This window comes from Uloborus diversus, chromosome 1 (assembly GCF_026930045.1).
Source record: "Uloborus diversus isolate 005 chromosome 1, Udiv.v.3.1, whole genome shotgun sequence".
NCBI classification, from domain to species: Eukaryota; Metazoa; Arthropoda; class Arachnida; order Araneae; family Uloboridae; genus Uloborus; species Uloborus diversus.
Window position 1 is genome coordinate 130,597,521 of NC_072731.1, and position 144,179 is coordinate 130,741,699.

Consider the following 144,179-nt stretch of genomic DNA (forward strand, 5'->3'; position numbering starts at 1 on the left):
AAATTACTTGTATGGAAGATAAAACTCATTGCTTTTCTAGAGCTAATTTTTTTTTTTTTCCCGATTTGCATGGAAAGGCAGCAATAAAATATTGTTAAACGTACTTTAAAAATCTCAACTTTTTAAAAATTATTTAGTTATAAATAATTTGAAAAATTACTCTACTGAACAAGCATTATAATTTCATAACTTTCAAGAGTAAAACAGAATATTTTCACAGCAAAAAATATTTCTGAGTTTTTTGAAGTTATATTTCTAACTTATAATAGAAATAAATTATTATTATTATGATTTACAAAGTACATATTAAAAAGGCGAATTATAAAATATAAAAGAAAACACTTGTGTACAACATTTTGCAGTATTTTAATTTCCGAAGAAATAAAACCATATATAAAATATCAAAAATATTTAAAAACAATCTAATTAAATTAAACATTGTAATCAAAATCGAATATCAGTGAATTATGGTGCAGGAACATTAGGTGTTCTACAAGATTCTTGACTCATAACAAAACATGTTACCATAATTATCAGTTGGCAAATCATATATATCAGGAAAAAAATAATAAATTTATGCTAAATTTCAGGTAATCATAAACCAAATTAGTCACTTCCTGTAGTGGAATACTTTTGGTAGAATCCATGTCAATTCAACAATGGCTGTAACATGATGGTCTCAGATTTTTCTGAACTTAATATATGTTAAAATTCATAAAAAATTAAAAAATACGTTTTTTTTTTTTTTTTTTTTTTGCGTAAAAAAATTTTTGGGCCGAGTTACAACCCGCCAAAGATGGCGGTCCTGTCATGATTTCTCACTTGGGATTTTCGTCAAAATCTTTAAAGTACATTTTCTCAGGAACGGTAGAATATATTTTATTGCAGTTTGTTTTATTTAAAAGTATTATTTTTTGTTTGTTTGTTTAAAAACATATGCTAAATTTTGAAATATGTGCTTTAATTTTTTTTCCAGTCTTTTGAAAAAAAAAAGTTTAAAATAATGTTTTTGATTTTTCTCAAACATGTTAATTTCAAAAATTTTCATTTTCTTACAGTTTATTAGTACCACTGAGCACAACGTTCCATGAAAAGGAGAGCTTCCACTTTTTCGTTTGACAGATTTTAGAGGCATTTGAAAAAATGAGGGTTTTTAAGAAATTCTTTACATAATTGCATACCTGAAAATTCAAAAAAAAAAAAAAAAAATTACTCAACAAGTGGCCAGAGAACACTTTAAATTAGTTCATATAGCGAAATTTTCATTTTGAGTCTACTTTATCCAGGAGTTTTATTTTTTATGAAAACTAGAACGCGGTCTCTAGCCGATTCGTTGTCTTTCCCCACGCAACCTTTTAGCGTATCGCCGAAAGAATCGTTAGGCTAAATGTTCTCACTAAATTTCATATAATGAATAAAATGGCAACTCAAAATTTTTATTATTAAACTTTTTTTTTTGCAATTCTTATTTCTTAAAAAAAAAATAAATAAATAAAAAAAAGTCGGTTAGTTATTACAAAATTAAGAAAAATTAGTAAACTAACATGTAAATAAAGATAACTTTCTCTTGTTGTGTATTATTTAACTGGTTGAAAAATTAAAAGGCATCGATCAAATAATAAGCATTTTAATATGATAAGTATACGTACTTCGAAAATATTCCTGTCAAAAATTTGGTAGCGTTCAATGTAATTAAATACGAATAAACATTTACGTTAAAAATAAGTAATCTATAATTCTATATATTCCACTAATGATTGTGTAATATCATAAAAAGAGCACATCAGTACTTCCTCCAATGCAAACGTTCTGAATTATTAGTGGTATTGAAGTCTTAAAAATCGCTCCGTGTTTACTATTAACGGAAAACGCACATAACGTTAACTCGTTAACAAGTAATTTTGTTACTTCTTTTTCAATGCTATAAGAAAAAGATAAAATAAGTAAAACTTACCAGATTATTTTCCTTTAGCTGAGATATTCTCTAAAGTTGACAGGACGTGCTGGCGTGGATATCGCTATGCGTTGTAAAAGGATTTACTTCAGAATCACAGATCCTCCTCTTGCTGTTCTCAGGAAAAGTTTCCTACTAACATCATGCGATCAAGAACTTAAAGCCCCTTTCTCCCACGAGTGCGGGTGGCCAGAGGGATTTTTAGCACCCAGTGTGATGCAGCTGGACAGTGTCTACTTTCCTCGTTAATGAGTTGGCCAGTTAGTAGGAAAAAAAAGCGATCAATAGAAGAGGGTGCCCTTATCAGGAAGAGGATCTAAAGAAGTATTTGAGGGGCACAGTGTACAAAAGAAAATTTATTTCTTGGACTGTCGCGTTTCCTGCTTTTAATGGCAGGTTCTCTGAGGGGCTAATTCTGATATTATTTCGTTCAACAAAGGAAGAGTTTGGTATTGGGTCAGCGCTGTAACATATATTCGGTTATTCGGTGTTGCAAAATATTTAATGGGAATATTGGGGGGGACTTTTTGCAATTCCGAAATATTGGGGGGGACGTGTCCCCTCCGTCCCCCCCGTCAAAGACGCCCGTGACACAAACACACACTCCTACGCACACACATATACATACACACTCATGCCTGCACACAAACACATATGCCTACATACACACACACAAACACCTGCACACACGCGCGTACACACACAGCACTGCATACACAACACGCACACACATGCATACATACACACACGCACCCACACACATGCGCCTACCCAAACACACACGCGCATTCATACACACACGCTTGTGATTGCGAAAAACATAATTTGAATTCAAGATGCCAAAAATTCAAATTAATATATATATATATATATATATTTTTTTCGGAAGGATTTCATATAAGTCTACAAGAATTATCTTTTATGCAACTATTGTAAACGGATGACTGTTCTGGGCACTGCACCTTCAAAAAGAAAATATGTATTTAAAATGTATGAAATTAGTATAATGCAGCGCATTTGTATCTCGCCTATTTTTCTTTATGAATTAGCTTATGATTTGAAAAAAACAGAGCCAAACTCCGAGTCAACTTGCTCGTTATCTCCGGGTGTTCTTAATAACTTGAGTAATTATAAGTTCAAAATTTATTCAATAAAAATGATTTTAGTAAGAGATAATTTTAAGAAAGTCTGATTATATTACACATGCTTGTTCCACGCCAATTAAGCCCAATAGTCCCGTTTTTCTTACTTTCAAGTCCTTAAATGACCGTTGTTTTCAAAATCTGGTCATTCTCTTAAAATTTTCAGTTTTATCGATTCCTCCCCCCCCCCCCAACATAAATTATAAATGTGTTTTTCACGGAAAAAAATCTTGAAAAAAAAAATAATATTGTAGCTGAATTTTTAGATTTCTCAGTAGGAATTCAAGTTTCTTTTCTCCCTAGGGGCAAATTTAAAATCTGTTGGGAATAATTTATCACACTACTTGTATTTTTAAAAATCTACCTTTTTCAGCTTTCTTCTCGGGGTTTCCTGGCCGCCATTGAAGCTCGCACGTGCAAAGTACAGAATAACAGAAGCCAGAAAAAAGTGTAATAAGTGTCAAAACGATGAAAAAATACAATTTGCTGATCGAATGCACAATTAATCGCTTATTGCTTCGTTTTTGTAAGTCCTGTGGTCAGATAGTCGATATTGGATTAAATTTGGGATCTTTAGCAACTTTTATTTCAAATTCCAACTAACTTAAGCCTACAAAACTGCAATAGTGAAACTTTGATTATTGTACATAATTGAAAAACCAACTAAAGCTATATATCATCAAAACAATATTAATTTAAAGTAAAGCTCAGAAGCAATTTTGGATCCCCATTGAATGGAATTAAGCGCATCAGATATGAGTGTTGAACAGCCAAATTCACCGATGAGCAAACGCCATCTTTCGCGCTAACTTAAAAAAGAAATACTGAAAGTGTGCGTGATTTAAAACATTGTACGTCATAAATTTTATTTTTACGATCAAAATTAGAACGAAATTCCCAAAAGAACTTTCAGAAACCTTATATGTTAAACGCCATTTATTATTTTAAGTTACTACATACTGTCAAGCAAGACTGGAGTACACCGTAGCGTTTCAGCCTAGTAACCCTGTGGAAGTAGGTTCTAACCCCGAGTGGGTGAAAGCGATTTTTTAAGAGCTTACAAAATCTCGCATACGGAGATGAAGAATTTGAAAAAAAAAAAAAAAAAGAAAGTTTCGTAGGTATTTTTTTTTTCGTAATTATTTATCTTGCGGGAAAAAAATGAAAATCCAAAAAAAAATTTTTTTTGGGAATAATCAGGAAATATGTTCAAAACAATAAAAAAAATTTCACATCAGTGATAGATTTCAAAATAATGATAGTAAATTCAAATGTATAATTTGGTTTAAAATTATGACACAAGCCTGACATTTTTGCCCTGAAGTCTGTCCATTGTTTACAATTTCGTTAAAGAAAGTTGAGGGTTCATCCGTTCTGTTTGCAATTATGATAATTAGAACAGCAATTTAAATTTTTACATTTCGTTCTCAAAGAGATATAAAATGCATTTGATTGAAGAATTTTAGAAGAGACAAAGTTGGAAGAATTTTTTTTTAACCTTGAAAAAATTCCTTTTTTTTGTAAAAAATGAAAAAGAATTCAGTGAATGATTTAAAAATGGTAAATTCAAATGTTTATGCTTAAAACAGAAAACTCTTTTTAAAACCCTGAAATGTAACACTTTGAAGAAAAAAAAATAGTTAGGGAAATTTGGGGGTTCTTTTCGTTTTTATAATAATTTCTAACTACAATTTGAATTTGTGATGTATAAAGGTAAAAAAGCGCGAATAAAATTATATTTTACTTTTTTAAAAATTAATTACCAAAAATAAAAAGAAAAACCGCCATAAATAACCATTACTCGAAAAAAAAATTGCATTAGAGGAATATTATTGTATAATAATATCAAGTTTAATGTAATAAATTTATAACAAAATACAGTTCAAATTTTGATGTTTTAAATTTTAGAGAAGAAAACAACGTTTTTGGCAATATTTTGTTTTACTATCGCCAAAATGCAGGATTTTTGAGTATCATAAACCGATTTAAAAATGTTATGTCCATTTTATTACCTTTCCACATAAAAATATGCATTTTTACATTTCCACATTTTTTACTGTAAAAATATTCATTTTTTTCTTTCGATTATTATGTTTTGAGAAGTGAAATACTTATATGACTTCATTTTTTGACAACAAAGAAGTAAAATTAAAACTAATATGTAAATGTAAGAGTACCGACTTTTCCCCTTTAAATAAAGTATATTAGAAGTCAACAAATTTCTGAGATCAATAATACTTTTTTTATACGCAGCATATAACATTTACTTTCACTCAAAATGCGAAAAATAAGAATTTTCGAAGTTTGACAAGAAAGTCCTACGAACGACTGATTTTTCTCATACGCAGGACATCCGAAGGCAAAGACCGCAGGATGTCAAAAAAGAAAATCCTTCGTACGTCCTGAAAGGACTAAAGTTAATCCCTGGAACTACCTTTTGTGATACTCCCGAGGATGTCCTCATGCCATCGAATTTCCCACCGCGCTTTAACCTATATTTGAAAAAGTATCATGGATAAACAAGCGTGTTTTGTATTTATTTGATTTTTTAAAATGAGTTCTTTCGCTAATTTGAGCTTCCTATTTCATAATTAATTGTGATTTAAAAAAACTGTACTTTTTCAAAAAACTTTTTTCCCTCAAAAAAAAAAAAAATAAATAAATAAATAAATAAATAATAATAAAATATATAAAAATAATAAACTAAAAAAAATAATAATTTTTTACGCTTATTTAACTTAAATGTTATTTTCGTAACTCGTTTAAGTTTTGTAGATCATAGTTCATTAGGATTTTAAGAAAATTTCAGTGAGAAAACTAATAAAATAAAATTTCTCGTTCAACTTGAGATGAATGTCCTAAAAATGATTGATTTTGTTGAGACTCGGGATATCCTTAGAGATAAGTCCCAAGGATATCTAAAAAAAAAAGTCCGTGGTACGTCCTGAAAAGATAAGGATCACTTTAGGTCATCCTTAGGCCTAAAAAAAAGTTTGTCCTTGGGACGTCCTGCGAGACGTGTCTAAGGATCGCCAAATTTCGTCGATTTTTTACAACGGACTAGATTTGGACGTTCAGGACATAAAATGGACGTCCGAAGGACTTTTCGTGCTGTCTGGGTTATTATTAGTTTGAAATTTACGATAAACTTGACAAAATTTGATCTTAGTTACAAATTAGTTCCTCTTAGTCATTTTCGCGTTTCTTTCAAAATTCTTTACAATTTATAATTATGTAAATATCTGTTATTGTATATGTGTTAAATGTTTATGCGTATCATCTATTGCAAATTTTCAAGGCACTATATAATTTCTAAATATTACCTTGCCAAGTATAAAGCAAGACATAACAAACCGATACCAGGGACAAAAAACTACCATTTGTTTTGCTAACAAGAAAAAGCTTTTTTGCTGAAGTTCAGTACAGTGGAGACAAATATTTAAAGAAACTATCATAAAGTATTACTGCAACTGATGATTGGAATAAATTATTCATTGAACCAATACATTCGAAATTACACTCGAAATTAACTTTCACAAAAGGGAAAGTGAGTAATCAGGGAAATAGGAGAAAAAAAATCATGGTGCACAAAAACATGATTCATCTTACCATCTAGTAATGAAAATATCATTTTGCAATCTTTCCACAACTTTTGTGTAATGATATTCAATTAGTTCGTGCTTTTCGAGCATTTTTACATCAATACATTGATCTTGGTTCAATAGCATGGAAAAAGAGACATGCATTTAAAATACGGGCTGATGTGTGCCTCACATGACTTCCTTTTACTCCAATTTAATGTCATTTTCCCATTATTAGTAAATTTAATGTGATTCAATAGTTTACTCTCTAAATATCACCAACAGTGGCCAAATTGAAACCAGATTAAAAAAAATTGCCAAATTTGTCGCCAAGTTTTGTCGCTTGGCGACAAAACTTGGCGACCAAAAGACTAGCGATATATTGCCAAGTGTCCGCCAAATTGTGACACCACTTGAGCTTACATCGAAATTAACAATGATTGACCCCCAAAAGGGGTCAAAAGACCCCCTTAAAATCACCCGAATGCAACCAAAAAAAGAGGTGCACAACGAGACCCCACTGGGATTTTACGTACCAAATTTCAACTTTCTAGGACCTACCGTTTTTGAGTTATGCGACATACATACGCACATAGATACGTACATACAGACGTCACGAGAAAACTCTTTGTAACTAACTCGGGAATCGTCAAAATGGATATTTCGAGTGTCTGTACGTTCTTAGGCACTTATCCACGTCTGGTGGAGTCGAAAAAAAAAAAAAAACATTCGGGGGTGAGCAAAATGGAAATTAAGGTCGATGTTTGTGTGAAATTTTTTCCGCGAATACAATACTTCCTTTTTTGTAAAAGGAAGTAATAAGAAGATTTTTAGAAGTTAAATTAAAAATTCTTTAACTTAAAATATTTATTATTTTCAGCTAATAATGAAAATACTGATATTTTACCTCAGTAAATACCGGTATTCCGGTATTGCAATCACAAGTTTTTTCACATTACATATTAAAACAGAAATTATCTCACATATTTGAAAAATGACTGACTGGTAGTGTTGCCACTTCTAAAAAAACAATAATAATGATACTATCAGCAACGCAGAATCTAAAAAAAAATGTGGTTCATGGTTTATTTCTTCAAAAAGTGTGCCTAAACTAGAAAATACGATAATTTGAGAAGTGTCGCTAATAATTTGACAACCCACTGTAGGTGCAATATTGAAAAATAATACATTAGAATTCTATTAAACTATGATATGAACATTGACTGTGAAAGAATCTACAGTAATACTTTCATGTATGAGGGTTACAAGGGAAAAAACCCTGTCAGTAAGTTTTTTCCACTGAGAAGAAATAAAATGCAGAGAGAGATAGTGAAACCTCTTATTCTTGAATCAAGCATCCTAAGCCATTTGAAGTAAAGTATTGGATGAAATCAGATTTTTTCATTAGTTTTACGCAAAACGTGTCACCCCTTTCATCGTAGTTTAATCACGTGACTAGGATCCCTGCCTCAGTGTTTCCTAAACCAATGATTGAAACTTATTCCTATTAAAAATTTTATTTTCAAAGAAACGGAACTATGATTATATCTAGTGTCTGTGTTGAAGTACTTTTCGAATAGTCTATCATCTTTTATAAAAAATCCTGTAAGTGAACTAAAATGTTTGTTTGAAAATAGGTGGTAATGCGGAAAACCTCGTCAGCAAAACATTTAAATGCGGTTCTAGCAAAATTAGTTTTTTTGTTTTTGAATTATGGAGGTTACAGGGAATATATCTTTCTTATGTCTTTGTCATATCCAATGTTAAACTTTTGCTCGTTTTATCATTGTACATTTTTTGTTGTTGATAATTTCGTTAATTGCATTATATATAATTTTGTAAAAGAATACGCTAATACTTACATGTTTTCTTTTTAGGAACTACTTCTGAGGAAACTTGCGTTCTAGTGGAACAGTGGAGAAACTACGCTTTGGTCAGGTCTTGAAGTTGCGAATATATTACTTTTATTTTGCATACTTTAGATAGAAAATAAAAAAAAGAACATCGCAGTACGGACTAAAATATTCATTATCTTATGTCGTACTGTTCAACAACAAGCATTTTTTGGAAGATTTTTGCCAAAGGAGAACTCTGGCATATGAAGGTGCCTATACAAAGTAATACAAAAGACTTTCCAAAAAAAGAATAAAACTTAATTAATTAACTTCCACCTAGACCTGATTTAATGAATCTTTTCATAATTAAAGAGGCGTGATGCAGGAATGGGGAGCAAAATCAATTTGTGTCGTTAAAACGCTAGACAGTGTTTGCGTCAGTGAAGAACATAAACGGATTAACAATCATGAAGTATGCATTTTTAATCCTCCTACGTAAACATATCCTAAAGTTTTTTGGCGAGATATTCTTTCGGATATTACTGCAAAGAAAAGAAAGCGTTTCTTTGTTATCGTCTGCCCCTTTATCGCTGCCATTTGAAAATCTTTTATTTAGGAACGGTAGTTGCTGTCCTAGATTATTTGCTCAAATGCCCAATTTTGATGAGATTCATTTGTTTTGCTTCACATGAAACATATAAATTTCTCAAAAATACATAGATTCATTTGGAAAGATATAGAAAAGCAAGGCGTTCTAATTTATAGAAAATCTCAATTATCTGCATAGTTTTATTGTACAATGCATTCTCAGTAGCATTTAATCTTTAATCATTGCCATTTGCTTTTGTGGTTGAATAAAGCTCCATTTTTATGATTCCGTCCCTTGAAGGCGTCAAAACAGAAACAACCGAGCTTCTAACCGCTTTGTGCGCCCAAAAAACTCAAGTGTCTTCGCTTTCTGTATTGCAAAGCAGGTTATCCTAGTATTTGGATTCTACTTAATGCTATACCATATTTCAAGTCTTAGTTAACATCTAAGAGGTGTATTTCCGCCAGAACAAAGAGCCTTTAACTAGTCAAACCTGAAACACACTGGAAACACATATCTCAATACTTTTTTTTAAAAATAATTACAGCTAACATCTTTCTAAACATATCGAATGATACTTCACTAGTTTGATATGTACACCTGAAAATCTAGGCATACCATTTAGCTCCGAGTACAGGAAACCAGAATACATTTAGTGAAAGTAGCAGGATAATGAGTAGAAACGGATTTAAATGTCATTAAAGTGGCATAGAGCTTTAACTATTTTCAGTAAATCATAAATATTTTAAAATATATAAGAATCACTTGTATCCCTGCAGCACTAATCAAAAGCATATATAAAGTTGAAACTGAATTTCTATTTAAATATGATCAAACAGAAGTTTAAATACGTTTTAAAAATGCATTTGAATGAAGCATCAATTCTTTTTCAAGAAAGTAACTTGTAATTGAAGAAAAATTTGGAAAAGTAAATTTCTTTCGATATTGCATGCAAGTAGGCGAGCAAAACACTCTAAAATCAGGATTATCTTAAGGATGTTTGCTCAGAAGCGTTCCATGAATTTAGTACTTGAAATGGTGCATGTGAATTCATTGTCGCAAAAGAAGTATTTTGTTATATCTTGAACAAAACTGGTTACGTATTCAATGAAGACAACGTATTAAAATGTTCTATCCCTCGGCTTCAATGGAATGACTCCCACTCACTACAAGAGGGTCATGACGACCAAATTGATCATTTGAGAGATAATGTATCAGCCGAGTCGAACTGTCATCGATTGCGATAACCGCGTAGTTCTAAACATCGGAGGAATTCGCTTTGAAACTTACAAAACGACATTGAAAAAAATCCCGGCCACCCGTCTGTCCAGGCTGACCGAGGCACTAGCTAATTACGATCCTGTTCTTAATGAATATTTCTTCGACAGACATCCGGGAGTTTTTGCTCAAATTCTCAACTATTATCGGACAGGAAAACTCCATTATCCAACGAATGTTTGTGGACCATTGTTTGAAGAAGAATTGGAATTCTGGGGACTGGATGCAAACCAGGTAAATATACTTTCCAAACAGTTAGTATTTCAAAAAGGTATTTGAGCATTTGTTTGTATTTTTTAAATATGAAGCAATGAGAAGCAAATAATTGTTATTATACTTGTTTGGGTTTTGAGCAAGATGTGTGAAAAAAATCAAACCGTTGGTAGGCTCTCATTGAAATTCTTTTCTAAATCATGTTGTATAGCAGCATTCGTCAGAGAGCTACTAATACCATGTCTCTCCTCAAAACAGTTGAGAGTTTCCTCATGAATTTGTACAGGCGATGTCGTACTTTTTTTTTCGATGGCACTCGAGTGAGTCTTTTGCTGTTAATAGCTCACCAAAGTTAAATTTTGACGTACTGTTTTAGCGGACACTTTTTTCACTCATTCCAGGTTGATTCCCGTGGATTTTTCACTCGCTGTTGTTTGTCTGTTAACTTAGACAACAGATTCTTCTAACATGTCGCTGCTCTCAGTCTGTCAGTAGGTGCCGGTTGTTAGCCACTGCGATGTCGATGGTGGGAGGTTTTGAATGAAATTAGTATATTCGGCTCTCTTTTTACACTGGGCATGACAGAATGCTTAATTCTCGAACAACTTCCGAAATGGAATATTCCACGCGTTTAGCTCCCATTGCAATGTTGCGTTTTAAGGTTTGTTCATTTTTGTCGTGGGGCCATAATCACGCGAGAAGCCCTTTAACAGAAATCATTTGAATATAAATGAAAGCGCTGTCAATACCATGCCCTTTTATTCATGTTGTACACGGCGCTATTACCATCCGTATATCTGAATTTCGCTATAGCAAGACTTTTTCCACCTCAGTGTACATCGTATCCATATTATGGATTGGGGATTTGGTTTCACGACAATCTCCATTTTCTTCCCCTGGAAAAAAAAAAAAAAAAAAAATCCTTGCCACTCCAGATCGCGTACGTAGAATTTTCACTGAAAGCTCTTTGCCTTTGATTTTCTGCAAGCATATTATACATACTATAAAGTAATATACTATATTACTTCAAATATATAGCTGGCGCATGGTAATTAGTACAAGTTTAAACAAAATCCCGATTTCGTTCTTTGAAATCAAGTATATACAGAAGTATTAGCAAATCATTTTTGTCAAAATCTAGTAAAAATGTATTTATAAAAGCTTACGATATTCTTTTAAATCTGAAGTATATTGTTATTTAGGCGAAGTAAAACAATAAGACATGAAAGTGTGTTGATGAGTAATTCAACTACAGGGTTATTCAAAAGTTAAGAAAAATTTAGAAATACATAACTCGAAAACCAAAAGAGATAAACACGCGGTTTTCATCGAATAAAAAAATTCGCATTGCGACGTGAAAGAGAAATAAGTACTAATACTACCGTGAGAAGGTAAACGGCAGTATCTGCATTTCCCAGGTATTTGAAGAAACGCGTTTCTGGGCGGTCATTCCAAGCTCGTCAGCTTGCGAGATCGAGATTCTTGCTCACATGATTGGTTGTGACGTAGAAATGTCGCAAAGTAGTATTCTAATCTACTCGAACTTCGCTTGCGGCTAGGTTCGAGTACATTAGAGTACTACTTTGCGACACTTCTACGTCACAACCGATCAGGTGAGCTAGAATCTCGATCTCGCAAGCTGACGAGCTTGGAATGACCGCCCTGAATTCGTACTAACAATTGAGAAATTTGAAGTCTTTTTTTTTTTTGTGTTTTATTTTCAGAGGAAACCAAATAATCAAATTTGTACAATAAATCTGAAGTACAATAAATGAGAAAAATGCAAAAAAAAAAAAAAAAAAAAATGCAGATAGAGCCCTTTACCTTTCCACAGCAGTATAGCAATTTGTTTCATTTCACTTATAGACAGCTGTTAAGTTTGAAGTCCATTTACAAGTTTTCAATGATCGTTTACATCATTTAACGGCACGGTTCTCAGTCGAGACACCATATGGCCCACAAAATAAAAGCATTTTTGTGGTATGGCACATATCGAAGAATTGCATCTTGCAGTACCAGTGATAACGACGGTCTGAGATTGTTTAGTTAAAAGATGTTAGAATCTAGAGTTTCGGCGACCATGTATATGGAAAGAATCGATTGATAATTTGCTCCGTCCCAGATGTTGAAGGTAACAGCCGTCGCTCGGGCTTGCGAGATGTGGTGGCACGATTAGCGTCAAGTTTTAACTAAGTTGAATTTTCTCTAATAGAGATTGCATTTTTAGAAAGTAAAAATTTAATTCCCTTGAAATTTAGCAACAGCTATTTTTATACCGTCAAATGGTTTACATCCTTCGCTATCATTTGCCTCTTCCACACAAGGTACGTACATTAGCTCTTTTACGAATCGAGCTTGATGGTCGAATAGTTTTACCTCAGAGTAAGTAGATTTGCACTGAGGTACTGAGTGATGCAAAGTTATGCACATGGATGAAAATGACTTGAAAATAGAGAGATCGATTTCGAAGGCTCACGTGGTCATATATCGTTTGGAATTGAATCAACAGCTCCACGCCGCACAGTATTTTATTTTCTTTGAACAATAAATAAATTAGTTTTCTCTATATCGCTCATTCGGAAGAAGAGTGCCACAATGCGAAAAAATGAAATTTTACAGGAGAAGAATTTGAAGTTGAACTCTTCAGGCAATTTGCGTTAAGAAAGGTAAGTTTGCTGTTCTCTACAGTGGTTAATGTTAGAACGAAAAATCTGTCATTATTTTCCAAAGATGATAATGTTCTTTGAAGGCTTTTAAGAGAGGAAAAAAAAGAAAAACTAAAAATTTGTATTGTGGCACTTTTTTTCCAAACGAGCGATATATTAAAAAAAAAAGTAAGGTCAAAGAAATTGTGAAAGGAAGTCTGCGGCGGGAGACCTGTGTTTAGGAGACCTCATAGCACCTATAGCTTTGAAATTTTGTACAAAACTACTTCGAGCCCCGGTGGTTTGTACCTGGGGTTTTGTTTTTTAAATTTCGAACTAGTTTTTTTGTAATTAATTTTTCAAGTTCAAATTTCCACGTAAATTGCCTATTAAAGGAAGGAAAGATTTTACAACCTTAACATTCTATGTCGTCCGAAAGAGATTTTGTTTCTGCATCAAATAATGCTTGTTCCAATTTCCTTAATAAATTTGAACAGTAGAATGTAAGGGTTTCTATTTCAGATAAAAGTTCTAGGCTGAACTCAATTCAAGCCCGGAGATAAAGAGCAAAATATATTGCTAGAGTAGAGACCACGAATTTGAAAGTGACTTTTCAAACATACAAAACGGCCGTTTTCCTATGCTCAGAATACCCTTAAGCAGTGACATTTGGTACTTTTTAGTTTGGATTCGGGGGAAGGGTGCTCTTTGGAGCGTTTCTTTAAAAATGATTTTGTTATACGTATTTTTATTACGTCCTTTTTATCTTCGGATTGGAGTTGGATTTTAAAACTTTTTAATGTTTAATGAGTGTTTTACTAAAACTCTTTTTTTTTCTACGAGAAGGGGAGCGTGATTTTTATTTTGTTCTAACCGTAACGCGTATTGTAACTGATTCTTCTTGACAGACACTTTAAATCTTCACAAACTAAATAAGATTGCGAAGCGACCTTCGGGGGTTTGTGAGCGGCAACGAGCAGGGGGCGAAGCCCCGTAGTTAAATTAAACAAATAAAACTGCATCGTATTCATTGTTCGGCAAAAAAAAAAAAAATTGTTTTAAAAATATGTCTTTGTAAGTTATTAATTTCCAAAAAGAAAAAAAAAATGTTCCTGATCTCAAATTATGATGCAGTTGATTTAGGAAACGTTGTTTGAATATTTAACTCAGCAACTTTGAAAAACATTGAAAATAAAGCATCGAACAGTTATTTTCAATATCAATAGATTTTCCTTTTTATAAATACGTGCAATTTACTTTTGTGTAAATGGATAGGGTGGAAGCATTTTAAACGATCAGAAACAGATGAAAACTTATTTGCTTTTTACTTTTCGCTTTTTTTTTTAATCAGTAAGACCGAAGCAAATTCATTATTTTATGACTGCAAGGTATTTTATGGAGAAGTTTCACTTCAATTCAAAACTTTCAATTAACTGTCACATTCATTAATTTTAAAAATACGTTTTTATTCCATTATATATTTTGATTTTTATATTTCATTTGAGTAAAGCAAAAGCTGTTCCTATATTCACCCTGATCTTATACTACGCAAGTGTAAGTGACTACTTTAAACTGTCTAGCTGTTGCATGGATGGATTTTTATTATTATTTTCATCAAACTTATTCATTCCATTAGCATTTTACAAAACGTTCGATAAACTTATGATTGACAATTCCTAAGTAGTATTTTCCGTTTATGTGAAAAAAAGAGAATGCAAAGTATTTTATGTATATCCAGGTTTATCTAAAAACGTCAATAATATTTTTCAGGTATTTTTCTCAATCACTAGACGTGAATAATTCTAAATCATTTACTTTTCAGTGAGTACAAATGTAAGCATATTCAAACGATGCTACCAGAGAGGAAAATTAAAGGTTCAGTGTTTTAACTTATCGATTGCACTGCAGACTTTTAGTATTTCTTTTGACTTTGTAAAAGATCATTTCGAAGAAAGAGCAGAAAGCCTTTTTAAAATTTCAACACCTAACTATTGAATTTATTCTTTCGAGAAGAGGCTTTAATTTTTAAAAAGACTGTATTGTGTCGAGATTTCTTACGATTCTGAAAGACTTTGTGCAATTGGAAAACCATAATGAGTTAAAACATTGGATTACAGTTTGCAACCCCAAAATCATATATGAGGCAGTGAGAAGCAAAGGGATGCAAGTGGCAAAATTAAAAATTTGGAGATAACCAGTACAAATGGTAAGTGAACCCCTCCTCTATCTTGGGGCTAGATATAGCACAAGCAGCCCTGGTTGGTTCCGGTATACAGCTTGATTTAGAAAAAAAAAAACTTCAATGAAAGCTTATCTAAGATCTGATCTTTAAACGCGTTTTGCTCTAAACTTCAAAATGCCCACTTACATCCCTTTTGCTTCTCACTACCTCATATACGAGGGCAATTCGGAAAGTAACCTCCGAATCGCTGTAAATAAGACAAACCAGCACAAAGGAAAAACATTTATTTACATATAAAAGGTACAACTCTCCTCTATTTTTCAACGTAGTCGCCGCCACTATTTAGGCACTAGTCGTACCGTTTTACCAATTTATCAATTCCATCTGCATAAAAAGCGGCCGCCTGCGATTTAAGCCATTGTGTCACTGCGCTTTTAAGTTCCTCGTCGTCAGCGAAATGCTGTCCCCCAAACCACTTCTTCATTGCAGTGAACAGATGGTAATCGGAAGGAGCCAAGTCTGGGCTACAGACGGCCTTCCACTCCGTGATTTGTCATGGATGTCTGTTCTTCCGTCCTTGAAAAAGCGTACCCACTGACGCACTACACCTCCACTTATATTGTTTGGGCCGTATACGAAACACAATTCACGATGGATATCCGCTGCTGACATTTTTTGGCCAAAAGAAATCTTATCACTCCTCGCGCCTCACATTTCGCGGGACCCTCTATGGCGGCACTCATTTTGTCACTATAACTAGCTAACGCTTGATCCTACAATACTCTCACTCTCCCACTGGAAGCTTACTGAATCACAGATTGCTCGTGCATTCGATTGAGGGCGCTCCGAACCGTACTTCCAGCGCGACGCCCAAACGGCGGTTACTTTCCGAATTGCCCTCGTATTATTTCTCAAAGGTGTTTTTTTTTGTGACAACGACATAACTCCCTCAATAGTTTATCAAACTTCCCATATAAGGAATCATTTTCAAGATTTTTTTTTCGCTGATATCGGCAAAAAATAAACAGACAATTGATATTAAGGTGGTTTTTTGAAAAAAAAAAAAAAGTTTATTCTGTTTTTATTTTCTTAAACATCGCTTTAATGTGTAGCGCACCACAGAAAAGACGGAATAGATCAATTGGGTGGAGTGTCGTGCTGTCGTTTTTGAATGTCGTTACGAATAGTCGTTTTTTTTTACCTCTTGTTAATTTTGCACCAAATTTCCAAGAATATATAAACTTACCTCATTGCAGGGTTATGAATAACATGTTCATAATCCTCAATTCCCTCTAATAATCACGAAGTTACGTATATACAGGGTGTTCCGTTTTAACCTACAGGACCTTTATTTTCGCAGCCGTTAGTCCTGGATGTATACTTCCAATTGAAAAAATGTTTCAAATCAGATACAGAGTTAAGGTATTGAAAGGTTGAGGCAAAAATAAAAATGAGTCAAAAAATAAAAAATTTAACTTTTTGTACGGGCCCCAGGTCCCCTAACTAATACTTAGAGAAAGGCACTCCTTTGAAAACTATTATTAACACAAAAAACTTGACATTTGTGCGACCAAAACTCAAGGAGATATATTTTAAAGTTTTAAGGAACCATACAGAAGATGAGATTGGAACTTATCGTTCTTTCAGTAGAATGACAGGTTGTCAAAGTAAAAAAAAAAAAACGAAGTATTTATATTTTTCACTACTATTCAAAAATCAATGCAAATGTTATACCGTAATACGCAAAAACACAATTTAAAGCCTCGAACAATTTGAAAAACCGCACTCTATGCACACATACCTTTAAACACTTGTAACCGCTATATTTCCTCCCAAAAGGTGTTATTGACGGCGAGTGAAACGTGGTGTAAGTCACAAAACGCTGCGTTTCATATCTCGGTGAATATTGGTTGTACTAATTTCAAACTTTTTGTGTTGTATTTATATTTCAATGGAGATTATTTTTTTAAATATAAGTTAGGGGACCTGGGGCTCATATAAAAAATCAAGTTTTGTATTTTTTGATTTATTTTTATTTTTGCTTCAAACTTTCAATATCTTAACTCTGCATCTGATTTTGAACATTTTTGCAATTGGAAGTATGCATCTAGGACTAGCGGTTGCGAAAATAAAGGTCTTGCAGGTTAAAACGGAACACCCTGTATATTGCAACAGTTGTAGTTTTGCATTAAAATCCGGAAAAGAAAACGTTTATTTTAGGATATCAAATCGTCGTATCATGAATAATATTTCATAAGGGTGCTTTTTTTGAGGGCGGGGGGACGTCTTAATACTTCTTAAATCTGAAAAAGTAAGGCATAGTTTATTTTCTTTTTCACCGCCAATCGGCGAAAAGTAAACAAAAAATTCGAATTGTGGTTGTTTTTCGAAAAATTGCCCTTAAAAAATTGGATTTTGGAATTACTGCCGTCAAACAGGAATGCTTCTCACGGGTCAGTTAGCTTTCATTAAAAGAGATATTGTTTTTAAACGAAAATTTCAAATTTGAAAAGAATTAATGGAAAGTTTTTTGGGTAATTTAATGAATAATTAGGAGAATGTGGGGAAAATGAAATAGGGGGGCAAAGTGAAATATTTCCTCTTCTTTTAGCTCCTCCTGTCTGGGAATATTTTATCTATGTAGTAAGACATGTAGTGTTTTCCAGGCAGGAAAAAAACATCGCCGAATATTAAAGCGAATGGCAATATAGGCAATTTTCAAAAACTGACACTCATATTGTAATACTTTGTCAGTCAAAAATAATTTTAGCTATTATAAAACGATAAAGTTCTTGCTATTAACATTTTAAGTATTGAGACCTTCGATGTAGTACTATTTAGTTAAGATTTATCTCTTTTGTATTTTAAATATTTTGTACAATTAGTGAGGTACATGCGGGGCAAAGTGAAATAATTTATTTTGTTTACTTACGCAAACATTTACTTACGTAAATAACTTACGTATTCATTTATTAATTAATTCACTTACATTTCTTTATTTAGTAATTACGTGTATATAATTTTTTATTCATTAATCTTCTTATTCACTCCTTTACTCACTCATATATTTTTCTTCATGTATTAATTAAATAACTTAATTATTCGTTAATAATTTCATTATCTTTTCATTCATTCATTCAAAATTTTGTTTAGTGATTTATTTGATCAAAAATAAATTATCAAAAATAAATATTTTTAATAATCGAAGGGGAAATATTTCATTAGAAATTTTTTTAATTTTTTATTTGGCCCCATGAAAAAAAGGGACATCCCCCCCCCTTTTTTTTGAAGGCGTAAGCCAAAAAAAAAAAAAAAATGTTCTAATGCAAGTTTTATAATAAAATAGAATGTTCTTTCTTCATGTACCGTAATTTTCAAAACAAGTTTCCAATTTGTTCACTTTGAAAAAGCTCAATCATCTTAACTATTTCACATTGCCCCACATTTCTCTACATAGAGAAGAATTCTTTTAACTGCGTATTGAAAACTATCAAAGAAGATGTTACAAAATAATGCACGGGAGCTTCCACAAGTACGCAAACTGGTGGTATTTTTTAGATTTTTATGTAACTGATTATACTGCAAGAAAAACATTTTTTTTAAAAAACTTTCATTTTATTGTTCTTAATTTAATCAAGCATTTATAAATGCAAGGCAAGTTTATCATTATTGTTAAAAATTACTTGGGCATGAATACGTGAAAATTTTGTTGTGATACCCAACAGAAGCCTTTGTGTCCTAGAAAATACGATTGTTTAAATAGGCATCGAAAACTTTGTAGTGTAACTTGACTCATATATAAGACTTTACATGTAAGATCGTTGAAGATGATTAGAAACGAAAGACAAATAATGTTAGTAAGAAAATGGATTTAATCCTTATCATTGAAATAAAACTGGCTTGATCAAGTTAACAGGTAAGCTAAGCCGTTTAGAGAAGAAATTTAATTTCTGTTCGAAAAAGGGAGTTGAATAAACACCTTTGTGCTTGAAAAGTGAAATAAGAAATAACAGTGTTTAGCTGCACAAACCGCAAGTTACTGCAGACACGTGTTTCAGCGTTATAAGGAACGTCCTTTTTGATGCAAAAGAATTGAGCGTATGGATGAAAAGATATCCGACAAAAGCCGTGACTTTTGTCGGATAGCTCAATTCTTTTGCACTGGCTCAATTATTTTGCATGATCCAGTTCTTTTGCATTGACAAAGGCGTTGCTTGCAACGTGGAAGCATGTATCTGCAGTAATCTGCAATTTGTGCAATTAAACGTTGTTGTTTCTTATTTCAAAATTCGAAGCAGGGCTCCAATAATAATGATAAGAATAAGCTGTTTTTTTTTCAATGTTTGACTCTTCACCTTGGTTTTTTAGAATGAAATTCCTTTTAGAGTAGTGAAACGTACAGAAAAGGTAATACCATGCGTAATCAATTCCATAAAAGATAACCGTTTATCCTAGGGTTGAAATAGGAGACGACAACATGTTGAATATTTTCATTTTTAACTTTTAGAATATTCGATATTTTGCATTAAAATGGGGTGGGAAAGTGTATATACTCAATGTGTTTTGTGTCAAGAAACAGCAAAAACCACGTTCATATGTAAATACATTGATTTCTCACAGCTATGCATTTACCCCTCCTGATCCTCCTCTACGACGTGCGAGTTTACGAAGTTAAATAAGGGTTGCACTCGTGATGTTTAGCGATTTTAATATTGAAACGATGAAAACTGGAGTCGATAGGAATTAGGGATTGCAATACCGGTATACCGAATACCGGTATTTCGAGCAATTTTGAAATTTCGTAATACCGGTATTTGCTGAGGAAAATACCGGTATTTTCGGTATTAACTAAAAATAATAAATAGTTTTAATTCAAGAATTTTTTATTTAACTTATTAAATATTTGCTTATATTTTAAATGCACATTTTTTCCCATGATACAGAACCGAAATCAATCTATTGATGTAAAAATTCAGCTTAAAAAGTATGAACTAATAGAATATCATTCAACAAAAGTATTTTGCGCACCATGTATTTATTTTTTTCTTTTCCCTGATCACTCATTTTCCCTTTTAAGAAAGTTAATTTCGAGTGTTATTTTGAATGCCACCCCCCCCTTTTGAACGATCAACAATTTATTCAAACTATCAAATGCAGGAATGCTTTATGATTTTTTTCTAAAATATTTGTCTCAACTGTACTAAATTTTGACAAAAACCGTTTCTTGTTAGCATTACAAATGGTAATTTGTTGACACCAGTATTGGTTTGTTGTGCCGTCTCGCTATTTGGCTTCATACTTAGCAAGATAATATTTAGAAATTATATATTTCCTTAAAAATTTGCATGGAGGAAAAGCATAAATATGTTCCACGAATTAAAAGATATTTTCAGATATTTTCATAATTATAATTGTAAAGAATTTTGAAAAGAAAGTTGAAACGAATAAGAGAAACCAACAAAATCAAATTTCGTCAAGTTTATCGTAAATTTCAAACCAAAGAGATATTATAAAGTGAACACAAACCCCTCTTGTTCAAGAGAAAATGATGTTGATATTGTAAAAGTATCGTCTATCAAGAAAGAAATTTCAACTAGCTTTAAATTAAAAAAATAAGAGAAATACACACAATACGAAAGAAACACACACACAAAAGGGTTTATCCAAAAATGACATGCAACAGACCTTTTTTTCTGAAGATAAAATATTTTTAAGCAGTTAAATTAGAGGAGCTGTATCACGCATTATTCACAGTACCACCGACCTGCGAGAATTCAGAAAGAGTAGTTCCAACTGTAGGAAAGTTGAGCGCTAAAATGAGTTCCAGGCTTAGAGACAATTCAATAGATGCATTATGTTTTTTACTAGTATTGATTTTTTACTATGTCATTTGACATCCTTCATTTTATATTTGTTCACAATATGTTTTCATAACAATACAATTTTTGTACAAAATTATGAAATGTGGCAACGAAACAATATGTTTTCAAGCAATATTTGAGAAATTTCAAATACCGGTATTAATACCGGTGTTCCGGTATCATATTTTAAAAATACCGAATTCCGGTATTGAATTTTTGCTCCGGTATTGCAATCCCTAATAGAAATGTATCCATTTTGGAACAGTTAAGTCACATCAAAAAATTTTTCTTCCATAATCGCTACAATAAATGATGAGAATAACATACATTAGCGTCACGCTAATTATTACTTCATATTATGTACTTAAAACACACTTTAAAGGTCTAATTATTCGCAGTTTTTCTCATTCAAAAATTACGTGGATTTAAAAAGACCCTCCCCCCCCCGCTGTTTGCTCTGTTTTTTACGGAATTTTAAGCTCGAGAACTTCTTTCCCGCAATCGGAAGTATACTTAAAAATTTTTTGTTTACAGATGACTCGATATTTCAATACTTTAAACAGCAGTATTCAAAGAAATATATATATATATATATTTTTGGAACAGAATTGACTAAAGTTCGGAGTGTACAGGGAAAAAAACTCATAACACTGGTTTGTTGAGTTTAAAAGTGGATTCTGGAACATTTTCATTTTTCGTATGACATTTGGTTCTATTTGTTCAGTTTTCTACTTCTTTTGGTCTGATTAACATGCTGTTTTACCAACAGGTCGAGCCCTGTTGTTGGATGACTTATACAGTTCATCGAGATACCCAATCAACATTAGCAATTTTGGATAATTTAGAATTAGATACTGAAAAACCAAGCGACGAAGAACTGGCGCGAAAGTTTGGCATGGAAGAGGAATACTTGGCTGGAAAAATGAGTTGCTGGCAGAGAATTAAGCCTAGAATATGGTTGCTTTTTGATGAACCTGCATCATCAATAGCTGCTAAAGTAAGTTCAATTTCAACTCTCAAAAGAAAAAAAATGTATGTTTTAACTTAAAACACATTTAATACTTCATCTATTCATTTCTTTTCCTCCATCAAATAATTTTATTTTGACGAAGTCGCTATGCGTCAGTGATTTAAAGTTTGAGAAGAAAATCTAATCGTAAAATAAGGAAAAGAAAAAAAAAATCTATTGAAGTATGATAAAATATTTTAGTTCGTTTTATTCTCAAAAGAAATTCCGTAGGCCTTACTAACTCTATATATACATATGTTCAAAATTATGTTTTCTCAAAAACCCATTTTTCAGCGTTTTATATTCCTTTATTCTCGTAATTAATTCTTGCTCTGTATGATGTAGCATTTAAAATGATTGCGTAATTATTTTTGTAATATGCTATATAAGAAATTTCTCTTTCCATGGTAAAATGACTAGGAATTCCTTTACAACTGCACAACATTCCAGAAACGCCTTTGAGACGAACGGATGAGTTTCGGGGAATAGAATTAATTGGTTTAAGCTCGTCAATATTCTCTTAGGAATTTTAAAAGCTCTTTTCGAAGGTTTACTGTTTTTTAAAAAATGCTGGTGTAATCAAAGGATTGTTCGTCGCTTTTTTTTAAAAGAAAGCATTAAAAAAAATTTCAATATTTCTTATGTGTTATTAAATTATAAATGATTGTGAAATAAAATAGGAGTTATCAAAACTTACATCATACGTTCATTAAAACTGTGTTACCTTTCATAATATCTACAGAATATAAATTTGAAGAATAATTAGCCACTTTCTTTATGATCGAATCAAGTTCTTTCTGTTCATTGATATTAAATATATTCTGATATTAAATAGTTCTAAATAGAAAAATGCCGATCTAATCATGACTCTAGCAAGCAAAGCTCGCAGCAATTTTGACTTTTCTAAAATAATTATTTTTATCCATGACTACAATAATTTCATATTTATTTTAAACCGCTTTGAAGTCGAAAAGCCTTTTTCAAAGGATATTACCTTATTTTAAAGAAAATAAAAATGCGTCTTACACTTATTACATGATTACAAAACTGTGAAATGAAACACTATCAAAAATACCTTATGATTTATTATTTATATATTTCATAAGTTCCTCGTTTCTTCTAGATGCGTAATATGCATCAGTAATTCAAATATTAATTAGTTTTGAAAAATGCAAACAATTTCTGTTTGTTGTTTAACATGATGTACAAACCATCCAAAGTAAATTCAATGCCTTTAACTATTGATAATATTTTAAAATCATTTCAAAAAGTTAAAAATAGTATTATTTTATGATTATTTTTTTAAATTTATGATTTTGAATGCTTTTAAATTTGCACTTTTTGCCTGATAATTTAGAACACCTTAGTAAATTTATTTCATCAATTCATACGTTTTGAATGTACAATAATTTTTCAAAATCAGTTGACGTTCGTTATAACGATTTCTGTCGTCCAAACAAAATCTGTTACTAGCGAGAGTCTCTATAACGCAAGCTTTTGCTTTTCAGTCATAGGTAAAAATACTGGAATAATCTTAACAAGAAACGCATCGCGTTAAACAAGAATTAAGAAACTAATAAAATAATAAAAAAATAGGGCTACAAAATAATAAATACCATCATTAAAATATATTCCAAGATAATAAAGTGAAATATCTCCATAACGTACAGCGTAGGAGAAGAGAGCTAACTATATGCGCCAATGTTTTTTTTTTTTTTTTACATCGTTACTTTTGTACATAGCTAGCATGAAAAGACGATTAAATTTTTAGTTTTGGAAAATATGCTCTTTTTGAGGTGAGTAAAATCAGGACTCAATTTAGGGCAACTATACGCTTGCACTTCTATAAAACGAAATAATTTCTATGCGACATAAATTTCTCAAACAAATAGCATTAAGTACATCATTTCCTTTTATTACATTGTGTTTCTTAAAGATAAGTTTACATGGAAAGAATTTTCGAAAATAATAGTGTTGCAGTTACATGTAATTTACCTTGCAATTATACACTGCTTGACATTGAAAATGCAACACCAAGAAGGAGTGTTCAGAAATTTATGCAAATTTTAGAGTAGACGTACATCACTCAGTTATGTAAATGATGTGAAATGCGCAGCTCTCCGACGCACATGAAGTAAGATATAAGGGATGGAACTTTCAGATTGGGAATATTCGTGTCGTTATTTCTGACTAGAGAATTATCGAAGAAATTTTGTTTTTGTCTTGAAGGATATGTGTAACACGAGAGAATGCCAGGCCGCCGTCGACGAAGGCACTTCCAGCAGATAGACGATTTTACGAGGGGTATGGTGATCGGACTGAGAAGGGGAGATTGTCAAATCACAGCTGATACCCACATGGATGCGAGCACGGTGCATCGACTGTGCCAAAGATGGTTGGAATAACGAAATGTGATAAGATTGAGGGGTGCAGAGGTAGCCAGAGTGACGTCAGAACGCGTGGATCGACGCATCCACCGACAAGATGTAGCAGATCCACAAGTCACTTGTTCCTCGACTTTGCAGCAGGTGCAAGATACCCTGAATGTTCCCGTGTCAACCAGAACCATTTCCCGTCGTTTGGTTGCACGTGGTCTGCAATCACAGCGTCCGCAAAGAAGACTGCCATTGATCCCACAACATAGACAGCAACGTTTAGTATGGTGCCGGACTAGAGCGACGTGGATGACAGAATGGCGAAATGTCGTGTTCTCAGATGAATCCCGCTTCTGTTTATCCAGTGATAGTCGCGCATACGTGTGTGGTGTCGACGTGGAGACAGATCTAATCCGGCAGTCACTGTGGAACTTCCCACCGCACGAAAACGTGGCATAATGGTTTGGGGCGCAATTGCATCCAATTCCATATCACCTCTAGTTCGTATTCAGGGCACTATGACAACCCAACGATACTTGTATAACAAGCTGCTGCCGGTGGCAATCCTTTACCTTCAAGGGCTACCTAATGCAATTTTTCAGCAAGATAACAGCCGACCACACATTGCTCGCACTGCCAACATGCTCTCCAAGGCACACAGATGCTTCCCTGGCCACCATACTCTCCTGACCTATCGCCAATCGAACATGTGTGGGATGTGATTGGACGCTATTTGCAGACTCTTGGCCTGCCACGTTCAGAAGAAGAACTGTGGCAAATGGTTGAAAGGGAATGGAGAGCCATCCCGCTGGACACCATCCGTACCCTTATTGACTCTATGCCTAGACGTTTTTCTTCGTGTATCGCTGTCCGCGGTGTCTACATAGGTGTATACATACATAGAGTTGTATACATCCCACTGAGCCGACGCCGTTCTCGCTCTGTAATCTGCCTATCATTCTGAAATTAAGATCCTTTATTATTCCTTGCTGTCTCTGTTTTTTTTTTTCAAATTTCATCACATTCTGACCACTTTTTCTTGGTGTTGCATTTTCTGTGTCGAGCAGTGTATATTAATAAATCTTATACATTTTTAGTTTTCAAAATTTCCTCAGGAACAGATAGATGTAATGAATTGCCAGTTTAATACTACAATATCTATATTTTATGTTACTCTTAAAGGATGAAGCAATGAATTGAAAAAAAAAATCGATAGATCAGCTTCATAAGTTGAAAGCTCAGCCAATTGTAACGGAGATGTGATCTAAGGCAGCGCTTCTTAAATTTTGTCCCGAGAAATCCGTGGGTTCCATGGATATCAATCAAGGATTCCACAAACACGCATCCTTTTTTTTTTTTTTTTTTAACCTTCAAATTATTAATAACACAACGAACTTGATGACCCAATTCTTCAACTTAAATCCATAAAACAGATCAAGCATGGTGCGATAGTACAAATCAGTGGCACTGAATTCTTTCGTTTTTAATCCTTAAAACTTCGTTTGAGTATTTAACATTTTGTTTAAAAGTTATCCTAAGAGTTTTTTTGTTTTGTTTTTGTTAATTTTTGAAATTGTTTTGAAGTCAATAAATTTGAATTGAAATATTTTTACCTTTTATTGAAAGAAAACCATTTACAAAATTTTACATTCAAGCTATGTACTGAAAAATAGCCAGGGGTTCCATAAGAAAATAAACACAAAAAAAGAGTTCCACTTTTCAAAGAAACTAAAAAACGCTGATCTAAGGGAATTTATTTGGCACATGAACTTTCACAATAAAACGTATTTTGCAAATTCAAATTTCATGTTGCTTGAAATTTTCCGGACTTTCCTTATTTATCGAATGATATTAATTACGGTTTTAAGTTGTTAATAAAAGACATGCTGGTTCCACAGTGAAATCTGATTTACCGCATTCTGTAGCTGATTTCAGGATTTCAAAGGATTGCAATGTCTGGTCTTGTAAAGTGTAATGCCGACGGCAGCTCTGATGAAATCGCTTCGAGACATCTAATACACGGTATTATCATCTCAACCGTTATTAACTATGCTGTTTCCTTGACGTTTGTTTCTTGATATAGAGTTATATTATCGGGTTGAATTAGTTCGTTTCATTTTACGTTTAACTAACTTGAATTATATCTATCATTGAGAGGAGGGTAAGATTAAATTATTGTTTTTATATTACGTTGGTTCTCGCATTCAGCGGAAAAATGATTAATGTAATCGCCCAAAATGTAATTTAACATTAAAGTTTCTTTTAAACATTAATTTCTAAAAACGTGCTATTTGCAAACAGTTGAAACCTGCTCTCCAACATTATCCTACTAGTCATTCATAGCTCTTCAAGCTTGACCATGGAGAGATGGCGGATGCCCTTGAAGAGGCTGATCATTTGTAATAGGTTTGTTGTTATTTTGTAATAAATAGGATAAGCGAGAAAGCGCCACTACTCGCTGTTTTGAGGCTGATTTTACCTATTACAAATAATACAAATGGTGTTTCTGCTTCAAGGTCATCCGCCATCTCTCCGTGGTCAAGCTTTACTCTACCATGACTGACGTAGCAAAAACATGACCGACGTATCAGGAAAAAAAAACTTTTGCAAATAGGGGCGTCAGAAATCATTTTTTGTGCTAGTATATCCAAACTAATATTGAACATTTTGAACTTGACTAATTTCCGTAGCAGCTACAAAAATTCCACAGTAGTAGGTTTGTATGGTTGATCTTTAGAACGTATTTATGTTTTTAAATAAGACTTTTTTTTTAGTTTTGAAGATTACTGAAATGCTTTAAAATTTCAGCCAGATAATTTCATATAAGTAACATTTCATTATAATTTAACTAACGAGTTTGCTTGCTATCGTTCTGTATTGAAAAAACTTAGTACCGTAGTTATTCATAGAGTTTATCTAATTTGGAAGTGAGTACGTGTTTACGCTGTTCAATGAGATCTGGTGGATGTTTTAGCAAAACTATACATACGTCTTCGTAAGCAATAAAAATAAACTAACCGTTGTTTTGAAAGTAGTTATCATTGGCTAAAAATACCCGAGCTTAAGTTGGATTCATAAATATAATAATCAAAAAATCTATAACCAATCGTATTATTCGATTATCACAGGTCTTTGAGTCATTTACGTTGTTAAATAAAAGCCACACTAATGACGAGACAGGAAAATTTGCGTCAGGAATTCCTTTTGCAAGCTTTTTAGGCATTTTTTGTCAATAATTTGGAATTTAAAGGTTTATCCAAGTTTATTATCAAATTTTAGTTATAACCTATTTTTAAGTGTTTCTGTGCATCCCAAGTCGATGACGGAATAAAAACACTTACCTTGAAAATGAAATTAAAGTTGTCATAAATTAAAGAAAAAAAGAAGAATACCAAGTGTAGATTATTGAAGTTCAACTGTAACCTAAATGAACAAGCTCAATTGATTCTTTTCCAGTAGTATTGCCATTTTATTGAAGCAAATGTTCTAAGGGGAAAAAATGCTGAATTTTGAGCCATTTGGTTGCTGACAGTCCCTGGGACAATGTTTGCACTCCATTTTTGATAATTTTTGCACATGTTTTTTTTACGATATAGGTTCATAACATAGATATATTTATTTTAAAAAAAATGAAGCTGAAATCCGTAATCTTTTAGTGTAGATCTTTTAAAACATGAGAATTATTGCCACGAAACAAGTCCTGCCAATGACATTTCACGAGAACATTTTGTTATTGATTGGAATTTTTTTGTTTATCAATGTAAAATGTTGGAACTGCAGTAGGCAGGTAAAGGGCAGTAACTGCAATTTTTTCATTTTGCACTTTTGTCATCTGTTGTACGTTAGCTTGATTGTACAAGCTTGCTTATTTGGTTTCCGCTGAAAATGAGCTGATGTGTGCTTCACATGACTTCATTTTACTCCAATTTAATGTCATTTCCCCATTACTGGCAATTTTAATGTGATTCAATAGTTTACTCTCAAAAAAACCAACAGCGGCCAAATTGAAATCAGATAAAAAAAAGCCAAGTTGGCGACAAAACTTGGCGACCAAAAGATTGGTGATATATCGCCAAGTGTCCGCCAAATTATAACACCACTTGAGTTTACACCGAAATTAACAATGATTTCCCCTCAAAAAGCGGCAAAAGACCCCTTCAGAAACACCCGAATACAATCAAAAGAGGAGGTGCACAACTAGACCCCACTAGGAGTCTACGTACCACATTTCAACTGTCTAGGACGTACCGTTCTTGAGTTATACGGCATACATACGCACATACATACGTACATACTTACGTCACGAGAAAACTCTTTGTAATTAACTCGGGAATCGTTAAAATGGATATTTCGCGTATCTATACGTTCTTAGGCACTTCATCCCCGTGTGGTCGAGTCGGAAAAAAAAAAAGAAAAAAAACTCTCAACATTCATTCGCGGGTGAGTAAAATGGAAATTAAGGTCGATTCTTGACTGAAAATTTTTTCGCGAAAACAATGCTTCCTTTTTTGTAAAAGGAAGTAATTTTCCCTATTGTTAGTATGGAATCCAACACACATTTCTTCAAATATTCTTGAAAACTCATTTTTGCAGATACTGCCGTTTACCTGCCCACAGCAGTGTAATGCTAAAGAAGTATGAGAGTTTAAAACAGAATGTTTTTTTTAATAAGTTATTAAACAAAATAAAAATATCAGAATTAAACACAAATTTTCCCACGCTTGCAGATACACCAATTTAGTACATATTTTATAACTTTTCAAAATATATGTATGTTTCATTTTATATTACTATAATACACATTTGTTACGGCGTTGACAATAAAAAAAAAACAAAAAAAAAAAAAAAAAAAAAAAGAAATTTGCGTTTGTTCACTTGTTGACAAGACCGCTAGATAGTTTTTCATGAAATTTGTCACAAGAGCTCCCCTACCCCTCCAAATCTCGATTATGTTTTATTTTAGTTCCATTTCCAATGGGTCAAGGTAAAGCATGAATTGTTTTATCGGCCGTAGTGGCCTGGGCCCGACCGGTAAGGCGTCGGACTCGGTATCTGGAGGGTCCCGAGTTTGATTCTAGCATGTCTAAGATTCTCCGTCTTCGTTAATATTGACTGGTTCACGTTGAATATGTTCGTAGTCACAAAGTCCTCCTATTTCCCATTACAAATTCAGCACATCTGAAGTTGCTGGATAAGGGATTACTCGGCTTCTGGTCTGTATCAAAAAACAGAGCTGTCTTCAGGAATACATTTAACCGGTAAAACTATAAAAGTGGTTAGGCATGGGGACTCTGGTGTAATGTATTGTAATGTTCGTTGTTAAGCCGTAATGACTTTAAATCCAAAATTAATGCGTGGCACCAAACATAAAGCATTGGTTTTAGTTTTGAGTATATCGCTCAATGGAGGATTGTAATCGAACGTTTTTCTCGTAGGTGAATGAATGAATGTACCAAACAAATGTTGATGCATTGAAAGAAGATGATAGAGGTACTCATTTGTTTTGGCACAAATTACCACAAAGTAGATGGCGTTCCTTGCTTAATTTAAAAAAATTGAGTAATTTATGTGAAGGAGGAAAAAAAAGTAATTTAGTAAGTGTTGTAAGTTTTAAGAGAACAAAACACTAACTTTTAAGTTATTTGTATTTTTTTTCTTAAATGAAGCGTCTTTTCTGTAATAGTTTTTATATTTTTCTATTACTAATATTTTAGTTTTCATCCCAACTATGACACCACTGAAAATATTGGCAACGAAATAGGTCTTAATTTGCATGGAAGCTCAGCTCTTGCACTGCTTTTCAGTTTCCTGTAAATTTTCTCATTATCGGTGGAATTCAGGTTATTTGCGCATTAAAATAAGTTCTTAATACTGAGGTAAACGTATTAGTAGTGGCCACAGTTAAGCACATTTTGTGTCTTTTTTAAATTGTGGGTCTACAATATTAATTCCAATTTTAAAATTCAATTAGCGTATTATAGCCCAACACTTCCTTAATCGTCCCATTTTCTAAAAATGCCAGAATTTCAATTTTCTGAATTTTTTATCCATTTTTTTCCCAAATTTCAAATTTGATCCATTAGCAGTCACTCTAAATTCTGAGATTTTTCAGTAGTGGCCACATGCATGAGTCAGTAATGGCCATCTGACATTCCTTCCTTAGAATTCACATTACTTACTTTAAATTCAAATAACTGATGAATAAAACTGATTCAATATGATAGTTACATTAAGTACCAATACATTAATCACATTTTTACTGTACTTTCTTTCTTTAAAGTACATAAGTACTTAAGATAAAATAAAAAAGTTTTAGTAAATTTGTATTTATATTTTTTGTACGCTAATGTAAAAAGTAAAGTAAAAGAAAATATACTTATATAATGTACTTGTATAAGTATTATACGTATGTACTTATATAAATATTATACGTATAAACTTTGGTAAGCATGAACTGAATAATTACTTTCACTTCAAAATCATCTTTACTAATAATAAAGCTGAAAGTTTGGATCTCTGTCTGGATGTCTGTGACGCGCATAGGGCCTAGACCGTTCAGCTGAATTTCTTGAAATTCGGCACACAATTAGTTTATAGCATGTGGGGGTGCACTACGAAGTGATTTTTTGAAAATTCGATTTTGTTCTTTTTCTACTCCTATTTTAAAAAAAATTTTACCGAGCAAATTATCAGAACGAGGACGAGCGCAAATTATCATACCGTGGAAGAGAAAATTATCATAACTTGGAACAGGTGTCAAGAGGGGCCGGTCGACGCTGGTGCTGCAGAGGGAGGCGGGGGGAAAATAAAATCATAGGAATTCGAAACAGTCAAAGAAGAACAAAAAGTAATGTGATTGCTCAAAAAAAAAAAAAAAAAAAAAAAACTTTCATTTTCCCAACAGTTATTTTTAATTAATTTTTTAAAATGTGCAATTTTTCAAACAAGGTATGGTCTTCATGACGTCACAAATGATGTCCTTTGGCACATTTTTCACTGCGTTTCACGTTATGATAATCAATAAGCGAATTAAAAATTGCCTCTACGCTTGCTATCAACCATATCGTTGCTAGTACACGTGAGTAAAGATGCGAATTAAATATTGAGCTCTTCTGAATGGCACCAATGATTGGCATTTCATCATTTGTGATGTCATCGGTAGAAGCGTTAAACAATGAAAGCGCACCGAATGAAGTATTTTTTTTTAAATAATAAATTTAGTCAAATTATTTAGAAAACGGTCAGATCCTATGTTTTTAAGCATGCTCTTTCAGAAAAAAATACTTTTAAAATTTTGGAAACGACCCTATTGTGATCAAATTTGAGGACGCCAAAGACCAAGAGTTAATGTACTTGCTGATAAATGGCAAAAACAGACGGTTACTGCTCAAAATTGGCGATCGCACCAAGTCCCCAGTTATTGAAATATCTTCAAATCTACTAATAAAGAGAAATCAGTGCATCGCAAAAGCAGAGAAAAAATAGGAAATCATATATTTGTACACTCTTTTACATTTAATTGTCTAAATTAGAACATAACCTTTGATTTAGCTTTTCAAAAAGTAACGATATTCCAACAAAACATAAATGTAAAAAAGGAGCCAAGTTCAGTCGAAATAAGGTTCGGGGTAGACTGTGTCACCGACAAAAAGAGTTCAGATCTAAACGGTTACATCAAGTTTCATAGCAGTTCCTCATAGATTTTGGATTTTTCTATGTTCTTCAATTCATTTAGAAAACAATTTTTTACTTTCTTTGACAATGGATTTTAAACTTGCGGCAAGTTTTAGTCATCAGTATTATTTTTTCAAACGTGCCAAGTTTTAAGTCCAATATCAAAGAAAGTAAAAAATTGTTTTCTAAATGAATTGAAGAACATAGGAAAATCCATCATCTATGAGGAACTGCTATGAAACTTGGTTTAACCGTTTAGATCTGAACTCTTTTTGTCGGTGACACCGTCTACCCCGAACCTCATTTCGACCGAACTTGACTCCTTTTTTCACATTTATGTTCCGTTGGGATATATGTAACAGAAAAATAAAGTGAACTTGAATTTCTTGAAAACACATTACACATTCCTTAAAATATGTTGGATGTTTCCCAATGTCTCCTGCGTATTTCTCTACCACATAAATCTCTACTTTTTTTTCCGTCCACCACATATCTTCAAAAACTCGGGGGAAAAATGCACTCGTATGCGAGCTTCGAAGACAGCTTGAAATGTTAATATTAAAAGTGAAAAAAAAAAAATCTAATTAATGATGACTTCCGGCTTTAGTAGAAATAGAACAGTTCTTAACGCTGTTCACTCGCAAAAAACCCAAATTTCTTCATTCCTTTTCTCGATTTAATTGCATTTATACAAACAACGCTTTCTCTGCATTCCAAAGTGTTTAGTTAGTCTCTATGGAAACGCAGTTGACGTCATTTCCAATTGGAGTTAAGTTCCTAATTTTGCTTCGCTTAATTCGCGGAAGATACATTTCGAAACGAAACTATGTCTCTAAATATACAAATGTAAGATTAAAATTATATTTTTAAATCCATACAAAAATTTTAAACTGCTTTCTTGGTATTGTAAGCGTACGTTAATAAAATTATTTTAACCAAAGTGCTTGTCTTAATGCAGACACGTGTATTCCTTGAGTTCGAAAATTTTGTTTGGAAATATTACTTATAAAGGAGTGATGAAAGTTTTTTTTAAATTTGTTCATTAATGCTTGATGAATCTGTAAAAAGTAGTCCAGAACTGCAAACATTTCTCTAAGTTTCTCCACGTATATTTTTTAAAACTTTAGAAAATTACTTCAATCGGAAAATATGAAAAATTAAGCATATACTGTATACTTAAGGGGACTTCAAATAAAAAAGGGAAGAAATTTAATAATTAAAAATAATATTTTTTGAGAAACCATCAAATTTTCGCATTCAAGGAAACTAGTTTTGATTTTTTTCTAAATTTCAAACCTTCTTTTTCTTATTTTGAAATTCCATGCTTCATAGTATAGTTGATTGTTCCAAGTTTTCGAAAATTAGTTTCGTGTAAGTTTCAGACTACCTTTTTAGACACTAGTTCTTCCACACTAAATACCCTAACAATACCCTAACAAAACATCACTAGTGAACTAGACACTACCAGTTATTCCATAATGCATAAAATAATCATCAAAAATCAATTTTATCAGCAGAGAATTTCATAATTTCCAGAAAACATTTACGTATGTATATTGTTAATAAGCAGCAATTTTTGCCGTTCTGCCTTACCTAAAGAATATTAGATCAAAGATAATGAATATTTTTCCAAAAGGATGATTAAGAATGACTTTTGCCCACCCGTTTGATTGAATTTGTAATTTGAGGCAATCCCAGGCCTGCAGCATTGTGAAGTCCACTCAGATACAAATCCCAGCATTACATTCCCAGCCAGGTTAGGTTTGCCACAACTATAAAGACTGTCAGTTCGAGCATTTACATCACGGTGACTTCAACGATCACTTCTCAAATAAACACTTCTTTGCATGCGCTTACAACGAATTAAAAAAAAAAAAAATCGTTTACTCTAAGGACCAGTGGGGCTCAATCTACGACTCGCAGGTCATGTGTAGCCCGTAGACATGTTCAATGTTGCGAATCAAAAAACGTATTCTGGAGCCTTTCAAAATATTCGGCCATTTTCAGTCGGAAGAAGAAGTTCGAAGAAGTTGTTATGAATAGTCGTTACAAATTTGAACTCAAATGGTCAGATATTGTTTCTGAAAAAAGTTGGACTTCGTATCAATGCGCTTTGGCTCGCGAGATTTATCTTAGTATAAGCTATAGGGTTTCCAATCCCGCGCCAATCTCAGTCCCGCGGGATTTCGGGATTGTAAGGAAACAATCCCGTGGGATCCCGCAAGATTGAACTTATTATTCTAAAAATTACATTTTTATTCGAAAATGTTGTGCTTTTTAGGAATGACTGCTTTTGTTACATGAATTCGTCTATATCTCGAATTCCGTACACCAATTGCAATGTTTTACAGAGTCACATCTAAATTTTGCGACTATCGTTTGGTACGCAAAAGTGTACTTAAAAAAAGTCTAATGCGTCTTAACAAAGTATCGCTTGTATGGGATGTGAGAAGATTTTGAGCAAAAAATAATTGACGGGATGAAAACAAGTGATGTGGTTCCACTGCAGGTGGTTTTACTGAGATTAAAAAAGCTGTAGACATTTAGCAAAAGATCCCCATAAGCTTCATCACCTTTTAAAGTAGATTTTTCTTTTCTTATGGGGGGTCATGTTAGGGGTTTTTGCTCATGAACTTAAAATTTCGAACAGAAACGATGACGGTTTGATTTGTCTGTTACTCTCTCCGTTTTAACTTGCCTTGTTGCTTCATTAATGTTGGTAACTGCATCAGTACATTTGATTCGTTACTGCAGGGGGTGAATGTTGATTGGGTCGCAGTCTCAGTAAAAGTTTTAAATAATTGCGCGAATTTTACCTCTCACTTTAGAGTTGATCAAAAACTTGAGCAGCTAAGTGTACTGCATTGTCATGCGAGTCATCTAGTGTTTCATCCAAGCTTCTGTCACCTCGAGAGTCGTGCCGAGCACACATTGCAGATTGCTCAGCTACTTCCTTCAACATAATTTTCAAGGTACCACCCACATTTACATTATTAGTTTCACGGTGACAAAGACATCGACAGGCACTTTCTACAGGTTAGAGAGCATTAATAGGAAAAAATGTAAGGTTTTTCATTATTTTCCTCTTCGGAAAACAAAATTGTACACTTTTAGTAAGTTAAAAGTTTCGAGCGCATTCCTTAAGTTTGCTGAAGCGTTTCAACCTAGCATTCAAGCAATTCCAGCGGATTTGCACTCTATATTACACTTTCTCAATTCCTTCTATAGCCCAATTTTCTGGGTTTCAATATTTAATGATGGTTATTGAATAATTTTACTCATTTTTGTTATTGCTGAACATATAAAAATTGAAACTTCGAATGAGAATATTAATTCATTCCCTGAAAAATATACTCTAGTTTTATTGGTTTCTTGAATAGTAAATCCACCATTTATCTTATGAGACAAAGTTTTCCTGCTTTTCTTGTAGGTATACTGGAAGGTGATTTAAACTTCAAATGATACTTGCGAAAATATTTGTTTTATGGACGGAAAAAAATTGGGAAACGTTTGCACGGAGATTCTTTCGGGATTGGAAATCCCGCTAAATATCAAGCGGGATCCCGCAGAATTCGGGATCGGGATTGTGGGATTGGATACCCTAATAAGATACGGCCTTCGGTTAAAAAAGGTTAGGCACCACCGCTAAAGACTGTTTCTATAAGCCTGGTTCACGACAAAACGCATTAAATAACATGAAAGAATGATTTCTTAATCACAACGCGCAAAAATTGCTCTTGATCTTAATATTTTTATATTTAGATTATTATAATTCTAAAGCACCCAATGAAATTCAAATTTAAAATTAAGAAATGGGGAAATATAGACGGTAGAGTAAAAGCCATTTGCATAAAGCTGTCTCCTGATTTTTCTATCCAGTTTTTAATTTAAATTTTATTGGTGTCTTTAGAATTAACCTAAATATAAGATATTAATGTCAGCTGCAGTTTTTAAAGGTTATCTTCAATAACTCATATACTTGCTTATTTTATTTCAGAATATTTGGTGCAAACCAAGTTTATAAAAAATAATCTTCAGATTAAAAAAAAAAAAGTTTTATATTTTATTTTAATGTTTTTTCTCTTTCAAACTTATTTGAGGTGATATAATTTGAAATTCATAACATATTTATGTTTTACCTAGCCTTTAATAATTATAGTTTTTAAATATTTATTTTATTGGTTTAAAATATATTTAAGGTTAAAACTTTTTAAAATTTAATGCCTGTTATTTAATCTGATTACATGTTACTTTTCCTTAATTTAAAAAGAATATATTATTCACATTCGCTGTATTTTTAAAATTTATTGCTCATGAGGCAGAATAGCTTACATTTACCCCAAATTGCACTAAATATTTTCAAGTTTGTATGCTCGAATTTAAACTAATTTTGAACGATGGGGATAAACTAAAAATGCTTTTAAGCTGATGACTATTTTTGGATCAAAGAAAACTCCTAAAACTTGTATAATTCAAAACCCCCAAATCCACAAATCTATGCTTGCTTAAGTTCAGCCTTGAAATTAATTCATTAAGTTGATAACGAAATCAACTTTTACCATTATTCATTTTTGTTTTTGGATGCAGTTAAAAAGTGAAATTGGCTGATCTTATGGCAGACAAAGTAACTTAAATAAGTTTTCAATAAAAAGCGAGATACGAAAATAAAATGCGAGTCAATAAAAAGCGAGTATAACACAAATTGCCCAGAAAAAATGTCAAGCTATGCACAACGATTTGTGCTTTATTCACATTATTTATTAATTTATTTTTTCAGTTTCATCATTTCTAACCTAAAGCATTTTTGTTCTTATTCCATTTTTTCTTTACGTATTTCTCACAAAAAACGAATAAGCATCAAACTTTGAAAGCGTCCGGTGATTTTTGGAGATGTATTATTTCCGAAGAAATGCAACTATTATCACATTATACACAACAGCATGTTTATAATAAAACAGTTCATATTGTTGAAGCACTGATTATTTTAAAAAGGTTCCTTGTTGTTGAATTAAACTTATGAAGTTTACATTTCCTACTTTGGTACTACAAACTTTGAACTCGTCCTGTTAATGAAAATTTTGATCGAAATAGCTCATAAGGAATTTCAGCTATTGCAAGTACTCCATCTGATTTCCTCAGTTGATGGACGGAAGGAATACGCAGAATAGTAATAATCCGTATAAAGGCTAATTTATTTAATGACTGCTTTATCCAGCTTCCCGTATGTATTGAGGATAAACTATCTTTGGGTTAATCAAGTAGGTTTCAAGTTCCCTTTCCATTTGCGTCTAATTTCCATGATGAATTCAATGTAATAAATCCTTTTGCGGAGTGCTTTTGTTCTGCACACATAATTATTCGACAATAACGCCAGCAAATCGTTCCTTAAAAAAAAAAAATCTTGAAGCTAAAAATATATGCCGAATCACCAGACACTTTCAACGTTCGATAGAAATGATGAAAAGGGGGAAACACTAAACAAAAACGGTGAATAAAGTACTAACTGTTTTGCTAAACTTGACATTCTGTTCTGGGCAGTTTGTGTTCCATTTACCTTGCTTTTATTGAAGGCTTACTTAAATTACTTTCTCTGTCGTAAGATCAGACAATTTCGCTTTTAATTGCATCCAAAAACAAAAATGAATAATGGTGAAAGTTGATTTTGTTAATCAAGTAAAAAGATTATTATCAAGGCTGAATTTTGGCAAGCATAGATTTGTGGGTTGTGGACTTTTGGTTTTTGAAACGCTTAAAATTATACAGGTTTTTAAAGTTTTCTTTGATTTAAATAACTTCCTCAATTAGAAGTGTTTTTAAGTTCGCTCGCCGATGTGAAAAACTCGAGTTTTTTACGTTTGGAAAATGAGCAAAAAGTACAACATTGACCACTTAACTGTTTTGCCCAGAAGTCGCTTGGGATTCTGTTTTTTTCTAAATGCCGCTTGATTTGCCTTTGGTTATCCATTTATTCCAGCATTGATCGGAAAACTAATGTTAACCAGTTTCGAGGTAAATTACACGAAGTTGAGTTGAATAAAATCGTTGTAATAAGAAAAACAACATGAGGTAATAAATGCAATACTTGAAGCTTTTAAACTGCCGATTTGAGTTTATGTAATTGATTTGAACGCATTATTATTGATCTAAAATGTGCTTATTTTTTGCCCCTCCTCCCCCCCCAAAAAAAAACAGTTAAGCGGGGTCAAAATCAAGGGAATCATTCGCGTTTTTCCTTTTTTAGGACAACGTCGAAAAAGTAATTCGCAACTAGAGCTCGAATACGCTACTTTGTGGCGATTAACAATACTAAAGAAATAGGTATAACATTCCGTTCCACGTGTTTTCTTTATGGTAAATTACAAGCTTCGCACAGTTTATGGTGTAATGTAATTTCAGAAGAATAGAAAAGAAAGCTTCCCACAAATACGATGAAAAATTACTGTCATTCACTAAGCATCAAAGCAAGTTATAATTTACGGCATTTGTTTGTTTTACCTTTTTCATCCGCCGTTAGACAGTGGCAGCAGCGAATCCTATAGTTTATTGGATTTGCGAATCCGAAAATCGTGCGCAATCTAGAAAGTGCGCACGTAAATAACGAAATTAAAAAAATTAATAACAAGAAGTAACAAAGTCTTTCCAGTTTAGGAAAGTTCTTCCTTCGTCATAAAACTTTCCGTTGTACTCATCTTTAAAAATACAAATGGATACGACAGCCGACGGTATTACTAGGTTGTGAACCAAGATTTTTAAATGATAAGTGAAACAAAGTATGTTTTTATAAGTTACATAGCATTTTTATATGTCTTGTGAAGACAAATCCAAGTCCTTCCAAGGCGCTTGGAAATACGTGTCCTATTTAAGAACACTTATTTCACTTCTTTGGAAAAGATAAGTAAGAAGAACCCTTTAAAAAAAGGGGAAAAAAAATAAAAGGAAAGGTTTATTGAATTAGTTATTCTGTTCATAAAATATCATCTACTTTTGTCATCTCTGTTTTAATGAAAGTGAAAGAACATTACATAACAATGTTAAACAAGTCCTTACTATGAAAGCTTATAAAAAAGTTTGTTAATTAAAAAGTAACCCAAAAAAAAAAAAAAAAATTGTGAATAAGTTTTATTTTTCTTCGAACGTTTTGTAGCAAAATTAAATTTCGAAACGTTTGTTTCATCATTTGCTATTTTCTATTCGTTTAATGGAGCCCTGTATCTTTTGGCAATGCAGGGAAAGTTTTATAATTTTGTAGGATATGAATATTTTTTAAAAAAGTACCTCCACAGAAAATTGTAGTATTAAATAATAAAAATCTTATAACTTCAGTTCATTAGAAGAAAAAAAATGTTTATATAACTGTCTGTCTCTCGTATCACAGTGTATCCTTATATATTATTTCTGTAGCCTGTTTTTTGGTTTCTACGCCAAATTTCCCTCAATTCTTGATCGATTTCTCTGATTTACGGCTAATTTTATAGCTTATGGTGCTGGCTACTGACGAAAAATAGACCCAAGGTCTAAAAATTGTTTCTTTTAGCCGAAAAACCTGTTTTAAAGAACCAGAATAAGGTTTTCGGTCAAACTTATAACTTTAATTTGCGCTATGACCGACAGAGCTGAATAGCTTGATCGGCAGAGCGTTCTCTTTGTAACCAGGAGATTACGTGTTCGGACCCACGTGCGGACAATCTGCAACAAAAAAATTAGAGAAATATCGCGCATTACATGAACACTGAATTAAATGAATAACAACTATGAGGGAATAGAATAAATGAGAAGAAAATGCTCCTTGCTGATATGAAAACATTCAGTGATTTTGTGCTAAATTACTTCGAAATTGCACGTGTTTTTCTTTTTTTTTTTTTGAAGCTTGGGCTCTGGAAAGAAAATTAAAGCATAATGTAAGCGAAAATATAAGTAACAGGTTTAAGATTTCAGACTACAATAGAATTGTTTTTTGTTCAGAAAAAAAATAATAAATCGTATATTGAAATATATATTCTTCTAATGAGTTTTTGACTCTTTATACAAATAAATAAAATACTACCTCAATTTGAAGGGTAAAATATATATTTTTTCTTCTTTTTGCTAAAAAACAAATAGCTTATCACATTTTTACTACATTCGAAAAGCTACGCTTAAAAAAGAGCATAGTTCAATTTATTTTGTATTTTAACCGTGCTGTTAAATGATGAACACGTGCTGCCATCTAAGTTATAACGGTTTAAGCAGCCTGCGATAACAAATTGTAAAAATTTTCAAAAAAAAAAAAAACATTTTTCTTCAATATCTTATCTTATATATTAATCCCCCCTCATTTTAAAACTTATCAGGCTGTCCAATGACGAAAAAAAGACTTACGGTCGAAAATTCAAGTTTTCGAAATCGCCTCTTGCTGTTTCAAAACCTTGATGCTGCCTGTAGTTCTTAAGCATTTTTTAAAGCAAAGTTCTAATGCAGTTTTCCATTTTTTACGTCGCTTTCGGCAAAAAAAAAGAAAGCCTTTGTGTGTGTGTTCATATTTTAATAAAGCTTAACAGCACTGGACTTAGTTGTTCGGTTTAATTGATAAGTTTTTTTCGATAGAGCGTTCGGCTATAAACTGTCTGAACTTCGGGCAAGCTTGGGCTGTCCGATATAATATCAAATTTATATTAGTATTACGCATTACATGTGCTCATAACATACACACCTAATAAAATAAATGCAGTGGGAATGCTACTTGGTGTTTCGACTCCTTTATGCAGGCTACAGTTATCATTCGGATAAGTTGATTGTTAATCGAACTGTGTTCTTTGACTACATCCAGACCACTCAACATAATGTAAGCATAAAAAAGTATTAGATTTACCTAAAGAAATCCTTTTTGTGCAGAAAAACATTTTTATTGTATGCTAAAATGTAGATGTTTCTAATAGCAGTGTTCGACTTTTTGTACAAATGAAAAAATACTACGCCCGATTAAAACTACGAGTTTCACTCAGTAAACCTTTAATTTTTTTATTCGCGCGAATACGATATAAAGAATTAAAAGTATTATCAACTTCATTAGCAAGAAATTATTTTCTACTCCTCTGCTTTCTGCTGAAAAAAAAACATTTTGTCTACGTTCGAAAAATTACACTTAAGAACGGACTCAGTTCAACTGGTTTTGGTTTTGAATTTTAAGTGTTCGATTAAAAGAGAAACATGTGAGGGCATTTAAGCCGTAACGGTTAAAGCAACCTTCTATGTGAAATAGTTCAATATTCAAAGATAAAAACACTTATTTTCAATTAAATTTATTACTTCTCTAGAATGTTTGTTTCAATCGCTACGTGAGATCTTCGTCATTCTTTAATCAAATTCCATGCTTTGCGAATAATTTTAAATCGTATCATGCTGGTTAATGACAAATCACAGATGCATGATCTTATTATTATTATTATTATTATTTTTTTTGGCAAAAAACTTTTTTGCTGTTTTTTACTACGCATTCCTTCAATGAATAGCTTTCGAAAAGGAAGGCGCAATTGCTAGGTTTGTTGGGGTGTCGGGCTGTTACTTAGAATGGCGCCAATTCAAATACGTACCAATAAATATCTCTTTAATGTTTCTTTTTTTCCCGTCAGATGCTGACATGTGCAGGACTGTATTTGCCACAACCTGTTTTTTCACATGCACAATTATTGCTTTTTCACGAGTCACCACTCAGCCACACTTTTAATGACATTTATGTTTGCATTGAAAATATGTATGATTAAAAGGGGAGCTATGATCAAATTATCACAACGTTGTATTTAACGAGGTTTTGTTACTGATGTCTTTAAATTACATGCCTTCTCTTCTGCGCTTACTTTTTTTTCGGTTCTTCTTCATAATGTTCTTCCTTTGAAATTCTTAAAGAGCGAAATGCCTTATGAAACGATTTGAAGCACAGTGCGGAGCTCCGCACGGGTCGACTAGTATATAATAAGCCTGTAGCTCTTCAGTCATGAAATTTGGTACGCTTGTAATCTGAAAGAACGATACCGGGAATCTAGATTTTTTTTAAAGATTCTTTTTTAAAAAATAAGGCAGATTTAAATAATTTTCAAAAGCATCGTCGTCTCAATATTCTTCCAATTCTTCAGGGAAAAGCCTAAAAGGAGCAACTTTTGAGCATGATGTAAAATAAGCAGTCTAAAAATACAAAGCAAATACTACTGCAGCTTTTTTCAATTTAAAATAAAATTCTGATCTTCAACAGATGCCGTGAAATTTTTTTAACATGTATGGGGTACTTTGTGAATAATCAACCTTTTACTAACTGTGCCTAAAAAGAATATGAACAAAATTTTCTTAATCTGAAAAACAACTCTAAAATATCTTTTTACCTGTGAAAAATAAAAAAAATTTTACAGCTTCAGAATATATTTCTTTTTGATTTAAGATGAGGGTAAAAAAGTTTAAATTAAAGCTGAAATGCCTTTTTCTGTAAACTTTACATTCATTAAAATTTGATTTCTTGTTGGAATTCAAGTGAAGTGAACTTATAGCGCTGTATTTATCATGCAATAGAAACTGGGAGCATTCGTTCTTGATTTCCTTACCAATTTCTTTGACGTAAAATCCATATTTACAATATGAAATTTTGATATTACAATTATATTATTATTATTATTTGTTTGGCAAATATTAAAATTTGAATGAAATCTGAAGGAAAGAAAATGTGCGCTGTCTTTATTATCGGGGTGAAATTAAGCACCTGTGTCAATAATTTTGTTAAAAAATCTCTTACTTATTGATTTATTTTTCCCTACTCTCTTGAAATTTTATGTTGGGGTATTTTTCGCTGTCATTCAATTCAACAATTTCTTATACATTTTCTTTATGCTTTCGTATTGGTGAAAAAAGAAAGATTTGAATTTTTAAAATGTTCCTAATGTAAAAAAATGATGGTAGGTATTTACTACAACATATTGCGTAACAACTTGAGAAAATGAATTCAATGTCGTTATTACATCATCTTGCTTTCTTTTTCCGAAAAATAATTTGTAAATGAAATTAATTGGGTTTTTGCAAATAATACTTTTTTTTTATAGAAATTTACTTATTTTTAATGTTTTGAAAACAATATTTCTACATTCATACATATATGAGAGGGAGAAAGATTAATATATCAATGTTAAGTTTAATTGGTATTTAGTCTTTGGAATTTTGAATGTTTTTAGAAGCTATCAGAAATGTTTGATAGTTTAGTAACAAACTGCAAGTTAAAAAAAATGTTCCTTAACGTTTCTTTAATTAAATAGTTAATGAATTTTCAACCATTTTATCCCGGTTTTTATAAACTTTTATCTATGTAAATCAATCTTTAGCTCTTTTAATGTGAGCTATCTTTGCAATCTTTGAGCTGAGTCCTTGAACTTCAGGACGGGTTTTCGCTTATTTGTCACGATTACTGGCACAATTTTTACGATCAAAAACGAAAGTGAGTCTTATCTGGGATTTTTCATCTCTTTATAGCCTACAATAAACTTAATTATCTTTTATTGTTGATATTATACGCGACAGATTTTTTTTTCGGAAGCGATGAGAATATTCAACCAAGCATTTCTTGAGAAAAATATTTTGACCAATAAAAAGAAAAAGAAAATAAATAATAAAAAAAAAATGAATAAAGTGAAGTGAACTTTACGCACCATACAGATTTTTTAAATTTTACTTAATAAAATCTTGCTTATGATTGTTTTTTGAGCAATCACATTGCTTATTGTTCTTATTTGACTGTTTTGAATTCCTATGATTTTATCCCCCCCCCGCAGCACCGTTGACCGGCCTCACGATGCCGCTCTTCTAGCAAAAATCGTCACCAGGTTGCGTCCATATCCTACTCACACGCGCATACATACACACACACACACTCTTACATACACACACACACTCTTACATACACACACCTACACATACACACACCTACGCACACACACTCCTACATACATACACACACATACTCACACATACATACACACACACCTACATACACACACCTACACACACCTCCACACACCTCCACACACACACCTCCACACACACACCTACACACACACACACCTACACACACAAACTCCTATACACACAAATACTTATACACACACTCATGCCTGCACACAGACACAAACATACAAGCCTACATACACATCCACTCTCGTGATTGCGAAAAACATAATTTGAATTCCAGATGTCAAAATTCAAATTATTATTATTTTTCAAGAAACTAGGGGGCTCCGCCCCCTGCTCGTTGACGCTCCCCAACACCCGAAGATTGCTTCGCAATCTTATTTGATTCGCAAATATTTAAATCGTCAGTTAAAAGGAATCAGATTAAGAACGCGTTATGAGTTTCGTTTTAAACAAAAAGCACCCATTTCACGGGTTTACAACTAATTTGTACTAACTTGCAGAACGATAAGTGCTAAGGGGCTCCTGAGCATTGCAAAATGGCAGTTTTGTACGCTTGAAAATTGGCTTTCAAATTCGTGGTCTCTATTAATATATTTTGCTTTTTAGCTAAGGACTTGAATTGTGTTAAGCCTAGGATTTTCCGTTAAAATAGAAACCCTTATATATGCTGGTCTAATTAATTGAGAAAGTTGAAAGAAACTTTATTTGATGCAAGAAAAAAATCTCTTTCGAACGACATAGTACGTTAAACGGGTGTAGGAAATCTCTCGTCCCTTTAATAGGCCATTTACGTGAAATTTTAGCTTAAAAAAATAATTTAGAAAAAACTAATTCGAAACTCAAAATATAAATCCCCAGGGTTCAAAGTAATTTTGTGCAAAATTCCAAGACTGTAGGTGCTGTGGGGCTTCCTAAACCCAGGACTGCCACAGATTTTTTCTTTCACAATTTCTTTGACGTTACTTTTTTTAAATATATAAAGATAATGTGGAAATTTAAGTTACTACGAAAATAGCTAAAATGCACTGGATTTTACGCACAATATTTTGAATGCATTTATTATGCGTTTGGTTGCTCCTGAAAAATTAAGACCTATTTCTTCTAAAAAATTTTATCAGGACAAATAATTCCATTTTGGTTACAATAAACGTTCACTGTTTATCCTGATACCATACACAGATTTCTAACTTCTGTACTTTCATGCGTGCATTGACAAATTTACATGTTTTTTTGGGGAGGGGGACTGACTGACCAGTGAATGACTACCCTCCAGCAATGCTATAGTTAGAAATAAATATTTAGGGGAAGTTACCTTAAGGTTTGGGGGGACTCGTGAAAAAAGATGGGCTCAAACCGATTTACATTATCTCTGCCGTAAAAAAAACAAATATTTCGGGGGACGGCACCCCCCTCGTACACTCCCTCCAACTACAGTATTGCAACCAGTGAATAAATAATTCGTTATTTGTTTTTTTTTTCATAAAATTTTCAAAAGGTTTTTTTTTTCATGAATTGTCAACAGTAAGTTCCCTCTACACGATTCCGAAACAGAAATTGACCAGAACATGTTGTGTCAGTTCGCTAGTTGTGACTGATGGTCGTTGGTAGTGGACTGTATATGTTTCATGTTAGAAAAGAACTGAGGTTAACTCGAATTGATTTTGACCTCATTTATTTAGGAAATTTCAAAGTGCATAAATCTTTCAACCCTTTGACCATTTTCTTTCTATCTCACCCACATTACTCGTATAATTAGTAACTCAGAGGTCGCTGCTACAGTTGAGTATTGACATGGAAATGAATTTACATGAGCACAATAATTAACAGCGGGTATTGATTTACTGGATTTTAGTGGATTTTTTTTCCATTTCATCCCCGCAAAAACCCGAACAAGAATCATAAAAGTCCTCTCAATCAATAAAAATGCTTTTTTTTCTTGTCATGAACCAAAAACAAGTTTTAGTTATATTATAAAGTCGAAAAATAAAGTTGTGTTTATTTGTTCATTCACTGATAAGACTACTGTAAAAGACAAAACTATTATTTTTCTAATTTTGCGTGCAGTATTTTACAAGAATGGGTTGAATACAAAACAAATTAGGAATGATAACTTTTAGAAAGAAAATGCTTTTTCCTTTTTCACTTTTAAGTACTTAATATTTCACCAGACGAGAAAACATTTCTTTCTCAAGGTATGCGAGGAAAAATTCTTTGAAAAGGAAATCGTGAAGTTTTTGTTGCTTTTTAAGTCGCTGAGTAAATGAAGCGAAGATTTATGGCAGTTTTAATTTAGTTAGCTCTGAACTTTGATGCAGTAAAATTTTATTGTAGTTTTAAGCTAGAAGTTTAAATCGAGAGCAGTAGTAGGAGTTGAGTTTAAGTTTGAAGAAAATAAAGAATGTCAGAAAGTGTTCTTAGTTATTTTAAACAGAATAGCAGAACTATAGAGTTTTGACTTCAGTTCACTTCATTGAATATAGCACAATATTATTTCTTGTTTTTTTTTCTTTAAAAAACTTCACATTTTTTTCTTCTAAAAATAGTTTTTCATTTTATTTTAATAAAACAGCGTATTTAATTTTTCCTACTAATTAACTTTGTGAGTTGTTCGAACATAATGTGCTCTTTTTTTTAAATTTAGAAACAGTGGATGTAATAACAAAGCATGCAAAATACATACATTTAGGGTTAGAGAAACCCGAGTCTCGAAGCAGCAGCATATAGCGACGGCAATTTACTTGTGATACGTTTTATACTGATACCTTACATATTCTGAACTTGCTAATACGGTCCTTTGAAACCATTTCTTCTGAATCCAATTTCTGAGAATTTTTCTGATATTTTCTATTATTATTTTGCTCCTCTTATCCTTACTTAGCATTTTATATTTTGTTCCGTTCGGATTTTTTTTATCATCAGTTAACCGCAATTGAGAAGTGAGAAACAAAGGGGTGTAAGTGCCAAAATTAAAAATTTGGAGATAAATAGTACAAAAGGCAAAAGAGCCTCTCCTCCGATTTGGAACAAGAAAATATAGATCTATTTACATCCCTTTGCTCCTCACTACCTCATTTATACCTCCACTTACTGCTTGTGTGTAGTCTTTGAAACAACTATGAGTGTTGTTCTTACATTTTGTCCAATATAATGCATGAATTGGTAGAATTTGAAGCATTGTCCAGTCTTTACGCGTTGAAATTTTTTGGTACAAGTTTTTGGTTTTTGTGTCTTACTTCAATAGATGAGGAATATACCAAGGTAGCAGATTGGGAGAAAGAAAAGCAATTTTATGTTCTCTATTCTGAACAGTAATTATTTAAGTAATTCATGTCATGACTTTGATTACGTGATTATATGAAATGCAATAGATGCCGTCTTCTTTGAGCAATCTCGAATTGAACACCTCCACGTACCTCGGAATCGAACTAGTATTTATAAACGACCTTATCGACTTTACACAATCCTTTTTACGCGAAAACAGTATCCACTACGCAACATCCAGCCCCTGACATTCAATTAAATTTTGACGCCTTGAATTCAAATTATGATTTCAGTTAAAACCATTAGTAAAAACAAGAAACCCAACTAGTAGGGTCCTATCGCAACTCGTGATTGCTAAAAACATAATTTGAATTCAAAAACTCACAAAGAAGACTTTTTTTTTAATTCTTGTTTTTTTGACATACCTAATGATCCGTCCGAAAATTGAAACTCGTGGACAAATTTTCAATTTTGATTAATTCTTCAAGTTAAGATTTCACATCGAAAATTGTGCTCAGAAAGGTTTTTAAACATTTGTCTGAAAATTAAAATGGACCATACGTAAGGGGGGGGGGGATCTTCGCAATGAAAAACAACAAAGCAAACACAAATCTGAAGAATTATCAGCCTAACACAAAAGTTTTAACACGTTAAGCGCCCGCACATTTGTGATAAATTCCAAATTAGGCACGTGCGAAGGTATTGACAATTTTTCTGTTTAAAATTTTTCCACAAAATTCATCAAAATTTTGATGAATAAAGTAATAATACATTTGAATACATCAATGATACGTTCATAAAGTACCAACAATTCGATTTTTTAGTTTTATATCGAATTTTATGTTTTTAGTCACCGATCAAACACGTGAACTGAACGGAAAGCTCAATGTCAGTCACTGACGACTGATATGGCACTTAACCTGCTGAATGGTTTCAAATTAAAAATATCAAATATCGGTACCTTTCCCCACAACCACTAGAGTTTAAACATACGGCATTTCTATCATTATGTAATAGACCGCCTTGCATTGAAATTTGTTCTAATTAAAAAAATAAATAAATAAATCAAACCCTAGAATAACTGAGGTGGTAGCAATCAAAACCACACATGTCCAGTTTGAACAAAAATTGACTTCGTAATTGATTCAAAAATTATAGAATGGTTTCTAAAACACCGTATTGCTTTGGTCAATAAAAGAAAATCATGACATATTTAAACTGTGTTGTCCTAAATCGAACAAGAACATGTCCATAGGTTTGTTTCAATCAAAACACATGACCAAGAGGAGCCCCTATTGGTCGAATGGACATGTGTTTTGATTGAAACATAGGGTCTAACAGGTCACGTTACATGAAGCTGATCCACACATTTAAACTTTGATACTTGCTGATGAGGTTACGGTGGACGTCTATGAATGTTTTCAAGTTTTTAATTCGTTCAAAAAGAAACATATGCATTACGATTTTAATCAATGAAAAACATGTCTATTATACCCAATCAAATAAAAACAGGTCCTTAAAAATTTAATTACAGGGTTTTTGTTCATTCTACGTTTGAAAGCTTTCTCTTGATAATATTAATGGGACTTAATCAATCCACATAAACATAAATCCCCCACCCCCGTGAATTCGCAAAAAACGTTTAGAATGGACATGTGCGGTTTTGATTGGTACCTCCTCAACTCATACAAAATAAAAATAATGAAGAAGAAGCCTGATAATTTCATTTTCTACAAATTAGAAAAAAACATGAAAAATATAAAAAGGTAAAGAATTAATTTTCTGGAAAACAACTTCTCAAATCCAGTTAGAAAAAGCCTCTTCTTAGATGGAAAGCAGCAGAGAGATTATAATAAATCAGAAATAAATTTTTAGTTCCTGGTTCTGGAGCAATTACTGAAGTGGAATAAGCGTAACTCATTTCCTTCATTTGATATTTATTCATATTTTTAAGCAACACAATAGTACAGCTTTCAAAATCAGGTCATACACGAGGAAAAAGTAATTTGATTTTGGACGCATTCTTTGTGCTAACAGAAAGAGGAAAATTATCTTAAATTTAAAAATCACTTGCAAATTGGAAGAAAGGCACTAACCTAGTCAAAAATCAACTCTGAATTAAAATTGTAAGCTCCTAGAAAACTCTTTGATTGAGAAAATGATACGATTTATAATAGATTTCCCACGCCAGTAAACTCAACTAAATTTCAATTAAAAGTATTTGAAAATTACACGTAATTAAAAAATGTTGGTTGCACGCATTACAAAAATAATAAAAGTTAAAAAAGTACATAAATGTGAAACACAGCAGAATAAAAATGTTTTAGAAAATGAAGTATACGTATTAAAATGAATCGCACTGAAAGCTGAAATTTTTAGTTTATTCCATTGAAGAATACACGGTTTTATAACGGTGAAATACTCAGGCTGTTGAAAACTTGGGGAAGTAATAGTAACGTCATTTTTGTAATAGATAGCTTCATCAAATCATTTATTGTTTTTACTAAAACTTTTAAAACGTATTGTTATATCAAACTTGAGCAAAACAAACGTAAAGGAGGCTCACAAAGTTTGCAATGGAAAAAAAAAAGGCTCGTTTCTTTTACCCTGGGAAAATGACTCCATGCAACCTTTCAACACGTGCATGTTATTTTCACTGTAAACTTATCTACTTCATTTAATAATGCCATGTGGTGGTTATATTGTTCATTTAGTAGATCGTAGATTTCTTTCCCTACCTTCTTCAAACAATTAAACTACTTTTGTTGACTTAACTGAACATTAATGAATTATTTTCTCACTATGCATATTGATATTTATTGAAACATATTTTTTGTTTCCCGAAAATGTTTTCATTTTTTCTGTTATGACTTAAAATCCGGGGTCGGATAAAGACTATTATTTTAGAATGGGGGGGGGGGGGGCAAAAAATGAGCCCCCCCCAAACGAAACCCTCACCGGTACGAAAAATTTCTCAAAATGCTTGGATGTCAATAAAAAACACGAAATTGGTCAGAATAGGGCTCTTAATAGGCAATCGTTTCAAATTAATTTCATAAGCAATGAAAGAAGAAATTTCAGAAGTTTACTTTCAAAAATAATTAATAAATTAAAAAGACAACTGAAATATTTTACATTTTATTCATACAGTGCTTAAACACAATGTGGATGGATACTCTTGCCGACGGCTTGGGGGGGGGGGGGAGGGTCATTGCCTTGTATCCACCACTGCTTGAATCACGCTATAAAATTCTTAAAAACATGAAACTCATTTTTATATATACACTCAGTTTTACCTTTCCATGGCCAACTCTTCGTTCTTGAGTTTCAAACTCAAGAACGAAAATTGAAAAAAAAAAAAAAAGTCTTTTAAGGAGGAATTCGATTTAAAACGTGAGTGGTAATCTTGGAACATCATCTCATCTAACATTAAGATGCAAAATTGTTTCTGAAAAATCCTGGATTTCATTCCTCTTAAACCCAGACTAATATAACACTCGGAATTGCATTGTTCAATTCTCTGGGATTTACAGAATAGGTTTCTATGAATGAATTTTGCTGAAAGGGCGAAAGTCAACTTTCAATCAGCGTCGACTTACACCTTTTTAATAAAAAGTGCTTTGTATATCGTCATCTCAGAACAACTGCAAGATATCTAATCTCAGGAATAACAGTATCATAGTGTTGTTTTGAGGCGCCAACATGTCTTAGGCAATTTAGGTACATATATGTCGTAAAGAAATTCTCTGCTTAGAGAAATTAGTTTTTGTAGATCATAAAAGTTTGTGAAAGTTTAAATTGAACCGTTTATTTCATGAACCAGACAAGAGCTAAAAATACTAATTTTTGCAAAACATTTATAACATGATGGAAAAATGGTCGATTGCGGTTACTAAATTTTTTACAAAAAATATGATTGTGTACTATTTGTGGTATCCTTTCAGTTTACAATATCGAAATTCTTTTGTAAAATTTTTATCTGATGGTAAAAATCCTTTTTCGAAATCTTAAAAAATGTCGCTTGACTGGTTTCTGAAGTAAACTGTTAAATAATCGTCTGTCAAGTGCAATATTTTTTTACACATGTTTATAAAGAACATGAGTGTAAGACTACTTTTATGCACTTTTCGAGTTAAATTATTCGTATTTAGTTACTAAAAAATGCTATGAAAGACGTACTTTTTCTGTTTTTTAAGTCATAACAATCAGCAAGGCGTGAAAAAATGTCACTGTTTTGCTCAAAGCGGGAAAAAATTCCAAAACGTATGAGCAAGAACTTTAGCATTGTACTGTTAGGAACTGCGGTTTAGTATATGCGGTCAGCATTAAATGGATTGGATCCATTTTAGCCTTTGAACACACTACAAGCAACTCGTAGCTCGGAGTTTTACAATCATTAAATACCAACTAAGCAATATACAACACTTTTTCCTTTTTAATTTAATTAGAAACCCATTAGTAAATTAGAAAAGCTAAATAGAAGTTAAAAATTTAAAATAATAAAGAAAAGAAATGAAATAAAAAGAAAAGTAGCAAAATACATATAGTTCCTTTTGATTAAATTTCATTTTCTTTAATGTTTAACAAAGTAACCGATCGGGAGGTCGTCTCAAGACGGATGTGATTTATCTTGATCAGTTCTAAACTCATCGGGGAGGTTTTTTTTTTTTTTTATAAGTAAAGATATCAGTATTGGGTTCGGTAGCAATGGGCTTCTTTTGATACTCTGCATTCAGTGATTCTACGTAGACTCCTCTAGGTTGTGCTTGAGATCTTGTGAACCCTGACTCATCGGGGACTGTTCTCGAAGCTTTTTGGTTCCTGTACTCTGGAGACACCCATCTTTGGAATTAATCGTTTCATCTTTTCTTAGACTTACGATTATCTGCGAGGCGGAACCATGTTTGATCTTATGCTACGACATCGCAGGTAACACCACTGCTTCAAATAAAAATTCTTCTTGGAAAGTGGAAACAACTTTTCTCTTCAAACTCTTCTTACAAGAATATCCGCTTCCCAAACATTGGAAAGAATGAGAGTTAGAAGTTTGTACCTATTTCTTGGATTTCTATTAAATTCGGTTGAAGGAAACGTAAAAGAGTTCTTTTGTGGTAAATAAAATTTCAGCTGGGTGATTTTCCAGTCGTTCTGTTAGTGTAGTTCTGTAGGAAAAATATTATTCGGTTTGTATTACGCTGTGCGGTTTGGTAGCAGCTGTTAATGTAGTCGTCATGTTGATCAATTAGCATTCGGACGACGACTATTTCTTGGCGTTGAAAATAAATGTTGATGGATAATTCTTAAAAAAACTCATGCCAAATTGTCATAACAGTGATTTAAATTTTGAACATTTTTAAATTGTTCATTGTCATTTTCTACGTTGCATCACTGAACGATATCGAACGCTATATTATAAGCGTATGTCCGGTAAAAAAATATTACAATGACAAAACAAAAATATTACAACAGCAATAATTTACTCGAATTTAAATTATTATAACAAAAAAGAGATTTATTTCTTCTCATCAAATATTAAAAAAAAAAAAAAAAAAAAAAAAAAAAACATGTTTCAAAGTATTTAACGGAGGTCTTAGCAATCAAGTCATAATTTCTAGAGATTAAGCAGTAAGTTACAGCCCTTTAGCCAGGGTTAAGGCAGAATCGCGTGGAATATACCGTCAGCCTGGTAACCGAGCTGGAGGCGGAAAACCTCTTAAAGGAGCCAAGAGAGCGAAACAAACTCGTAACTACCAGTTTCTGCCTTAGCCTTGACTAAGGGCGGTAACTTACTGCAAACTAGTATCATAGTAGTATATCGTAATACCAAAGGCCGGTGGCGTAGCTACACTTTCTGCCGCCCTGGGCAGTTCCTCAATACGCCGCCCTTTTGATGGTCAAAAGTGTTTCAATAAGATTTTAATAAAGAAAAAAACAAAATTATTTTTTTTCTTCTTATTCTTCTTGTAGAAGAAAGAAAAAGGAATTCAGAGCTCCACCGAAAAATTCCAAAAATTAAGTCAAAATTCGGAATTTTAAGCAATTTTTGGTAACGGTTTTTTAAAAAGAGGCTTTGAGCTCCCTCCAGATTTTTTTTTTTTTCAAAATTAAAATCAGTTTTATGTTTTCTTTGTTGACGTTAAGGAAATTGGGAGTTCGCAAGGAAATTTTCCGAAATTGAAATCTTAAAAAAGCAGCATTAGGCTATCTTTGTATACGTGAAAATATTGGGGAACGTTTCTGCGGCGCTGTCCCAAAACCCAAAAGCTTTTCAACAGAACTGAAAAGCACGTAAATGTAAGCTGTATCTAGTGGTGTAAGACAAAGACGGAATTTTCCCCCCGAAACATTTTCAAACTTGAAATCAAGTTTAGTCTATCTTCGATGACGTTAAAGAGAATAGGGAACGTACGCGAGTTTTTGTGAAATTTTCCGATGCCGAAGTTTCAAAAACGGAACTGTAGGCTATCTTTGACCGCATAAAATTTCCAACTATTTCCAAAAATGTTGGGAAGTCAGATGGTTTTCCAGTCTACCAATGAAACTTTTTGAAAATGACGTCCTAAAAACGCGATTTTAGCTCTTGTTTGACGGACAACGTCATGAGAGAGATTTCGGAGGGGGGTTCCAACCGGAAATCTTTTCCAAACTGTTGCTCATTTTAAGCTCTTCATCACTGAGAAAAGAAGACTTTTCGGTCTTCACTCAGAAATTTCTAAAAACGAAATTTGGAGCCAACTGTGATGACGTTAGGTTCATGCACATTTGGAGTCCCTACCTTACAATTTTTCTGAAATTTTAGTTTCAAACCAATGTTAAGCTAATTTTTGGAGATATTAGATGCGATGGGGATTTTAAAGTTCGAAGTTGACGTCCTTAATACACATATTAGACTATCTTTAACCACGTTGAAGGAAGGGTCAGGGCTTCAACACCCTCAGAAATTTGTTGGTATTGAAATTTTAAGAACTCAAAAGGCTAAAAGATGAGATTTAAAAGGATGGGGTGGGCGTTACCCTTTGGAAAAGTTTCGAGACTCAAGGCGTAAAACTGCACCTTTGGGCTGTTTGGTGACGTTAAGGGATGGGAAGGCTCTTCCGGTTGCTCTTCTCGAAAAATGTGACACCGTCCTCAGTCTGTAGCTTCAGACGAAGGAAGAGAAAAAACAAGCAATATAATGCTGAGATGTCCACAAGAACAACACATGTTTTGTATTTGAATAGTTTTATTATCATAGTCGTACCACAATCTTTGAATTAAAAGACCTTTTTTGCTCGACTCCAAAAAAGGATCAAAACCATGATTTACTTATTGGGAAAACGGGGGGGGGGGGGATTATTTGGGACTGCCCCCTCCGCCCCTCCCCTAGCTACGCCACTACCAAAGACCATACCCCACACCACCGCCACCCATCTGAGTATTGGCATCACACACTGCTAAGTGAATATCTGCACTGTTGGATTTTTGAAAGTTACGAATGCACAAATTGTCTATGAATAATTTTTGTAATGACATCCAAAATCGTCCTAATATTTGCTAACAGCCTCTGCGTTAGTTTTAGCATTTTATAAATACTTGTCTTTCTATTTCTTAGCAATGTTGCTTCCTTCAAGAGAATAATGTATATCGCTTTGCTTGAGTGTTTCCGAAGTTGATGCGTCTAAGTGAAAAATCGCCCCGAAAGAATGTTGGGCATAGAGCCAAAGAAAAAATAATTTTTAACTTATAAGAACTCAATTCGCCAGTTTTTGCTCTGGCTATATTATAGTTAAGATATTAGTTCGTTATAATCATACGTCTTTAGTTTTTTGGGAATATAATAAATATTTGCTTCCAAGTTTATGATTAACAAGTTTTTTTCCCCGTATATACATATATATATATATATATATATATATATACGGGTGCTTCTTCTCTTTTATACTAATAATAAATCTGAAAGTCTCTTTGTCTGGATGTCCCTCTGTCTGGATCTTTGTGACGCGCATAGCACCTGGCCTAGACCGTTCGGCCGATTTGCATGAAATCTGGCAAAGTTAGTTTGTAGTATGAGGGTGTGCACCTTGAAGCGATTTTTTGAAAATTCGATTTTGTTCTTTTTCTATTCCAATTTTAAGAACATTTTCCGAAGCAAAATTATCATAAGATGGACGAGTAAATTACGAAATTATCATGACGTGGAATCGGAGAGCGAATGAACATAGCCAATTGGCGAGAAATTCATAATCCATTGTTTGTAAATATACAGGCGAACCAAACGACCTTTTAATTTTTTACTACGGGCAAAGCCGTGCGGGTACTACTAGTACTTAATATAATCAAAAGTTAATCACTATAATGGCTTTTATTATTTTCGTAAGCACTCAAACTTGCTTCTGTGCGGTCTTTTGTTTTGTGCAATTTTTTTTGTAAGATTATTATTTTTTTATTTTTTAAATTTTTTTGTGCCATATAGGTAAATTTCAATTAAATTTGGACATAACTCATGAAGTTATTTACAAAATGAGTGCGAGGTAGTATCTTCAACAGACGAAAGTGAGTTTGAACCTGTTTACCAGAACAAAATTCGCGTGTTGTTAGACTACGAAGGATAATGGTTACATGTTTTGAATAGTAATGTCTGTGCAGACTGAGGACATATACAAATAAATTTTTTAAAAGTGTTTGCATGTGTATTTTAAAATTAGGCTACAAAAGGTTTGTTGAAATTGAAAGTAGTTGCCTTGTCGTGAATTTGTTAAGAAGAAATTCCTAGTTGCATCGTAGGGGTTTGAGTCATTTCTAAGAGTAACGTTTTTTGCGTTCCCTATCCATCGCATCAAAAAAAAAAAAAAAAAAAAAAAAAAAAAAAAAAAAAACCGGCTCACTTAAACTCTTTTTTATAACTTCTCGCAAAGTTTTGGCCGAATTTTTTATACGGTCCTTTTCTACCGCATGAGAACAGGTTTGAGTATTTTTCACATCTTCAAAGTTAACTTCACCCCCCTAAAAATGCCAGGGAGTGTTTTCACGCTTTGATTAAAAAAACAAAACTGCTCTATCTCTGTTTAAAGCTTTTATATTTTTCTTATTAAATGCCACACTGGTAATAAATAAATGTATTTTGTTCAAAAATGATTTTAATGTTTATTATTTCTAGAAAAAGGACTTGTGTTTTTTAATTAACATTTAAAAATTTCATTAAAAAATGTAAAATTTTTGTTTTTAAATCATTTATTGAGCATTTTTGGGCTCCACTAGAAAAAAAAAGCAACTGATCATTGCACTGTACATTTGTCATCAAGCTAAGCTAAACACTTAGTGAAAAATGCTTAAAATTAAAAAAAAAAAAACACGAAAAACGGAAAATCTACCGAAAATTTACTGAATCAGTGGTTGGAAGTAGCGCGCCACAAGTAGCGATGCTACTGTAGTAGCTACATTTTTTAGTAGTTTGTAGTGTAGCGTACTACTTTTTAAAAATAGTAGTGTAGTGAGTAGTTCGGTACAAAAAAAAAAAAAAAAAAGCAGTTTGTAGCGATTTCCTGGAAACTACTTTTAAGTAAACTTTAAAAAAAAAAAAAAAAAAGAAAAAAAAATCAAGGTTCAAATGAATTTTACTGGTGAAAATTTTACACAAGTAGGGGAATGTGGGGCAAAGTGAAATAGCGAGACAAAGTGAAATGGTATAATATTTAGGGGAGACCGGGGCAAGATGACGAGCCGGGCAAAATGACGAATGCCTTAATTTTTCCGTTTTAAACTAGGTAACTGCATCAACTGCATGCTACTGGCTCTCCTATCCGCTGTTCGTTCAGCAATAGTATACAGACGCTGAAATCGCCATATTTGTGTTAGTTCTGAAGTTCTTGTTGTTTACCGTTGCCACGGTATAACTTTTATGCATGTGTAAATAAGCTCTGCTACAGATACATATAAGATATATCGTGTCTCTTGAGTATTTATGAGTAACTTAGTTTAAATACTACATATTACCATGAATAAAAGTCAATTAATCGCCTTTTTTATGGCAATGGAGAAGAATCTGTTCAAACAGGCAGCAACGCGGGGCAAGGTGACGAGCTTGCCCCGTGTTTCGGAATTTATTAAACTAACTATGTTGTCCACTTCGTTAAATTCCTGTAAACGCTGTGTGTTTTTCCATGCGACCTTGCGCTTCTGCTCTGAGACTAAAGGAGGCATTGAATCAAGGGAGGTATCGTTCGAAATCGGGTGACGAAGGGTTATTTACAAACTAGTTGACCAAATGACTAGTTGAATGAATTAAACCAAGCCTAGAATCTCCTGCTCTGCTGATTATTAACAATCATGAATCTCACATAGATTTGCAGGCTATCTTATATTGCAGTGAAAACACATTATCATGGGTTGGGTTGCCACTTCACACATCGCATCGTCTCTAACTCCTGATGCGTCATTTTTCTGCCCGTTGAAAACCTACTATAGCCAAGCATGTGACAACTTTATGGTCATTCATCAAGGACAAACTATCACAAAAAAATATTGGTGAGCTTTTGAGCACCGCTTACTTCAAAGCAGCTACAGTTGGAAATGCCGATAAAGGGTTTAAAGAATGAGGTATCGAGTCTCATAATTTTCTGGTTTTTAGATGGTTTTGGCGATTAAACTGAGAATAATAGTGCTAATCCTCAGACCTTGGGAGTAGAAAACCAACATATAAACCCTCCAGACGAAGCAGAAGTTATGGCAAATGCTGATTCTGACACACCAAAGAAGCATGTTAGAGTTTTTGATTTCAATGCATTGCCTAAAGCAACACAATGCGAGAAAACAAAAACTGAAGCTCAAACATTCTTACAAGCATACCCATCAAAGAAAAGTCAGAACAAGGAGCAAAGTGGAAGAAAAAAAAGAATTATTTAAAAAAACAGGGAAAATAAGCTTATGAAGCTAAAAAGGGAGTAAAGAAAAACTCAGACCAAGTTCTTATAGGCCGAAGTCTATTACTGTGGGACTGTATTCATGCCAAGCAATGCAGTTGCATCAAATTCAAAGAATAGTGTTCTAAGATGCCTTGCTTGGAAACTGGAATTTTGTGACCCTCCAACAGAAGAATGGATCCAGAGCTGTAAAAGCCAAGAGTGGTGGCATGAGGAATGTTCTAATCATGAAAATGGTATTTTTATTTCTGTCTATTGTTAGCTGCACAACTTAACACTTGAACATTACGCAACAATGCATTACGCTTAATTTGATACTTAATAAGATGTAAAAACACAGTTATCATTTGTAAAACTAGGTAACATATTCAAAACATAAAATATATTCAACCTTTTTCAACGTTGTCATCCTGCCCCTAGATCGCCATCTTGCCCCAGTACTGGGGCAAGATGACGATTTGTTAAGGTTATGAAAAAATAAAAATATCCTTCGTTATTTTTATTTGAAAAATTAAATGGTAATATATTTAATACTACAAAGGACTACGCTAACAGCTCATGTAAAATTAATTTTACTATCCTTAAAAATACATTAATAAACCACGAAAATTTTTAGCATAGTCATCTTGCCCCGGTCTCCCCTACTACGCTTTTAGCGTCACGTACCCTGGAATATTTTAACTATGTAGTAACATATGTAGTCCGTCCCAGTCAAGAAAAAATTACCTCTGAAAATCAAAGCATATCGCTGCTCCGGTGGAACATTGACGTAATTGCAAAATTAATTGAGAATTAGTCATTGTCAAATTATTGAAAATTAGTATATGTCACTGGGTCAAAACGTGGTTACACTATTCGGAGTATCACTGACAGACACCACCAGAGCAGTAACTCAACTATGTTTCATAGTATGAGGTAAGGAATGAAATAATTTTGTATATTTGGTTCTTCTGTAAAATTACAGTTCTTGTAGTTGCATCAATGTTCCGCCGGAACAGCGGTATGATAATACGAGCAATTTTCAAAAATTGATAATCATATTGTAATATTTTATTGTAAGTCAAAAATTAGTTTGATCTTATCAAATGATAAAATTTTTGTAACTATTTTAAACGTTAATTGGGAAATTCTGATATTCGGTGCAGTAATTAGTTAACATTTAGCTTATTTAGAGTTTTAATTTTTTCACAACTAGTCAAGTGCATGCGGGGCAAAGTGAAATTAGTTCATTTCGGTTACTAATAAATCATTTACTAAATCATTTATTCATTTATTAACTAATTTATTACCTTCCTTCATTTAATAATGCTCTGATTAATTCATTCATTCACTTATTTTCTCACTCATTCACTATTTTATTCACTCATTTATTTTTCCTTATGTATTAATTAACTAATTTATTTATTTATTAGTTTGTTTCATTATCTTTTCATTCATTCATATCCTTTATTTGCTCATTAATTTGTTCAGAACTATTTTTTACAATCAAATAGAAAATATTTCAATCGAAAAATGTTTAATTTTTCACTTTGCCCCCCCCCCCCCAAAATGATTATTTTCCTCTTTTTTTTTTGAAGGAAAAAAAAATTACTGCCAAAAATAAAAAAAAATGTATTAATGCAAGTTTTAATATAAAATACAATTTTCTTTCTTTTTGTATTGAAATTTTGAAATCAAATATCCAATTTGTTCATTTTGAAAAAGCTCGGTCATCTTAACTATTTCACTTTGCCCCACATTCCTCTACATCAGCGGATGCAACGAGAAATATGACTCATAAAAATACGAGCTAACCTCAGGCATAACTTTTTGACACAAAACGATCTATCAGTTTGACGCCATTAGTTTGTTAGCCAGCGTAATTTTCATATATCGGCAATTATTTGTATTGAATAGAGCTTGACCTAAAAAGATAACTTATATGAATCAGCGATAACCTCCGATTTAGTAACTCCTTTGTTTTTTCTGGCTGCTGAGAATGTTTCGCGATGAGCGTTTAAGATTTCAATGGGATTATTGTTCCAATACCGTAAAAGCATTTATTTTCGTGAAAATGAAGATATCGGTAATTTCGCTAGTTGGAAACTTACTGAATTTTATATGAACAGATCGAATATTGAAAAACAAAAATAAATCGCGAGGCTTAAATTATCGTGATTATGTCGGGCGCACAAATTAAAGTCTCGCGAAAATAAGCGCTTTTACAGTATTCACGAAACAAAATAAAACTACTGTTAATGTTATAGAAGAGGATGATATTGAATTGCCCTCTCTGGCCGACTTGCAATAAATACGAGCATTACAGTGAGATACAATATAAGAGTATGAGTGTCCAAAAAAAAAAAAAAAAAAATCGAGAAAGTTGATTTTTCAATTCGCACACCCTCTTTTATTTTTCCTTTTACAACAAAACAATTGTAAAAAAAATTTCATATAATTTGAATATTTACATGCATTGCGCTTATGCCTCAAGAACCACAAAAACATTTATTCAAATTAAAAAGCATTTAGGTATCCCACACTTGGCCTAAAATTTATAATTTTCTTCAAAAAATTGATTTTTTTTTCGATACACATGTGCTAAAAATGTAAGGTAAATTTTACGAAATTATCAGGCTGAAAAACATAAACAGTAAAGTAGGTAATTAGCGGTGGTACATGTGGGGTTTCGGGCATAGGGACAGCGTTTTATCAACAGATATTTCGTATTTCTAACAAAAAAAGGTTTTTTTTTTCTTTTCGATTTGGCCTGCATACAAGTGCTGGTTTACACTTTCAGACGCATGTCGGCACAGGTTGCCGTTGTTCAAATTGTATGAAATTTTTTCCACAATTGTTTTGACACGAGTAGAAATATAAGAGGGACTTGAAAAATTGACTTTCATTTTTTGTGGGACCCTCTAGTTTGTATGCTATTTATTTATTTATTTTTTGAAAAGTAGCGAAGTAGTGACAACATTTCAAAAGTAGTTTCTAGTTGCTACATTAAAAAAAAGTTGTAGTTGTAGTTAACTACATTTTTAACAAAGTAGTTGTAGTTCGTTGCAAAAAAAAAAAAAAAATGTAGTTTTTCCAACCACTGTATTGAATACATACACATACTAAACTCTACCTGCATTTATCTCAGACATAACTGGAGAGAGTCTAGTTAGCTGACTGTTCACATTTAGTGCAAGAGGTTTTGGTTTTTTTTTATTTGATCTGGCCTGTAGTTGCAGGTGACCTTTTCAGAAATCAATGCGTTTCGAAACAAATGAAAAACATCAACTGCCGGCAACTGCTGTGGAAGGAAAACATTTAGATATCTAACTGAAATTCGGGGTTCATATCATAATTTGCACGGAATTAATTATCGGAATTGCACACTCGAAAATAGAAGGTTTTAAGTTATTGGGGTTACTCAGGACCCCTCGCGGCGACTCGCATGTCAACAATCCAGTTACATTGAAATATAACTTAAAATATAATGGGGTTGTTAAATGTTCGTGAGAGGAAAAATAATGGTTTTTTAAAACACGAAGGGGAGATTTATGTTTGAAGATTTACAAAGATCGATTAAGATTGATTTTGCCTAAAATCTTTTTGATTTGGTAGTGACATTTCGTGGATTAATTTCCTTGAAATTAAAAACAGATAAATGATACGAAATCTTAACCGTGGAAATGTGTTGAATGGCACCTATTTGAAATCGGGAATTTCTGAAATAAGTGTTTAAACAAGTATTTAAAACGTTCGACATTTCATAAAACGCAATAGAGTGTTAAAACATTATCAATAAATTAAAAGAGAGAAGTTGAAAATAAATAAGGTAAATAACATTGAAATAAAAGCAAAGAAAAAATAAATTTAAAAAATAATACATATTATTTATGTTTTAAGAGAATGCAGACACGTTTTCGGTGTCAGAAAGAACCCAAAATTTAATGTTAAGAGATGTGAGCTTACGGATTTAAATATATCCATCATAAATTGGCATTGCTTGTCGAGAGTAAAGTTTAGTCCAAAGTAAACGCTTGTTTTACAACCTCAGATATCGGTTTAAAAAAAAGCACAAGATTACAAAGTACCTACTTAGCGAAAGTGTAAAAAAGCGCGTTTTCAAAGAGAAAATAGGCTTCTGGATGGAGCTAATAAGCAATTAAAAATACTGCAAGTATAGAATAATCTTACCAATTAAAATAAGTGCTTTCTTCTGCGAAGATGATTATGATGTCATCCCAATTTCATGTTTTTTTAAATCTGAGATAATTATTGTTGTCAATTGATATGCGGCAAAATCAATTTCATGATTAGATAACGTAAATTATCTCAAGAAAAGCATCGGATAGTCGCCAGATGAATAATTACCAGATAATCTCAATATTGGCAAGGATACGATAAATATTTTGGAGAAAAAAAACGCCAATCAAACTTACCAAGTTTTTCATAAAATGTGTGCGTTTTCCCGCTGAATAAATAACACACGGAAGAGCTCTCGATCTTAGCTGTGAGAGTAAAAATAAATTAAGTTTTCTTTATGTAAATATATTGCATTAAACCAAAATATTCGAACCTCGGCCTTTGAGGCAGTGAGAAGCAAAGAAGTGCGAGTGCCAAAATGAAAAATTTTGAGACAACTGGTACAGAAGGTGGAAGAAAATCTCATCTGTTTTTGGGTAAAAGATAGTATTAATAGCCCTGGTTGGTGGTGCTTTACAACGTGAGTTAGAAAACTTTTCAATGAAAGCGTGCGGTAGGGTTTGAACTTCAAACGTGTTTTACTCGAAACGTTTGCAAAAAGTTTAAATCTGTGAAGTGAATAGGTAGAAATTTTTTGATTGAGATTTGCGATAAAAATTTCGACACTAATATTGGGTTGTATTGTATCTCATGAAACTTACACTGCATTTGTTATCTCACTTTTTAAGTCGAATAAGGGGGACGCTGACCGTATATTTCCAACTTCAGAGGTGATCGCCTAGGAGGGGGGGGGGGGGAGGGGGGAGGTCATGCAGACTGCGCCATTGAATTTTTTTTTTTTTGGGGGGGGGGGTGTTTTGAGGTGTATTTTTCACTTTTTTTGGGAGAGTTCTTGCTCTTTTGTTTTTGGGGGGGGTAGCGATATTTAAGGGAGGGGACCTCTGCTAACTTGTCACTAATTTATGATGTCAGTCCCGTTTGCATTACGATTTATGCTAAAGTTTTACTTTAATTTAGTCAAAAAGAGTTTATTGCTTCAAAAGTATTTCTCAAGAAAAAATGCAACTATAATTAAAATTTTATAGATTTTATAAAATTTTATAAAATTTATAGATCGACATAGATCAAAAAATTTGAATAACATGTTTTTTTCCTTTTTTTCAACTTTGAAGCTGCTGACAATAGTTCCAAGACAAATCACACACTCGCTTATTTTTTTTTTTGAATTTTACTTATGCTGCAGCATAAGAGATGAATTTTATAGAATAAAATAAATTGATTTAATAATACATTATTAAGCTCACAAAACATTTTTTCAAAATTTTTGGAATGTCGTATTGAAGTGAGACTGCTAAATAGTAGTATCAGTTGAGTGTAAGCAAAGTATTTCACTTAACTGAAATACTTTGAATTTTAGAATCTTCTGTACTTAAAGATCTGAGAATAAATTGCTAATTTAAAAACGCAAAGTTAATTAAAATGATTACGCAAGGTTCTTTATGAAAAGTTAATTAAAAAGAAGTGTTGAGCAATTAATTAAAGTAAATTTAGTTTAATAAAGTATCATTTGAAGAAATATTATTAACTATTTTTTAACTACGAATAAATATATTCATTTTTCCTCTACAAAACTAGTTTTTTTCAGCTAATTTTATAATGTACAATTTTGCTTTCCGCACAAAATGATCTGGTGCATTTAATATCCATCCAAATATTTAAACGTCTGTATTGTAATACTGAAGCATATTTCTTTCTAAAATCTTTCCCGCAATCTTTTCAGTGGTTCATTCAGGTGTAGCTGATAAGTTTTGTCACAACCAGCTATAAATCCTCAAAAGCTATATCGTCGCCCCAGAAAAAAAGTAGGATATCTTACTATTATTCCTGGGTTTCGATATCTTTCTCTTGCTCTGAGGCAACGATATGTTCGTTCATGATTTGCATGCGAGACATAGTTGAGACAGATCACGTTGCTTTAAATTATCTTTAAAAGTTTTACGTGAGAAATGTTTTATGAGAAATAGAGTGGAATTAAACTTATGATTTATGACATTTATAAACCTTAGCGAAGTGAAATTTTATTTTAATTCGTTCTCGGATTTTTGTCTGACACTGTAGTTTTTTTTTTTTTTTTTAAACTAAAGTATGACCGAACGAGTTCGAATTTCTTCAAACTTTACCAGTTTTCTTCTTTGAACTCATTGAACCCAAATTTCGTTTTAAAATAGTGCCGTTTTGAATTTTCGGAATAATTTTATTCCGGATTCTTTTCAATGACTTTAATTTAACCGTTAATGATATTGTTTTGTGTCGGATTTAGCGTATCATCTTACACAGTATAAAATAAAGAAAATATTAAAATTATAAAAAATTTATAATTAAAATTTCGGCCTAAATTTTTAATTTAATCACAGGTTCTAGTTTTTAGTTGTAATCTGATGTTCCGAAATAGTTCCTAATGTACTTGGTTTTTGTATTCAATAAATACTAATTTCGATATAAACCGAAATGAAGTTTTTGTCACAAGTTGGCGTCTTTATAACAATAAACCGCGAAGTTCTCTTTTCGTCAAATGTTTCTCGTTAACTTGGGGACGTATCGCAGAGTTCGAGACAAGTTTGTTGGCAAATATGAGATGCCAAATCCAGCTTGAGTTAAGCAATATTTACTTGTATCGCACATTCTTTCTTTTGAGTTGATATATGTGATTGGTTATTTAACAAACGCACATGAAAATCGTATGGTGGGCACATTAGATTACTTTGAGATGAAAAAGGTTCATTTTTTCCCTTTGGTGTCCACCAGAGACTAAAAATAATACAGGAAAGCAAAAAAAATTGCCAGATTAAACAACAGTCGTAAAATTATGAAGATTAAAATATCTTTTATACTTCCATTTACAAAGTAAAGGAAGTGTTGGAATTGCGGGAAAAAGTGCCCTGTAATCAGGAGTTGAATTTCTGTTTTATTCAACCCCCGAATGAATGTTGACAAGTTTTTTTGCGCACGACCGTACTATATACCAACTGCTTATGTGCGAAAAAAAAAAAAAAAAATTGGGAGGGCAAAATATTTATTCCCACTAGGGATTGAAATACCGGACCAAAAATTCAATTCCGGTATTCGGTATTTTTAAAACGTGATACCGGAATACCTGTATTTGAAATGTCTCAAAAAAGGATTGAAAACATATTGTTTCGTTGCCACATTTCATAATGTTGTACAAAAATTGCATTTTTTATGAAAACGTATTGTGAACAAATATAAAATGAAGGAGTCATATAGTATAAAATAAATAATTGTAAAAAAACATAATGCATCAATTGGATTGTCTCCAAGCCTGGAACGCATTTTAGTACTCAACTTTCTTACAGTTGAAAACTCTTTCTGAATTCACGCAACTTGGTGGTACTTTTAACAATGCGCGATACACAAATACACACTATCTTTATTTGTCCAGAAGTTCTTTTGTCTTTAAATAATTCTACACTTGTGTGCTATTTTTGGATAAATTCTTTTGTGTGTATGTATTTCTTTTGTAATGTGTGTATTATTATTTATTTATTTTTAATTTATAGCTAGTTGTAATTTCTCTCAGAGAAACTATACTTCTCCAATATTAACATCATTTTCTGAGCAGGATAGGTTTGTGTTTGCTTCTTATTAGCCCTTTTGGTTTGAAGTTTACGATGAACTTGACTAAATTTGATCTTGTTAGTTTCGTTTACTCATTTTCGCTTTCTTTTTCAAAATTCTTTACAATTATAATCAGGCAGGTATCTGAAAATATGTTTCAATTCATTATGCTTTTTCTCTATGCAAATTTTCAAGGCACATTGGCTGAAAATAATAACTAGTTTCCATTAAAGAATTTTCAAGTAAACGCATTAATATCTACTTATAATATTTTAAAAGTACATTTCTGCTTCCATGATACAAAACCAAAATCCATCTTTTGATGTAAAAAATTTGGCTTTAAAAGCACGAACTATATTTCTAAACATTTATATAACTTCTAAATATTATCTTGCCAAGTATAAAGCCAAATAGTGAGACAGGACAACAAACCAATGCCGGTGATAACACATTACCATTTGTTATGCTAACAAGAGAAGGCTTTGTCAAAATTTAGTACAGTTGAGATAAAAAATTAAAAAAGAAATCATAAAATATTACTGAAATCGATGGTTGGATCAAATTGTTCAACTAACAAATGCATTCAAAAATTACCCCTCGAAATTAACGTTTACAAAAGGGAAAATAAAAGATCAAGGAAATGAGGAAAAAATATGGTGCACAAAAGCGCACTGAAATGCGATTCATCTCACCATCTAGTAATGACAATATCATTTTTCAATCTTTCGGCTACTTTCGCTCAATGATATTCCATTAGTTCGTGCTTTTAAAGATAAATTTTTACATCAAAAGATGTATTTTGGCTTTTGTATCATGGAAACAGAATTGTACTTTTAAAATATAATAAGTAGATATTTAATGAGCTTACTTGAAAATTCTTTAATTGAAACTAGTTATTATTTTCAGCCAATACCGAAAATACCGGTATTTTACCTCAACAAATACCGGTGTTACGAAATTGCAAAATTGCTTGAAATACTGGTATTCGGTATACCGGTACCGCAATCACTAATTTCCACAATCCTCGAACAAATTATCACGAGTTTTCTCGTGACGCCTGTAAGTGTGTATGCATATGGGGAGAAAAAGACTTCATCCTTTCCATAAATGCTTCACGGTTCTTCCACCTATACCAATGATGAGGACTTCAAAGGCGAAGATTCTCTTTACTGAAGATCGTTAGGCTCAATTTGTTGAACACGTTTGATTTTTTACGAGTTGTACATTTGCACTTTGCGAAAAATTTTGGAGAAACTCAGCCCATTCGTCGTGCAAAGAAATTTTATGATATGCATAACACTTCTTATGAAAATCTTCTCGCATGTTATTAGATTTTTTAAGTAAAAATACGTATATTTACATGTAATGAAAAATAGGTATGCGAGAAGGTAGCTTAAAGAGGATCCTACAATAGATCTTACAATAAATCAATCATAATTGATAAGAAAATCATAATAAATGGGGTCATCATTTGAATTTTTTCAACAGGCTACCAATATTACATTTATCTGCCGAAAAAGACGCATAAAAACTCACCGTGCAAGAGAGAAACTCTCGTAAAAATATGTTCTTATTTAATAAGTTTTTCTATCAGTCCAATTGTAAAACTAATAGAAAACGGGGGGTATAACGGGGTACGATTGCAAAAGTATGGTGAGCCAAAAGTTTTTTTTTTAACTTTCAAAGTTCATTAAAAACGAAGAAACTATTCCAATGAAGTGCGATTTGCAAAAATGGGATCATAAGAAAATAGTTTTTTTTTTTTTTTTTTTGGATGCAAAAAATGTTTTAGTTAAACAATCCTGGAAGAGGTCTTTGACGACCCGAAATTCAACAAACAGGACAACAGTAAGCTTATTTATTTGTTCCTGCTGCAACAATCGTGTTGTTTCCTTCAGTCAAAAGTAGTACTTTTTGTCGCTGAAATTGATAGAGTAAGCAAAAAAAGTAACATGGACCCAAAAAATACTTTCATTTTCCCAACAGTTAATTTTTAATTATTCTTTTAAACTGCCCGATCTTTCAAACAAGGCGTAGTCTTGACGACGTCACAAATGATGTTCTTTGTGTGGCGCGTCTTTCTACTGCGTTTCCATGTTATGATCATCAAGAAGCGAATTAAGATTTCGCTCTACGCTTGCTATCAACCATATCGTTGCCAATACGTGTGAGTAAAGATGCGAATTAAATATTTTGCTCTGTGAATGGCAATATTGAATGGCATTTCATCATTTGTAATGTCATCTGCAGAAGCGTTAAACGATGAAAGCGCACCGATTTATGTAATTTTTTAAAAACATTAAACTTAAACTAATTATTTAAAAAAATGGTCATTGGTCAGATCCTGTGTTTTTAAGCATGCTTTTTCAGAAAAAAATACTTTTAAAATTTTGGAAACGACCCCATTGTTCCACATGACACTGCATTACGCAACTGAGGAGACATAACGCCCCTTACATGATTACAACATGTCAAGATGCATTGCGGAAACCTCACGAAACAAATTGCCTAATATAACTATGATGCCATAAATTAAGAAGTTGGAAATTTTAAGTTCTTCGTAAAGACAATAGCTCGTATTCATCGATTACCTTTACGTAGAACTTAAAACTTCAAACTTCTTATTTGCGGCATCTTTATCAATTTAAAGAATTTGCTTTTTGAGGTTTCTGCTATGTATCTCGAAACTTAGCATTCAGTAGTAATGGGCATTGTGTCGCCATAGTAGTGTCATGCAGTGTTCTGCGGATCATATTGGACAATTATTATAGGAGAAAAAATTAATTGGATTATTGATGTCCTGTTTCTCGCGTGTTTCGGTTCTTCAGACTTGTACCGGTGAACTTTTTAACAAAAACACTTTTTGCTGCTTGGGGGAAAAAATTAATTTGAATTTTGACATCTTGAATTCAAATTACGTTTTTTGCAATCACAAGTGTGTGTGTGTGTTTAGGCGTGTGTGTGTGTAGGTGTGTGTGGGTATGCATGCGCGTGTGTGTAGGATATGGACGCAACCTGGAGACTGTTTTCGCTAGAGTAGCAGTGTCGGGAGGGGCCGGTCGATGGTGGTGCTGCAGAGAGAGCTGGGGGGAAATAAAATCATAGGAATCCAAAACAGTCAAATGAGAACAATAAGCAATGTGATTGCTCAAAAGACGACTATTTTATGAGCTCGTTTTCGTAAAGCACACTTCATTTGCATAAACTCTTCGTTAAATTAATAAATTTTTAAATTTCAAATGAAATTTTGTCTTCCCTGCGTTTATAACATTATGAGAGGGTTTAATTTCATGGCGAGTTATCAAGTTCATAAAACGTTGTATGCAGTCTTCTGTTGAAGCCGAATGAATGTGTTGTAAACATGAATGGCGTTCTAAAGCTGACGTTTCCGGCCATAAGGCATCCTCACAGCTTTTTTTTCAGCAATGCAGAGAAATTATCCCTTATTTCTATACGTTGTAACTATTCATGTCTATAAAAGTATGAGAACAGTACCCAATACCAAGATCATGAATAGTATAAATGTTCAAATTGTTATGTTTGTATACTACCCTTAGTATTTCATTATTTCTTGCATTTTTAATTTATAAACACCAATATGTAATTTTTATCAGTACAGAAACTGTTTTTAACAAAGTCATACAATGAATTGTGTTTTTCATGTAAGGATTATAATTTGCACATTTGGACCATTTGTCCGATATAATGACCAAACTATACATTTGTGCAATGATAATCGGCTGGAATTGACTGAGCTGGCGGTGTATTTCATGTATTTCTGCCTTAGTCCTGGTTATAGGGCGGTAACTTACTGAATATGTTAGCACTTAGCTATAAATGTAGGCTTTCACGTGGCATAGAATTAAATTCGTTAACTGCAACGGCTTCGTCACAAATAGAAAAACAACAACGGAAAGAAAAATTACTTCCAGACTCAAAAAACCGTTTTCCTTGAGCACTCTCCCACTGACTGCAATCACTCCAGTGATCGTCAGGGAATGCAGATGGGTGAGTGCTATCATATACTGCTATGAAAGTCAGTTTCTCCTGGTGGTTAATTTTAAATTCAAATGTAACAACTTCCCCCGTGTAACAACTAACCCCGGCGTCCCCTACGTTAAATACTGATTTTATGAAATTTGACAACTCGAAGTGATCCAGTAAAAGCATGCAAAAAATAGGTACGTTTTTGATTCTAAAAAGTGAAGAAATTGCATCTGATTCCAAAACAAGTATCTGCTTTTTTATTGAATTTTTATTCGTTATATTTCGATTACCATACATTTCTTCACAAAACAGTTTGCTCAAATTGTCTTTACAGGTGTAATTTTTAATGCATAAGTAAGCTTTTCATTTTTTTAAACCACTGATTGTATCCTTCTTTGCTTAGGTGGTAGCAGTGGTGTCGGTGTTTTTCATCTGTGTGTCCATCGTTACCTTTTGCTTAAAAACTCATCCGAACATGCGAGTTCCCATCATCGTGAATCGAACCATTCACCAGCCACCTAACGGAACCATCCTTTGGACACTGGACAAAACCAAGACGGAAGCTCACGAGGCGTTCTTCTATGTTGAGAGCCTGTGTAATGCCTGGTATGTATGACTCGAGATAAAAGGCAAAGTTTTTGCTCCTTTTATCTGAAAAAAACTGTTTATTTAAAATATGATGCAAAATTTGATTCAACTAGCATTTGAGTTTTGAAAAAAAAAAAAAAAAAAAAACTAGACCCATAAGCTGTTCTAAATTGTCTTCAGTTCTAGTGATAATTGCAATTAGGTGAAACAGTCTGGATTGAAATTGCGCATGACACTCGATTCTAGTACTGTTGTGGTCAGGGTTCATATGTTCATAACCGTTGCGAAGAAGAAGGTTTGGACAGCTCCCATCATAAGTCAAGAATTCAGTCAGTCACTTTAATTTTATTTAAAAGCCCGACATTTGCGCAGTACCTAGATAGTATGCCAAGCGAAAGCAATGTCGGACGGAATGTATGTCTCATATTTCGACTGTTATGGCCCTCTCTCTCACACAATGGTTATGACAAGCTGCACTTTTCAAAGAGATAATGGCCGAATCCGCATAGTGTGACTGAAAGGAAAACTTCGCAGTATTCACATTTCTTTGTCCTCTCGATTTTCAAATATGCCGATGCGTCTGCATATGTGGTTGTGTGGGCACCTGGTTACTGCGAGATCACCTGGTTGAAATTCCCAACTGCTCTGTTGAATGTTCCTTCTTTGTAGGAAGATTCAATAGAACTGACGAAAAGTGCATAATAAAGCTATAAAAAGTCGAACAAGAACTGAAGAAGATCATCTATCAGCTAAATATAATTTGAAATAAAGAGTAACAGTTAAATATAGAGCAAATGAAAGGTCAGTTTAATCCTTGGTGAATTCGTTGTTATTACTATACAAAAGCCCTTTTTTGGGCAAAAAAACTTTTTTTTTCAATTTCACAAAGCATGTTTCTATGCATTTCAACCTAAGGCTATTCCTACAGCTTAATATTGAACAGCTTCTTGCTTCTTTCTTCAGGTTCTCGTTTGAAATTGCCAGCCGGTTCTTAGTGAGTCCAAAGAAGATGGAGTTCATGACTGCGCCCATCAACATCATCGATTTCATCGCCACTATGTCATTCTACTCAGATATGCTCTTGCAAAAGCTTGCTTCAGATCTGGAGAAGGCCGACATTTTAGATTTTTTCAGCATTATTCGAATATTCAGGCAAGTGTTCAGATTTTTCTGTGTACATTGGTTTTCTGCTTCGTTGTTGGTTGCTCTTTCTTTCAGGCTACAGGTATGCAATTTAATAGCACAAAAACAAAACCTACAATTTTAAACTAATTAATAAGCTAAAATTAATTGTTGCAAACCAATTATATGAACATTCAAGTATATTTATGACAATGTTTAATTTTTTTAACTTAAATTAAGAGTTCTTTATCCGGTTAAACAAATTTTAATTTTGAAGTAAATAGCACGAAAAAGCGCAAATGTCAAACCAACTTTCATAAACTGGTAAAATTACCACGTACCTAGATATACTAGAGGCATTGCGTACATATTTCAGTTTGATCTAAAGTTCTACTTTATTTACACTCAAGTTTCTAATCTTCTAAGCTGACTTAAAGTAAGGTAAGTGTAAAACATTCGTCTAACCTTAGGTTCAGGGCAAAATATCTCGCTCATTTATAATCCAATTGCTTTCAATTTCTGCATATTTATCAAATGACTCATAAAAAATAAGAAAAAATCATTCCATATAAAAATTTAAGTTAAAATTATATTTGGCAGCACTTGAACAAATATGACGAATTGACCTAATTAAGAACAGGAGTTCCTAATAAGGCTAACTCGATAAAAACGCCCAAACGGACTATCAATCTGAAAAAAAAGTCTTCATTTTCAATATAAAAACGCGTTTAACTGCATTCGATAAACTCAAAAAACGTAATTAAAAATTCCATGTTTATTTCAGTAGAAAGGAGAAAAGTTGAATCGTCACATTCGGGGCACTGATAAATCATTATTTATTTATTTATTTTTTTGGTCACTCCAGCGCACAGTTCGTGCTCATATAAGCAACACAGGATTATATCCTCCACCCAATCCTTCTGCATCTTAACAAGAATTTCCGGAGTCCTAATAAAGCAAATTATGGTTTTATTAGGCTGCAATGTTCTTTTCCAAGATTGACAAACCACAGAATTTCTACTTTTTGAATTCGTGATCTGCATAAGTTTGGCTTTCTAGAACAATTAAAAATTTTTTTCTACTAGTAAACTACAGCGAACCACGAAGAGAAAAAAATACCGTGAATCAAGATCACGTAATTTTGACAAGACTGTTTTGTGGTATCAGTTACTACGCTTTTGCCTGTTGATAACGTTTTATCATCAGTTATGATTTCTGATAACGATAGAATCATAATCAAGGGACTTTTTGCATTTCTATGAAAAAAGGGGGGGGGGGGGGTTGTGGAGGGGATTGAACTTACTGGTCTAGATGGCCTTTTTTGGAACACCCAATTTGTATAGAAATTTTTTTTCACATATGGATAAAATCCGAAGTTAGAATCTGTCATCAAATAACTTGTATAAATTCATAATCAAATAAATGTAGTATATTTCGTACATGGCGTACAGAAAACAATTATAACGTTAGTTTTTAAAGCACAAACTTGTACATTCAAAGTATAATCAACATTAATTTATAAATTGAGATACCTCCCTTACCTATTGTTATTAGGATATGTGTTTATTTAAAGAAAATTATCACTAAATGAAATGCCGTAAGCGGAAAATTGACTTACATTTCATATTTGTTGATAACACGCTTCGAGAGAAATCTTTCGAGTATGTCAAATAGTGTAACAGCTGTCTAGAAACTTACTAAAATCACCTGAATTTCACTCATAGATGATTTCTGTTAATGTGCGTATAATGACTTGTAGACTTAACGTAGGCTTATCTGAGAAAGAGATTAAATCTAATGTCATATTTCCTGTGAATACTTTCTATAACAATAGAAATTACTGGTGTTAAGCGAAGTGATCGGAACTGTCCCAAAATAGGGCGAATTCAGGTTGAAGCGAAAACCTGTTTCAGGCACTGCTTACGGGAACTGCTTTCTTTAGTAATAATAAAGCTGAAAGTCTCTCTGTCCGGAGGATGTCTGTAGGATGTCTGTGACGCGCATAGCGCCTAAAACGTTCGGCCGATTTTCATGAAATTTGGCACAAAGTTAGTATGTAGCATGGGAGTGCGCACCTCGAAGCGATTTTTCGAAAATTCGATGTGGTTCTTTTTCTATTCCAATTTTAAGAAAAAAAATATCATAAGATGGACGAGTAAATTACGAAATTATCATAACGTGGAACCGTAACATGGGCAGAAGCCAATTGGCGAGATACGAAATTATCATAACGTGGAACCGTAAGATGGGTACAAGCCAACTTGCGAGAAAATTCACCACACATTATTTGTAAATATACAGGCGAATCAAAAGACCTTTTGATTTTTTCTATTACGGGCAAAGCCGTGCGGGTATCACTAGTAAGGAATATTTAAGCACTTGAGGTACCCGTACAACTTCACCCGTAGTAGAATATTTAAAGGTCATTTGATTCGCTGTATACTTACAGTCAACGTCTACTATGCGTTTTTTTTTCAAGATTTCTTCATATTTTTGGCTGGTTTGAAAACTTAGCATGTAGCTTAACAAAAACCAGCAAAAGCTTTACACATATTTTAAAAGAGGAAAAAAGTTCACCATCCTTGCTTAAAACGCAAAATAACATTTTTTTCCAAAATTAAATACTATAGAAAGAACGTTTTAATAGCAATACTTCAATTATTTACTGAACATAATCCATTAAAACTGAGAAATTAAAAGCAGACGACTTTTTCCCCTAAACAGTTAAACTATTTTAATTTTTACTTTCTTCTATATCTAATATATAGAAGAAAGTATTGGATTCGTGCAAATTTTCGAATTTCGAATTTTGACGGATTTGAACGTTTTGAGGTGTGCTGAGTCCATTTCGACTATTTTTGGAAAATGTCTGTCTGTCTGTGTGTGTGTGTGTGTGTCACGTCTGTGTGTGACCAGTTTTTTTGTGGCCGCTCTACAACAAAACTACCGCAGGAAATCGAACGAAATTTGGTACACATATGTGCCCTTATGTGAACTTGTGCCCATTGGTTTTTGGCGCGAATTCCTCCAAGGGGGTGGAGCATTGGGACGTTTTTTGAGTTACGCGGGCTTGCTATTCCTCAGGAAGTAACTGGCGGAATCAAACAAAATTTGGTCCATATGTTGCCATTAATAGGAACAGGTGCTGATTCAATTTTGGTGTCAATAACTCAAACAGGGTTGAGCTATAGAACGTTTTTTGTCGTCAATTGTGACTGCTGTATCTCAAGAAATAATGAACGGAATGAAAGAAAAATTTATCGGCAAGTAGCCCTTAGTGGGTATAAGAGCTGATTTTATTTTGGTGTCAACAGCTAAAAAGGGGGTAGCGCAATTGCCCGTTCTTTTTTTCCATTGTGAGTGCGCTATCTCAAGAAGTAATGCTACGTTCTGGTTGAAATTTGGAATATATGTGAATCCATAAGTAAACAGGCTTTGGTTCAATTTTGACGCCAATCGCTCCAAGAGGTGTTCATTTTTTTTTTTTTTTTTTTTTGCGAATAAAAATAGCTTTATTAATGCAACAATAAGAAAGATAAATCGTAATAGATTGTCGTCTGCGTATTTCTCGTGATTTTAATTGTATGGAAATAACCGGAAATATTATCTCAATGATTTAAAATTTTTAACTGTTGCCATCTTATGTTTGTTAACAAATAAAATATTTGTAATTAATTCAAGCAAGGCTTTTAAAATAACTTTCAATTTTCACTCTTTGCTTTACTTTTGTAATAATTCAGACATTGGGATGGTCGTCAAGTTTTTGCATGTGTAATTTTGTTTTTGTTGGGAATATTGCTTCCTCGTTCAGCATGGGGAGGGATCAGAATAAAGATATAGAATATAAGAAAGATATAGAAGAAAGTTTCGTGATGGCCACAACATACTAGTTATATTTTTCAATAAAGAAAAGGATTGATTGTCAAAACAAGCACCTTTTTAAAAATGTCTAAAACACACACAAAAAAAAAAAAAAAAAAAAACTCTAATTTGAATTCCAAAACTTTGAATTCAAATTATGTTTTTCGCAATCACGAGTTGCGACAAGACTCTACTGGTTAGAGTTATTGTTTCTAGAAATGGCTCCCCCGCCCAAGCATGTCCCTCCTCCTGGGTGCTTACGTGTATATAGTTGTGTGCGTGTGTGTGTAGGCTTACGTGTGTGCACGTAGGCGTGTGTATGTGTGTAAAGACGTGCGCGCGTTGGCGACTGTGTATGAGCATGCGTGTGTAGGACATGGACGCCACCGCCCAGCAAAAGTGGATTCCGTAGACAGTGCTCAGGACCAGCCACGCCGCCGCCGGTGGACGGTGGTGCTGCAGGCCTGGTCCAAGCTGAAAAAGGAACCAGAACATCAAGGACTGTCAAGTGAGAACAATAAGCAATCGTGATTGCTCAAAAAAAAATACAGTTAAATTAATTTGAATTTTGACATCTTGAATTCAAATTATGTTTTTTGCAATCACGAGTGTGTGTATGTAGGCATGTGTGTTTGTGTGTGTGTGTGGGGGGGGGGGTGTTTGTGTGTACGGGTTATGTGTATGTGTGTTTGTCTGTGTGCTCGCATAAGTGTGTGGGTAGTTGTGTGTATGAATGTGTGTGTGTTTGGGGGTATGTGTATGTGTGTAGGCATATGTGTTTGTGTCTGTGTACAGGCAGGAATGTGTGGGTAGTTGTGTGTATGTGTGTGTATGTATGCATGCGTGTGTGTATGTGTGTATAGGTGTGTGTGTGTGTATGTATGCATGCGTGTGTGTATGTGTGTATAGGTGTATGTGTGTATGTGCCCGTGTGAGTATGTAGTTGTGTATGTATGCGCATGTGTGTTTTACATGGATGCAACCTGGAGACGGCTTTCGCTATAGGAGCAGCATCGTGAGGAGCCAGCCGGTCCACGGTGATGGTGCGGATGGTGGCGGTACGAAAATAAAATATAGGACATCAAAAACAGTCAAATGAAAGCAATAAGCAATCGTGATTGCTCAAAGAATTGAATTTTTGGCATTTTGAATTCAAATTATGTTTTTCGCAATCACGAGCGTGTGTGTTTGTGTAGGCGCACGTGTGTGGGGGCGTGTGTGTGTGTGTATGTATGCATGTGTGTGCGTTTTGTGTATGCAGTGCTGTGTGTGTACGCGTGTGTGTTTGTGTAGGCGTTCGTGTGTGTGTGTGTGTATGTAGGCATATGTGTTTGTGTGGAGGCATGAGTGTGTGTAATTGTGTGTGTGTGTAGGAGTGTGTGTTTGTGTCCGTGCGCAGGCATGAGTGTGTGCATGCGTGTGTGTATGCGTGTGTGCGTAGGATATGGACGCAACCTGGAGATGGTTTCCGCAAGAGGAGCAGCATCGTGAGGCCGGTCGACGCGGCAGTGGTGCTGGTACAGGGTGCTGGTGGGAAAATAAAATGATAGGAATTCAAAACATTCAAGTGAGAACAATAAGCAATTGTGATTGCTCAAAAAAAAAAAAAAAAAAGAAAAGTAACCAGACATTAACTAAAGGAGTAAAACAAGTAACCATTGTAAGATATAAATTTTATTTCCGTTTCGAAAATCTTAACATATAAAAATCAATGTCCTGAGATATATATATATATATATATATATATGTATATATGTTATCAACGCACAGCCAAAACCACTGAAGCCTCAGACTTGAAATTTGGCAGGCATGTCCGCATGATTACGAAAGTAACCACTAAGAAAGGATTTTTCGAAATCTCAATTAGTTCGGGAGAAATTAATTAAAACCCATTAATTTCTGCGAAATTAAAACCTGTCATTGAAATTCAAATCCCTTATTTTCGAAGGCTTTCCTCCATTCAAATCATTATTCAATACTTCATCTCAACTTTTGGTCGATAGCGAACTATAAATTTGATATTGTTTTTGTTTCTCACGTGATTCTTCGATGCTTTTCTCAAGTCAAATCATAATGTTTCTGTCTATTGCTTTCATTTTTTCAAAACTAGAAACGAAGTTTTTAAGAACATCATCACAGGCGGACTATCCTTTTGAATTTAGAAGAGTGCAGTTTCCTGTTAAAGTTTGCTTTGCAATAACCATTAATAAGTCACAAGGGCACACATTAAAAGTAGCAGGGATCCATTTAAGAGAAGACATTTTTTCACACGGCCAATGTTATATAGCTTGCTCCAAAGTCAGTTCATCAAGCAGCTTAATAATTTTAGCACCAGAAAAAAACTAAAAATGTTGTATACAAAGAAGTTTTTGCTTAAACATAGGTATATCAATAAAATGTGGATGGCTGTCTTTGCAAAGATAATCAATACTTTAAAAGGATCGTTAATAACAGGTAAAGATCGGTTAAGGACAAGGGTATATATGTAAGGAGTCCAGGGGCCCCGGGATCCTCCCCAAATTAGAAAAAGTTATAGGTAATAAGTAATTAGTATTATAGGGGAATTTCGAAACTAGGTGCACCAAGCACTGTTAACCCCTGCTAATTCTATTACCCGAGCAATGCCGGGTACGGGAATGCTAGTAATTTATATGTATCTTTAATCATGGCCGCACTCAATACTTACAAAAATAATTACTCAAGCGCAGCTATTGAGTGGAGCCATGCTTTAATATTTGATTTTTCTCGAGCTTAATCATTTAAAATCGTTTAACTTACTGAAGATAAGCCTTGGACTTTGGTTTTCTTTTAACGATTCCTACAGTTACTCTAATGCTCGTAGAAACTTCAAACAAACTTCTTCTTAAGCAGAAAATTCCAAGCTTTCAAATGATTTAAAACTTAAAAATGTGAGTGAAATATCTCTTCCCCATGTTACCAAATTTATGTGAAAAATGGTCTCAAAATTGGAATATAAAAAGAACAAAATCGATTTTTTAAAAAAAAAAACGCTTCGAGGTTCACAGCCCTATGCTACGAACTAATTTCGTGCCAAATTTCATGAAAATTGACCGAACGGTCTGGGAGCTAGCGCACAGCAGACATCCAGTGATCCCGAGAGATATCCAGACTTTTATTATTAGTAAAGATCATTCTGTATCAAAACCAATTTCGAGTTTATGATCAAAAGTTAATTGTACAGTACAACCTCGTTCATTTAGACTAAATGGGACGAGAGGCAATCCGGATGATTAAAAATCCAGATAATCGAGTTTAGTATAAAAAGTTAAGTGTCGTACAACATCGTTTATCCGGACAAACGTACAACCTCGGAACCTCGTTTATCCGAATAAGAGCTTAATATCAAAAATTAAGTGCATTACAACTTCGTTTATCCGGACTAAATGGAACGAGAGGCAATTCGGATAATCGAGTTTAGTATCAAAAATTAAGTATAGTTCAACCTCGTTTATCCGGACTAAATAGGACCAAAGTCAATCCGGATGACCAAAAATCCAGAAAATCCGGGTAGTAAGTAATGAAAATTCCCAAATAAGCAGTGGTACTGTTTATTACAACAAAAAAAATCATATTTTTTAACAAAACTGCTTAGAATTGTTTGGAAGACATTACAAAATATCGAAACTTTTTTCACGTAATTTCTTAACCAAAGAATTGCTCCATTATCCTCTGGGGTTCGAACACATGTGCCGTTTGAATAAAGCATGGCCAATCTAACGTTTTATCGTTATATTGTCGGTTGTCTACGAGAAGGCACTTGACTACGCCTTCCGTTACGTGGTATCCGATAATTCTATTTCGCTGTTTCTAGCAGAAGGCGTATTCGAATCATAGCATTTTGTCTTAAAAGCGGTTGTTTTTAAAATGCAAGAATAATGAAAGTAGCAACAGACATGTCCTTAATAGTGTCCTTAACATGACAAGTGAAGCAAGTCATATTAAGGACACTGACATTGTTTGCGCATTAAAATGCACGTAAATGCTAAGGCTGTCTGGTTGTTTAATTTACAAGTACGGGGATATGTTCGACAATCACCCCAGCGCAAAATTGAACTCTGCTTTCGAGAAGGCGGAGCGAAGTGCCTTCTCGTGGAAAACGGACAATACTTCAGCTGCAGTGGTATTTGTTGTGGCCCTGGTAGCCTGATAGGTAGGGCGTCGGACCCATAAACGCAGGGTCCTTGGTTCGATTCCAGCCGGTCGAAGATCCTCCGTGTTCGTTAATGGCGACTGAAACACGTTAAACACACCGTGGTCACAAAGTCCTCCGAGTGAATCAACACCTCTGGGAGTGCTGGACCAGGGATTGCTCGGTTTCTGGTCTGGATCAAAAAGTCAGAGCTGTCTTCAGGACCCCACAAACCGTGAAGAAACGAAAGGTAAAGAAGTGAACGAACCCTCCCATCCCCGGTACGGAAGACAGTGAAGTGTGAAGTCGCGTTTGTTAGAACACCATAATTTATTGTACAATCCTTGCAGGAGCGGTACTTTTAAGGATACGTACACCCTATATACGATTAATGTTAAATTCCTAAACTTTAAGTATCTTTTTCCCAAAAGATTTTAATGATAAAAACTTACAATTTTTAGCTTTTCAAGAAATATAACCCAAATTAAAAAAAAAAAAAAAAAAAAAAAATAGAATATCATAACTGTTTAAGCAAAACTTGTCACTGAGTCGGATAAAATGAATGCAGGCTAATTAAACAACAAAAAAAAACATGTTATTAATGAATAGGTGAAAAAATTTCAGCATCTTTAAGGTATTATTTTAACAATATAGGGGTCGGTAAAAAATTTGAAAATCATATTGGTTTTTTATATGAGTCAAAAAATTAGAATAATCAATTCATTTAACGTGAATTTGAAAAGTAGCGAAAATATTTGCCTGTCTGTTAACTGTGTAGGTTGCGACAAGTATAAATCTTGGCACCCGGAAAATTTTTCGTTATTCTTTTGCTGAAAATGAGTCGTTGACGTGATAAAATCGGAAACAAGGAAATTGCTTATTGTGTCATTGTTTAAAGTCAGAAAAAAAGTTAATCTTGGATTAAAAGAAGAAATTACTATCTACGTTCTTGAAGATTTTAAAGGAATATAGAAGGATTAACCAATGAAAAAAAAAAAATCGAAGTAATTGAGGTAGAAAGCTTGCAACAGCTGGTAGAGATGAACGCAAATTGCAGTGAATTGTCCAAAATTAGTTTTAAAAATGCCTCTTACATCCATAAATGTTGGAAAGAATCTGTAGTTATCGTCTCCATGCCAACTACACTTGAAGATTGCATAAACTGCAGCTTCAATTGCGGATCCTCGAAGTAAAACCAAAAATGAACATGAAGCAGAGACGTGTCCAACTCTCCTGGAGCAAAGAGAAGCTCATCTAGGGGCAAGAAGTCTGAGAATTTTTTTTATTCTGTGATGAATCTTTATTTGAAATATCTGTTGAAGAAAGAGGTGTTTGGGTTTGGTATTAGAAAAGCGAAGCGCTTGAAAAAACTTGTGTAAGACGTTCTCTCAAACTGAGACATCCTTTATGGTATGGGAAGGCATGAGAGTTGCTGGAACTGGACTATTGTATGTGTCGTAATGCAATGCTTATTCCGCTTTTTATCAAGATATACTGGATTCTTGCATGATACTCTCTTCTGAGGCACAGCAAGGAAACATTCAGTGACACATTTATTTTTCTACAAGATTCCGCTTCGTATCGCATCTCTAAATCGACTCACAGATTTTAAGCAGAAAGAAGGGTTTCGGTATTAAACTGGCCAAGCAACTATACCAATCTCAGTGCCATTCAAAATTTGTGGCATCGTCAAGTCTAAAGAAAAAGATTCAAAACCTAGAGCCCGTTAACAAAGCTGAACTCATTGCTGCATTGAAGAGGGTATGGAAACAGTATCAGAGTAGCCTAAATGCAAACGGTGGAATTTAAATCTGAAAGGATTAAAGATGTGATTCATGCAAAAAATGAAGCTGCAGAATATTGATATTATTTCGTTTAAATATGTTTTTCAAATTTTAATTTTAATATTCTATTTTTTTGACTCAATGTAAAATAGCACCATTATAAACTTTTGGCTAATTATGTCTAAGATAATTTTCATTTAAGTTTATTTGAAGTGTTTTGTACCCTTTAGTGTCTTATAAAGGCGGCACGTTCATTTAAACACCTACTCTGTTCGTATATTTTGTTAAACTAAACGTTTTCCTCAAAAATGAAAGTATTTTATTTTTTTGAATTTGGGTTGCATATAGAAGTCTACTGAAGTTAAATTTCAAGAAAATGCTGTTTATTTCATAATTTATTACATTTTAATCGCTAGTCACTTTTAAATGGGTGGGGGGCAGCTTTTGTGTGACAATAAAAACAGCTATTAGGAAAAAAATGTGAGTCTTAGAGCAGAAAGTTCACTTCAAAAAATTATGAACATGTAAATGAAAATGGTGAAAATTTCAAAGTTATATGTAAAGTAATTTTCTAGAAAAAGGAACAAGATATTTTAAAATTGGTGTTTGAGAAAACCGTGCTTGAAAGTAAAATTGCGCATATATTTTAATGCATTAATATTTAAATGAAGTTACTTTCAATCAGCTCAGAAACATGAATTGAAACATCGCTTGAAAGTTCTTGATTTGAGTATCTTGAATATATAAAGACTGGAAAATTATTTTTTAAAATGGTTTTAGGATATCAACTCCGCTTGAGGCCTAGAGAAAAATCCAGCCATTCTGCTGTTTAGATCAGGACCTTTTGAAAGACCTATCTAGACATCAACATCATTGCGGATCATTAAAATTTAACACAACGCGTTTTAAAATTTTAAAAATATGTTTTTTAAAGGGAATTTTTTTTTGTCAATACTAATGATTTTAGGATAACTAAAATTTTTCTGTAGACAGAGAAATTAACTACTTTTCTTCTATAATAGTATCGGTTGCAACTTTTTGTCCTATTGCATTAAGAGGAACATCAAAATAAGTTTTTTTAAAACCAAAGAAACGATAATATTTTCTATATTATCGAATTCAAAGATTTTTCAGTTTTCAAGTCTTTGCAAATCTCAACTTTTCCGCGGCATAACATAAAAAATAAAAATGTCCCCCCCCCCCCCGCCCCACCGTAACATACAAGAGTAGGTGGAAGAGTGCATTGAAAGATAAATGTTGCCGTAGTAGTTTTTATCTTTATATATTAACTAGAAAGTCGCCCGTCAAGGTATAACGTGTGAAAATTGCTTACATTTTAACGAAGCAATTTCCTGTACGGTAATATTTTGATAGTTGAAATTGTAACCCTAACTGCAGTGGATTAACCCTAAACTCCAAAGGATAGCGTTAATTTTCAACCATTTTTTCGTTTCATCATTCCCCTGAAATGACACAGTCTTATCAGTAAAACAGTTAAGTTACCGGATCGAGTTCTCCCATGTCACAATAAAGCCTTTCCCTGCATGTTAAACATTACCAAAACACATTATCGAATTATCATGCCGTGGCCCGAATTTCATAGTTGAAACACGCGTGTTACTCGTTCATCATCTATTATATACATGAGGATAGACAAGCCGTTTTCCTTCGGTACCATTTTTTCCTCTGTTTGTAAACCGATTTTCTTCATTCTTTTTTTTCAGTAGTTATTGTTGAGTTGTAGTTTCATCGATAAAATTTTTTGAAATCAGACGCTAATTAACAGAGATACAGTTTGGCTCTCTGTTTAACGACGCTCTATTTAACGACGACTTTTCACGGTCCCAGATGGTACACTATAGTGTTAAAAGAATTCTATTTAATTACGCTTACTACTTAAGGACGATTTTTTGTGGTCCCTTGAAAGTCGTTAAACATAGAGCCAACTCTATTAATTAAAAACGTATTTTCGCCCTAAATGGCTCTTTCTACGCGAATGGATGGTACAACGTTTTCAAATTTGATATGGTTGAAAAGTCAAAGGATAAATCATTTTCTGGAGTGATGGAGAACTTTCAGTTCCGATAAAATAAAAACACACAGCTCCCAATTATACCTGCATTTGCTGTCACCACAAGCAGATCTCACAAGCTGAAACTTTTGATAAAAGTGGTGTATTATTATGACATTCAGTGCTTTTGCATGGACAATTATATGTTGGTTGCCGCGAGTAGAGTTCGTTCATTTGACTGTTGGAAATTTTATATTTAACGGCAAGGGTCATGCCTACTTTTACAAAAAATATTGTTTGTACAGAAGTTTTACGTATTAAAGGTGATTTGCAGTATCATTTCATTCAGGAAGACTTCCATAATTGTGAAATTGGCGAACTTTATCCATTGGTGTCAAATTTTTGTCACAAATGGCAGCGCGAAAAATATTTTTCTTTTGCATTCGTAAAAAAAAATGAGAAGAGAAATGTCTATTTGCAAGGAGCTGACTACGAATGAAGTTCTAATTTGAAAGTATAAGATGTGCTTGATGAATTTTGAATTTAGAGAAGATTTTTAAAATCCATATTGAGTACGTTTTTACAGAAATATTATCATAAAAATATGAATTTACTAATCAGTTCATTGTTCAAATGCAACTAAAAGCTTTTTGTTTTACAATCATCTTGAAATCAATCGAAACAAATAGACAGGACTAAATACAATTTTTTTGATTCGTAATTTGAAATTTTGAATATTAAAAATTATTTTTCAAGTGTAGGTTCTAAGATATATATTTCATTAGTAAAATTTTCCTATATATTCTAATGTTTACTATATATTGTAAGTTATCCTATATATATATATATATATATATATATAGGGGAGGGTGGCCCAAAGCGGGCAGGCCTTTGTATGCCCCCCCCCCCATTGTGTGTTAGCGGCGACGAATACGTATGTCCTGTTTATCCGAAAACCCTCGAGTTATTATCAGTCCCAGCGAAGCGGCATGGAGCAACTAGGCTTAAAGTTAAAAAAAATGATACATTAAAAAAAAAATTAAATTTTGTAACTTGTGATTAGTCGAAGACCAGCTAATGTTTTTGATTGTCAATAATATGAACTTATTCTGAATCCACCTATAAACTACGATGGTCATTACATTTTTTAAAACTATTAATTTAAGTTTATAATTATTGAAATCAAAAACGTGCCTTTGGGCAAAGCGGCTATAGGATTTAATCATATATTTATTTAAAATTTCTTGACTCGTGTGCTGACTTGGATTATCTCTTTCAATAGGATAAGTATAACTTTAAAAAGTTATTTTTTAGGATGGCAATCAATTAGTCTATTAATTAACTCAGTTATTTCTATGTTTTATAAACAAAGGTACTGACTTTAAATTGGATAGTTACAACTGTTTTATATATTTTTATATAATGGCAGGTAGATAGTCAACTATTTTAATCATTTATAACTTTATATTTTATTGGCAGGTGTATCAAACCACAATTAGTTAAGCTTACTCGCTTTGGGTTCAATGGTAAGGCAAATCACATGTTCATACCTGCCAACTCTACTGGTTTTTCCGGGAGATTCCTAACTTTAGATCATTTCTCTTGATTGTGTATAAGATGTAAGGAACATTTGGTTAAAATAAGAAGGATAATAAAAAGTTCCTTTATTTCCTATCCAGCAATGAAAAATCTGTCGTAAACATCTACTGGATTTTTTAATGATCTACTGGATTTTTTCCCAGTAGATGTTGGCAGGTATGCATGTTTGCTAAGTTTGATAATAAATAAATATTGGGTTTGAAATAATGCAAAATTCACTTTTTATTTTGAAGTTCAAGAACCCCCTGCTAGGAAATAAAACCGAAGTTGTTGCGATTAAAATACAAAAACTGCAATTTTCGAACGTTCTTCGAAAACCTACCCGCTTTGGGCCACCCTTCTCTATTCTAATATAATTTTCTTATTTCATTTGTTCCTTTGTCGTGATTTGGACTGTCAAATTTTCCTGGATAACTCTGAAGTTAAGTCATAAGTAAAAACACATTAAAGCATGCATACTGACTCTTAAATTGTTCCTTATCCATTTCCTAATTAGGTCTTAATTAAATTAACGCTCAAAGAAAATATCCTCTAATTTGTTCTAGTTATTTTTAAAAGATTTTTAATTTCCCAAACTGGTTCTGTTTAGTGAAGTTGTGTAAATGTTCCAGTTCGTTAATGGGTCATTACACTGAGAACGGTCATTTCGTCTCCTACGTAACACCTCATATATTTCATTAAAAAACATAATTTAAAAAGGTAACGAACAAAATTTTGTTGCTTTACAAATTACAGACGTTTGTATGATTTCTTAAGCAAAATATTTCGTAATTACCTTTTAAAATTATTATCTTTTTAATAAAATATATGAACTGTGTGTCATTTGCGGGACAAAGTGGTTATTATTTCGTGGAATGGATCTTTACACATTTTTTAACTGTTAAAAATATTATTTCTCAACAAATGAGATATGTTTCCTTTACATTGGAACCTTAGCTTTGAAAACCTACAAATTGTATCATAATTTCTGTATTAATAGAGCAAAAATATTAACTAATTCGCTACAAGAGGTTGACTTTTAATGTCCAACCCGAGACTCATGCCAATAAATTAAATTTTAAGTACAAAATTATTTAATAAAAATATAATTGTGTCAGAAGTATCTTTGTATCAAATGTAAAGATCCATTTGCAGAAATACAGTGAAATAATGTGTTTGAAAACAGCATTGTTTCTTTTAAGTAATGCTCTCAGGCTCATTTTTGTAACAAACTTGCCAAAATGCTGTAAAATACCAGCATGAAACTACAACTACATACACGTAAAATAAGAGTACGAACCTACAACTACATAACCGTATTTTTAGAGTACATAAAAAGTACCGTATCATACTTAATTTTGCTTTCTTTGAATGGAAATTATCAACTTGTTCCAAAACCCGCAGCAAAGTTGCAACAAATAGAAAATCATTTGGTAGAAAACTCCAAAGCTGACGATTACTATCTGCTTTTTTTCACTTACAGCTAGCAAAATGATTCTAATCTCTTTTCTTCCTAAGCTGTTTCGGATTCAGTTATTTAATAAAACAAGGTTATACCAGAGAACTATACTATCCTAGACAAAATAAGGAATGAATCTATTCGTAGGGAATTACAGATATTCAGCCGCAATGAAAAAATTACGGAATATCGTAACGATTGGAAAAACCATGTTCGACGTATGGCACGAGGGAGACTTCCAAGAGCTGCCTTTTCTTATAGACCAAGGGGTAAACGAGACCGTGGTAGGCCCAGGAAGCGATGGGGCGATCAAGAAGCCGGAACATGCTATATGCCTAATCCTTGAGGAAGGAGGAGAAGAAGGTTATACCAATTAACCTTGTTACTTTGTGCGCATCGATGTCCTCTAATATTCCCAACTCCTCTCTATACAAAAAAAAAAAAAAAAAAAAAAAACTCCTTCATTGAAGGGGGATACATTTATTGAGTCTGAAATTTAATACGCATAGTACACAATTTTACTACAAGTAGAATCATTTCGTTTGGCTAATGAAATACAGTTGGACCTCCATATCAAAATAGCAAATTTCCGAAAAAAATTTCGATACATAGAAATTTCAATACACATAAACGATCTCAGTTTATCATAAAAATATCCTAAAACATTAAAATTAAAGCTAATTATCGTATATGAAACCCAATTTCTAATTTATAGGAGCATCGGATTAAATGAAAGTTAATCATTAAAAAAATTAAATGTGAAACATTTACTGTGAGCACTGCATTATTTATAAAACACCAACTATAATGTTGTTTCATGTTATTGAAGGAAAGTTTTCTGCAACTTTCAGTACTTTTATTAAGGCTTTCCGATTTCTCATAATAGCAGGCACACTGCTTGCGGAAATGCTAAATTTAACCAGAAACGACATTTTTGCGCCTTCATACATCTTCATTCTTCGGCAATTCAACTTGATCCGCAACATTAAGGGATTTTCGTTTTGACAATGTAATCGAGTGAAAAGTCAGAAATCAATCTATTTAACTTGAATGATTTTTACTGCAGCTAAAAAAACTAGGAATGATAATCAACAGACAAAAGACTATAACTTAGATAACTTGAAACTGATTTTACTGTATTACTGGTTACAAGAAAGATTTGTAATAAACTTGAGGGGAATTTATTGACGCCAGAATGGAACAACGACCACACACCCTTCACCCCCAGATTCCTTATGAGTTTCGCAGCAACCTTTAGTGAACATAAATTTCTCCCTTAACCTTCATTTTTCATGAGACAAACAGTCTAAAGAGGAAAAATGTTTTGCGAATGTCTCGAAATTTTTTTCGATACATACAGATGTTTTCGATAGATAGAAATAATTTTTTTGTGCAATGGACATGGAAATTTGCTGGGATTTCAAAAAGTAGAAAATTTTGATACATGGAAGTTCGATGTATGGATGTTCTACTACATTTCTAAATCACGAAACGGGAAATGTTCTAACAAAGTCAAAACTTTCATGTCGCTTGAAGCGAAAACTTGTTCAGCAGAATCATTTATCTCGCATTAACTTTATATTACCAATATATGTACTGCATTTTAACGAATTCTTTGAAATGCAAATAAATGTCAAATTAACCTCAATGTAATATGAATGATTCCGCTGAACCATTTTTCTCCTTCAAGCGACAAGGAATTTTCAATGACAGTAGAATATTTTCCGTTTTATGATTTGGAAATGTATTTGATTAGCCAAACGAAATGATTCTACATGTAGGAAAATTGCATAATATGTATATTTCATTGCAGTTTATCTGCCCATTTTTTTGTTTTACTATTTTATGTCAATATTAAATATAAAAATATTGAATATTATATGTATTTTCTTATTTTGAAAGAAGTATCGATGACACAAGCCCCTCGCAAAGTTAGAGAACACTATGCAAAAAGTTCACAAAAGTAGGGAAAAAATACCAGAGATGTTTAAAGTTTTACATGCCTTTGATGTAGAAGAAGCCATTTAATTACCATAACGACAGCTATTCGTCTTCTAACTGTAAAAGACTTCGAGTTAAAAAGTAAATAAGGGGAACACTCTGGTTTATGATCTGAAAAACTACTTGTACCACAATGTAAATATACTTTCATCCCCATTATCAAATCACCACCTGATGTTTCTTCTTTTGAAGGAGATGCACAGAAACCTAATTGCAACGTCATCAACACGAACACAACTCTCTGAATAAGATTCCAACTATTTGATGCAGCAACGTGTCGCGTCAACGCAATTACCAGAGCTCACGGAATGTAAATTCAAATTAACTTCCACGTTTCAGTGGAGATGAAATATTAAAAAATTTATTCTTTTAGTTTATCGTGCTTTGCAAATTTCATTAATTTGGCACAACACTTTATGTTGAGCTTTTATTCCTGCCAGTGTACTTATTACTGCAGGTGAATTGTTATTAAAAATAACTTATTAACAAGGTAGCATAAAAAATTTAAATTTGAAAGAAAAATCAAAAAGATATACATGTAAGTTGAAGGCTTTGTCGTTGAGATATTTTAATTGCACTATATCTTGAATCTACACCTATCTGTTTCACAACTTGCAGTCCGTAGTAAACCACATATTTTTAATGAAGTAAAGTTAAATATTATTTATAAAATATATGTTATACTGTCGTGTACCATATGGTATATCCGTATACAAAGTCATTGAAAAATTAAATAAATTGCTCTGACTGTATGTTTTAAAATGAGTGTTTTTAATAGCATATGCTGAGATTTTATCACGGTTTGCCTAAACTTAATGTAAGTGCACTAAATTTAGGCACACGTGATGCGAATAGCACGATGTGAAATATCTATATTTAGCATGTTTTCTTCCATACAGACTGTTCAAGCTGACCCGCCATTCTCGAGGCCTCAAGATTCTGATTCACACGTTTCAAGCAAGTGCTAAAGAACTATTTCTACTCGTCTTCTTCCTGGTGTTGGGAATTGTGATCTTCGCCTCGCTCGTCTACTACGCAGAGCGACTTCAGGCCAATCCTGCTAATGACTTTACCAGCATTCCAGAAGGACTTTGGTGGGCCATAGTCACCATGACGACTGTCGGCTACGGCGACATGGCGCCCCGTACTTATGTGGGTATGCTGGTAGGTGCACTGTGTGCCCTTGCTGGCGTGCTCACCATTGCACTGCCCGTTCCTGTCATTGTGTCCAACTTTACCATGTTCTACTCGCACACACAAGCCCGCGAGAAACTGCCCAAGCAAAGACGACGAGTGTTGCCGGTGGAACAGGTGCGCGTTCGGCCTGTTCGGCCAGCCGACAATAGGGGTGGGCTGCAGCATCGTAGGATGAATGCCATTAAGCACCACCATCCAGCTGCTCTCAAGGATTACAGCAGCAAGACAGGTGAATACTAAAGCCCTGAATTGTAGTATAAGTGGCGACACGTCCGCCATCTTGTGGCTAGTTTTCTTTCTATAAGGCGTGTTTTAAGATCCGTTTTGTTTCAGACACCAATAGTTCGCGCTCAACAGGCATTCCTCGGGAACAACTGTGTTCATTTTCAGCCATGTAGCTAACTTATCCGGTTCTGTCCTATGCTTCCCTAATGTTTAAGGCTATCAACTCGCCCGCAACATGTGAGGTTCACTCAGTGATATGTTTTTTGTCAACAAGGAACCTGTAGGCAGCAAAAATTCATAGACAGATTTGCGAAAATTTCGCTTCCACTGAAGCCATCAAATCGTGTGTAAGCAAAGAAGGGCGACCGGAGCGCTCCTTATCACTTAAGTTGTCACGGACATCATTGAATTCTCTTATCCATTTACGTACCTTGCTTTCAATCATAATAATATCACCGTACGCTTCGCAAATCTGTCAATAAATTTCTGCTGCCTACAGGTTCCTTGGTGGTGACAAGCGTATCATTGAGCAAACCTCACATGCCAGCGGGCAAGTTGGTTGTTCTTAAACATTATGAAAGCATATAACAGAACCGTACAAGTTAGCTACAGATCTGAAAATGAGCACAGTTGTTTCCGAGGCATGCCGGTACACGACGCACGGGTTTGTTTCGGTATACGCGCGAACTACTGGTATCTAAAACAAAACGGACCTTACTTAAAAAAATGTAAATCGTATGTCTGACACGCTGAAGTAAAGTGTTTTGCTTCTTGATTGTCGATTTACCAATTGTTTGCCCTCGTCCCTCATTATCGAGATTTAAGTGCCAAATTTAAAGACTTGACGAGATACTGAAGCCACCATTTTTTGGCGGACGATTTCCTCGACTGCTTGTGGAAGGACATCTTTCTGCAAACACACAGCAAGTCGATAAATTTGGCGACTTTTCTTGAAATTTCTGCAGACTTTAAGACTTTATATTTCGATGACGAGGGCATCAAGGCAAACAATTTATCAGTCCAGAAACAGTTTTGCTAAGCTCTCTTGATTGATACTTAGTTTTTTTTTCTCCATTAATAGGGGGCTCTGCTCGCTGACTCTCACCAACCTCCGAAGATTGCTTCGCAATCTTATTTGATTTGCAAAGATTTAAATTGTTAATTAGAAAGAGACAGATTAAAAACGCATTATGGAACAAAAAGCATCCCTTCCCCGTGTTTCAAAATAACCTGTACCAACTTGCAGAGTCGTAAGGGATAAGGTGCTTCTGAGCGTTTCAAAACTGCAGTTTTGTATGTTTGAAAAGTCGCTTTCATAAGCGTGGTCTCTAGTAATATATTTTGCTCTTTAGCTCGGGGCTTGAATTGAGTTGAGCCTAAGATTTTCCATTAAAATAGAAAACCTTAAAATTTGTGGTAAAGAAAAAAAAAAGAAACGAATCTAAAAGATGTAACTACGGCAACGCCAAATAAAACATCGATAATTTGAATGGAGCTAAAATTTTTCGAACTTGATTGAAACGGCTTGTAACTTTTTCTTCTTTGGAGATAGAAGCTTAGTTTTTCCGACCGTAGCTCTAATTAGATCTAGAGTAAAAAAAAACCGCTCTTTCCAGTGGTGTCAAAAACAAAACTGTGGGACAATTCCTCCACTTTTTACAGATAGTTTAATGAAGAAAGTAGTGCCTAAATAACAGCTAAACCTAAAAAAATTCGAGCTAAAAACGCAAATAACTTCCGTTGTAATTGAGTAAGAGCATTGAAAAATATTGCGTAGAACGCGGAAAATTCTACCCTTTATAACGATATATAATATTAATATGTGAAAGTAATTTTCCGCCTTTTATTATGCAATTTACCCGAAATTTGCGCTTAAAAAATAAATTACAAAAAAATAAATAAATAAATAAATAATTCGAAAATTAAAAAACAAAAGCCCAAATGCAAACTACCGAAGCGCGAAGTAATTTTGTACAAAATTTCAAGGCTGTATGTGCTATGGGGTCTCCTGGACGCAACCCCGTCGCACATTTCCTTTCAGACTTTCTTTGACTTTACTTTTTTTTAATATAAAGAGACTAGCAGCACCCGCACGGCTTTGCCCGTAGTAGAAAATTATAAGGTCATTTGGTTCCCCTCTACATTTACAAATAATGAATGATGAATTTCTCGCCAAAATGCTATATTAATTTGCTCGTCCACGTTATGGTAATATGCTCGTCCATGTTTTGGTAATTTACTCGTCCCTGTTACGGTATTTACTCGTCCCTGTTACGGTAATTTACTCGTCCCTGTTACGGTAATTTACTCGTCCCTGTTACGGTAATTTGCTTGGTAAAATGGGCTAAAAATTTGAATAGAAAAAGAACAAAATCGAATTTTCGAAAAATCGCTTTGAGGTGCTCACCTCTATGCTACGAACTAATTTTATGCCAAATTTCATGAAAATCGGCCCAATTGTTTATGCGCTATGTGCGTAACAGATAGAGATCCAGACATACAGACTTTAAGCTTTATTATTAGTAAAGATTACTCAAGCGTATGTTTTCTTGGTGCGTTTCTGGTGAGTAGAGATTGAAGTTAAAAATGAATCTTAAAACTTAGATACCAGAGGGAGTTCTTGAGCAACAAATGAATGAGAAACCGGAAAGTAATGTTTTTTTAATGAAAAATTGTTTAATTAAACTTTTACTTTTCATCAATTGAAAGCAATAATTCAATAAAGGGTGTAATTTCGTTTTATCAACTATCACTATTCTTCACCGTGCGGTGTGCAAATTTTAATCCCGTATGGATAAAAATTACTTGGTCTTGGAGCAAAATATCTGGAGATTGCATTTTGCATATCAGACAAATTTTCTTATTCATTGTCACATAACGATTAGATGATGAGGCAGCGTCCCGTAACTCATTCTTTCCAGAGAGATTAATTAATTCCAAGTTCTTAAATAGTGTAGCCTTGTACAATCGTGTTTCAAAATTTCCGCCTATTGATGATCACTGGACATCAATAACCAACTATTGACAATCACTGACATTGCATCATCTGGTTTTTCTTTGTTTCGATCGTTACAACACTTTCTAAATGACAAAAACGGGAAAATTGGACGCTCTAAATGTCATCTTCAAATACTTTGCTTGAAAACCAGTTGGTTTTTACTGTTCCAGGATTGGAGATTCGTTCTCTAGATAAAAAAATATAAAAAAATCAAAAGTGATCAGTTGCCTTTTTACAGTTTTCCGAAAACGCAATAGTTAAAAAAAAATGAATAAAGAATACGATGTAGAATTGACTGCATTTAAGAAATTTTGCATCTACATCAGTGCGTTTGCAGTAAACATAGATTATATTTCAAATAATTTTTCACTTCATAATTAACATGCTTAAGGTATCGATTTTGAAGTAATTTTTTAAATACATTAATTTGGATTTCGTTGAAAGCATTTATTTTGAATTTGATACTAAAGTGTTCAAGTAATTTTGAATACCCCATTATTTATTTCATTCAAATATTTATAACTACGTTCTTACCAAGTTTATTATTTTATTCTTTTAATGAAAGGAAATATAAAATGAAGTACTTACTCTTAATTGGAAAATTAATTAGGTACGTCAAAGATGTTCTAATGTAGTTACTAAAGTGTAATGGCACCGGAGCTGAATCCAAAAATGATCGTATTTTGTTTACGGTCTAGACATTGTTAAAAATATATCGCGTATTTCATTTGAATTTAAATAAGGTGCGTTTCTTTAGAACATTTTTATTCAAAAATATGTTGAAAGTTTTTTCTTTATGATGCTCCTCTATAAGAGGAATTTTGAGTTCCACATATTTTTGCAACGATTGTTTATGTGTCTATTTTTGACAAATTGAAATGCAATTTAGTTTTCTTGATATTATATTGAAATTTGATACAGTTTAAGGAGGAAAACGACGCTTTTAGTTAAACAATGTTTGACTTAAAAACCAAAGAAAATTTTACAATTCGCCATTCAAGAAAGGATCAAGCAGTTCTTTAATCGTTTTGCAAAATGAGAAATGGTATAAGGGGAGAAAATGCAGTAAAAATTTATTAGCAATGGATGAGAACAAACAGGGGGAAGTAAGAGGTATACTTAATATCTATTATCACTTTCTACATAATCATCAAATCCATTAGGCATTTATCTAAGCACAATAGCAACTTAATCTTACTACTATTATATATGCGAAGGTTTGTCTGGATGTATGGATGTTTTTTACTCTTTCACGCAAAAACTACTGAACGGATTTTGATGAAACTTTACAATAATATAGCTTATGTCTCAGAATAACACATAGGGTAGTTTTCGTCCCGTTATGGAGGACAAAACCCCCTTAGGGGGGCAATATAACACAATTTTGGTATAAATTCTCTAATATGGGGATGAAAAAATACTTGCACATATTTACATTATATGTCCGTCGAAAGCTCTGATTTTTTTGCAGAAGATGGTACCTGTTCGAAATTTCTAAGTAGAATAAAAAACGAGTTATGAGTTTTTTAGTTCCATGTTCGAAGGCTTTCCTCAACTCAATACAGTATTTAGTGTATCATCGCAACTCCCTGTCGATAGCGACAGTTGTTGTATTATTGACTATCTTTGCTTTTCGTGACCGTTCAAGGCTTTTCTCAAGTCAAATCTTGTAAGGAATAAATACCTTTATGGCCGAAAATTAGATGAATCAATTAATCAACGTTTTGATTCAATTGCAAATTACAACAGACACGTGTTTCGGTGTTACAAGGAACACCTTTTTCAATGCAAAGAAATGTGAGCTTTTGGATGACATTTCATCCAAAAGCTCACACTTTTTTGCATTGAAAAAGGTGTTTCTTATAACATCTAAACACGAGTCTGCAGTAATTTACAATTTTTGTGCATCAAGACGTTGGTTAATTGATTCATTTAACAGTATTAACTTGCTTAATCTTGCTTGGTAGAAATCATGTCTCTGTTCATTGTTTTCACATCAATGTCTTCAGACAATCTTCCACCAAGCTGCCTTTTCTCTCACTTTCTGCAAATCATCTCTTAGACACTGAATGACCAATCTGAGTAGCGTTGTGAAGGACGGAACTTCAGTTTTCACATTTTTTCCATTTATGTTTGAGTTCAGTTCGGAGTGGAGGAGGGGGTCTGTGTGGATTACTTATCTGTGACAAGGTTCTCTTCAGGCAGTGATGCGAAAACAGCTGCCAAGCACTGGTTGTGAGCATGAACGTAAGTTCTACCAAGTCTGTCCGTCAATTAAAATTTGAAAAATATAGACATATTCCCTTTAAAATCACAAAATGTGCTGCACTAGTAGTATTTTTTTTTTCCTCTCTTACGATCATGAATGGCAGCATTACAAAAAATTCTTTTTCAAATGTCTTAATTTCATGTTCAATTCTCCCCATTTTTGAACCCAAAAATTGGGGGTTTTGAAATTTTTTAAGTTTTTTAATTTGTTCTGACACAGTAGAGTCGACCATTTTTCTTCATTTTTATCTGAGGTGCTCAATTACCTAACTCTAAAAGATTTAAATTCGCTTTTAAATGGATAAGCAAGATGTTTTCCTGCCCTAGATGGGCAGTGTTGGAAAATGGGGACATCACACAATGGGGGGAAAAAATTAATTTTTTTTTTGAAAAATCTATGTCAAGATGTTTAACTGCACCTACTGATAGTGTCTTTCCCCATGTTTCAAAAATGTTACTGCCTCGTGCCCGAATAATAAGTTATTTGCTCAGAGCAGACCATTGAGAAGAGATAAAATGGAGGGAGTGAAGACTTTCATTCGTGGAGGAGAGACCCAAGTCACGTGATAGATTTTTAAGAAACGCATTGGAGGAAATCAGGTTTCCGTCGATAGTTCCGCGCAAAACGTGTCAACCATTCGTCGTCGTTGAGTAACGTGACTTGAGGCCTTTGCCCAATCTTTTGCTTAGCCGAGGATTGGACTGGCTCCCTCCATTTACTAATTCCTGCTCTAAGGAGTAGACATGCAAATAGCACAGGATGGTTTCTCTCAGTCACCAGCATGGAATTGTTCAATAGGTTTAGAATGCTAATTATGGCTTCTTTGGTCGGAAATATTTTGCATAACTTGACCTAATATATTTAAACCATAGCAAACAAGGATCGCCAATGAGCTTTTGCATCAATGGGAATGCGGAGACCTGTCACGCTCTCGAGGAGAAGGCTTCTTTTGAGGTTGGTCTTATACTCACATAAGTCGTCAACAAAACTTTCTTTATGAACTTTATTTTCTGAGCCCACCTTCGTAGCTTCTCTCAAAAGGTATAAGAAGCACATTTCAAGAAACTGACCTAGCACACACCTTATTAACACCTTACTATCACGACATTTTTCGAACATTTTATGTTTTGACAGTTTAACACTTTGTAATCTGTAAATTCATTTTGGATAGTTCACTCATTTAATTTTGTTATTTATTTAGAAAAAAAGGAAATAAATAAAAGAAAAGATAGAAATGCATAAAAAAAGTAAATAGCGCATTTAATTTTATGCACTGTTCTAGTATTCCTATTTATTGCAAACAGCAAGTTCCAGATCCGTAATTCTGCTCGTTATGAATTACATTTTTGGAATTATCGAAAAAGAACAATGATGAGTAGTTCTAACTTATATTTGGGTTTTCGCCTTGAGAGTTGACGATTTCTCTCCTTTAGATTTATACATTTCTGGTTTCAGTATTTGATTATCATATTAAAATGGGACGAGATCACACCGCAGTAAAAGAACAGCACGTTTATTTATTACAATGAATATACATGAAATACACCGTTAGCTCAGTCAAATCCAGCCGAGGACTGCAGTTTCGTGCTCATTAGCACTCATCAGCCCTGCATATGAGTGACTGAGCTGGAGGTGAAAAACCTCTTAAGGAAACCTAGAGTGCCAGACAAACTGGTAGCTAATACAGAATTAGCACTGACCAGACGAGTGACCGAATTACAATAGTTTGTTTCAACTCGAATATTGAAGGCAAGGCTTATATTCGATTTTCAATATTCGAGTGGAACCGAACCATTGTAATTCGGTCACTCGTCTGGTCAGTGCTTATTCTGTATTAGCTACCAGTTTGGTACTCTAGGCTTTCTTAAGAGGTTTTTCACCTCCAGCTCAGTTACTCCTATGCCGGGCTGATGAGTGTTAATAAGCACGAAACTGCAGTCCTTGGCTGGAATTGACTGACCTGGCGGTGTATTTGTATTTCTGCCTCAGCTCTGGCTATAGGGCGGTATTTTATTGAATACAATGAATATGGTTCCAATTTCTTTTTGATGAATTGGCAGCCGTTACTTTCTTCTAGACATTTCCCTAAAAGGAAACGATTATAGTTGCGGCAAACCTAACCTGGCAGTCATGTGAAGGTAACGCAGATCCCAATCACATCTCTATGATGATGTCAGGTTAAAATTGCCCCAAGTATGGAAAATGCAGTGGTGTGGACTTCTTTTCACTTCAACCCCGTCAAAATCCTGATGCAGAACCGTAAAAGGTCTCACATTTTTTTAAAAATAATTATATACATAATGTTTTTACGTTTATGCTCAATGTTACAATTTTCAACGATGTTAGTAATTTTTGAGTATGAATTTGTGTTTAAGTGCTCAAACACCAAGCGGTCTATCCTGCAATCAAAATGCATTATATCTCAATGTTGCCTGGGTGTTGATTGATAAACGTTGTCGTTCACTTCTTTTTTCAGGAAGCAATGCAAATGGAATGAATGTGTTGCCGGGAATTTCTCGGCTGACCGGGGCACCGAACCCGGGACCTTTCGGAGTGGCGGGGGCTGTGATGTCCGGCTTCCCTTCCGCCGCCAACCCCGCCCTCTGCCTCGGCCCCGCCCTCCCGCCCCACTCGAGCAACGAGGAGGTCTCGAACCCGCCGCCGCCCTCCCGCGTCAGGTTCGCTTCGGCGGCAGACCTGCTGCAACCGCCGCCGCCCTCTTCCAAGCCGCCCAGCAGGAGATCGTCTGCCCTCTCTCCCGCCATCCACGTCACGACGCCCGTAGACGGGGTCCTCACCTCCCTCTGACAGAGAACCCACTCGAGTGGTTTCCAGGTTTCTCCGACTGACAATGAATATTTGCAGCAGAACATTTCCCGAGGGAGTATCTGCCGCGATGCCGATTTATCTAATGTTTCAGCCGGACTTTATCAGAAAGTCATTTTTGTTCAGCTTTTTCCCGAAAGTACGTCTGTGACCTGAATGTCCTCTCAAACTCGAAGAAGAAAAACCGAGCTCAGATTTATTTATAAGTTGTATCTAATACTACGCCATCTTCCAATAATCATAATTTGTTTTACAGACTATAGGAAACACAGATTTTTAGAGCTGCAGGTATGTTTTGATTTCTTATATTTTACAAAGTAATAAATCCTGGGCCAAGTTTTGTAGGTTATTAGAGATTAAATGTTCAAGTTTACCTTTTATGCTGACAATGAATTGAATTTCATTTCACTGAAGCATAAATTGAAAAGAACAATTTATGTAGAGGTTATGTTTTGCAGGCTAAGAATCTGTGTTGCTCTGATAAGTTGAGCTAGTACCTTGAAAATGTTTGCCTCTTTTTGGGGAGTTCAATGAAAAAGGAACGAGTTTTTGGTGCGGATTTGAGTTGTAGTACTTTTGGATGACGATTGATACGAAAGTAACCCAACTTGACTCAGCACCAATTACCCCTCCCTATTAGCCTCAAAAGAAGTAAACATTATCAAGTTCATAGCTCTACTTACGAAAGACAGGCTAAGTGTTTTCATAATTTATGTACACCTGGTTCTATTAACTGTTGAAATGAATGAAAAATTGCTTAATCTGCAATCAAAAAGGTGCGGTAAATAGTTCTATTATTGATAGTAATGCTCACAATTGTTAAAATAACTCTTATGGAATTTAAGTATTTTTTTTTAGAGAATAGAACAGAAAATATTAAAATATGGAAAGAAAATTTTTTTTTTTCGTATTTTTTTTTTTGTGTGAAAATTTTAAGATACTATTGAATGATCTGTTAAGCAATTTTTGATATTATGGTTCGACAAATATTAGAGTTAATATTTAGATCTTTAAATACTTAATTGAATTTAAAAAGGGCTCTGCTTTGAATTCTATTTTTTTTAGGTTTCTTTCTAGTATTGAATTATTAATGTTCATTTCTCTTTTATGTACAAAAGACAAAGGGCATTAACTGTTATTAAATTTTCCGAAGAAAATTCGGAATTAAAAATTTAATATCCTAGATCTTAAAAAATCATTCGACCGACAAGTTGCAAATGAAATGGCAGACATTAGAAATTGAATTGCTGTTGTTACTTACTGAAGTTTAACTTGTTATGGTATACTTTAAAAACTCATTTAAAAATTTGCATAGCCGGAATCAAGTGCTTTTTAATCTCTCTTCTAAATCATTTAAACATGACTTAATGTTCACAAATGTTTTTCTTTTTCTTCCTTACAAATTTTTAACTCAGTCTTATATTATAGTTTGCTTTTGATGTACGCAAAGAACATAAATAAACTTTCGTGTAATTGCTTATAGTATTAAAAAAGAAAAAAAATCATATCAGTCCATATCATTGGCTGAGTACTACAACTACATAACAGTGATTTGGATAAAATAGAATGTTTAATCTTTGTTGAAAATTTTTGTTCGAAAGCAAACACAGGCTACTTATTGAATAAAGTTAAGAAATGGAAGTTTAATAACAATTTAAATTAAGTCACGCAGTTTTAAGTACTGAAGTTGATGACAAAATTGAGCTGTAATCTCCAATGCAGCAGTTTTATAAAATTCAAGCTGTTTTTTAAGTTAGATTTTAGTATTAAATTATGGTAATATTGAAAAAAAAAAGATATCATAAACACTGGAAAAGCTTAATGTTTTAAAAGAAGCTTAATTTTTTTTTACAGGATAATCGTTAAAAATTACGTGCAATGACGAGATCGCCAGGTAAAAACTAGTCTGTTAATTTGGTAACTAGGAACTTGCTCCTGTCACACTGAATTCTTATTAAATTTTCTGCAAGATAAGCACTGAAGAGATGTAATGTCCAAAGGAAAGTCTACGTAATGCTAATTAATGGTGAGTGTATTTTTCCATGTGAGACCTATTGTCTAAATCACAAATTGTGTCTCCAGTAAAGGAAATCTGTAGCTTTGTTAGTTGATAAAAACTATTGAGCTTTAAAACATTGTGAAACATTTTTCACAGAAACTGAGGATCGTGAAGGAATAATTACATTTTAATCAAATTAATGCTTAAAAACTTCTTCTTTCATATTTGGTGTTTTTTACAATCAAGAAGCTCTATGACGTAAGGTGATAAGGTTTAAATCGTTAAACGAGTTTTGTCTCTTAAGGCTTCTAAAAGTTGAAACGACATGTCTGAGTCATAAAAAATTCAGTTTTTAATTTTCGTGTTTTTACTTCTAGTGACTGAGAACCTTTTTAAAGTTAAAAAGAGACAGAGAGAAATGAATCATTTCCCTTTCGAGTTCAAGTTAAAAGATTCATTTTGTTTTGTTGAATATTTGAGTATTTTTTGTTATTTGTTTCGTAATTAATCGACGGTGAAAGTTTTCGGGAAAACAAGGTAAAAATTTAATTTTCTATTCTGATACAGCAGTTGAAGTAGCGGATTTCGGTTACCCTGACTTTGTACAAACATTTTTTGGAATAGTTTTTGGTAAAAAATGTAAACAAAAAACAATGTAAAAGGTAGAAAGAAAAACATGATTATACTGCAGTTTGTCCTAACTGAAATAATGGAAAACACACAAGTAGCACCTAATCGACTTTTCTTCTTACTAAGTATACTTCTACTCATTAAAATTTAACAACATTAACTGTTGTCACATTAACTTTAATCTTAAATGTAGCAGCATAAAAATGAAACTAAGATATTTTACAGAAGACTTCCTAGTTAATACATTGAACCAACTTTGCATATCAATTGTTCTGGGAATGTCATATCTTTGGAAGCTTAGTTGTCACAACTCTGCTCTACTTAATATATTAAAGCACAATTGTTTATTGAAAATATCGGGGGAACCAAACGTACCGTAAAATTCATATGAAACGATAAGTTTAGGAAACGTTCAGTCGTTCCAATTACATCCTTGGAATACTGCATTCCTTTTCACAGAGATAAAACGTTAAGTTTTGAAGCTATAACTGCCACGTTTTAACTTGTTCATTTTCCCCCCAAGAAAGAAAACATTGTTCCACTAAAGATCAAATAAAGGCTATTAAACTAAAACTACTGCACTCCTCTTTGAGATATCTCTATTTCAAAAGAATATAAAACATTCCATTTTGAACTGAGGCATGTCTGAATTAAAGTGATAGGGAATTTTTCCTTTGATAAATATAAGTCCTTTCATGTAGTTGTAAGAACTTATTTACTCAAAGACTACTTAAAGACCATTTTCCAGACTTCGACGCAGCCTCAACATTAAAAAGAAATGGTATCTTAATGCATTGCATCAATGTCATTGAAATTAAATTTTTTTTTGACTTAGTATAGATGTCTAAACGCTAAATCTTCTTTCTAAAATGGAATCTTTGGATTTTATGTTATGCCCAAAAACGTGCATTAGACGTTTTCTCTATAAATCTCCCTTTCTAGTGAGAAAAGTAAAACCAAATTCGTCCTAGTTTGCACTGTCATTAAATTGAAAAGAAGATCATTGTAAATGGGTAAAATGTAGAGCGGAGTCTTTAACTCACTGTTTAACCATGATTTTGCATGATGGAGCAGAACTCAGGAGTACTTTACTTGATAATTTTATAACATTGTAATTGATATTGTATTTGTTATATTATGATTCGTATTATGTTATATTGTGTTTAAAATTGTTAGTTACTTCTGTTTTTTACCGTTTATATTTTTAAAGACTGAAAAAGTGTGAAACAGTTGAACAAAAATCAGGCCTTTATGCCCGATAGTACTTTTTAAAAGCGGGTTACGTATGGGTACAAGATGGACACAAATGATTACTCTGATTTTAATTACTTATAACGTTACCATTAATAACTTATAAGTATCATACTTATCAGAAAAATACAAAAGGTTTATTGTTGTACTTAAAACATTCGATAAGGGTTCGAAATTTTTCGTTTCTTTCTTCTTAATAAATGTCCTTTTTGTGTAAGGGAGCGATGTTTAGAAGTTCAACAGCAGCAGCAATCTACGCGATTCCCGTGCAATTGCAGATATTTAGATGATTGGTTCAAATCATATTCAGAAGAAAATTAAATATTTTTGCGCTCACGAAAAAAGTACTAAAATCAGGGTATAATCATCTGTGTCTTACTTGTATAAAACATATGTTTGTGTGTCGGTATACTTCAGGTTAGTTTCAAAATAATGTTTTATTTTTTCGCATTGTTAAATCAGTTTTCATGCTTTGGTATTAAAAATGTGCTCGAGTTGGTACCCAAACAGACATTAGCATATCTACATTCAGTCACGACGTCACTTTGAAACATTACTTATCTTTTGCCTTAAGACTGCATGCTAAGGCTAAAATGTAAGAAAAAAAAAGACTTGATTGCTTTTGCAGTAAGTAAGAATAGAGCTTTTGCAAGTCATTACACAAAATAGCCCAACTGAAATGGATCCATATTCTGCATGCTAGGTGCCAGATCTTATGTGCTACTACAAATGGCCCGTTTAATGAAACAAAAATGCATCTCAGTTTAATCTTTTGGTCCAGCAGTGACTTTTTTCCCTGTGAATGGATCAATTTTGTAAAGAAATGTTAATAAAATTATACATCTAATTTTGAGTATTTCTTTTTCTTATTGTATTATACACTACCCAGCACCAAAAATGCATCCGGCATTTTTTGTTGTCTAATGTTATTTTATTCAAAAATACAGCTTTCCTACTTCAAAACATTTCCGCACTTCCATTCGGACCTCTTTTTCTGTCCATTAAAATGGCGAACAGCTTTTGAAGCAAGGATTAGATCCACCAATAGCAATAACTAAGCGCAGCTCCATTGATTACATTCCGTACGGAATCAATTTTAAGCTATATCCACTATGTCCAACAGGCAGCACATTTTCTCAATTGTTCATCAAGAATCCTTTTTGCTTAACTACTAGAGAAAATTTTAAAAACTTAAATGACTTAGGTTTGGAAAACTGATGTCTTGAATGCGTCTAATTCAAGAGAGGGGGAGTGGGGCTGGTGAAATGTTCATTGAATAACCAATAGCATACCATTTTTTAAAAGGACTATAAAGAAAAAATCTAAGAACTTCATGAAAAATGGAGTTTTGTAAATAATATCCCTCTTTTACTTTCTTCTATATCTAATATATGGTATTGGATTCGTGCAAAATTTCGACGGATTCGAACGTTTTGAGGTGTGCCGAGTTCATTTTGACCATTTTTAGAAAATGTCTGTCTGTGTCCGTATGTGTGTGACCAGTTTTTTTATGGCCGCTTTACAGCAAAAAATACCGCATTAAATCGAACGAAATTCGGTACACATATGTGCCCTTTATGAACTTGTGCCCATTGTGTTTTAGGGCGAATTCCTCCAGGGGGGGGAGCAATGGGACGTTTCTTGAGTTACGCGTGCCTGCTATTCCCCAATCATTAACTGGCGGAATCAAATAAAATTTGGTCCATATGTTGCCTTTAAAAACCAAGGTGCTATCTCAAGAAGTAATCCTACGTTCTGGATGAAATTTGAAATAAATGTGAACCTATATGTAAACAGGCATTGGTTCAATTTTGGCGCCAATCCCTTCATGGGGGGCAGATTTTTTTTTCTTTTTGTGCGAATAAAAATAGTTTTATAAATGCAACAACAAGTCAAGCATGGGAGGGATCAGAGTTCGTAAGAAAGATATCGAATAAAGTTTCGTGATGGCCACGACATACTTGTTTCTCTTATGTATTGTTTTGATCAAAAATGTGTCAAATTTCACGAAAATTAATGTGTCATAAAATTTGGGTAGAAAGCTGCGAAACACGTTTTTCGAAAGCATTTACGATTAGATCGTGTTAACCTTTTTATTTGCTATACACGTAGGTACACACAGGCTCCTGAAGTAGAAACTAAGTGAATTGGAATAAACACCTTTTCTTTAGATAAAACGAAAGTTCTTCATTGCTACTTTAGCTCCTGGCTCAAGAACTGAATTTGTTTACTCCTTTATCTAACTTCTTTTATTTAAGAGAATTGATTTGTAAGTATTCTTTACGGCATAGTGCTCTAGGGGGAATTGAAACGCTCAGAAGAGCTACTTCTCACTGTTTTCGCACCTTTATTGACTCATGTAATTTTAAAAGTAATAATATCTGAAAGCTTTGTGAAAGTACCATTAGATTTTTGTTAAAGTGTGATAAAGATCAACATGGCGTACGTATTGAAAGAATAAAACTACGAGCCATTCTTGCAAAAATAGTAAAAATCATATCGGACACATTTGTATTTTCTTTATACAGTTTGACCACCAATTAATTATAATTTTTTTTTATTGCTTCTCTATTTTTTTGTGCATAATCAAGTTGCAATATTCCTTTGCATATTTAATTGATTAAGGGCTTAGAAATATTTTATTTTGGTACTAGGCTTCAAATCATTGGGAGTTAAAGTGTGTTTCAAGATCACTCTGAAACTGTGACGGAGTCGCAATTGCGAAGGATCCCGTAAGGGATCCAAAACTGCATATGAAAAAACATTTACGTCGGACAAAGGGCCTCCCAGAAATTCATAAATAATGAAAAATATACCAGTCAAATTATGTGTTGCATATAAATATAATTTTAGTAAAACAGTTTGAAAGCATCCCCCTTCCCTTTTTCCCAAACATTTTTTATTTTTATCCCAATCCCAATATTTTCTACGAAATATACTTTCCACTTTATTGCAGACGTTTTGAAAATAATTTAAATACTTTCTCTGAATAAAGACTAATTTGTATGACTTCTACGCTTAGTTAAACACTTTGAATTCTTCCGTAACAACCTCCTACTCCAACTTAAGAAAAATAAATAAAGGATTAATTGAGAGATAAAGTAACACAGATGAACCAAGGAGCTCCATAAGAACAAAATAACCGGAACGTTCTAAGTTTTCAATGACTTAAAGCACGTATTCCATACTACACGACAATTACACATTCCCCTAAATTTATCATTTTTTTGTTAAATAATTTTATTACGACAACAAAATAAATATTAGGGGAATGCGGGGCAAATTGAAATGGGTAAGATGACTGAGCTTTTCCAAAATGAACAAATCGGAAATTTCTTTTGAAAATTAAGTCTAAAAAAACATTTTATTTCGTAATAAAACTTGCATTATTGAAGCATTATTTTTTAGTTTTGGTAGTAATTTTGAGCCTTCAAAAAAAAAAAAAAAAAAGTACACAATTTTCCCTTTTTTTTTACGGGGCAAAGCGAAAAATGAAATAATTTTCTAATGAAATATTTTCTATTTGGTTATAAAAAGTATTTTTGATGAAATGAATCTGTAAATAAAATTTTGAATGAAAAAATGAAAAGAAAATGGAAGAATAAGAGAATAATTAAATTAATTAATTATTACATAAAGAAAAACAAATGAATGTGTGGAAGAGTGAATGAATAAGAAAATAAATGAATGGATAAATATATAAGTGAATTACTAAATGAAGGAATGTAAGTGAATTAATGTTATAAATGAATACGTAAGTGTTTTAGTAAACGATTAAGTGAGTAAACGAAATAAGCTATTTCACTTTCCCCATCCATTTTACCCCGCACGTACTAGACTACTTGAGAAAAATGTTTCAAATACAAATAAGCTTAATATTAACTAAATTAATACTGCACCACATATTAGAACAGGGGTGCCCACAGGGAGGGATTATGGCAATTTTGGGAGGGAGGGTTGTAGACGAAATTTTTGGAGGAAACAAAAATGCTTAAATTTATTCAATAAGAAATAGTAAGATGCAAGAATAATACTTTTTCGACGCACTCCTTCCAAAATTTAGTAGCATTGAAAAAGAGATTTTTCAATGAAGACAGGATGGCGCGAAATAATCTGTTGCAAAAAATGGTCAGAAGGTTTAATTTCATTTTAATTTATCATGAATTTTTCTGGAACTAGTACAGATCTGTACGATGAACACGTGTGACAGCGATGAAAAAGACGGGGTCGAAAATGGTAAAAATAAAATTTTTTAATTTTTTTTGTAATAATTTTGATCATTATGCTCCAGGCTTTCACTAATTCATTATCCTGAAAAATATCAATAAGAACTCATCTTAAAGTTTTAAAATAATATATGTTTTAACTATTGCTTGGCCAATATCAATATATCTTCTTTACAAACAAGTTTGAGCTTGTGTAGAATTTTTCATATAATTTTACCCCCATGCTTTGTATCATTTTTAAAATTAGTTTTTTTTTGAATTTGGTATTAGATGGTTTTTACTAAACTTTCAATAATGTTTGAATTCACTGATGGAAGTAGAGCAGTTTGATCGTATAATATCTTAACTATTTTTCACAAACTATTTTTACTTTCTTCTATATCTAGTATTCATGACAATCATAGAATTTGTGTGTTTAATAGATGAATCATTTTGACCATTTCCGGAAATATCATGTGAGACCGATTTTTGGTTGTTACCTGTATGCGTGTGTATGACTTCAGTTTCGAAAAGCTTTCAAAAGAATTCCCTTATCATTATTAAAGACTGTCATAAATTTTGTTTTTAAGGCTCGATTTCAAAACAATTTATGCACCAGAGAAGTGAATTTCTTTTTCCAATCCTATTATCGAAAATAATCTACAATAGAGTTTTGGGAAGATCAATTTCAAAAAACTGCTTGTGGACGGCTCCTGAACCTCTCATCTCATTAATATTCCCAAAGATCGCCAAAAAAAATGCCTTTTTAAAGATACAAGTTCGAAAAATTTCTGATGAAGGTCTCCAACCTCCCCTCCTGCTCTCCGCAGTCCTTGCAAACATCTTAAAAATTGGACGTAAAATTCGTTCCTAGGGCTTAAATTCTGAAATATGTTCAGAGAAAAGCTTCCAAGAGCTGCTCCCCCCCCCGCCCCGTCTTTCACAACAACATCGAAGGTTGTCTAAAATTGCGTTTTTATAACATCAATTTAGATAAACTGCCAAAAGATGGCATTCAATTGCGTTTTTAGCACATAAAGCTCAAAAAATCCCCCCCTAACACGATTGAACATTGAAGACAATCTACAATTGGAATTGAAGTTCCGATTTCGAACAACTGCCGCGGAAGAGCCATGGAACTTCAACTCTGCTAATCATTAACAAAGATCGTCTAAAACTACAATTTCAAAATAGTTCCAAGGACCCATGAACCCCCTTCTCCTTATCCTTACTGAATATTGTCTAAAACAGTGCTATTGGAGCTTTGACCAGGGGCGGACTGTCCGCCGGACCATCGGTCCGCGGGCCGATGCGCCCTCCCGCCTGCGTACCCTCGAACACCCTCTGCGCGCCTTCATTTTTTTAAATTTATTTTTTGCACCTTCGGTTTTATTCCCCCATCTCAAACCTGTTTTCTTCCTTCTTTCTTTCTTTATTTTTTTTTTGCCCCTTTTTTTTTGCGCCTTTGCCTTTTTTTTTTTCTACGCCCTGATCTGCCCCTATGCACCCTCTTTTTTTTTGCACCCTTGATCCCGAGCGCTTTTGCTTTTTTTTTTCCAAGCCTGTCAGACTGTTTTTTAAATGCGCTTTCAAAGCTGAGCGCCTTTTTTTTTTTGAAAACTCAAAACTTTGCACCTTCAGATTTTCTTTTCCTTTTTTTTGCGCCCTTGAACCTGTATTTTTTTTTTTTAAATTTTTGTACCCTCAAACCTGTTAGCCTTCGTTGTTTCTTTATGCTCCCTAAAGCCAGTGCGCTTTCGTTTTCTGTTTTTTTTTTTTTGGGGGGGGGGGGAGCTAACGAACTTGTGCACCTTTGTGGCGTCGTCATCGTTTTACTTTTTCTTGCAACTACGTTTTTTTTGTGCGCCTTTTGGAACTCAAGGTTGGCGCCCTCTTGGAGGACCCAGACCGCCCCTGGATTTGACTTCGAAAAATTGCAGCAAAGGGCCATCGAGACCGAACATTACTGATGATCGTCAAAAACTACGTGTTAGAACCACGTTCCCTGGGAGAACTTCGGAAAACTCCCCCTCCTAATATCATCGAAGGTCGGTGAAACTTGCGTTTTAAGAGCTTCAGTTTTGAAACACTGACTGCCTTCTAACAATGCAGAAGATTGCCTACAATCACGTTTTTAAATACTTTAATTTCAAAAAACTTCACACATAACCTAAGACAATCCACAGTTGCATTTTTAGAGGCCTCAACTTCGCAAAATTGCCGTGGGAGGGTTCACAAGCCCCGCTGCCTAACATTACCAAATATCGTCCAAAACAGCGTTTTTAGAATTACAATTTCAAAAAAGTCCCCGCCCCCCCCCCTCGCTAACATTACCAAACATTCAATAAGCTGGCGGTGTATTTCATGTATTACCAAACATTGTCTAAAACTGCGTTTTTGGTGTTTCAATTTCAAAATGTTGCCGCGAGAAGAACACGAAAACTTACCTCTCTAACAACATTACTAAAGATGGTCTAAAACTGCATTTTTAGAACTACAATTTTGAAAAAATTCAAGGCCACAACCACTGAACCCTCTTTTCCTGAAATAATCGAATCAATCTACAATTGCATTTCTAAAGCTTAAATTTCGAAACATTTCCGCGGGAGAGCCAGTAAGCTTCTCCTCACCCGAAACATTGTCAAAGATCGTTTGAAACTACAATTTCAAAAATTTTCCTGGGCGAAAACCCCAAGAAACTTTTGTTTCTGAGTTTATATAAAACTTATCGCCAGGGTTCTTATCGCTTAGATTTAGTAAAGACTCTCTTCCAAAGCAAAAGCTGAATCCACTCTCTGTCTGTTTAAAAATATATTAAGGGAAAAGATGGGATGAGCACATGCTAGAACACATACCTTCCCTCTTAGTTTTTTGCTCTCACGACGACCCTGAGAAATTTAATAGTATCATTATCTTAACTGGGATTTTTATATAACTTAAAAATTTCGCTGAGACAGGCAGCAAATAGAACCAATCTGGTAGCCGCAACACTCAAAAAAGTTCCGAGCAAACGGCAAAACTTCGCGAGATTCTATATTTACTGATTGCTTGTACTTCTATTTGTAGTCGTAAATGAAAGCAGTTCGTTTCTGCTTTTTTTATAACTTTATTTTCCTCAAGCAACTCTATTTCTTGAATTTCTTTAGGATATTATTTTCATTAATTCAGAAAATTATATGAATTTAACTGGCAATTTGTGATCCTAAAAAGTGTTATGTTTAATCTAATATAAAAACAAGAGAGTTAGGATTTGGGGGGGGGGCGGATTGGCACCCCCGTATTAGAAGGTCCCAAAAATTGGTCATAACAAGAACTTTATTATTTTATAACATCAAAAATATTTAATCTTACAACTAATATTACAATAAGAGTATCAGTTTTGGAAAATTGCATGTATTATCATGAGCTTTAATCTTTGGCAGTATTTGTTTCCTGACTAGGATAGACTACATGTGCAACTACATTATTAAAATATTACCAGATAGGTGGAGCCAAATGCAGGGTAAATATTTCACCTTTTTACTTTGCCCCGCTAATTCACTTTGCCCCACATTCCCCTACATTTTCGTAAGTAATTAATCATTTCAGATAGTTACAGTATGCGCTAAATGTGTTTGGGGATTTTATCCAAAAACCTATTTAGTTATTAAAAAATAAATAAATAAATAAATGAAAATTAATTTGAATTCTGAAATTTTGAATTCAAATTATATTTTTCGCAATCACGACAGGACCCTAATCATTAGAGTTATTGTTTCTAGAAACAGATCCTGTCCCTTCAAGCCTGCCCCTCCTCCTGGGTGGTTACGTGTGTATATTTGTGCGTGTGTGTGTGCGAGCGCGCGTGCGTGAATGTGTAGGCTCGTGTGTGTGCGTAGTCTTGTGTGTATGCACTTAGACGCGTGTGCAACGGCGCATGTGTGTGTGTGTAACAGTGCATGTGTGTGTATGTGTGTAACGGCGCGTGTGTATGAGTGTATGTGTGTGAACGTGCATATGTGTAGGACATGGACGCCACTGACCAGGAGAAGCGGAATTCGGTGGACAGTGCTCAGGACAAGAGGAGCCGGTGAGCGGTGGTGCTGCAGCCCTGGTCTTAGCTGAAAAAGGAACCACAACGCCAAGGACCGTCAAATGAGAACAATAAGCAATTGTGATTCCTCAGAAAAAAAAAAGTGAATTGTATTCTATACTTTTCCTTTTGATATATATATACAGGATGTTCCGTTTTAACCTGCAAAAAACCTCTATTTTCGCAACCGTTAGTCCTAGATGCATACTTCCAATTGCAAAAATGCTCAAAATCAGATACTGAGTTAAGATAGTGAAAGTTTAAAGTGAAAATAAAAATGAGTCAAAAAGTACGAAATGTAACTTTTTATACCCCCAGGGGGGCCCTAGGTCCCCTAACATATTTTGGGAAATAATATCCATTGAAGACTTTTACTGACACAAAAAACTTCACATTTGTGCTACCAAAACTCAAGCAGATATTTTAGTTTATAGTTTTAAGGGACCATGCAGAAGATGAGATTGGAACTTATCGCCCTTTCAAAAAACAAGGTACTATTTATATTTTTCATTGCTACTCAAAAATAATTTCAAATGTTATGCCGTGATACGCAAAACAAACTGCAAAACCTCGAACGATTTGAAAAACCACAATCTATGCACGCATATGATTTTAAACACTTGTTAACCGCTGTATTTTGCTCCAAAAGGTGTATTGACGGTGAGTGAAATGTGGTGTAGGTCACAAAACGCTGATTTCATACCTCGGTGAATATTGGTCGTACTAATTTCAAACTTTTTGCGTCGGAATTTTTTTCAATATAGATTATTTCCCAAAATATAATTTAGGGGACCTGTAGCCCTTATAAAAGATAAAATTTTGCATTTTTTGACTCATTTTTATTTTCACTTCAGACTTTTAGTATCTTAACTCTACTTCTGATTTTGAACATTTTTGCAATTGGAAGTATGCATCTAGGGCTAACGGTTGTGAAAATAAAAGTCTTGCAGGTTAAAACGAAACACGCTGTATATTTGTCAAGGAACTGTTGCCATGCATTTAATTTGCTGTTAATATTTATGAAAAATCTAAAACCTCTTGTAATAAGCTACAGTTTACATTTAGTGCAATGCGTTTATTTTTACACTTTCAAAGTTGTTCACGGCGGAAATAAATGTTCACCATTTTGTTTGCGACCCGAATGGATATCATTTTAAACTTCGCTTCCAGTTCCCAATAAAATTTACAATCTGTTACGAAACAGACGATGTGTGAGAAAGAGCAGAGACTGCGTTTATAAGCAGATAAACATACATTAGCTACTGTTTCACATTTTTCTTCTCTCGGATAGGCGAAAAAAGATTCCATGCGAGAAAAAAAGCTATTTTTCTCTTTCTCTTCTTGTGATCACCCGATTCAATTTGTAAGGAAAATCTAATAAATTGCTCATAACTCCGATATCTTTCTCGGAAGGCAAGAAATATGAGTTTTGTTTGAAGTAAAAAGTATGTCGGATGGAACAAGAAGTGTAATGTTTTTAAAGCTTTTTTTGATAAATTCCAGTACAATAGAGACGAAGTTTTTTTAATTGAAATAGGAGAATTCAAGTACATTTAAGTGTTAACGCGTTACACATTAGCTCATGAAGCTTTCCATTAGCTTTCCAGAATTTGTTAGAAAAATAATGAAAAAAAAGGATAGTGAAAATGAATGAATGAATTGAAAAAAGTAATTGTGATAAATTTAATTTCACAGTAACCAAAATTTATGTACATTTTGATTTCTTTTCTTTACTAATAATACAGCTGAAAGTCTGGATCTCTTTGACGTGCATAGCGCGTAGACCGTTCTGCCGATTTTCATGAAATTCGGCACAGAATAAGTTTGTAGCATGGGAGTGTGCACCTCGAAGCTATTTTTCGAAAATTTGTTTCTTTTTCTATTCCAATTTTAATAACATTTTACCGAGCAAATTACCCTTACATGGGCGAGCAAATGAACATTAGGGTGGCCCATAGCTATAGGACATTTTTCGAAAGTTAAAATTTCATTGCTCCCACCCTCTTTTCTTGTTTCAATGAATTAGAAACAGGCTGCACAAAATTTCCCTTCACTTGGACAGTTTCTAGGAATGCCTCAATTGCCTTGAAGTTCAACCAGCCCTAGAAATTAAGCAAAATGTTTTACAAATTACGTTTTTTTCAATAACGGAACAATTTCTAGAGCAAAAATACATATTTTTATGTCAAATAATTTCTAAAGAACCAAAACAAAGTGTGATGAACAAGCGAATGTTGAACATAAGTTTTTCGTAGGGGAGAGGAGGGCACAGTGAGAAGAAAAATATTGTTACTAGTTCCGTGCAGTTATTAGGCAAATATCGATTAACACCGTATACTCAAAGGTCAATCACGTATTCACATCAGTATACGCAAAAACACAGCGCAAGGCTAAAACTCACTTTTCAAAGAAAGAACTAAAACGAGACTAACTCTTCCCGCCGACGGATGTGACTGTTTATAAATCGTACAGAAGTTTCCCCAAAATTCGAAATTCTTCTCGATGTTTTCTTTTTATTCCATGCACAAATCTTAGCGTGCAGATATGGAGGGACCGTATACTTCATTCGAATGTAATGGGGTTTTATATTCATTACAAGAAACTATTTTCAGGTTACGATACTAAAATAAGCTTAGATGAAAAATAATGGAATATACGCCAAATTTAGCTAGATTACAACAGATTAATCATAAAAATAATTAATATTTACAGAATTTGTAACATTGCCCCCTCCCTAAGAACTGCGCGTCCCGGGCAGTACAATCCCCAGAAAGGATGCCAAACTTATGTCACAAGTTTACAAATACACACATTAAATAACCAGTCAGACACAGGAAACAATAATAAGAAATATTGCTAAACATTAAAAGCAAAAATTATCTACAAGTTTTATGTTATCAACCATGGTTGTTTACGTAATATTCATGAACTATGGCCATAGTATGGGGCTAACCGATCATAATGTACAACCCTAGGTTTTGCATTAGGTGATTTTTGGATCCTCACTACGAGTCGCTTAAGGACTTTTTGGGTCCATCCCAATGCAACTGCAATTTGGGGGAAAGACCTTTCCGTCGGATGAGATTCCATAACCAAACCTTGTCGCCTTCGTGGAATTCATGTCCAGTGGACTTTGTGTCGTATCGGATCTTCATCTTCTCCGCCGCGATGTTGATTCGCTCTCGTGCGAAGTTATGAACGTCTTTCAACCGGGCCTGAAGATTCTCGATATACTCCTCGTGCGATGAAGGCGCATCCGGAGGGCGACCGAAGACGATATCCCAAGGTAGCCGAAGCTCTCGTCCGAAGAGCATCTGAGATGGGACATATCCGGTAGTCTCGTGGACAGCACTGCAGTAGGAACAAAGGTAGCTTCTTGTCCCAATCCTGTTGATTTCTGGAGACTATAAGCGAGAGATTATTTAGGATTGTGCGGTTAAATCTCTCTACCATGCCGTCCGATTGTGGGTGTAGTGTTGTTGTCCTAGTTTTCTCAATTCCGAGAATTTGACATAGGCCCTTAAACACAGCAGAGATGAAATTCCTCCCTTGGTCGGAATGAATCTGCAAAGGTGTTTCATATCTCGAGATCCAATGCTGGACTAGAGTCTCTGCTACGGTGGTAGCTTCTTTATCTCGAATAGGATATGCTTCCGGCCATTTGGTGAAATAGTCGATGGAAACAAGGATGTATTTGTTTCCATCAGCAGTTCTTGGTAGAGGACCCAGGATGTCGATCCCGACTCGTTCGAAAAGGAGCTCCAACGTTGTACAGATGTAGCTTCCCTCGACTTCTTTTCTTCGGTCCTTTACGGGCAGCACAGGCGTCGCAAGAACGGCACCATTTCTCCACGTCATCTTTCGCCTTGCTCCAGAAGAAGCGCTCTCGAACTTTGTTGAGGGTTCTCAAGACGCCAAAATGTCCTCCAGACGCACAACTATGTATTTCCTTCAGAACATCTGAAATCCTTGATTGAGGAAGTAGTAACTGCAATCTAGATGTTTTGCCATTGTCAGATTCACATTTTCGGTACAGTACGCCGTTCCGTAAATGGAGTGAGTTCAATAAAGTCCAATATCTTTTTGTTACAGGACTGAAGATGGAAGCGTTCTGCCAGATAAGTCGCCGACTGTCACTTTTCATGAACTCTAAAATTCGCTTTATGTCCGGGTCTTCAAGTTGGTCCTTTCGAATTTGGTCGTCACTCCATGGATCAGGTTCTGATGATGTTGAAGTCACTATCACCTGCTAGGGAGTAGGGTTAGTCGTTCCGTACTGTTTCTCGATTCGGGAGCAATAGTGGCAGTTCTCAGGACAAGGTCTCGTTGTTAAAGTGTTTGCATTACCGTGAAGCAACCCTTTTCGATGCTTGATCTCCATGTCATATTCCCGGAGCCGTTGTATTCACCTGGCTATCTGGCTTTCCGGATTTTTGAAGTTCAAAAGCCAAGTTAACGAGGCATGATTTGTCCGAAGCAGAAATTTTTGCTAGTAGAGGAATTAATGGAAGTATTCTACAAATATAACTATGGCCAGCAACTCCTTTCTAGTGACGCAGTAATTTCGCTCCGACTTTGGTAAGCATTTGCTCCAGTAAGCAATGACATGTTCGTTGCCGTCCATTTCTTGGGATAAAACAGCTCCGATGCCCTCGATGCAGGGCCGATCCTAGGTTGTCGGCCGCCCGTGTGCAAACCCCTAATATGCCGCCCCTCAAGAGTAATTTGCATAATTTGACTAATCTTTGACGTCCATATAAATATTTCTTCAAATTTCTGTATCAAGTTCTAATTTAAAAAAGAAAAAAACAAAAAATCAAGAATGGCGAACTTATAAAAAGGAAGAAAAGTTTTATAATAAGAAACTACTTAGGTACAATTTATATCTTTGAAGAAAGTAATAGATACCAAAATTTACTAGTCGTAAAAACTCATTTTATAGTCTGTCTTCGGTGACAGCAGAGAAAGGACGGAGAAGGGATGCTCCCAGAAAATTATCGAAATTGGCGTACGAAAAATAGTTTTAAGAATCTTTGGTGGTGTTTGGTTGCAAGGAAAAAAGAGTCGGGTATATTCAAGGTGCATGAGAAAATTTTCGAAATTGACGTCAAATATCGCAATTTAAGGAACTTTTTCGAGACTTCAGGGGAAAGGAATGTTGGAGTTCTTCCCTAAAATTCTTTCAAAATTGAAATCAATTTGAAGCTATTTGTTGTGACCGTAGCATAGGAAAGATCGGCGTTCTTCCTGAAAATTTTCCGAAACTGAAGTTTTAAACAAGCAGTTTTGAAAGTTTTCGAAATTGAAGTTTAAAACGCAAATGTAGGCTATCTTTGGTGACGGTAGAGGATCTGGCGGCTTTCCTCCGTACTTTCTTGGCACTATTGTTTCAAAAACCCATTTTTGGCTATATTTGAAAACGATATGGAAAACATGAAAATATTCCGAACCGAAATATTTTTCAGAACTAAAATCCATTTTAGGCTATTTTTGGGAAGGAAGGGTTTTGGATCTCCCAAGCGGATAGTTCTAAAAGCGCAATTTTATGCTATTTTTGGTGACGTTAACAAAACTAGGAAGTTTCAGCGGATCTTTCGGATATTATTCGATTATAATATCTGAAAAACACAACTATAGACTTTTGTCCACCTCACTTCGACGATTGATGGGTATATATGTCCTAGCGCAGTAAAAATTTACATAAGTCATGCAATTCTCCTTCAGAGTTTTTAGAAATTGAAGTCCCAAAATCGTATTTTAGGCATTGTTTGATAACGATAGGACAAAAACCAAGCGGGGGTACAGTATTCCCCCACGAACTGTTTTTTTTTTGAAACTGAAGTCAATTTCAAACTAAGGGAGTGAGATTAAAGGCCAATCTAAAGACGCTAATTGAGACTATCTTTGGTAGTAGTGTTTAGGAATGGATTTTGGGGCCCGCCATCGCAAAAATTTCAAAAAAGGAATACGAAAAATATCATTAAGCAATTTTTGATGACATTAAGAAGGGTTGCCGTCTGAAAACACATTTTGGATTTTAAAGCCAACATTTTCAGGCTATGTTTGATTAAGTTAAGGTGGAAGGAGTGAATCAGAGATTTAACTGGGTCCTTAAGATTGGTGGTTCAAACAGCAAAATTTTCCGAAATTAAAGTCCTAAAAACGCAATTTTAAGCATTCTTTAGTCTCGTTAAATAAGTCATGGCATTCTTTTGGATCTTCGTTTTGGAGCTACGTTTAAATTTACTACCCGGGACAAGAGCCCTGATCTGAAACCGGGCAGTTCATTCGTGATTTTAATTCTAAAAAAATGTTCTAAAGGGGGAAAATTAAAAAAATTTAGTTCGTCATTGATATATGTTTAACTCTCAGGGGAGTCGCAATTTTCCACTGTCTCTCCACGCATCCGCAATTCTTGAAAACAGAATTTGTTGTTTGAAATGCTTGCGAGAGTATCTAATCAGTATAGGATTTTTTAAATATAATATATAAAATATGTCTTCATTGTTTAGGTCTATAAAAGCTTGGTGGTAAACATTAGCGGCCGCCCTGGGTCCTGGCACCCTTTCATGCTTCAGGAGGGGACCTTTTCCCTCATCTCTCCTCCCTTGTATCCATGCTTGATTACCGGTTCTGTCACAAATTTTGCAACCAAATTAAGCATGTGTGTAAAGAGTAGATATTAATGGACAATAAACCAACACCATGTTCCCTAACAATCTATTTTTAATAAACTATGCTATGCTGTCGGCAAATCGGCTCTTACTTTGATAATTGAACATTTAAAATTCAGCATATTTACTTGTTTTATTGTAAGTTATCTTGTGAGAAATTCTTGAGGAATCTTGCTTGATTAAAAAAAACTGTGATGCGGCCTGCGGCCGCCCCTTGCTTTGGCCGCCCTTGTGCGGTGCACAACCTGCACACCTGCTAGGATCGGCCCTGCCTCGATGCTCGCATCAGTATCGAGGATGAAGGACATTCCAGGCTGAGGATAGGAGAGAATAGGCGTTGATGTTAAAGCCTCCTTCATTCGTAGAAATGCATCTTCGCATACTTTGGACCATTCAAACTTTTGCTTGCTCTCCGTCAGTTTATGCAAAGGTCGTGCAATGTTGGAAAAACCCTTCACAAACTTCCTGTAGTACGTGCAGAGATCCAGGAAACTTCACAGCTGATGGACGTTTTTGGGACGGCTCCAACTCTTGACAGAAGATACCTTTTCTGGATCGGTTTGTACATCCTCAGAATAAATGATGTGACCAAGGCAGTTCAGTTCTCGGTGGAACAAATTACATTTGGACGGGCTTACTTCAGATTGGCTTCCTTAAGCTTTTGCAGCACCTTCTTAAGATAAGCCAGATGTTCTTCGAAAGTGCGTCCCACTATGATGATATCGTCTAAGTAGACCAGACAGGATTCGTAGGAGAGTCCTCTTAAAACTGTCCCCATAAGACGCTCGAACGTAGCTAGTGCATTGCAGAGGCCGAAGGGCATCATTTTAATTTGCCATAAGCCTTGTCCAGTCGTAAACGTCGTCTTCTTTTGGTCATCAGGGTGTATCTCTACCTGCCAGTAGCCGCTCTTCAAGTCCAGGGTCGAAAACCACTTGTGTCCGGAAAGAGTGTCCAAGGTATCGCGTATTCGTGGAAGAGGGTAGCTGTCTTTCTTGGTGATTTCATTCAACCGTCGGTAATCGACACAAAATTTGGTGGAGTCATCTTTCTTTTGGAACAAGACGATGGCAGAAGCCCAAGGACTGAACGAGGGTTCGATGATGTCATTCTCCTGCATCTCTTTCAGGAGGGTCTCAACCTCTTCTTTCTTTGCGAACGGTAGTTGTCTTGGATGCTGCTTAATAGGGGGAAGTCCTCCAGTGTAGATCCTATGCTACGTTAAATTCGTACGGCCAACATCCTCCGATGCAGATGAAAACAGATGCTTGCAGTCGTCCACCAATTGTTCCGCAGCAGTTCTTTGATCTTTCGATAATGGCGCACTCCCAATTAAGTTCGTTGTCAAGGACTCAGAAGGCACAGTCTCAGGGGAATTGATTCTTCTAATGATGCAGTTTACTGCTGTACCCCAAGTTGCCAATACTTCACCTTTCCAGTTATTCCTTGACCTTTCACTCACGTTGGCGAACCTCACAGGAATTACATCCTTAGAAAGATCCACAAGCGTAGATGCTACCAGCACTCCTTTTGGATTATTGCTTAGGTTAGGATATTCGATGAGGCTAAATCGAAAACTATTGCTTTATTTAATGGAGCCAGGTATGAATGATTGTTATCTTGAGGGAATCGATAAACCTGCTTGGGCTATTATTTGATGAGCGGATTTTACATCCTTTTCTGCGTAGAAAACGGCTATCTCTTCTCTCATCGAGTGCCGCTCTTTAGTCTTAAAGTCAATGATAAAGTCACATTTTTGTAGGATGTCCAATCCAAGAATGAAGGAGTCCGTGATATCAGCAACAAATGCCGTATGATGGTAAGTGGTATTCCCGAACACTATTTCCAAGTCCATTTTACCTTTAGTCTCGATTTTGTCACCTGTCACAGTTTGGAGACTTACGTTGACGATGTCCACAAAAGTTTCAATCCATATTCGCCAGCCACATCTGTCCTAATAATGGTTACATTGGCTCCTGTGTCGACAATAAGCTTGCAGGGCGATCCATTTGCATACCCGCAAATGAAAAGTTCATTACTGCCACTACTAGTAGAGGAAATCTGCAGAGCTCTGGTGGTGGTGATTTCCCTTCCTCGCGTAGCTTGGCGAGCCGGACAACTCCTTCGCTGGTGACCTTCACTACCGCATTTCCAGCACTTATGCTCCTGTTTCTTTTGGGCTGTTATGATGTTCAGATGTCTTGCCAAGTCACCAGTTATCTCTTAAGTTCAGCAAGTTGGGACGACCTGGAATCAGACTCATCCGCTTCCACAGTCCGGATTGGATGGCGATCCACTCGGGTTGCTTTTTGAGCTGCCTTGTATTCCATCGCATACACTAAAGAATATTTCAGGTCGTTTACATCCGCCATCCGAACGGCCTTTTGGATTTCAGGATCCCGAACTCCGTCGATGAAATAGTTAAATGCCAGGTTGTCTCGAACATCTGCAGGACAATCGCAAAAAGTCAGATGAGACAGTCTCTCGACGTCCGCTGACAGCTCTTGCAGGGATTCTCCTGTTTTATGGAAACGGGATTTCAACTGGAGTAGACTGAAATTTTTCTGGCACTTCTCACCTAAGCGAAGCTCTAACGCAGATGTGAGGGCGGTGAAATCTAGGCGTTAGCTATCCGGAAGAGTCTGTAGAATGTCCGCTGCGTCACCTCTCAGGGATGCTGCAAAAGGGCAGGCCTTTGTAACTGAGTCCCATTCATTTGCTTCGGCAACTATTAGGAACTGGGTCTCTTACACTTGCCACGAGGATTTGCCTTCAAATGTGGCGAGCTTAATTGAAGGTCGTGTAGCTGAAGGTACAAAATCACCAGCACCGCTTTCAGATGTCGCCAATTTCCTTTCCAGGTCTTTAAAGATCTCTTCTTTAAGTAGATGAAATTTTCTATCTTCTTTTTCAAATTTATTTTATACAGCAATGAATCGGCCTTCAACGGTACTCAATTTTTCTTCAATTTTTCTTCGATTTTGTTTTCCACTGTGATAAATTGGTCTTCAACTGCCTCAAATTTTTCTTCAATAGCATCAACTCGATGCTCTATGTCACTAAATTTATTTTCTATCACAGTCTTTACCGAAGTAAGGTCATTTCTAATTTCTTCTTGGTTAGAAGTTAAGTCATTTTTCAGCACCGTTAAATCACTTTTCAATTGTTCTTGATTTGCCGACATACTTGCAGTCAGATCCCTTTTTAATTGTTCTTGATTAGCTGCCATATCATGCTTCACAGAGTTGATTGCATCAAGAAGTTGCTTTAATTGATCATCCATTGCGGGAGTAATCGCCATGAAATGTCCAAGTCTAGGTAGTCTTCAAGATTAAATGTCCAAGGTTATACAGATTATTTCAAGAAAGTCCTGAAGAAGCCCCCCGTTGGATACCAATTGTTACGAGTTCAGTTGCAACTTCTAACTTTCTTTAAATGTCGACACAGTTCTCGAGAAAACACAAGAGATTTATTTACAATCATGTACAAGAAATATCGTTAGCAACTACTAAATTAACCATAGCAATTAGGCAAATATCAAATAAAGCCGTAAACTCAACGGTCACACACGTATTTACATCAAAATACGCAAAAACACAGCGCAAAGGCTAATACACACTTCCAGCTGAACGCTGAAAACGAGACTCCACAGTTAGAAATCAAACTAACTGACTCTTCCATTCACAAGACGTCCGGCGTTATATACCCAGCGAAGAAACACCCAGAAAATCCTACAACAATCTTCCAATTTCTCGAATTTTCTTTCATTTCACAAATGGGGGGCCGTATACTTCAAGCGAATGTTAGGGGGTTGTATGTATATTATAAGGAACTATTTACGAGTTACGTTGCTAAGAAAATTTTAGATGCAAGATAAACGCCAAATTTAGCTAGATTACAACAAATTAATCATAAAAATGATTACTATTTATAGAATTTGTAACAATATTTTTCCAAGACACTGAAGACTAGTTCGATTAATGTTAAGTAAGAAAAGATCGTTAGATCTTCAGTATTATGCCCAAACGCTTCTGAAACAGCGACCAATATGTAAATTTCATGTCTATTATTGATACTTTAGAAGAACGAGAAATAAAAACTGCAATATACTTCACGTTTCTGTTCTTACTTGTAATGGTTATGTCACTGCTGTAATAGTTGCTGGTGTTTGCTTATGAATCACAGGACTGTCACTGTTGTCAAAAACCATCACTGCTTGGGTTACTTGAAACTAAATCATGAGTTGTTTTTACCACAAATAGGGAAGTTTTCGATTTTTCAATTTTATTTTTATATGATAGAGTAACATGTATGAACATCATAGGTGAAATTTTTTTACGATATGATAAGTGGTTTTTTTAAAATTAATTTTTAAAGTTCAAGCGCTTGTGACGTCAAATGGCATAGGAAGTGACGTCATGCGCTCTTCCGATACGGGAGAAGCCGAAGGACATGCAGTTGGCTTCGAAGACGAAACGTAAAAGGCTTATCTCCTCGCATTTAACTCCTCGCGCTTCTGGAACATTAAATCTCTCATCCTCTCGGAAATATTCGAATATTATAATTGATGTTACATGAGGAAGATTATTTAGATTGTGCTTTAGCGAATCCGGCCTGCATAGTGTGTTCAAAAGGATTATTAAATTTCTAAAAAATAAAAATATCAGCGCGCTCAAAATGTCCGTACGAAAACAAGGGATCTTCGGCGGAAGGCTGCCCATTAGTGCCCTGTGACGTAAGCTCGTGACGTTTCAGAAGAGCGCACTTTTGCGCGTAGATTTTTAAAAATTCATTAAAAATCAATCACGGTGTTTTAAAATTCGGCGATGGTGAATTTTTTAGTTTTGAGGGTCAATTAACAATATCCAACAGTCAAAATATGAACATTTAATAGGTTGCAACTTCCCTATTGTCATTTCATTTCTGCACAAGTTCGTTTCTTTAGATCAACTTCCTTCTTTTCTCATCAATTTCCCCCCCTTCTTTTTGTGTTTCTTTTTCAGCACCAATCATGGAGCCCTGGAGTCCTTTTTGCTCTGAAGAACTAGAATTTCCTATCCTCTTCATTTTTGATCTCTATCAAAGCATTTGCATGCACAATGTCGAAGAGATTGTCCATAATTTCAGATCTCATCCCTCAAAAAGATCTCTTCTCCCTATTTTTAGCTGGAGTTCGAGAAGAAAATCCTGCAACTATTTCTATGAATCATGGAGTTTTTGACTAATTTATCAATTCAGTAGTCTTTTCTCCGTGCATTTTACCAGAAAACAGAAATTTCTTGAATCTCTAACGCATTACATTTTTTGTCATACTTACAACTTTAGATTGTAAAAAAAAGATGTTTGAAACTTGCCTGTTTGACGGTATCTTCTTCTAGTAATTTGTTTGGAAATACACAACCGAGAAGATCAGTATAAAAATCACTTCTTAAATCTTTTGAAGAGTTACTGGAATACGTTGGTGCAATTTTACAAGTCTAGGTTGATCATCACAAAAGTCAGGCAAAAGTAACCAGCAGCACAAACCACTCGTCAGTGAAAATTATTGATAAAAGACAATGCTGCACTTGGTTAGGAAACAAGTGAAAGATGCAAATTTTGTAAAAATAGAGTTACTGCACAAACCACTTTCGAATAAAAATTAATGATACAGGAAATGTTATAAGTAAATAAATGATGCACATTTCATAAAAATAAAGTTACAAATTAAGTTTACCTAATCATTTAAAAATGATTATGGATTTATTTCATGAAAAGAAACATGTATTACCTTTCATAATAGAATCGGGAAATATCAAGTGTTTTCTCACATTCAATTAACAAAAGCAAATGCCATTTAATGGAAAACACTGCATGCTAACAACGTTCATAAAACTTAAGATATACTTATAACTAATTTGAAAATCATTCATAAATTTATGTGTTCTTACAAAAATAATTCAAATAAAAACTAACCGGGAAACTTCCGTGATATTTTTTCAGAAATAATTGCAGCAGCCTGAAACGCCGAGCTTTAGAAAAAGCTTCGTCGCCTATAAAGAAGCATGGGCAGGAATCGGAATGATATACTACGTCACAGGAGAAGGCAGTTTGAGTAAAAAACACTTGTAACAGGAAATAAGGCATCAAAAACGCAAATCTGACAGGTTTTTTTATTTGAAAAATGATGAAAAAAATCTTTCGGCGAAAATTCGATAATATCATGCAGTTTGAGGCACCCCTTAAACATATCCGATTAAGCTAATATTTTGCACACATCATTTTATTGTCCATTGAAACAAAACTGGGGAGTGAGAGCTAACTTTTAAAAAAAGTTGAAAATAAGGGCCACCCTAATGAATATAGCAAATTGGCCATAAATTCAATAGCCATTATTAGTAAATATACATTCGAGCCAAATGACCTTTTAATTTCCTACTACGGGCAAAGCTGTGAGGATACCGCTGGTTAAGAATAAGACTTAAGGGGGCCCGGGATACATTTCGAAAAAAATTATTAAACAGCTCGGAGTTTTGAAACTTTTTGCACTGATTCACTATCTATTTAACAAGCAAAATCTTAACATAAATATTAATTTTTTTCATTAAAATTTAATTTAAAAAATGGTTGCTTTAAATCGCAAAAACTTGAAATATTTTTGAACAATTTTCAATTTTTTTTCAAAAAATTATGCACAAATGTCTAATCTTTACTTTTATTCGGCAATTCAATAAAAATAGAAAATATTTGAGGAAAAATGTTGAAAAATTCTAAGATTCTTTTTTTTTTTAAAAAAAAAGCCTATTTTACAGTAAGCTTTTTTTTTTTTTTTTTCAAATTTGTCGAATAAAAATTAAAGAACACTGTTTGAAAAAGATATGCTCCAAATTCATGGCTTTAAATTTAACAGCTCTTGACAAAAAATCGGGAAAAATTGCATCATGAAGAAACACGCGTTTAATGTTTCAAAGTAAAAAATAATATTAATTAAATGCATGCAACAGAATTAATTATATCTTTCGCTCTTATTAAAATAGAAACAAGATTCAAATGACATTTTATGCAGAAAAAAACGGAGAATTTTTTTTAATGATAAAAAACGGTTTTTTTTTTGTCCTGGGCCTTCTTAATAACGGACATTCTTGTGGAGAGTAAACATTTAGTAAAATTAGTACCGTTGGATGTGCTAGCGTTAATTTTAAAATAGAAATAGGAAAAAAAAAAAACTATTTTATCAATACAGTTCAAGGAGTTTTAGCAAAGTGCAAATCTGTTCGTTAAAAACGAATTTTTTTTTTTAAATAGAGGCAATGTAAAAAGTATAGTTACCGTATTTCCCCGCGTTATCTGGCAAACCGAAAAAAAGCGAGGTTGACCAACCTCGAGGGAAATTCGATTTTTCCGGCATGCCGGATAATTTGAAGTTTATTTTGCAACAAAACAGAAGTAAATTCTCCATTCAGTTAAAATCAGAAAGCAAACCACTGTAAGGAAAAAAAATAAATAAATCCCCAAAGTAACCTTGTTTAAAAAAAAAAAAAAAATGTGTATTGCATATAATATGTGCTTGTTATTTATGGTAAGTCATTATTAAAGGATTTAATTATATGCCAATAAAGTAATCAATTCAGAACCAATCATCGTTACTGTGATTTGTTCATAATTGTTTTAAATAAATTGTTTTAGGCTCCTTTTAGAGAGGTAAGTTTAATGTTTACTTACTGAATAGCTGTGGTAAATTCTGTAGCACTGGTTTAGGGGCGGTAACTTACTGATTAAATGTTTGCTTAGTTTTGATTTCATTTTTATAAAATTATTCGTTATTAAACAAGATTTTTCTTGTTAAAATAACAAATGACATTGTTATTAAATATTTAAAAAAATTTAACTGTTTATTAATACAAATGGGTCATGCTTCAAAAACTGTTATTTTTTTCTGTCACACGCCTTTTATTGTAAAACTTTTATGGAATAACTCAATTAACAATGCTTTTTAATTTCATCTAAAATTTCTCACCTCGGTGGCACGTCATACACCTTGTGTGACTGTTTATGTTGCTTAATAACTTATTTAATTAAAAGTATATACTTACTTATTGATTATTCCTTTCACAAGTGTCTCAAATACTAATTGTTTAAGCATATTTAATTTTTTAGTTTTGTGTTTTAGTTCGTTTTAGTAGGACGAGAAATCATGTTACACAATTAATTCTCACCTCCGTTACCTAAGCACAAAATGCCATTCCTCATTAACACGTGGCAGGAATGACATCAAATTTTATTTTCCATGATACAAGGGACAACTTTGTTTATTTTCAGCCATAGTTGAAGTTGTGATATTTTTATTGAAAAACAAGAAGATAGATTTTGCTTTAAAAACTTAGTGTGGTTATTCTGACTTCTCACCTCCGTGAACTTAAATTTCAGGGATGTAAATTAATGTAAAAAAAGAAGTGAACATGTTTTCATTTGCTTAACATGTGCAGATTGTAGCAACCAAGAAAAAAATATTCCCTTAAAAATGTATCTATTAGGCCTATATTAATAGAAACTCACCTCCGTGAATCTCACCTGCGTGACAGAACTTATCAATGTCATTATTTCTGAGGTGAAAATAAATGATGGAGGAGAAATACACACATAAATACTAGGCATTTTGCGAAAATTATAGACCCCCAGTATATCCTCAAATTTACTAAGTTCTATTTTTTAACATACATTTGGAACTTCTAACTAAGCCGCACTTTAATTAAGAGAGCTTACTATTATATTCCCACTATTCATAAAAATAGCTTATTGTTTGCATAATTAACAAAATTACTACTTTGATATTAAATTGACCTCCATTTTTAAATATTAGACTTTTTTTATTTTTTTTATTTCCGTGAACAATGCATTTTTAATTTTTTTTTTAATTTATGAGTAAAAAATTTAGAACTTAGCTTGGCCATTGTTTATGGTTACTTCTAGTAGGTAACACATTCCTGTAAGAAGGAAAAAAAAAACAAAGGTTTCGAAATTTAAAAATATTTGCGTTCAAAAGTTACGTTTTCTGGAGAATGATCCTCATAAGATATTAATGGAACTTACGTTCAACTTTTTAGCTAAACATATATTTTTTATACTAATATTTTTTTTCCTTACCTCGATTTTTCCGGCATCCCGGAAAAGACCAGGCAAGTGTTATTGAAAATATGGTGACCCCCAATATTTGCAGCATGCCAGATAATGCGGGGTAATATTTACTAATTTTTATAAATTTAAATTCTAAACTGTGAAGTTTTCTATTGAATGAGAACTTACTTGGTGCATAACTATTCATAAATTGTTGAAATTTCAATTCTTTTGGATAGATATGACTGAAATTTCAACTTGCACGAGCTATGTACACACCAAGCATTAGAAATTCGTTAATTTCTCTTTAGAGTGACATCATAAATTAGAACTGAATCCGACTAACTTTTACCTTGATTTATTTCTAATTATTAATCCATCTTACAGAGAGTACAGGAGACGACTCTTCAAATATAGCATTTTGCCATTATACGTTCCCTCTTTCTTTTCTAGACTGCACTCTTGGTTCAAGCCGATTGGAGGCTTGAACCTATTCTAAACTACTTTTACTTAGCACCTACAGTTTGAAACTTGGCACAAAATTCGAACGTACCAGGGGGGGTGTGCACTTCGAAGCCCAAATTCTAAATTTCTAATTTGTTTTTTCCTAATTAAATGTTTTAAGCGATTTTTAGCCCAATTTTGTGTTTACTTCGTCACAGATCCCCAACCAATCGTGCCAGGAAAATATTTTTGTACTATAGTGTAGAGTATTTAATTTTAAATGTGATGATTGACCGATTTTAGAATTTTTTAGGAATTTTTGAAAAAAAAAACCCTTTTATTTTGCGTTTTTTCCCGGGTTTAACTTTTTTCTAAACCCATCCCACAAAAAGTATGAGAGCTTTCTTTCTGAAAATTAAATATGTAGTAGTCAAAACATTTCAGCTTCTTTAGAATTTTTTCCCAAAAATATATTATACCTTTTTTTTTTTACAATTTTTGCACACTACGGGGAACAAGCAGAGAGCTTTTTTTGAGCTATATAATTAAAAGAATAAAATGCACAGTTTTTTTGAAAACTGGAGATAGATCTAGAAAATATTTTATTCAAATTAATATTGATATAGAGAGATATAGATTGATTTATACTATCGCCAAATTCATTCAAGAAGCCGCCGAAGGCGGCAACCTTGAAGTACAAAGGCGAACCAGTTGGTCGCCGCAAGACTAAAAGTCAACTTACGAAGTATAATTCTAACACTATCAGATGTGTACAAGCATCATTTTTTCGAATGTCTCTTTGTTCATCCCAATCCTTAGCCTGAATTCAATTTTTTTAAACACGTTTACACTAATAATTTTTACACACACATTTATTACTATTAATTTTTTTAGGATGAAAAAGCTTGCCGTATTTTAACTTACGAAAAAAAAAATATTTTGAATTTGGCATGCTTACAGATATAGACAAGACGTAACCTTCACTTTCATTCTATTAATACATTTATATCACCAAATAGTTCGGTACTATTTTAAGACTATATTGTCATAAATTATGGTTATAAGTTCAGACGATTTTAAGCTGTTTGCTTTTAGTTTTAATACAGAACTTACGAGATAAAATGAACTACGGTTACAGAATGACAGAAGAACTTCGATGCAAAACTGAAATATCACAGAAAATAAATATCTTAGTAAGCTTTTCACACAAGCAAAAACCTTTAATAATGTTGGAACTACAATGCACTTGACAAGCTCGAATGAATTCTAAAAACAGCAAACATTTAAATTTCCTTGGTCATGAAACATTATGTGTACTCTGTGTTACTACAATCAAATTGTTAGTATAGGTAAGCTGTAAATGTTTATTTTAAGAGAAAGGAAATAGGACGTGAGAAATGTACGAACGAAAAACGTTTTGCTATTTGCCAGAGATTGTTGGGAGCACATTGAAAATGAAGTCCCAAGCTTAAAAATTTATATTGAGTTCTCAGAAAAGTTTTATCTTGAAAATGGAAAAAGAACGTGCACTCCTTAGATAAAAACTAAAAACTTTATTTATCATAAAAACTATTTGTTGATGGAAAGTTTCTAACCTAAAAAAAAAAAAAATGTCATCGTTTTAGAAAGTAGAAGTATTGTTGCGGTGGCCAATTCCAATGTGTTGTACTCTTGCAAGAAACTTTAAATGAAGATTCATTCACAATGATTAGGGATGAGAAATGCTGTTAACTTTGGAGTAATAGTAAAGTGATTATTTATTTTTATCCTCAAAAGTTACATTTACCAATTTTAGACATCTGCACATGTATGTTAAAAAAAAAAAAAATCTTTATAGTTAATGACTTATAAAATAGAAATAAATACTTAAAAAGGAGAAATTCAAGTATTTTTATGTACATAAACTACGCACATAAAGAAAGAAGAATATATCTTATATGATTAAAAACTGAGCGTATGTATCTATGTATGTACCTATGTAACTATGTATGTAACTATGTATGCACTAATGTATCTATGTAGTCACCTATGTATCTATGTCCAAGTTTCTTCTCCCGAATGACCGTGAACTGACCATCGAACCAGTTATCGATGGATTCATATTCTTCCCGTCTTTATGTTTGGCTATTGAACATAATCCTTCGATAATAATTAGCGGAGATATCAATTAAAAACTATTAATTACGGCACTTAGATTTCGACATAAAATCCCTATTTTTCGAAGGCTTTCCTCCATTCAAATTATTATTCAGTGCTTCAACTCAACTTTCTATAACAATGCTGTTATTAAAATTTGTAGCGTAAAGAAAATCATTGAGAAAAAAAGATCTATGCTGCCACTTTTTTTCTAGAATATGAACGAATATATTTCTTGGTTGAGGCTTTTCCTGTAATTGGGATTTTAAAATGTTTCCTTTTTGGCTATTTTTCCGCAATCTGTCGCAAAATTTAACTCATTTTTTTTTCAAGCCTGAATGTTAAAGACGCGTCACTTGACAACTTTTATTTTCGAGGTATACCGTGCAAAACCGGGCGGCGCAGATATTACTGTTTATTTCGAGTTTTTAAGATTTTTGAGTTGAAGAAGCTACTACTTACAATTACGTAACGTTGAATATGAAAGCTATAAAGCTAGCAGTTCCGATATTCCTCTCTTAGATTTACGCATTATAACCAAGCATTTGTACATATTCTTATCTGTAAATATATATTCAAATTCATTTATTTGTTTTCAGTATTTACGAGTCTCAACACTTATATTGCAACGTATTTATTCCAAGGTAGGAAGTAATAATTTCATATTATAAAACATGGCTTTTCTTGAATTCTAAAGAGGTATATTGTAAAGTGTTTTCGCGAAGACAGATTGACATTTTGTCTTCAGAGTTATATAATTTGCTAAAAACAAATGCATGGGTCTGGTACAAACTGTTTTTCCCCCTAAAAGGATTAATATATTATCTTGCATGCAACACATGCAATATAATTTAGGATTGAATCGTAGCCGTTTTGGAAAATGCAAATCACCTTCAAAAAAAAAAAAAAAAAAAAAAAAAAAAATCTGCTAAGTTTGTCTTGTACAGATTTATAATTACTGACGGAAATTTCTTTAAAAGACCAGAACAAGCCTATTGTTTAAACGCTTTAAAGAAGGGAAGGCCTTCAGATTACGTTTATATTGCAGTTAAAAAAAACATAAATGTATATATATCAACACTTTTTACTTTTAGGCCCTTACGTATTACTCAGCCAACCCTGAACTTCGGCAGGAAGATTTCAAATGCTCTTAGAAATGTTTCTAATTGTCGCCAAGTGTTTTGACAGTAATCATCAATGCATCAAAAATATTCATTGCACTTAATTCGCCAGCTTAAAGTTTCAAATATCGAATTACACTCCCAAACTTTCAAAAAAAAAAAAAAATCTTTACCAAACAGTCTTTTAAAAACTTTCAATGGATTTCAAAAGCCGCAAGAGAACAAGCTTAAAACTTTCGAAAAAATGTACAATAACCTGGTAACTAAATAAAAAAGCCATCAAACCGAGCCAGCCTCCCTCCCCCCAATTACGTCGAAGAAAGATTTATTTCTCGCCAGGAACGGCCAAATAAGTACAGAACGTTTTCTTAAAATGTAAAATCTTCTGTTCGGAAATAAAAATCATACCTTATGAATTAGACTAAGCAAACAATTTACGCAGTTTCATAAACTTGGCCACTCTCTGACGAATGTGCGTGTTGTGTATGCAGTGCTGTCTGTGTACGCGAGTGTGTGTAGGCGTTCGTGTGTGTGTGTGTGTGTGTGTGTTGTGTGTGTGTGTATGTAGGCATATGTGTTTGTGTCTGTGTGCAGCCATGAGTGTGTGTATGTGTGTGTGTAGGAGTGTGTGTAGGTGTGTGTATGTATGCGTGTGTGTGTGTGCGCAGGCATGAGTGTGTGTATGTATGCGTGTGTGTGTAGGATATGGACGCAACCTGGAGACTGTTTTCGCAAGAGGAGCAGCATCGTGAGGCCGGTCGATGCGACGGTGGTACTGGCAGAGGGTGCTGGTGGGAAAATAAAATGATAGGAATTCAAAACAGTCTAATGAGAACAATAAGCAATCGTGATTGCTCAAAAAAAAATTAACTTGAACTCTGAAATTTTACATTCAAATTATGTTTTTCGCAATCACGAGTCGTGACAGGACCCTACTCTTTGGGGGCTATTGTTTCTAGAAACAGCTCCTGCCCCCCCCCCCCAAGCCTACCCCTCCTCCTGGACGGTTACGTGTGTATAGTTGTGTGTGTGTGCAGACGTGAGTGTATGTTTAGGCGCGCCTGCGTGCATGTGTAGGCTTGTGTGTGTGCATAGACTTGTGTGTATGCACGTAGTCGTGTGTGTATGTGTGGAGAGGCTTGTGTGTATGAGTGGGTGTGTGTGCATGCGCGTGTGTGTAGGACATGGACGCCATCGACCAGGAAAAACGGATTCCAGGAGGCAGTGCTCAGAGCCGCTCCTGCAGAGGCTGGTGGGCGGTGGTGCTGGTGTCCCTGGTCCAAGCTCAAAATGGAACCACAACATCAAAGACGGTCAAGTGAGAACAATAAGCAATCGTGATTGCTCAAAAAAATTCGAATTCCAAAATTTTGAATTCAAATTACTTTTTCGTAATCACGAGCTGCGACAGGGCCCTACTCATTGGAGTTATTGTTTCTAGAAACGTCTCTTGTCCCCCAAGCCTGCCCCTCCTCTTGGGCGTTTACGTGTGTATAGTTATGTGTATGAGCATGCGTGTGTGAAGGACATGGACGCCACCTACCAGGAGAAGCGGCTTCCGGGGGACACTGCTCAGGACCGGAGGAGTCGCGCCTGCAGATGACAGTGGGGTTGAAAAAGGAACCAAACATCAAGGACGGTCAAGTGAAAACAATTAGCAATCGTGGTTGCTCAGAAAAAAAATCAGCTCCCCTTGGAGCGATTGGCGCCAAACTTGAACCAACGCTTGCTTACATAAAGGCTCGCATTTATTCATAATTTTATCCAGAATGAAGCATTACTTTTTGAGATATATCACTTACAAGGAAAACGGCAGAACGTTAAATTGTACTACTCCTTTTTCAGTTATTGACGTGAAAACAGAATCAAATCTTGTACCTTCTAAGGGATACTTGTAGATAAATTTTTGTTTGATTCCGTTCATTATTTCTTGAGATATAGCAGTCACAAGTGACGACAAAAAATGTTCTATAGCTCATCCCATCTTTGAGTTTTTGACACCAAAATTGAATCAGCACCTGTACATCTCATGGGCAACATATAGACCAAATTTTGTTTGATTCCGCCAGTTATTTTCTGGGGAATAGTAGGCACACATAACTCAAGAAAAGTCCCTTTGCTCCACCCCCCTTGGAGGAATAAGTTCACATAGGGGCACATATGTGTATCGAATTTCGTTCGATTTCATGCGGAAGTTTTTGCTGTAGAGCAGCCACAAAAAAAAGGTCACACACATACAAACACACACACATACACACGGACACACACACACACAGACATTTTTCCAAAAAGGTCGAAATGGACTCAACACACCTCAAAAGTTCGAATCCGTCAAAATTCGAAATTCGAAAATTTGCACGAATCCAATACTTTTTCCAAATATTAGATATAGAAGAAAGTAAAAACGAAATTAAATAAAATGATTTTTAGAACTCATTTGATGAGCAGTGTTACGATAGCATAATCATAACGAGTGTTCAAAAATCCTGGCGCTGCAGCCTTTACAAAAAATGCATTAAAATGTAAAAATTCCACCAAATTAATTTTGGTAAAAAAATCATTAAATACTATAAAGTAATGAAAATAAAATTAATCCGCAAAAGTAGTAGAGCAACACGCTCAAATAACATTAAAGCTACTATTAATATGTAAATTATTCCGCCAAATACATTTTTTTTTTAAATCTCTAATCTCATCAGGCGACTACTTTAGCGTATTGGTGAATTATTTTCAATTTTTATGAAACGTTAAATTTTCATTTTTCTTTTTTGTGTGTAGAATGGAGAATATTGTTCTTTTTTTAATTTGTTTTTTTATGCTATCTGATCTTTTACTGATGAAGATTCTTGGAATTAATCATGACTGAGATTTTCAGGGGGAGGTCGATATTATTTGAAAACGCTGATATCAGCATTCTAACAAAAACTTTAGGAAATGTTTCTCTTTCCGAAATGTGAAGTTTTGTGTACTATTTTCCTCATTTCAATAGGAACTTAAAAAAAACTACTGTGCTTACTCTGATTTTTATGGTATATTTTTACTCTGAACTTTTTTTTTTTTTTTGGTATTTTAAACAGGACCGTTGACGTTATTTAGACATTTGATTTCCTTCTAATGGGGATTTTTAAGATTTAATATTCTCACTCTAAGGGACATTATTAGAAAATTAGGATTTGTAGTGACTGTTGACCCTATTTTGGGACGATTGCCATTTTAGGCGTATTTCTCCTTATTACTTCCTTTTACAAAAAAGGAAGTATTGTATTCGCGAAAAAATTTTCACTCAAAAATCGCCCTTAATTTCCATTTTGCTCACCCCCAAATGAATGTTGAGTTTTTTTTTCGATTCGACCACATGCGGAAAAGTGCCTAAGAATGTATAGACACGCGAAATATCCATTTTGACCATCACCGAGGTAATTACAACGACTTTTCTCGTGACGTCTGTATGTATGTGCGTATGTGTGTATGTGCGTATGTGCGTATGTGCGTATGTATCTCGCATAACTCAAAAATGGTATGTCCTAGAAAGTTGAAATTTGGTACATAGACTCGTAGTGGGGTCTAGTTGTGCACCTCCCCTTTTGGTTGCTTTCGGATGTTCCTAAGGGGGTCTTTTGCACCTTTTTGGGGGGAAATCATTGTTAAACATAAGTGGTGTTACAATTTGGCGGACACTTGGCGATATATCGCCAGTCTTTTGGTCGCCAAGTTTTGTCGCCAACTTGGCGGAAAATTTGGCGATTTTTTTTTATCTGGTTTTAATTTGGCCATCGTTTTTAATATTTAGAGATTAAACTATTGAATCACATTAAAATTGCCAATAATGGGAAAATGACATTAAAATGGAGTAAAAGGAAGTCATGTGAGGCACACATCAGCTCGTTTATTCAGTAGGGACATGCATGATCTGAGCTCCGTTCCTTTCTCCGGCAAGAAGCAGATGCAATAATTTAGATAGCCGGCGTTGCGCTGGACACCCGGGGATCGGGATTATATGGGAAATGTTCAGTTTTAAGAATAGTTGACCTCACTCTGATTGGAATTTTTAAGAATTACTCTTCTAACTTTCTTTACTACTCCTATACCGTTTTCCTGACTTGTATTGCATACTTTTTTGGGTATCTCCCCAGTTTCGCCGACATTTCATTTGCCGCCCCCCCCCCCGGTTTTCAGTTTTAATCATACCTTTTGATATATTGAAGGAGGGTGGGGGGGGGGAGAGGAAATTTGAAATGTCGGCAAAACTGGGGACAAACCAATGTTTAGTAATTATTTGGCCCCTGCCTGTGTTGACCATTAATTAACCTGAATCGATTGAACAAAATCTACATCAACGTGAGCGAAGCCGCGAGTAAAAGCTAGTGCTTTTATTAAAATCTGTAGCGTAAAGGAAATCATTGAGAAGAAAGATCTGTTGCCATTTTGTTTTTTCGAATCTGAACAAATAAAGTTCTATATTTATTTATTTTTTTTTTTTCTTTTTTTGAGGTTTTTCCTGTAATTGGGAGATTTCAAATGTTTCCTTTTTGAAATACACCGCCAGCTCAGTCATTTCCAGCCGAGGACTGCAGTTTCGTGCTTATTAGCACTCATCAGACCGGCATAGGAAAGTGATAGAGCTGGAGATGGAAAACCTCTTAAGGAAACCAAGAACGCGAAACAAACTGGTAGCTAATATAGAATTAGCAGACCAGACGAGTGACCGAAGCAATGGTTCGGTTCAACTCCAGCTCTGTCACTTTCCTATGCCGGGCTGATGAGTGCTAATAAGCACGAAACTGCAGTCCTCGGCTGGAAATGACTGAGCTGGCGGTGTATTTCACGTATTTCTGCTATAGCCCTGGCTAATGAGCGGTAATTTACTGAATGTTTCCTTTTTGGTTATTTTCCCGCAATCTACCGCAATATTTTATTGACTTTTTTTTTGGTTCAAGACTGGTTGTTAAACACGCGTCACTTGACATAACTTTTATTTTCGAGGCAGACCGTGCATAGCCGGGCGACGCAGCTAGTTTAAGAATAAAACTTGCTTTGAAACATTATTTTTATTATTAGCTGTAAATTTTTACCTTCAGGAAAGGTGGAAAATTTTCACTTATTTTTTCATTATGCAAAGTAAAAAATATTTTTTTTACTAATGAAATATTTTCTATTCGATTGTTAAATATATTTTTCATTAAATAAATGAGTAAATATAAGAATAAAGGAATACATGAAAAGGAAAAGAAACGATAAATAAATAAATAAATAAATAAGTTAATACATGAAACAAGTAAATGAATGAATAAAATAGTGAGTTAATTAGAAAATAAGTGAACGAATGAACAAATAAGGGAATTATTAAATGAAGGAATATGAAAGACGTAATTAATAAATGACTACATAAGTGACTTGATAAAAGATTGAATACGTAAATGAAATGAACTATTTTACTTTGCCCCATCCGCTTTGCCTCGTATGCACTGGACTAACTGTACAAAGCATTTAAAATACAAATAAGATTAATATGAAACAAATAAATACTGCACCGAAAATTAGTAAGTCTCATTTAATATTTAAAATATTAATAACAATAACTTTATCATTTAATAATGACAAAAAGAATTTTTGACTCACATATAATTACTAAATATTACAGTATGAGTATCAGTGTTTGAAAATTGCTCGTATTATCATATTTTTTGATTTTCAGAGATGATTTTTTTAAAATTTTTACTGGAATAGACTACAGGTGTTACTACGTCGTTGAAACATTACCAGGTAGCTGGCGCTAAAAGCAGAATAAATATTTCACCATTTCACTTTTCCCCACATTCCCCTACATTTGGTACTGGTTTTTACAAATTCGAAATTTTTGGAAGAATTACATGCAATTTACTTTTAAAATCAAGAATATTTGAAGAACTCCGATGCTTTTTTGCTAGCCCATAAATTATTCATAAGCAAAAATATCCTTTCTAGGAGAGCATTTAACCTTGGTAAAAATAAAATATATTAAATAATTAAGCGTTATTTTATTTATTAGTCTGAAAATGTTTAAACGGCTCCATCCAGTGACTTTTGGTTGAAGCGTTCAATGTTCTGTTCTGTCACTTCAGAGAATGGGTCATTTCGGTATGTGCGAGAACAACAGGACAGAATACCTGAAAAAGTGACGTATGGTCAATGGCACGAGAACTCATTAGTTTATGAGGTTTTTGTTGGCAGCACTGGTTTCTGCAAAAAATACGTTGTAGTGCTGAATTGAATGTGTTCGAATGTTCCTTTCGCCGTCGATGTTTTATTTTGGAATGTGCCTCTTTTTGCTCAATTTTCATGTTCATATGTTCTAGTGTTCTAACTAAAATTGTAACTTGTTTTAGAATGTTCAATCATAGTTTTTTTTTTTTTTTTGAGATATACTTAAATTGTTCTCCCAATAACACACTATCCTAAATATTAACAATGGGATATACTTGAATTTCAGTAGAAATACAGTTTTTATGCTTAATGCATCATACACGAGGAAAAAAAAAAAGCTGAGGACTTAAACCTTGGTTCAACGCAGCAAAAATTGAGCCCGAAGTCGAATCTTAAAATACAGTAATAGTGTTAAAACATGCATGTGTGACACCTTAAGAGAACTCTTTTTTTCGTATCTCTTTTTGAAAGCTTTTCGGTATGTACAACAAAAATGCGCACCAAAGTACATAAAGGCATAATTTTCCTAATTCATTAAAGAACCCACTGTAACCCTAAACTTTTAACAAAAAACACATTGCTTTCATCCGATTCTGTTGTGTCTTCGTATAAAATTATCTACAAATTTAAGTTCAATCAGAACTCGATTTTGGTAAAATTAGATGGTTGAGTAATTAACCTGTTACAATTAGTACACTAAAAGGATATGTTCCTTCCTTTGCATTATTCTGTACGTGAGCTCTTGCGGAATAGTACGATTCACGTTGGGACATTAAATTTAACCATTATTCTTTTAAAATTTAATGTTAGCAATTAATTTTCCCGCAGAATGTGACGCTACTGAATGAGGAACCCGATGAATAATGTGCAATACACTAAATTGACGATGCTGAATAATATCTTTAATGTCCCCATAATGTCACTATAGGTATGCTGTCATCAATCATGCAGCATTCAATAGCGGAAAGTGTGACTGGCATTTGTATTCTCACGGTGCTCTCCAAATAGTCCATATTTTATATCCTGAAGCCCTCTTTGAAAATATGTGATGTTACATTAGTAAATAGAAATTAAATACTTGATGTTCTTTCTAAAGAATATTGGTGTTTGTGTTCAAGTCGCATTTTAGTGCATTTCGACAAGTGTATCTTTTGAATTCTCAGTTTTATGCCTGTGGTTATGAAACAAACTTTCGCACTTTAATCAAAGTTTTACTTGACTGGAAAAAAAAGTTAAAACAATTAAATTGTCAATAAGAAAAATAGGTAAAAAGCAAAACACACACCAACTGTGTGTTGATTATAAACACGACTTTCCCATTGTTTCTTAACTACTTTAGATGAATTGAACCGTTTATTTCAAAAACCAGTCAAACGACTAACACTAAAAGTTCGAAAAAGCATTTTTACCTTCATATTAAATTTTTTCTACATGGATTAAAATGTTTTAAACTAAAAAGGATGCATATTTAGGTATATTTCTTTCAATGAACAATGTTTTAATCACCACTGAATTATTTAATATGGTAATATAGTAGTTTTTCTAAAATTAGCAATTTTGTCGCTTAAGTGGTCTTTGAAATAAGCGATTCAATTCACGTAGAGCTAAAATTTTAAAAGTAAGGGTTGGGATGGATGTTATTGTTACTTCAACTACTGTATGAGCGCTTTTTAAAATGACATATTACGATTAAGACATTTAATTTTGATGTAAGAAGAATGCTTTCCTTAAAACTGCAATAAAGGGAAAACATAATGAAATAATTGAAACTCAAAATGACAATATGACAAATAATGTCACTAAGTTTCCTATGTATATAACCCTTTTAAGAGCTATTATAAAACCCTTTTGTTGCTATTGAAGCTACAGTCGATCTTATCACACTTATACAACAACGAATAAGATAAATGTAGCATTAAAATTTCTTATTCTTTTAAAAACCACATTTGCATACAGTTTTGAGCTGTTGATACTTCTTTTGCAATCGAATAATATTAATGAGATCTCCATACCATGTCCAAAAATTAAATAATGAAGGGTTGGTAAGGGCAAGCGGGCCCCTGGGGTAGGTGGGTCACCCCTAAAACTGAAATATATATACAGATTTTATACTTTCTTTTCATTGATTACGTCACATTTGATTGCATTAAGTTTTACATATAATTTTACATTTGATTTTGCATATATTTGCGCTTTAAATAAATTTTTTCCTGTTCATAGAACTTAATGTCAAATACATTTTACAAAAAAAAAAAAAAAAAAAAAGCAAATTTAATCAATATTTTTCAATGAGGGATTTCCAGGTAAGTTATTAGTATTTTTTTTTAATGTTCTTTTAACTTTATTTAAATTTAATCTAAATTGAAAACTGCAAAAGGAATTTTTGTGCAAAGTATTATTAGACAAGGGGTTTCACTTAGCAAATTTCGATTCGCAAATTTTCCGACTAAGGGTGAGTTTTATGAATATTATAAGCACCCTCATAATAGTGACAATTTTGAAAGGAAAAGCATCTCTAATAAAGAAATTTCTATGAATGAAGCACTAAACAATTATGAAAGACCTAGAAGAAATTGAAAGTTCAACTAACAAAAGCTGCTGACTAAGTATTTGTAAAACTTGCACCAAAGAAAAACAAAGTATGATGTAGATCTAATTTTGAAAGTAGATATTGCAAATGAAGAACATTCTGCTAAATTCGGTAGAAAAGATAGAAACAGAGCCTTTTTTTTTGGATTGATGCAGATGATGTCGGAAATATTGCTGAAGATGAATTGTCTTTCAGCCAACTTTAAATAGGCAGTGAGGATTAGCGTTTCCAATTTCGATTTCAACTTATGTTTCCTAATTTTTAAAAATTGATCTTAATCAGTTTTATTATATTTATCCAATGCTGCTTTACATGAAAATTAAAATCGATGCCAAAAGGCTTTCAATAAACTTCACAGATGATTAATTTTTTGTGTTATAATTTTTCGACATGCAGATTTAAATGCCACTAGATATCACAGAAATTGATGCTTTCACAAAAAATATTTCATGCTAAAAATTTACATATTTTATCAAGTAAGACCCACTTATTCCTTTTTTATATGCTCCTTTTAGATATGCTTGCTCTAAAATGAAATAAAAGATGAATGGCCACTTACCCCTTCTTATGGGGCGAGTGGAACACCCATCTAAATGTTTTTTAAATAATAGTTATGAATACGTAAATAAATATGTTAGGGAATAATAACAAAATTTTGTTGATTAAAGAAGTCCAAGATAAATAAGTCAATTCATTCAAATCATTTTGTATCAAAACTTTAGTTTAAAGCTTCATAAACGAACTTGATTAAGAAAGGGTCCTATTTATCCCAACTAACCTTAATTAGATTTTATTTACAAAATTAATTATAAGATGTCTAACAGTACCTATAAACGCAATGAAAAACGCCACGTGTAGGAAGCTGTGTCGGTTTGAACATAACTTCTTATTAATAAGATATTTTTGCACTGTGCATGAATTTTTTTTCTTTAGTGTATTACGTATTATTGCATTAGTTTTCTTAAAAATAATCAACTTCGAGAGCATTTCCCTTAACCGCTTAAGACTGCAAAGCGAATTATCTATTTCAGTACAGAAGTTTTACTAACACTATCTGTAAAAGTTTAAACATGACTTATTATTTTATCTCTGTTTCGAATAAATATAACTATCGACAAAAAATCATTTTACGCAAAACGATAACCACTTTAAGAACTATATTTTCGGATGGGGACAAAACTAGCTACGTATATATTTAATCACTTGCCAAGCTGCCGCTGGAAGAGTTTTTACTTTTGAGTATCTAAGTGACTATAATCCTGGATCGTACGCATTTCGATGCTGTACCATAACATAGGTTACCTCATTAGAATCCATCACGGTATGTGTATTGTTACAGCATTAAAGCAACAAAGGAGCAAAAGGACATTCATGCTATACCATATCGATTCATAATCTTGAACTGCTACTATAAGAAATAAATCAAAGCAAAAATATTAAAAAAAAATAATTTTTTGTTTTGCCTTATTTTAATAAGATCATGCAGTCTTACCTTTCGAATATTAATGCTTTTGAAATTAGTATCATTGCTCTTTTTAATTTTAAAACTGATTTGAAATCACTCTATTTTAAGTAAATTGTTTCTTACCCTCTTACAACATACAAAGAAACTATTTTTAGCAGATTGTGCAGATCGTCTAATCAGGTCTTTCTCCGTTTAAATACAATATTTTCACAAATAAGCACTTTCCAAAGTCATTTTTTTTTTAACTGGAAAAACCTTTGCTCGATAACAACTAAATCTTCTATTTAAAGATGTAACCAGTGTGCTTTTGTAGATTAATCGTAGAAATACCCATTTTAAACTAAAGAAAAAAAAAGAAAACTCATTTTGCAACATAAATTACGTAAAATACCTAATGTTTCTGTTGCAGAGTCTTCAAAACTGTACTACATTTGTTCTGAGTAAAATTACGTTGCGGGTGGAAAAGCGTGCGAAAAACGTTAAGCGTTTGCTTTGTCGTCACTTAGTTTCTTCCAGTTATTGTGTGATGCTTTCCAACTCCGTTAACAAGTTTTGGGAAATGTTGTTTTAGCACACGTAATCACTTTGAGTATAATAAGAATTTAAGTAAGCTACAACTGTTCCTGGTAAATAATGAGCAGCTAATACGAATAATTTGCGTCGAACATATCTGGCAAAAAATAGGAAAGTTTTGCGCTAATAGTCAGTAACCTTCATGAAGTTAACCTGGAATCTTTCTATGGAATTCAGAAACCTCCCCCCCCCCCCCACACACAGAAAAAAAAGGCTTGCCAGGTTTCTGGAAGGAATTGGGAATGTTCCAAAAGCACTCATGTTTATAGTAGTAGTTAAGCATTGGTTTCCTAGAAGCGAACACGCTTAGCGTCGGCGTCGTTCCTCGCCGAGGCGAAAACTTGATTCTTCTGCTCATGCGCGCCCGAGCCAATTCGGCGTTCTGAGTGGTCACGTCGGAATCCACTTGACTTTGATTTCAGCGTTACGTCGATGAGCGACGTCGAAGATCGGCGATTAGCTTCTAGGAAACCAAGGCTTTAGACACCTTTATGATTTACCAGGAATGCTCCTAAATCACTTTAGCAAATGTGGTAAAAACCTCAATCAGAACTGTGGGAAAATAGGGTCTTGGGGGGGGGGGGGAAGTGGTCAATGGGGTAAAGTGATCATTCGTCAAATGAATGGCTATAGTTTGGAAATAAAAGTTCGGATGAAAGTGAAAATTTTGTTATAGAGTAGGGCAGTTAGAAACTACATTTTGAATACAAAATTTTCTAACTGGCAAAATTTTATTTGGTAAAAAAAAATATTTTGTGTGAATATGAAAAGTTTTAAAATCTAAACACCTCCTTTAACTTCCTTGGGAAATTTTGTTTGTTAGAATTATGAACAGATTGACTGCAAAGGAAGCTTTCTACATGTCTCAAGAGCTCGTTATCATTAGCAGTTAGCTGAATCTCTTTTAGAAAATTTTTTAGAACAATTTAAGTAAGATGGGGTAAAGTGGTCATAATATTAGGCTTAACAAATGTTGTTATTCTAATGTCACTTAATCGTTAAGTATAAGGCAGATATAAATTAAATATTAATTTCACTTAATATGTATTGTTTTTACAGTAAACGGGGTTAAATATACGACCATATGCAATTGCATACGCATATACTCGTGTAGGCCCGTATATAGACGTATTGACATAAATGCATCAATAAATATGTATATGGGTATCTGTAAGTATTTTTAATCTATACAGATATACATTCGACTATACACGTATATACTCACTTATACTCGTGTATATATAAACACTTATATACTCAGGTAGACACGAATATACGCGTACGTACTCGAGTAGACACTTACATACAAGCATATGACATACAAGTAAACAGGGTGAGTTTAAACTTTTGGGCAAATTATTAAAATGTGTTAGAGGAGAGGATAAGAAGCAAGAATCATAAGGAACATATGGTCACAAACACAATGCTGATGCGCTACATGCATGCAAAGCCAGAAACTGATGGATGCAAAACAGATCACAAATTTATGTTACACACAGAAAATTTTACACAACATTTTAGGTCTCAAGAAAGTTTTAATGCGATAGATGAAATTCGCGGCCTGCAGGTATAATACATGTGCGTCGCAATCGCAAAGCACTCTCTGTTGCAATAACGAGACTTTTGAAAAAGTTCCATCTGTCGTTGCTCCTCTGGCCATGCTTTTGGACTACAGGCCGTAACTTTTAACAACTGCTCTAAATATTTCTTAAAAACTAAAATGTTGGGTATAATCATCTTTGTGTAACAAAATTGGGATTTGTTTGCATTCATCAGTTTCTGGCTTTGTGTGCATGTAGCGCGTCAGTTAACATAAGTTCCTTATAATTCTTTGCTTCTTATTCTCCCCTCTCACACTCCTTAGATTTTTACCCAAGAGCTTGGATTCATTCTGTAGGCATACATGTATATAAGCTTAAAAACTCGTGTATGCATACATGTACTGATGTATGCACGTAAATGTACATATATACCTCTATACAGGTATATAATCGTGTTTGCACATATATATGTGTGAGTAGACACGTACAAACACGCACTGGATGCATCCACGAATTAACTCGTGTATACTCGTATATGTGTGTATGCACACTTATATATGCGTGTATGCGTCTACTGTACACGTATATACTCAGGTATGCACGTATGTACTCGAAATACAAGTACATACACGCATATGATGTTCGTTTACACGCGTATATACCCATAAGTACACGTGACACGTATATACTCGTGTAGACACGTATACACTCCTGCAGGTAATCACGTATACATGCTTATATACCAGTGTATACATGTATATACTTGAGTAGGCACGTGCATGCCTGTATCTGATGCATTCATATATCTACTCATATATGAACGTATTCACTAATGTTTACACGACACGTATATACTCGTGTATACACACATATGCTTGTGCATATACTTGTAATTATAAAAATAACAGAAATATACAAATATTAGGGTTGTTTATAATGGTTTTGCATCTATTTTTAACCCCCACCCCATGGGGTAAAGTGGTCATAAATACAAAGGGAACAGAAAGTGTTATAAAACTACTTAAATCAATATTTATTTTCCTAAAACTCAGTATACTGTGTTCTTTATTAATGCAATGCAAAATAAACGAAAAAAGTTTAAATGTTTAAAGAATTTATTGTATCTATTATTCACATAAGTTGAAAACCTACGATTTTATGACCACTTTACCCCACCAGACCCTACCCATCAACTAATTTGTGAGCAATACTTATTAAGTTATACTATCCAGAGGCTGCACTACATCCTCGTTTGATTCTCTATCAATCTGGATGGGCCGGAGAATTAAAAGCTTAGTAAAAAAACACTATTTTGACACTAGGTGCTAAACATATTTTTCACTACTGGGAAGAAGTCTGCACAAATGCAATTTGTAGCAGTTTAAGAAACTTTTGCGAATAAGAAACTGTTTTGCGAAATACTTGTTTTTTAGAGAAAACTAGTGGAAACCCGTGAAACCCAGGTACGTTGTCCGGAAAACATCTGTAAGGCTTCGAAATTAGTTCACTCTACAATTTTCTTAGTGTAGTTCACTTTACAATAATGTTCCGATTGGGTAAATCTTTTATGCACAACTAAATATGAGTAGAATTCGTGATGAATCTCGTTTTAAAACATATAACTGCAATATAATTTGCTTTTATTGGTTTGAAACAACAAGGGACTCTTCAACAGGAACATAACAGTTCGTTACTTGTGAAAAGTACTTGCATTTTTTCCCGTGAAGTTTTGTTGTATTGGGAAAAAAAAAAAAAAAAAAAGATTTCCAGCAGCACGAGTGCGCGATCATACTAAGAAAAAACTTAAGATCTGACCATTTCTTAAATAATTTGACAAAGTTTAATATTTAAAAAAATATATTAGGTGCTCAGACTCAATTTCATTTTTTACGCTTCTGCACATGACATCACA

General features: G+C 33.8%; 1 protein-coding gene across 1 annotated transcript; it reads left to right on the forward strand.

The window, feature by feature from the left end:
• The first annotated feature begins 10,310 nt into the window (after positions 1-10,310).
• Positions 10,311-98,272, forward strand: LOC129221274 (potassium voltage-gated channel protein Shaw-like). The gene is made up of 6 exons (XM_054855733.1): positions 10,311-10,613; positions 22,050-22,277; positions 70,625-70,827; positions 71,773-71,961; positions 89,675-90,201; positions 97,941-98,272. The coding sequence occupies exons 1-6, from the start codon at positions 10,311-10,313 to the stop codon at positions 98,270-98,272; spliced, it is 1,782 nt and encodes a 593-aa protein (XP_054711708.1).
• Positions 98,273-144,179: the final 45,907 nt, after the last annotated feature.

Bases quoted from the DNA above. Each gene is read 5' to 3' on its own strand.
- LOC129221274 (XM_054855733.1), top strand. From the start codon at position 10,311: ATGTATCAGCCGAGTCGAACTGTCATCGATTGCGATAACCGCGTAGTT. The intron at 10,614-22,049 runs GTAAATATACTT...TTTTACCAACAG, and splicing joins GGGGACTGGATGCAAACCAG to GTCGAGCCCTGTTGTTGGAT. The intron at 71,962-89,674 runs GCAAGTGTTCAG...TCTTCCATACAG, and splicing joins AGCATTATTCGAATATTCAG to ACTGTTCAAGCTGACCCGCC.